At 37.1% G+C, this 144,179-nt stretch overlaps 5 protein-coding genes across 5 annotated transcripts; 3 read left to right on the plus strand and 2 right to left on the minus strand.

The window, feature by feature from the left end:
- The first annotated feature begins 4,342 nt into the window (after positions 1–4,342).
- On the plus strand, positions 4,343–69,971 carry itga11b (integrin, alpha 11b). Its single transcript, XM_007231189.4, has 30 exons — positions 4,343–4,570; positions 14,589–14,700; positions 23,599–23,708; positions 23,827–23,918; positions 24,034–24,148; positions 24,305–24,432; positions 26,350–26,498; positions 26,675–26,819; positions 29,882–30,044; positions 30,247–30,317; positions 36,919–37,063; positions 38,117–38,265; positions 39,809–39,952; positions 41,169–41,372; positions 41,511–41,641; positions 41,733–41,899; positions 50,849–50,988; positions 52,686–52,796; positions 53,261–53,346; positions 53,523–53,727; positions 54,847–54,945; positions 57,242–57,318; positions 57,396–57,479; positions 57,564–57,654; positions 57,843–57,956; positions 59,649–59,732; positions 61,668–61,778; positions 62,729–62,824; positions 64,398–64,511; positions 67,801–69,971. The coding sequence occupies exons 1-30, from the start codon at positions 4,522–4,524 to the stop codon at positions 67,873–67,875; spliced, it is 3,561 nt and encodes a 1,186-aa protein (XP_007231251.3). The 5' UTR covers positions 4,343–4,521; the 3' UTR covers positions 67,876–69,971.
- A 398-nt stretch (positions 69,972–70,369) lies between these two features.
- Positions 70,370–78,462, minus strand: fem1b (fem-1 homolog b). The gene is made up of 2 exons (XM_007231190.4): positions 77,479–78,462; positions 70,370–73,132 (listed from the first exon to the last, which is right to left on the minus strand). Exons 1-2 carry the CDS (start codon positions 77,724–77,726, stop codon positions 71,497–71,499), a joined length of 1,884 nt encoding a protein of 627 aa, XP_007231252.1. The 5' UTR covers positions 77,727–78,462; the 3' UTR covers positions 70,370–71,496.
- A 2,543-nt stretch (positions 78,463–81,005) lies between these two features.
- Positions 81,006–94,963, plus strand: cln6b (CLN6 transmembrane ER protein b). The gene is made up of 7 exons (XM_007231191.4): positions 81,006–81,398; positions 85,477–85,597; positions 86,901–86,999; positions 89,769–89,957; positions 90,156–90,211; positions 91,136–91,258; positions 94,360–94,963. Exons 1-7 carry the CDS (start codon positions 81,328–81,330, stop codon positions 94,634–94,636), a joined length of 936 nt encoding a protein of 311 aa, XP_007231253.1. The 5' UTR covers positions 81,006–81,327; the 3' UTR covers positions 94,637–94,963.
- Positions 94,964–97,535: 2,572 nt separating this feature from the next.
- calml4b (calmodulin-like 4b) lies at positions 97,536–112,188 on the plus strand. Its single transcript, XM_007231192.4, has 5 exons — positions 97,536–97,624; positions 97,707–97,737; positions 103,429–103,569; positions 106,145–106,333; positions 111,180–112,188. The coding sequence occupies exons 1-5, from the start codon at positions 97,622–97,624 to the stop codon at positions 111,275–111,277; spliced, it is 462 nt and encodes a 153-aa protein (XP_007231254.1). The 5' UTR covers positions 97,536–97,621; the 3' UTR covers positions 111,278–112,188.
- Positions 112,189–113,008: 820 nt separating this feature from the next.
- Positions 113,009–116,602, minus strand: rxfp3.3b (relaxin family peptide receptor 3.3b). The gene has a single exon (XM_007231200.4). It carries the CDS (start codon positions 116,326–116,328, stop codon positions 115,198–115,200), a length of 1,131 nt encoding a protein of 376 aa, XP_007231262.3. The 5' UTR covers positions 116,329–116,602; the 3' UTR covers positions 113,009–115,197.
- Positions 116,603–144,179: the final 27,577 nt, after the last annotated feature.

A 144,179-nucleotide genomic window follows, 5' to 3' on the forward strand; every position in this document is an offset into this window, starting at 1 on the left:
TCCAATACCTTTAACCTTGCCATGGCCGAAGCATGCTCACATTGCTTCTCTAGAGCTTCAACCTCTGCTTTCTGTTGTGCAGCACGTGCTGCTTCAGCTGCGGCTGCAGCTGCTGCATTTGCTTCCATTTCCACTTTCTTTTGTGCAAAGGCCGCCTGTATTTTGGTAACTTCTGCTTCTGCACGCACTTTTATAAGTTGCTCACTAAGTGTAGAAGATTTAGAGGATCGTGACTTAGATGTGCGTTTTGAACGTCTGGTAGACTCTGACATATGAGATGAAGTTTCCTGAAGTTGTGCAATTTTTGCCTCTGTCTTTGACTTAGTTTCATGTACTAAGCGCTCTCGTTCTGAATTTAGATGTTGGAAGCTTTGCAATTCCTCTGAAGAGTCCTCTGTGTTAAGTCTTTTCAAAGTATCTTCATACTGTTCACTTTTAGTTTGATAATGTCCATACAAAGCACAAAGCTGATCCAGAGCTCCCTCTAGTGGTGACACACTGTGTGCAAGCAGACCAATGGCAGACATATGACTCTGCAATTTTTGCCATGTTTTTAGGAGTTCAGAGGAAAGTTCATGCTTTAAACTTTCAAGATTCTCTCTAACCTTCCAAGTAGGCTTAGCAGAGCGTTTGTCCTTCTCACAGGGCTGCAGACTGGTATCCATGCTAGCTTGTGCTTCGGAGTACCCTTCAGCCATGATGCAACAACAGACAGGATAGGTGAATATGCTGAAGTGAGGTGGCTGGCTTGCTAGAAGCTTCTATGGTGAGAGAGTCTGAGCTGTAGCTTCTAATAAACACACAGTAGATTCCCTCAGACACTGCAGTTAATCTCTGAAGCTGCTGAACTGTCTTTACAGCTGTATCTTGCAGTCTTTATGCATCTTTTTTCACTATTCTGACTCAATAACTTGACTGTAAGTGTGAGGCTATGAAACTGTCCCTGAAGTTTGAATTCACGCCAGTACTCACATCAAGAAATCTGCCAGACAGTGTTCAACTCAACTGAAGAAGCGTAGGTAAGATTCTAGATGCTTTAATCCACAAAAATCTTGTAAATACTTCGTACAGCAGGTGAAAAAAGATGATGATTTGCAGAGAGCTGAACAGACTCAAAATGGAGAATCAATTAAACTGAAGAAGAAGGGAGGTGCTAATAAGAAGAGGGGAGGAGCTACTAAGAAGGGGTACAGGGAGATAGAAAGGACAAACTACCAAAGGCAACACAGTAACAAAGATGCATATCAGAAAATAAAACAGTGTAACATGACAATGCTAGTTTGTTTTTCAAAAAAATCCGCCCCTATCACTAGCATTGTAAGCCTGTTGGGAGCATTGTCTAAAAGTGCTATATTTCAGAATACTGCGGCAAACAGAGGTGAGCTAATCAACAAAATTATCATTACCATGCTTCACTACACCCCAAGTCCATTTAATACTACATTTCTCCTTTAAGCAGTTCTTAAAATTTGCTGTAAAACTATTTCAACTTTAATTGCATACAGCTTGCGGCTGATTACGCATATTTAGCATAAAAACTGTCTTCTAGTCTCTGCTTTCCTATTGTTTATCCAAAATCCAGACACTGTATTTAATTACTAAATTCAGTTATTAGTCAGGTTTCCATCCAGCTGTTTCACAAAAGTTATAGAATGCAACTTCTTCCTTGTACATGGACATTGTTAAGTTTGGGCCTTTAGGGCTTAAACTCCTAATGTTTGATGTCAACCCCAAAACTTCTCTCAGCCAGTTTTATTATAACAATGCACTTAACTGCCTGCATGTTACATTACTACAGTACATTACCTCTTACTATATCTTACATATGCATTATTTACAGTTTATATAACAATAAAATACAATTGATAGTATATTTCCACAGGGTGGGTCATACTATTATCTCAATGTACCTGTTCATAGAAATAAATTACACATGTTTCTTGGCACATTAAACCACACGACTGTCATAAGTGGATCTCAAGGTAAAATTAAAATGAATTACTACTGTAGGAAAAAGGGTCTTTAATTTCAGAATCTAACCCTCATTTTGAAGGGAAAAATAGTATAATAATGCTATACAATGATAAAATGTCCTAATATGGTAAAAATACCCCGCTGAGGCACAGCTTCTCTGGCACTCTTGATGTTCCTCTAAATGTTCAGTGGCATTTACCGGACATTTCTTTGATGCTGTGAAGTTTGTTATCTTAGCTCACCTGTGTCTGGAAACACTTTCAAACCCTGAGTCACACAGTTCACAGCTCACATCCCGGGAGAGTCATGGTGCTGTTGTGTAGTTACTGCTACTAACTGCCCAGCCACCTCCAGGATATTCATTTGTTTTCTGAAAGCTCTAATTTTCAGCAGACCTGCTCAACCTAATGGCTTTGTTTGTGATGAACCACTCTGCCCATATGAAAATAAAAGAGCTCAGTTGAACTGATCTCAGTTATGCAGTTAACCACTTCTTTCCTTTAATGCAAAGCATGAGGCCAAACCAAAAACAACAGAATATTGGGTACCAGCCTCAACTGCCAAAAATAGAGGGTAGAGAGTGATTGATATGATTTCTTGTCCTTAACCATTTAATGTCCTTACAAAAAAACAACATTGAAACATTTGGAAGGATATTTTTATTATTTTTAAAAAAATAATAAAAAAGAGTAGCACTTTTTAAAAGAAATGTAACATAAAAAAGGTAAAGGGCAAATATTAACCATGTAAACTGTTTATATTGCTTGCAATTTAGGTGAAGCAAGCATGTGTAAAGCATTTTAATGTAAAATTGCTTAATTTTGCTGAATTAAATACAAGTAACAAAGTAAACGAGTAACAAAAATATGAACACCATACAAGGGTTAAAGCAGGTATATGAGTCCTTGTTCCCATACATTTCACCATTTGTCTTGAAGAAGTCAATGTTGGCTAGCTGACATTATAAGTAGCTCTGTCAGCATGGTTTCATACCACAACTGATCAAGATGACAAAGTGATTCTCTTTTTTTAGACTGCTTACAGTTGATACTGTAAAAGAGGGTTTTGATTGTGATGCAGAGAATGAGGTTTTAGAATGTGAATGTGTAAATTCAGAGTCTCACACTGAGTTTGAAGAGGAGAATAGTGCATGTAATACACACACTGTGAAACTCTGCCCCTTATGTGTGGTATAGTCTAGTATAAAAATGGCCAATGTGTTCAGTGGGGCTAATGTGTTGTTTAGACAGATGTTATGTGTAAACTGACATGACCAGGTTAAATTTCTAAGGAAATTTAAATAAATAATACACTATAGTTTTGGAAAAACTCCTTTTGTACATTTGCTAATTATTTTGTGTCTAAATTAAACAAAAATGAATGGCATTTCTATTCATAAATGTGATTTAACAAAGGTTAAGGGAACAAATTGAATTGAATTAGAATTCTATTCAATATTGTTTATATAGCATTTTTATAGCTTTTTACAACAGACGTTGTCACAAATCAGCTTTACAGAGAAAAACAGGTCTTATGAGCAGCACCAAAGAAATGCCAATTATTGTGGTGACAACAGTGACAAGGAAAAACTCAGCATGTGTGCTGTTTACAATACTTGAAATAGGGATGACGTAAACATCTGTATTTTAACAAAAAAAGTCCCAAAAATACAATGGGTACAGCATTTGACCCTGCAGAACTCCCTGTGTAACAAGCAAACAAAAAAAACATAGACCCTATAAGAGTTAATAACATTTAGTGACTCAAATTTTCTATAAACAGAAGCTAAAGGGTTAATAAGCAATTGTTGGGTTTTTTCCTTGCATATTTCAGGGCAGTTTACATGTGTTGCAAAAAAAATAAACAAATTAGCTGCTTTTTGCACATTTCCTCAAACCGCTGGTTAAATACCTTTAGTGGACGTGTGGATGTGGTTTTTCCGGAATGGTGCCAGAGTGTTTACTGAAAGCAGTGAAGCCCAAGGCACTGGACTGGTTAAACGTTCCATGGCTCAACATCTGGAGTGTTTCCCCTCATTTCATTCAGTGCGAGAGAGAGAGAGAGAGAGAGAGAGAGAGAGCATGGTGAAGGTGTAACAACATTAAAGCAGTAAAAGAAGAAAGGTACTGGTACTCTCACTGCCTCATATAAATCTCACAGGGGCACATGCTTATATCTTCATCATTCATCTCCTGCCTGAGCTTTAAGAAACTTTAAATCACACTCTTTCTTTTCATCATACTGTGAGTATAAAGTTACATGGGATCATGCAGACTTCTCGTAGTTTGTGTGTGTGGTACACGGGGTGTACACATGTTTGTGTGTGTGTGTGTATGAGAGGCTTGTTGTCATTCAACAGTGTGCAGTTCCAGTGCACCTCCTTGCAGATGTGAGACACTCCTCCCCCTGATTTTGTGCTGCTGTGGCACTGCAGTTGTTTCAAGCAGATCAGACACTTTATAGCAAGCGGTGTTGCCCGACACACACACTTATACACACACACAGATATACACACCTACACTGACTGACCTACACATATACACTCCCATGGAGTATTATCCTATCCTACTGCTTTGGACCTGCTTCTTGTTCCCAGGTAAGAGACAGAACACATGATATTATATAAGCGTCATATTTATGAACTTGATGTGAAAGTTTGTAAATAGTATTTTGTGGGTCCATCAAGCTGATCAAGAATTTAATGTATTAATAGATCTGAATGTATAGTAAAGTAAATGTAACGGCAGACAGGCTGCTCATACTGTATAGAGGATGGAATTATAGAGTGTGAATTATATAGCAGCAGGTTGCTGCAGTTCTGAAACTTTTACTGAAAGTGATGCAGTACAGATGTTTACAGATGCAGACAGAGCACAGAGGTTTGTTGTTGAAGTTATAAAATTAATTTGATCATTTTGTTTACTGTACACATATATATTTTCTTTTGCTCTTTCTTTTTTCACCTGACTTAAGAAGAGTAAATAGGGGTAAAATGTCACCTCAACAGTAATGTCAAACAAAAATGTCAGTTTAACAGTAGGACCAGTTGAACTGCTCAGTTTGTGGAATGTTTGAGCATCTATCAGTTATCTCTATTATTATTCGAACTTTTCACACTTTTAATCATATGCAAATTAGAATTTAGGACAGTATGGTGTCCCAAGACTTTGGCCATGGTGTGATTCATGGTGGGACACTGGAGACAGATAGATACTCACTTTGTGGGGGTTTAAAGGTTGAGCAATTAATGTTGAAACCATGTTTGAAATGAAATAGTTGTGAAAAGGTTAACAAAGTATAATAATTATTAAAATATATCAGAATGTTATTATATTTTGATCGTAAGAAATAAACAGTAAGTCCGTCTAATATGTATAATAATATCATCATTTATAATAATATCTAGTTTGTGAAGAAACTACTTTTGCTTCAAAATTAAGAACCTTTTCAGCATTCAGTGGTTGATTGTTGATAGTTCTGTATAGAAACATTCTCTTTACTAAACCCCTAATGGAGCATGCTATTTAAGAGTGTACAATGTCGAATAAAAGGGGAACACAATCAATAGTATATGTCAATCTATGTCAGTATTGATTTATCATTCAACATCAAAATCAGCATTGATTCAACTTTATTGTGACCTTGATGCAACTGTGAATGAACATTAAAATGCTGGCTGGAAATATGAAGTCATCAAAAAAAAAAAAACTGAAATATGTTACTGCTAATTGCTTTTTGTGCTTAATTTCCAAGTAGGGTTACTTTAAACTTGTATTACATTACTGACTACCGGTTTCCTGTTAAAAAATGTAACATGATCTAATCATAATATTTTAAATAAAGTAATCTGATTAATTTTACTTACTTTTGGATTACATATATTTGGGCCACATATTTATATAAAAGGGAAAAGAAAAATGAAACATATAAAAATCACATGAAACCATCTCACATACCAAACATTCTTATGTCCACATCAAACATTTTTGTACATCAAAGACAATGTAAAAAGACTTTAGAAAGTGAGATATGAAAAAAAAAGCATTTTATATGATTTATACTGGAATATTCAACACATTTTTTTTCTGACTGCAACAAACGGCTTAAAGCAGCAAGAATTTCAGCTTCATCTAAAGTGATCTAAATGGGTGTTTATGATTATGAAAGAAACTGAAAAATGTAAAAAATTGATTATTTGATAAAGTTTCATTATAAAAGATATATATTAGAAGCATTTCGGATCAATTATATTAGTAATAAAATATTAGGCAGAAACACACCTGCACACACCTTTAACCAAGTGTAAGAAAGATTTAACATTAGTTAAGAATGTTTCTAATAGTCCGCTTATAATACACCAGTCCTAGCTTCTCCATAAGAATTAAATAGTGGTTTTCTTACCTTTACACTTCTTGACATGCAGTTCATTGAACATTTGTTTTGAAGGAAAAATAAGAAAAAGTCACAAAGATCATTAACATCATTTCACCAACCTGCTCGTTACTTGATTAAAAACAAACATGGTTAGAGTAGCGACCTTTTTTAAGGTTGTAATATAATTTTCAATGTAACTATCATGTTTATGAGTTATTTAATACTTTTTGATACTTTTGTATCAATGATAAATTGTTCTTGCTAAAGTTGACGAAGGATTTTAACATATGTCCACTTAAAAGCTTTTAGGTTTTTTTTTTTATTCTGAAAACAGAGAAAACATCCAGTGGCATTTGGATCAGACATGTGAAAATCACATCTGGCTGGTCAGTTCACACTATGAAACTGATAGCTTAATGATAATGGCCAGACTGGAAGGTAAACACATTCTAAGCCTCAGGCTCATTACCCTAATCCTGGGTAAGGTAACGTAGCTTAGCTGGTGTACATGTGGAGGTCACACTGACACATTAATGGCAGTACTTAATCCAATAATGTCAAAAATATGGAAACATTTAACTTTAGCCAACTTAAACGGTTTGCTGTTAAAAACCAATGTGGTGCAGGTCACTGAAAAGTGAGTTTTTGAAAACTGCACTGGCTGGAGAACTAGAACTGTGATGTGTCATTAAAACTGATGTTCTTGAAGAAGCAGTAGCTCAATGATGCTTGTTTCTGATTTCAACACGCTGAAGAATTTACCACATTTCTCAAATCTTACATACAGGATCTAGGTAATTAAGGCCTTTGGGTACATGTAAGGCCTTTGGGTACATGTGAACATTCTAGGCTCATTCTAGAAATGAAATCTCCAGGGTGGTAGCTCTCCAGGACCAGAAATCAGCACCTCTTCTGTTCTTGGTTCCTATGTGATTTACATCACAATGTACTTACCTTTGTTGAATAGCCCACCTCCACTCTCGCACAGCTTTCTGAGATCCAGAAATTGTGTACTTTTTTCCCAACATATTTTGCCCCAATAAATCGCTTTTTACACCGTTATCCAGGCTCAAAGTAGCTCTTTGCCCGTGATGACAGACATATACTTACATAGACTCCACATAGCCTGCCTCCGCATCCTGTTACCCTCTCCGGATTCTAGCAAGGATGTGTGGAGCTTCTTTGAGCCTCAAAGGTGTAAAAAGCAATTTATTGTGGCAAAATATGCCCCAATACGGCGGTTGTATAGAGTTCTGGGCAAAAAGCACAAAATTACTGGATCTCAGAAAGCTGTAGAAGAATGGCGTTGTGCTATTCAACAAAGGTAAGTACTTTTTATCATGTTTTTCTCAATCCAAAGTCAATTTTACACCGGAGTTCTCCTTTAAAGTGTGTCCCCTTCACAGTATGTATGAACCAATGTTTTTACAGACATTGATGTGAACTTACTATGAAATTGTAAAGTTATTATTATTCTTTTTCATATTTGTCGTAATAGCGATAATCATACCATCTATTCTCCATGTGACTGTATACACTGAATGCATGTACAATTACACCTTTTATATTTTATGTTATACTTTCAAGCTATATATTTTAGATTCTTTTAAGTAAGCACCCTCCTGGCAACATCCTGGCATATTCTTAGTCAGCTTTATGAGGTAGAGTCACCTGGAAAGGCTTCCAGTTAACAGCTGTGATGAATTTTTAATTACTTCAATTTCTTATCCACTTAAAGTGGCAGTCCATATTATTTTGTCTCTAAACTGAAAGCAGAAGCATTTCTGAGTGGAGAAGGGATAAAATATTGTGTTTAATGGTATCAGTGTGCTGGAACGATCATCCCTGCTAAGCCTAATATATTTATTCTAAAAATGGTTTCGCTTTTTTGCGGTAGTTCTTCTGCATGTCTTTACGTACTTACGCCACACGTAGAGCCTCTAAAAGAGGATCTGGTGGAGCAATGGAGACTTCAGAAGAGGAACCTCAGAGCTCAGTAGCTTATTCACTCATTGTAAAACTAAAGTGTGCTTGGTGCAATTACCCATTCTCACCAGAGAGGGCCCTAAATCCCCCAAATTCCAAAATTTGCGCACATCAGCTTTAATGTGTTGGAGAGCATCATTTGTGTTGTGAAGAGATACAGCTGATATACAGTGAATTGCACTATTTGAATAATTCATATTATGGCAAGAACTACTCAACTAAGAAAAAAAAGTCAATCTAAAGAAAGAATTTTGAAAGTATTCTCAAATGCAGTCGCAAAGACCATCAAACATGTCATGATGAAACTGGCTTTCATCAGGAATGCTCCAGGAAAGGAAGACTAACAGTTACCTCTGTTAGCTACACATAACACGTTCTCTTTCTTCCAGAAATGCTGATGGTTAACCCAAGGCCTTGGTAAGACAGGTTATGTGGGGGTGGGCAGGAGGTGCAGTAGAGGTGTGTGCTTGCTGCTAATACACCTGACTGCTAATGAGCTGAATAAGGTGAATTGGTCATACCAGCAGAAAAGCTCAGTCTCTCTCTCTTTAACAGTTAAAGATTTGTGGTTCAGATTACGTAAAGCCTGTCAGTAATAAAACAAAATGAGGGCACGTCAGCCTCTGGATCCATGTGCTGTTAAAGGTTTTTTTTTCTGTTTATGTTGCCATAGCAACCAAAACTCTTGGACAGATCTCGGGTTGGCCACTTAATAAGGGTTTCAGCTTGTTGAAATAGGCACTGGTGTGCTGGATGCCCCACTGATACTGAAAATAAGCACTCAGGTTAAATATCAGTGGGTGTTCTTACTGAATGCTGTGCAGTTTGTTTTTGAGTTAACCTACCCAAACAGAGAGTGTTGGTATTTTCTTTGATTCGTTGTTGGAGACAAAACCCACCCATAATAAAATATCAACAGGAACTACTGCAGCTACTGCACTCTTCATAAAAATACAACATTCTTTATGCACCCTATTCTACCACGACAGTTTACAAGAGTGTATTTTCTTCTGAATTTGTAGAAGTAAATGCTGTGGATACTGACCATAAAGCAGAGGTCCTACCCATCCAAATAGCAAAGGTTTCTCCTGCATTTTATTAGGGAGTCCTTGATGCACAAAAAATTTGGTATGGCTATGGTTTTCTCAAAAAATATCAGTATTGACAGCATTTACTTTAACACAAATTTGAAAGAAATTAAACTCTTGAAAGTGGAAATAGCAGAATGGATGTTTTGGGTGGATGTTTTAAATTTAATGCCTTTAACCATAGATGCAGCTCCTATTCTTTGGACGGTGGTGTATGTAATTTTTTACACCTGCCTTGTTTGGTCCTGACTTTTTTATATATTTTTTTTATTTTGGTCCAAACTGAAGTAACAGTTGTGTAAAGGAAAAAGGGGAAAGACTGTGAACTACGGTTCAGACCAAAGAACCAGAATTCCGTATGGCCAAAAAAGGTGGTATGGGTTCGTGGCTTCGTGGTTCGTTAACCATGGTCCGCTTCGTCTGAAGTGTAAAAACACGTTTCTAGTTGAAAAGCAGTGACATGATATGCAGGCGTGTCACTCGGCAGTATGGACACAAACACTTACATTGTGAATTCATTTATTTACTGTGACAGAAGATTAAGCGTTATTTATAAACAAAAATACAGGAATTTAAGGAGAATCAAAAAGTCGATTGGATGTCGGCCCTTGCTTATGAATATTGTCCATTTAAAGATGGACAACAGTTAGAAGCTTTTTAAAATAATAAATACATTTTTACACTAATAACAGTCTTTGCAATGTCATATGTTACTTTACAACACGTGTTGTACCCTGCTGCAGGGTACCCTGCTGTAAAACGCCAAATCCACTGGAGATCCTATGTAAACCTAGTTACTTACACATAGAGGTGGGCAGTCCAGGTCTTTAACTACCCACATCTCCTTAAACAAAATAGCTAGCTAGCTAAGTAACTAGTTTAAACAGAAAACTTTGCTGGTGGTGTTCCATAGACAAATTCTAACCATTTGTTCCTCAGCTCTGAATTACTCGGCAAAGCATATAACACTGATGTGATATTCGCACAAATAGAGAAACAAACTGTCATTCTGTTCCTAGCGCTGTTAGCTCCTGTCTGACAAGACGGTGTCGCTGCCTGACTTCAGCTCTACCTGTAGGCGGTCACAAACCAAGGTGGACGAGGTCATAAATACTAATTCACGGGTTGACGTAGATATGGTGCTTTTCCTGATCGACTTGTTTTTCTGAACATTTTCTTTTACTACCCACTGCAGACAACAGAGTTTGAAAAACAGATTAAAGTGCAGCATCCATATACAACTCAGAGAGACCTATAGTATTTCACAAAGAACAAGAAAAAGTATATATTACCAAATAGTCTCTCACTATAGCTGATTTAAAAACCAAGATTGAAGTGGTTTGGTGAATATTGGGCAGTAGACTGTTCCATAGTCTTGGAGCATAAACTGCAAAGGCACGGTCACCTTTAAGCTTAAGATAAACCAACAGAACAGACAATAAATTCTGTGATGATGATCTCAGAGGATGCTGCGCAGCTGAGGGTGTAATCAGACTGGCAATTTAAGAGTGCTTCAAAAACCAATAAAATACTTTGAACTAATAAAAAACAAATAAAATACTTTGAACTGAACTGTATAATATAATTATAATAATAATTATTATTATAATATTGTATATATTATATTACTACTGTTATATAACATAGAAACAAAAAAGCAAACCAATATGACCTGCTTTTTGGTGTGATTTTAAGCTTTAGCACGACTATAAAAACAGAAACTAATCTGCTTCGTATTAAATGTGATTGCTTTTCAGGCTGCGTTTTTGTCTTATTTAAGAATATTTAAAGAAGCACATCATGTCAAGGACAATAAGCACACAGCATAAATCTCAAGAGATGATCATCTGGAATCATAAATAATGACATTTTATACTATGAAATTTGACATTTTTACATTTAAATCATCCAAAAATACCTATCAACACATCAGTGCAGCAGATGTGTCAACAAAAGAAAGAAAGAAAGAAAGAAAGAAAGGGTTTGGGTCTTCTTATGTTGCTTTTCCTCACAAACCGGTAAGGGCAGACATTTGGATGTTTGGGTGGATGTTTTAAATTTAGTGCCTTCAACCACAGATGCAGCTCTTTTTCTTTGGATGGTGGTGCATGTAGGGATGCTTTCACACCTTGCTTGGTCCGAACCAAAGTAACAGGTGTGAAAGGGGTGGTCTGGGTCTGGATCTACTAAACCATGGTCTGGTTTGTCTGCAGTGTGAAAGCACTATTCTAGCTGGATCGGACTTTAGGAACGAGAACCAAACCACAGGAAAAAAGAATTGGTGTTGTGCCAAAATATAACTCCCCTTTGTGTGCAGACGCATCACACAGCAGTATGGACCCAAACACTGCATTGGGAATTCATTTATTTACTGTAAAAGTAGATTAATCCTTATTTATTAACAGAAATAAAAGAAATCTGAGTATAACATTCTACACTCATTCTGCATTTTTGTTTTATCTAAAAATATTTGAAGGAACACATCATGTCAAGGACAATAACCACAAAGCATAAATCTAGACAGATGATCTTTTGGCAGCATAAATCATTTTATACTGTGATTTTGACATTTTTACCCTTATATCATCCAAAAATATCTATGAACACATGGTCCAAATAGCAATCAGAGAAAGTGAGATAAGGACACTTAAACAGGCCAGTGCAACAGATGTGTCGACAAGAGGGAGGGAGCGAGAGAGAAAGAAATAAAGAAAGTGATGGACAGGGAACAAGAGAGTCTGGGGTGATACATTTTTTTTAATCAAAATACCTCCCACAGCTGCATTCTCCGTCATCTAGTCAAATTGAACTAGTTAAAAGCAGAAAGCTACTCAAAACTCAGTATAGATTACAACATTAATTAGCTGATACACATACAGACAGTACTAGTCTAGCACCTCGCCTTTAATATAAACACACAGACTGACCAACAGCACCACGTCTAGCCTCGCCTACACCATGATCTTCTGGCAGCATAAATCATTTTATACTGTGATTTTGACATTTTTACCTTTTTTATCATCCAAAAATATCTATCAGACAAAGTGAGATGAGGACACTTAAACAGGCCAGTGCAGCAGATGTGTCGACAAGAGGGAGGGAGTGAGAGAGAAAGAAATACAGAAAGAGATGGACAGACAGGAAGAGAAAGAGACAGATAAAAAAAAAGATTCCAGATGAAAGGTTAAGATGAAGAATCATCTTGACCCATTTGTGTCTTTTTTTATCAGAGGATGGACAGTTCATCTGTTCCATCCATTTATGCATTTCACAGTTTCCTGCTGGGGAAATTAAAGTTGAAAAGCAATATGACATCATTACTGCAATATGGCATTTTTTGCCTCACTTGGCAGTAGTAGAAAAGTCTTCCTGCTCTCATTGGACTGACCTTTGCAGATAAATATTTAAATTGAAACCAGACTTCATATGAACTCAGTGTCTCGGGATAAAACTTAAAAAACTTAGCTGTCCCTGTCTATAGAAACAGAATGATTAGGTCATTATAATCCAAAGCTGACCGTTCAGTTGACAGTACCTCTTAAAACTGCCACAGAGCCGCTCTTATTTGGGAGATAGGTCATTCTCAATATTCAGGTGGTGTGTTAGTGGTGTGTGTTGTGCTGTTTCTGTTTTCTGTTTCTGCACAGACTGTTTCTGCGTTCGTCTTCCTCTAGTTCAATCAGATATGTCTGGTTTGTGGACTGTTCTCAGGCCAGCAGTGACACTGAGGTGTTTATAAACTCCACCACCACCCAAATAATGGCTGCTCTGTGTTGGTCCTGTGGGGTTGTCTCTATTGAAGAACTTTAGGGAAGGGAGGTTGATGAAGTATTCTTGGAAATAGAAAGACTGCAGACTAAAATTATACTGTACAACTACAAAGTACCTCTTAATACTTAATAGTGGAACTAGTAGATGGACAATGATTGTATGAATAAGAATGCGTGTGAATCTAAAGTGTAGATAGATATTTAGGATCAAATCAATGGATTTAACAAAAAAATATTGGATTAAAGTAATTCCTACCAATTCCTACCATTTTGCACATAGTCCCTTTTTACAGGCTTAGAAGTAATTGGACAAACATGTATAATTATAAATAAGAGGATTTGTTTTTATACCTGGCTGCTGGTTTAATAAAGAAATTGCAGTCTGTTGACATTCTCTGCCAGGTCTTTACTGGAACTATTTTCACTTGGTGCTAGTTTATGGGTCTTAGGTGACAAAATCCACCATTTAAGAGCATTCCATTTTTTTCCCTTAATATGGTATTGACCATTGAGTTTTGAGTTTTGCTGCATTTTGCTAAATCTGAGTAGAAGTATAGCACTATACACTTTCAATAGCAGTAGCAGCATAAATAAACACCAATAAATGCAGTTTTATGTTTTTATGTGTTACCAGTGGGATAATATTGTGTATTTTGTTTTTGTGTGTGTGTGTTTTTGAGCTCACTGGTATTGTCTTTTTTTTAATATTGTGTAAAATTAATAACTTGGCCGCATGAAGTTGTTTTATTTTCCATTTAATTATAGCCTCCTTCATTTGCATTGGCTTCTCTTTAATCCTCATACTGAGTGTTCCCAGGAAGCGCTAATGCAAATTTACCACAAAAGGAACCGAAACCAGACCTTTCATTTTCTTAATTTTTCATGAAATGATAAAAGAACAGGCCCCACCTGGCCATAAAAACTGCTTATCAGCCAATTTATGCTTTTTGTGTTATGCTTTGATAACTGTCCAATTGGGATTAATCATGATTTTGATTATTAGATTACACTGATTTTCTGTTCATTTTTCAATGGCTGTTATTGATGTTCATTTCTTCTTCTTCTTTTTCTTTCGGCTTTTCCCTTTTCAGGGGTTGCCACAGCAAGTCATCTTCCTCCATCTCCCTATGTCTTCTATGTCCTCTGTCCTCACACCAGCTACCTCCATGTCCTCTCTAACTGCATCCATATATCTCCTCTTTGGTCTTCCTCTTTGTCTTTTCCCTCTCAGCTGCATGTCTAAAAAATTTCTACCAATATACCCACATAATTATCACATAACTTTGATTTGTTATGCATTCTGGTTATTAAGCTTTTTTATTAATTTCTAAACAACCTGATGCATGATTGTGTGATGCAAATACACTAAAAAAGTGTTTTATTTATCTATTTAAAGGGAACAGGGACTGCTTCAGTATTGACACGAAGAATGCCCAGATTATCCGAGGTCCAAAAGAGGCTCAGTTTGGATACACAGTACAGCAACATGAGGCTCTTGGTCAGAAATGGTATGTCATTCTTCTTCATTTGTCTAAGTAATGTGTCAAAGATGCTCAACAGTCATGCTGTTAGACAAATTCTGGCATCCAGCTTTCCATCTCTTTATTTTGTAAGTCAGATCAAGTTTATACATTCAATAGATATTTCTCTCAGCTCTCTAAGCATTATAAATTCCTAATTTACCCAAACTGGCAACATTGTCTTTCCTAGAGTTCTATCAACAAGCCATCTCAAGGGATAACTTGAGAATTCCCACATCTACATATGATGTGAGGTATTATCTTGTAAGTAAGGTTGTACACTGGCCAGTGTGCTCATGGCAAGGTGGCATGAATTATCAGAGCTTGTGCAAGGCCAGATGGATGGTGCGGATGAAATTGTGCAGATACAGTATTTAACAGTAATAGAAGGCATTACCTCCATCAGTGGACAGTGCACTGATGCAAGCGACTTTGTTAAACATCATATCAAATACCAATGCAGAAGCTCCTCACACACATTTCCTGTATTTCATAGCAAACTTTTTTCTTTACTTTCTTGGTACATTCCTATAACATTTGGCATTTCAGTGAAACATCTATTTAAATAATTATTTTAATTAGTGTGAAAGTTTTTTTGCAGCGCTACAGTAAGAGATGTCTACCCGCGAAACATTCTTTAAGGCTCAGAAAATAAAAACTACTGACACAAAGAATTGAATGAATTAATTAGATAAATACAGAAGCAGAATAAACTGCAATAAAAAAAAACATATTTTATATTAAATGAACTCAAACGTGTTAAGGATCTTGAACTGTGTTCAATGAGGGTTTGAACTGTGTAGAAATACATTGGATTGCTGTATTATTACACATCTTTTCTGACTGACAGCTGGAAAAATAAAAAGAGATGGAATGAAACAGGTCATATTAAGTTTATACTCCTAAATTTCTCTATGTGCTTTCTTTAATTCAAATCAGGAGCACCAGTGTTACGTGGCACAAAGCTTAGAGTAGGACCCTGTATAAAGTTGTGTAAAGTGTTGACCTAACAGCACCCAATGTATTCTTTGAGTTTTTCCTCATGAAGAGAATGGCTGTAAAGATGCAGTTCTGTGATATACTGTATATTGATCCTTCAGGAAAAAAATACCTAATCTAATCTCTAATTTATTGTCCAGTAAAGTTAAGAATGTAAAGAATATTGTTCATATGTTTGTCCTTATTCAGGACACAGTTCTCAAGTAGTGAAAGGACAAGCTCTGAAAGAAGAATCACTTCTCTATTTCACAGAGCTGTTTCTGTGATTTGTATTTAGTCCCAGAAGCTGTCTGCTGGCAGCCTTAGAGTCTGTGTTCTGCCTAGCGGGATTCTTCTGAGCAGTCAATCATATTTCAAATCTCTTCGTCTATTCATCATTTCTGAACACAAATCAATGTTGCACACCAAGTTTTGGAACTTTTTAAAGTCCTTCTTTTTCAGAAACTAAAAAAAGACAGGCACACCAGATCTCAATAGGATACCATACCAGTCATAGGACAGCAGTATATAAATTGATCATACATATATATATACCTGTATAAGTTATAAGGTACTATCTTGTGAGTGTACTTGATGTGAATAATCGGTGCTTGTGCGAGGCCTGGTAGTGGGTGCCAGATGGATGGGACATTCCATTCCAAACTGTGTGAGCATTTAACATTCCTCAATCCACAGTGTCAAGCGTTTACTGGGAATACATAATACAAGGCTAATGTTACCACCCACAGTGGACAGTTCAGTGAGTGGTAATGATCGTGCCTGGTGGTGTCTGCCTAGAGATGACTGTACAAATAGAAAAACAACTTAGTACAGTGTTATTTAGCTTCCAGGAGACATCATTGTAAAACCTACACAAAACTTACATTTTATCCCTATGCCTTTTTTAAAACATCGATGACTATACATCAGCTAGAATCAGGGCGATTCTAGGATAAGAATGTCAATGATTTTGAGGAGAGTTACCCAGGAGGGGTGAGTGGGTCATATCAGAAGAAATAGAATTATTTAGATTCAAAATAAGACACACAAACTATTATGTACTGGAGACAGGTGTGTTACTTTCATTTTAAACATCTTTTCAGCAAATAAGAATATCCTTATTTTTTTTCATTTTCTAGTCTAATTTAAATAGATAAAAGCAGAAAGCTACTCAAAACTCAGTATAGATAACAACATAAATTAGCTGATACACATACAGACAGTACTAGTCTAGCACCTCACCTTTACCTGTAATATAAACACACAGACCGACCAGCATCAACACAGCCAGCTTCTCTCACTCCAGTTTAACCAGTGTTAGCTTACTAAACAAAAAAAAAAAAACTGAATAAAGAATAATATTAAGAGCTGCTTAAATATGATTTGAACAATTTAGCTTATCAGTGACAAACTTTAGTTTAAAAAGTCAAACAAAGAAACCAAAAGATGCTTTCACTTTTAGGGGTGCTCATACTCCTTTTAGGGGTGTTTAAAATTTAAAAGGGCTATTAACACCCCTCACTAGAAGATAAACATTTTTCAATCCTTTATCCTTCGCTCCGTGTTGTCACCATCCAGCTGCTATCTGTGCAGACTGAGAAATCCAATAAAACTCTGGTTAAATGGATACATTCACTGCAAAAAAATAAAATAAAATAATAATAATAATAATAATAATAATAAATTCAAAGCTAAAATGTATTATATTAGTGTATATTTCTTACACTCAATCTAAACAAAAAATTGCATAATATTATTTGTATGACTATGTAAATTTCAACTGTAGAAATCTGATTATAATGAGATTATGAAGTGCATGAAAACACTCCCGTACTCCATGATAAATTGAATGGTTTTCTAAGAGTCACACTGTGATGACAGAATACCTTTTAAAATTGTGAGTCAGCTCCACCCAGCGCACACACAAATAGGTACGCACCACTTAATGTGTTCAATTACTACAATTAATGCAACTCCACACAACACAAGCTGGATACTACTTCCTGTTTTCGAGCCTGAGGTTTGTCATTCATGACGGTAACACACAGTCCTTCCACACTGTGAAATGCTTTTGGCCTTTGAAGTCTGCAGGTAAACAAGTGGAAAGTATTTGCCCTTGTCTAGCAACCTGTCTGATAGCCTCGCACAGCAGTAGCGGCTTCTGGAAAGCATGTGTTGTGGTTTGTTATTCCTTAGCCCCCCGCTGTGCATCTCATCATAGTACAACTTAACACAGTGGCGGAAAGCAAAGCTCCTGGTATGTGATGCTCCAGGAATGTGAATGACTCTGTAGTCGGCCAGCAGAGTCAGGAATCTTATTTTTCTTTTTGCAGTTTGAAAGAGCCTAGAAAATCTCATCAGTTCAGTAGTGCACGCTCCCGAAGCCATATGTGGTATTGTAATTTAACATATTTGGTGTCTGATGAATCAGGAATGAAACAGAATGATACAGTTCCCCTGAGGAAATGAGTTTCTGATATTTTATTTATTATTTACTAAAAATGAACCATTCATAATGACTGGCTTTTTTTCTCGTAAATGTGATTATTTGGCTTACGGCCAGTAACCTGAATGCCAAAAATTCACGGATAATCTGTTTTTTGTGTGGTTTCCTTTCTCCTTTCGACTAATTCATCATCCTTTGCTTCCAGTGAAGTTGCGTAGCTGCTCTTGTACTCATGAAATACTCATCACAGTGGAATGACTCGTGGGAACAATGTCTCAACCAGGTGATCCAAAATGTCAAAGTAATCAGATTCATGAATCAAATAGCAGTTCATCTGTCTCGCCAGGTTCACAGAGGCGAAGTCAAGTGTTCTCTGTCGGGAATCAGGGATAATATACACCATTATATAGTGTGAAAATGAAGATATAGAAAAAAACTGTACAGACAAGTTAAGTAAGATGTAGGAAATACATTATAGATTCGTATTGGTAGAGTTGATGCACCAATATAGATAAACAAGTTTATTAAACATGGGTGGTAAGTTTGACTAAGTTATTGTCATCCATATTTTGTTATCTGACAACAATCTAGACTACAAAGTACTTTTTTTATATATTGTAAGCACACTGGTAGAAACACCATATAAACAAAACTATTGTAATGTCTACTAAATCATTGTTTCTTCTGAAATAAAGAGCATTAAAATTGTTTATACTGCATTTGTTGGAGTAACTGTTGGTGTCTCTAATGTGCAAGAAAGTCTGTTTGGTAGTTTAATGAGGTCAGGATGTTAGAAAATTGCCAACCCCTTCTCATCCATAATTTCTCAATTCATCATAGACATTAAAATGCAGATAGCATCTACACTGTAAGCCTGGATAAGTTTGAATACCTTAAATATTTTAAGGAAACTGATTGCCTCGAACTTTATTATTTAAAATTACTCGACATATAAAACCTATAGATTTACCTAAGGTAGACTGGTGGAGAATGACTACACACCAACGATGTTGTACACCCAGTACCAAAAGCCAATTGAAGATCTCATTTGTGCTGATATGGCTCCGAGTGGTCCAGTGGACTAAGGTGCTGCCACTATGATCAGGAGATCGTGGGTTCGAATCCCGTTCATGTAGCTTGGCATGAGCTGCCGGAGCCCTTAGGGAGCACAATTGGCTTTGCTCTCTCTGGGTGGGTAGATGGCGCTCTTTTCCCACATCACTCCAAAGTGTGATGTCGATCAGCGCAAGGCATCTGTGAGCGGATGTATCAGAACCGAATCACTGCACACTGGCTACTTGGCATTAGCAGCAGATGGAAAAGAGGCGGTGACTGACTTCAAATTTGTTGAAGGAGGCATGTGCTAGTGTTCACCCTTCTGGTATGTTTACAGTATACTTTTAATAATTTTCTGTTTAGTGTGGACTGTGCTGATTTGAAATGGAAAGTTCTAAGGTCATAGGCTTTATCTGCCTTTTCTTTCTAACCTTCTTGTGCCAATAACCTGCTAAGAGATCTGTATTGCTCCACAATTATTTTGTAAGGTCAGTCCAGATAAGTAATGAGATAATTGGGAGAATTTTCATTGGGTTAATTTTATCTGTGACAAAGAAATGTTGTTTACATAGACACACAGTGCATATATCCAATTTTTAAAGCATTGAGTCTCTAGCAGTACAATATTTATTATGTCTTAGCAGAGCAAAAGCTTATGTATATTGTTGCCTGTTGGTTGTTATGTTGCATAATGGCATGAGGATTTGTCTGGGTCACAGTGTTCACAGCAATTCTGTCTAGTTTTTTTTCAGTCTTTTGTGTAAATCTTCATTCTAGCACCTGTTACTGACCTCTAGTCTATCACTCATATTATCTGAATCTGAATTGTGCACTAGTTTTTATTTAGGTAAGAAATATTTTAATAGGAATGAGTAACAGACCTTCACTTAGTGGAAATATCCTTCTGGATAGAGCAAATTTCCACTCTTTGAGCCAAGTAGCTGGAAAAGTACATTCTTATGAAGAAGAAAACGGGAAATACCTTGTGGAGATGTCACAGATGGAGAGTGTAGGATTACTTCTTATTTAAACTGCCTGAATTGACTTAGTTTCATTGTTACAATTAAATATCTGATGTGGAGGAGAAATATTCCAGGGCTTTGCTATGAAGCCTGAAATAAGAGTACCTTGTACCGTGGAGATGTTGATTTCCTACATATTCCTACACATAAAAAATGAATTCATAGTTATTTATATGTACTTATACTAGATATATTAACACAGTTACATACAATTGAATTCAAACCATACTAAAATATCTCTGTACCGCCTTATAATCTGGTGAACCTTATGTATGAAATCTACCAGTCAGGTATTAAAGAGCATTAAAGCCACGCCACTGAAGTGCAGTGTTTAAAGCATGAGCATTAGCCGCTTACCACAGTGCTTACCACTAGCTCTTTTTCCATTTAGATGTGAGTATATCGAACTGTAGTCTGTGTGTTTGCCATGTTAAATCAAGCAACACGGTCTAACCCAATATCTGATCACGCCCTGGGTTACCGAAACACTCAGGATTTCTCAGTCCAGTACTATCGGGTGGCATTTACGCCCTGCTAGGTCTGCGGGTGCTGCTGCACCCAGCCTTAGTGCTGGAGAAACTGAAAACTCACCCTTAGACAACATATTGGAAATCTGAGCTTACTGTAAAAAAACAGGAGCACTTTACAACCCCAAATATTTTTTTTTTTTGAGAAAATCTGTGCTCATTTGACTTTAAAAGAAAATCTTTTTTTTTTTTTTAAGAATTACAGTTTCGTTTACTAAGGCGCTTCCCCCAGCTTTCCCATTAGAAGGGAAACATGGTGATACCCTTGCTCACTTCAATGTAGGCATCCTTACTAGTGTTGCTTAATGCACCTCATAATCCGTTGTGCCATTATGTTTGAAAATAGATCCGAATATTTTGTTCATTTGTATTGCACTTCATAATTCAGTGCACCTTATAGTCTGACAAATGCGGTAAAAATACGTTTTTCTAACATATTATCCATCGACAAATATAATTTTCTGTTTATAAACAACAATGATGAATTATCAATTAAAATGTAAGAAGATGCGTATCAAGGAAAATACTCCTAATAGAGTGAATTAATGTACATTAAACCATCCCTTATATGTGGTAACACTGAGGCTACACAAAATGAATGCACAACTGCTTTTTTATTGTTTCTTCTGAAATTAAGAGTATTAAAAAATAGTTTATCCTGCATTAGTTTGATTAACTGTCTCTACTGTCCAGGAAATGCTTTCTACTGGATTTTGGAGCACTGCTGTGAGGATTTAGTGATCATCTTTCCACCTCATTTCCAACTATCAAAGTCATCCCCAACTCTCCATCTCACAGTTCTACTGCTTCAAAGCTCATTGCTGGGGGCTTTATACCCCTTTCGCCCATGCTTGCCATTAGACATCATGCCAATAGGGTCATATTTATCTATTCTTTTGAATATACTTCTCTACAGGTACATAAACAAGCTATGTAAGTGTGATATATATATATACATATATATATATATATATTTTTTTTTTGGATATATACAGTACTGTATATTTGTACATGCTGTATACTAGAAATATTGTGTATGTACTCACCAGCATATAACTGTAAGGAATGGATATTTGGTGTAATAGAAACCACTGCCAAACTTGCTAAAGGAAATGTTAAATATGTGAAATGTTTGGGACAAATTTCAAGTTTTAAATTGCTTGGTCATTGGCTTGGTCACATTTACATACCGAAAGCAAATTCTGTTCTTTGGGAACTGGGGTGCTAACAGCACGCTAGAAAAGCTGGCGAGTTCCTCCTCTATAAAAACCACATGGATGTGAACGAGAAGTGGCAGGGGAGCTTTCCAGAGGAATGTAAACAACCACATATATCCATCACACAGGCCAAAGGGCTAAAGCACAGGAATGTGGTTTGTTTTTGCTGGTATGAACATGAGCAGTAGTAATGCTTTCAACAGTGGCACTCTGCTCCTGATATTCTGTCTTCAGTCTGTGATGCTTTGCTAATGTTGTGCATTAAACAGCTTTTATTACTCCTTAAATGACTCTGCACATTTTTGCCTGATGCTGATGGTGTTCAACCTGGCTCAGTAAATTTCCACTGAAACTGGCAGGCAGACTCAGTCCTAGGTATTATTAATAATTATTAAGACGTATTTTACATTAACATCATTTAGCAGACACTCTTACTTGAAGCAACTCACAAAAAGGACTGGGGTAATTTTCTATTTTATGGGGGTCCTCTGTGATTTTATTATTTATGACCATGAATGTATTTTTCACAGACGTCCTCTGAGAAAATTACAGAATGAATTACCTACTGTTTTTTCCTGAAGTCTGTGGTCCTCTGGTATTTTTAGTCTCGTCCGGACTCACATCTCTGGCTTTTGTTACCTCATGTTTGATAAAATAGCTATTTGTCCACTGCCACGCACCGTAATTACACTTTGGGCACACATTTGCATGGAGATCCACATAAACAAAATAGCGAGTGGAAATGGAGGAGCTACTGAACTTGATGTCATGTGACCTAAAAAAAGCCAAAAAAACTCACTGCTCATCCTATTTTTTCAATTGCAGTTCGGATGCAAGAGTTTTATCACTGAGTAGAAGTGTAAAATATTTTTCACAGACGTTCTCCCAAGGAACTAATCCCATCCAGATAGTGCTTTAGTTGTCCACACTGTAAAATATTTTAAAGTAAGTGAGTCAATTTAACATTGTTTAATCAGAAGTAGGCCTGTCATGATAGTTATGTGATCAACTTATCTTTCCAATTGTTGGACATGAGCTTAATCATGTTTGATGACCATTATATTTCCAATTGTGTTTTTCCTACCAAGAAGAGTCTATTCACATAAATGAGCCACTGTCTCGACTGGTAATAATTGCGTTATTATACAACTGCATTATCATTATATGGTACTATGGAGGGCTAAAGTGTTGTTGTATAATTAAATTGTCCATTGTGGATGGAGACTGCCTTCTAACACATGTATTTCTGGTGTACATACGTGAAACTGTGGAGTATGGAATGTAAAATGCCTGTTTAATCTGGTACGCACTATCAGGCCTCGCTCAAATTCCTATTGCCTTGCCATGAGCACGTTTTCACGTGTTCAGCATCCCTCACAGGATAGCACCTCGCAACTTAAACAGGTGTGGGCATTCCCAAGCCACTTCCTGAGGTATTCATTGTATGTACTGGCATTCTATCACTTTTGGCATGTTGGTGTATAAGGTAGTAGTAGCATTTTTTTATGATCTAAGTTATGGTGTGTACTTGAAATCTAGCCTGTTTACTCAGCCATTTGAAACCCTGTCCACTGATAAAACTCTGTCATTGGTTTGGATGAACTGTCTCATAGTCATGTATTGTTTTTGTGTTGTTGTAGGCTTCTGGTTGGAGCTCCGTTTGAGAAGACTGGTGAAAATCAGACTGGTGACGTGTACAGGTGTCCACTGGAAAGCAGAACTAATGCAAAATGTTCACGACTGAATTTAGGTACCTCCTCAAATTTCTGATGAAAGATCAGTTTTTTTCTAATTTCTAATTTCTTTATTTCTGCTATTCTAAAATATTGTCTCTGTTTTTTTTTCTTTCTTTGGATATTTGTTTAAAGGGGAAATATCCCTGAAGAATGTAATAGAACGCAAGGACAAAATGAATCTGGGGATGTCCCTGGCCTCCAACCCGAAGGATAACAGTTTTGTGGTAAATGTGGTTCATATAATAGCCCTAGACATCTGGATTTACGTCTAACTAAGTCTTCAGTAAGATAAGACACAATGTTTTCTCTGTGTGTGTGTTATGTGCTGTTCTTTTCCAGGCTTGTGGTCCATTATGGTCGTATGAATGCGGCAGTTCCTTGTACAGTACAGGAATCTGTTCCAGAGTGGACAGCAGTTTTAACTTTACGCGCAGTATCGCTCCAGCCTTTCAGAGTAAAGTTCAGTTTTATTTTCTCATTTCATGTTCAATATACTGCTTCGCCTATTGATTACATGTGTTTTTTGTGTATTTATTGTAAATATATTACATTGAACTACATAATCTTTTGTTCAAAGTCAGATTTTAAATGTATATATTTTGCCTGACAGGATGTGAGACATATATGGATATAGTAATAGTGCTGGACGGATCAAATTCTATATATCCCTGGTTTGAGGTGCAAGATTTCCTAATCAACATCCTCAAGAAGTTTTCCATTGGGCCAGGACAGATCCAGGCAAGTATGAATGATGGAGCTGAATGTGCAATTCTGTATCTAACTCTGTGTAGGTATTTCTTTTATTTAATAACTTATTTAATAGGAACAGTATACATTAATTAACATTACTGTAAATGTACCAGAATTAGTCTAAAGGCTATTTTTCATCCGTTGTCCCTGGACAGATCTTGAAATTGTCTACCTAAAAAAAACAACATGAAGATTACAATGAACAATGCAATTATAAAAGAGCAATAAAAGCTATAACGCAGTGTATAAGTTTGCTAAAATACAGCTGTATCTGAAAAGATACTCTAACTAAAGGTACTTTTCCCAAGGGAGAAAAAAAAAAGAATGTATATATACTACTTCATGTATATATACTAAACAAATGATAAGAACGTTCTTTTAGTTTGAGATTTTGTGATATTGACCTCTTTGAAATCTGTTGAGTAATGTCTCTTTAGACACTTGGAGCTTAAGAAAGGAAGTCTGAACAGTTTGAAACCACATGTGTTGGCAGGATCAAACAGACAAAAGCATTTACTGAGCAAACACAGCTATCTTCACCCAAATAACATTGTAGGGCCTTAAAACATTATCTTCACTTGACTTCATCACAAACTTTCTATAACTGGGACTAGAATTGTCTTTGTAATCTAGTTTAAACCATTATACAGTCAAGTATGCAATTGTAATTAGATTAAGGTTGAGGCAGATCACTGATCGCCTTTTAGCGACTCGGCCAGGGAAACTTATAAAGGCATTATGGTGCAGTACTTCCCTAACATGTCATGCATTGTCTCTATTATTAACATAAAATGTTTTTTACTATCTGTGGAGCTCAGTGTCGTTAGTAGTATTTGCTGGCTCTGCTGTGTTTTGATACTCAATATACTAGAATAATCAATGCTCTCTTTGGAGGGGTATCCAGTTAGTGATGTTAACATTTTTTAAATTGCTTCCAACACAAGGCGCACTAGTTCTGTCCACAATCAACCTGCACTACTCTGCGTGAGGGTAACTCTTGCTGCATTTCCTGTTTAACCAATTTAAATAGAGTTGCTTGTATTTGTTTCTGTGGCATTCAACAATGCTGCAGCAACTCACAAAATATGGATGATAGAAATAGATAGTAATAGATAATAGTCCAAAGAACAACATGTATGTTTTTGTCTGTTTTTAGTTTTCTCACATTTCTCTGTACACTATGTAAATAATTAGTAAATGAACTGGAAGTCCCATCAAAATGCTTTAAACTTAATTGACATAAACTCTCATTTTACACTGACATCAAGTCAAAGTAAATTTTTGTTTAAAAAAACAATTTCTTTAATGTTTTTTATTGGACAGCGAAGATATGATTTGACTAGCTCTCAAGATTGGACGATATCAGTACATTACCAATCAACTAATGTTCTAAAGAGTCTTATCTTTGGACAGCCTTCTTCACCTAATATAGCAGTGCAATAAAACAAAGATAACACACTAACAAATAAGCACAGAAGAAACTAAATCTTATGACTGTGTGTTTACTCTGACAAGGATGGTAACTTATACCTGATGGATCTAAGAGCAGTAGCACGTAGCACCATCTGGTAAGCTCATATAAGCCAATATTTACTTGAAGGTCCAAGCAGAGAAGAAGGTTCTAAGCTAAGAAGCTTCACAGAATGCCCTGAGTGCATTTTGAATAGTATGTTTTGAAGCTGCACAACAAAATGGAAAAATGCTGTAATGGCCAACTGAGAACCAGTGCTCCCTCTTGACCCTGCTATTGAACCTGCTCTTGAACGTCCCACCCTGTGGTGCTCCACTGTGACCTCGCATTAATGTGAACTGCTTGAATTAAAACATGAATAGACAGACTCATGCTCAAACACACAGCTGAAGTGCTTCATGCATTCCTGCCCTGCGATTTTTCTCTTTCTTTAGGTTGGAGTGGTGCAGTATGGAGAAAGAGTGGTTCACGAGTTTCAACTGGATGACTACCACACTGTAGATGAAGTGGTGTCAGCAGCTCAGTACATTATCCAGCGTGGAGGAGAGGAGACGCGCACAGCACTTGGAATTAATGTTGCACGGTACATCATTAAAAAGTAGAAATGTATTCTGGGCCAAATAACTCCTCTTTACCATTAACACTACATAGTCCGTGTAATCACTCGTGAAACTTGATGTAAGAAAAGTATGTTGTTGTTAGCTCCAGGATATTTTCACTTACATTGTCTGTGGAATTATTTTCTGCTGGCAAACACAGGTCTCAGGCATTTAAGCGCGGAGGGCGTCCAGATGCTAGAAAAGTGATGATTGTGATCACTGATGGGGAATCACATGACAGCCCAGACCTACAGAAAGCTGTGGAGGAGAGTGAGAGGGACAACATCACCCTGTACGGAATTGCAGTGAGTTAGCTTAACATTTCAGTTAATTTCCAATTCCTACCTACGTTATTCTGTTAGCATGTTTGTTGGATTTAAATCAGAGGTGGGCACTTTTATGGCATTTTATCATATTATGATTAAATTTCTTATCATATTGACAATATACTTTTTTAAGCATGTTGAGGACTCATGTTTAATTTGATGAAAGACAAGACAAATTTAATTAAAAATCTCTGTACTACATTTTTTTTTATAATTTTTGAATAGCATTGTGACTGTGCTCATGTGTATTAATAAAAATATTGTATACTGCAAAAATGCAATGTTTTTACCATATAGTCCACCACTAATTTAAATATACTTGCATGTATGTGTTATTTAAGGCAGCTGCTAACAAATGCGAAAGGAATTTAACATTTTGTGCTTTACCCTAAACCACATTTATTTTAGTTGTGTGAAGTTAACAATAATGCAAACAAAGATACAGAGCACAATTTCTAAGTCACATTGCAGGATGTGCTGTGTCACATAAGGCCAGTTTAAATAAATGTTATGTATTAATATATAATTTATTTTACTAAAAATATTGGGTGCATTATCAATATCCTGTATTTTCTTTATCGCAATATAAAGTATAAAACAGAACAAAATATGACTATATATATATATATATATATATATATATATATATATATATATATATATATATATATATATATATATATATAGCCCTAATGCCCTGATGCAGCTCCTTTACAGTCAATGAGTTTTTGTTTCTTTTGTCAGACATTTACTGCAGCTGCCATCAGTTGTAGCTTGTTTGTGGATCATTTTGTCTAGAGTCTTCAGTAAGTGTAAAACTCTTGCATTTGCATTTGCTCTTGCAGTATAATCGATCTATACTAATAATCAGTTTTGAAGCCTTTAAATGAATCTGATTAAAAATATATAACTTTATGCACCTTTAAAGTAATTCTAATTTTTTTTGTTAGTAGTCACATCATCAACAAATACCATTAACCCAGTTTTCTTGGAAGCTGTTCATGACCATATCATAACACTTCCTCCACCATGCCTCCACAGATAATGTGGTATGCTTCAGATCATGAGTCCTTCCTTTTCTTGTCCATATTCTTCACATTCCATCACTCTGGTACTAGTTAATCTTGGTCATGCATCTGTTCAAAGAATCTTGTTTCAGGCATTTTACATCAATTCTAATCTGGCCATTCTGTTCCTGAGTGTTACAAATGATTTGCATCTTGAAGTAAACACTGATTAAGAAGTCTGTTGATTCAAAACTTAAAAAAATGATATGCCTGATGACTTAAATAAAATTTTTTCTTTGTTTCATCAAAGAAAGAATTTTCTGATCATCCATTTTAGTTGCTCTGTGGGGTTGTGGTGTTCCAGACCTCTTGGTGTTGTTTGCCAGTACATTCCTTCTTTTAAAGAATGTTCTGAAGACTACGTTCACACAGAAGGTAAAATAGGGCCAAATCTGATCTTTTTCATCATATGTGACACAGATTTGTTATCTGTGTTGCAGTATGAATAGAAAAAAGCAAACTGAATCTAACATTTTCCTATTTAATCAAATTCACTCAGATCAGATGTAGATATTTTGATGGTTCATACAGAAACATGTGAGTAAATTTATCACTGATACAGGATGCATGTACCCTTTTATGATAAAAGTCCTGTCCTTGACAAAAAGAGCCAATCAGCTCGCTGTTATGCCAGTGTTTTAGTCGTGTTTGTTGTGCATATTTTAGCTAAACACTACAAACTGTTCATTAGTTTTTTATCAGATTAGTCGATCATTAAAAATATGTTTTTCACTATCATAAAGATCACCGCCTGTTAATGTTTGACTGAAAAAAAACTGCCCGGCAGCGCTGCAAAGTTGGCCAATGAGTAAATAGACCTTACTATAAGAACTTCAATCACAAGCACAAAATACATGTGTACAGGCAAAAGATGAATGATTCCACATTCATAATTAATCACATGTGAAAGTGACTTATTTGAGAAACACTTTGACACGTCTACACAGTCCAAAATCACTTTGAAAGTCACTTAACCCTTGTGTGGTGTTCAGGTCTGTGGGACCCGTTTTAATTTTTCATCAAATGATACTAAAAAAATATTTTTTCTAACTCAAACTCATTGGCATTGGCTCATTTTTTGTGAAAAACATATATCAAAACACATTTTCGATAAACACACACTGTACACCCCCCCCCCCACACACACACACACACACATTTATATTACATACAGTATGTTTGGCCAAGGGCTAATAAACATTGCTTCATTTGTAAATTTGAAACTAAATTAATTTTCTACTCATATCTTGAGTTAAATTCATTTTCTTTTACATTTTATTAAAAAACTAATAAAAAAAAGTGTAGCACTTTTTGAAAGAAATGTAACATAAGAAAGGTAAAGGGCAACCATATTAACCATGTAAGCTGTTTATATTGCTTGCAATTTAGGTGAAGCAAGCATGTGTAAAGCATTTTAATGTAAAATTGCTTAATTTTGCTGAATTAAATACAAGTAACACAGTAAATGAGCAACAAAAATATGAACACCACACAAAGGTTAAGCCTGGTAATCATAGCTTAAGCTTCTGCTATATCGCTGATTGAGTTTCATTAATTACTACCAAATGAAAATAGGAATATTGACTCCAAACTCCAAATTTTTTGTCTCTTTAATTTGTAAAACAAGAATGAAACAACAGGTCATACTTGGCCATGAAAATGCAAGTTATCAATAGTGATATTAATTTTGACCTGACTATTAAAAAAAAAAGTATATTTGTATTAAACCCCTTGATTAAAGCTTAAAAATGTGATTATAATTGTATAATGGGGCAAAATGATTAGAACTGAATCACTGTTCAACTATTATTTAATGTCCTGACTCAGTTTCAGAGCACATGTTTATTTAATAGAAATTGCACTCTGTAGACGTGATTTAAGGACAGCAAATGAGATTTGATATACTGGATGTGGGCTATGATGGTATTTTCTGGAGGTATGGATATGGATCATGTTCTGTGATGGGCTCTTCAGGTGCTTGGCTACTACAACCGGCGTGGGATCAATCCTGAAGCCTTCTTAAGAGAGATCAAATTGATCGCCACCGACCCTGAGGAGCATTTTTTCAATGTGACGGATGAGTCTGCTCTGAAAGACATCGTGGATGCCCTGGGAGAGAGGATCTTCAGCTTAGAGGGTGCGATTATATTCTTCAATTAAATTCAAAATGGAAATATGTATGATTGTATGCTATTTTATGTTGTATTTATTCAGAATCAATGTAGAAATCTTAAACATAAATAGATTAATAAGTTTTCATTGTCTCTTTCTGTATAATTTCTTTAGCTGCTTAAATAAAAACTTGTTGACTATCATAATAATTTGTCCTGCCTTTATAGGTACAAACCAGAATGGAACTGCCTTTGGACTACAGATGTCTCAGGCAGGTTTCTCCTCACACATTGTAGAGGTAAGATCTGTTCTATAGACTCTTGATTGACAAGAAGTATATATAAAATACATGAGTTTTTTATTTACATAATATCTGAAGTAGCTACTAGCCTTAACTCCTTAGCCTTAACCTTAACTCTTTCAGGCATGCACAGAGATTTTGAATTGTAATGTCAGATTTACTGATAGGGACACATTAAAAATCTTAAAACAAAACCAGATTTGATTTTATGTCCAGGGTCAGTGGTCTTCCCTGAAGTGTTTTTTCTTTCTGAGTAACCAGAAGTGGTGTTGACTATATCACTTGTGTTTTGTATTTAACAGCAGCAGGTTAGAAAGCTCTATTTGCTTGGGTTTTAGGTATTTGCTGTGCAGCTTGATTTATAGGTAACACTTTACTTGGATGGTCCATTTTATGGCCTCGTTGATGCTGAACTGACATTCAACTGACATTGAACTGAATGTGTATTAACTGCAACTTAACCATATGTTGAAAGTAAATGATTCAAAATAGAACATAACCCTACAACTAACCCTAACCTTAACCCTTAATCAACCCTAAACTCTAACCCTAACCCTAACCATAACCTAAACTTTAAATCTAATCCTAAACCCAATGCTAAAATGTTAAGATTGGAGTTTGGGTAAGAGTTGGATGTAGAGTTACATTCAACAGAGGATCATTTACTTTCACCAGTCAGTTCAGTTGCATTTAATAGACCTACAATTGAATTGTAGTTGAATGTCAGTTGAGCATTATCAAATGGACCATCCAAGTGAAGTGTTACCGATTTATATGCTCAAAATATCATCAAATAAGCTATAAAATATCCACTGTGCTGATCAAAACACCAGTGTCAGCCACACTAGTCAACTGTCCACAGAAAAAATCCAAACCTTTTGAAAATTGAATGTCATGTCTATAAGACACCATGAACATAGTCATAACACATTATAATGCATTCATAAACATGCAAAACGTGTTATAACTATGCTTATTACCCGTTATGAATTGTTATCTTAATGCATCATAAGCTGTGTTTAGAATATATTATACATCAATACATTAAAAAATCCATCCCAACTTGCATAATGCATTATGTCTAACAAAAATGCCTACTTATAAACACATACTGAGCCAGGCTATAATGACTTTTATGCACATTATCTGAACATCAACTGAATTATCCTTATTTTGAATTTTATAGTAGCTTATGATCATCTATAATGTATTATAATTGCATTGTATTTGTTTGCTTTAAGTTAAGTGATAGACCGTTATCATAAAAACAGACTACTAAGGATAGATATTTGATATTTTATGTGATATAAGACTATAATAAAAGCTGTATTTGAGTGCTTAAAGTAAAGTGAGGCATGTTATGAATGCATTAGAATGTGTGACTGACTATGTTCCAAGTGTCTTATAGACATAACATTCATAGAAAGTGTTACCGGGATTTCTGCAAATAGATAAATTAGAAAAACAGAAGGTTTTCAAGGGGTTAATGTAGTCACAATGGAATTTTTTTAAAAATAAGAATATTACTGATTGTTAAACTGAGATATTTCACTTTACTAAAGGCTAGAAATACATTATAATTGAGGCTGGCTGTAATATAATATCTCAGGTTGCTCTGCGTGCTGAGATCTCAAACAATCCAGCATACACTGTCTGTTATTTCATCACTTTTTACATTGGTATGAAATTTAATGAGAATAATTAAGTGCAGGTGAGAGATCTCGGGAAAGGAATCCTTCTGTGGAAAGCAAAGCACAACTTTTCCTGGGAAAAATTAGACAGGTTCATACCTCACATTGTTGGATTCCTGGTGCTGCTGTGAACAGTGGCAATTTGAGAGGGAAGATCACGTTGTGGAAAGATTTTTTTTTTTCTCCTTGACTCCTTCTCCTTTAGAGGGAAAGCGGTCCAAAGAGCACATATGGTTTTGTTGAAGTCAGGCTCTGAGCGGGGACACTCGCACAAAAACACACTCGCACATGTGCCCTCATCCCTTCTGTGTGTGGTTATACATGTGACTGTGTTTGTGAAGAAATAGAAAAGATTTATTTGCTTGCGACAGAAATTTTTAAAAGAACTTAATTACTTTTATTAGGAAAGAGGGCAGTGTCCGTCAAACTTGGTACACATAAAACACAATCAGATGAAAATAAAAGTTCAGATTCTGTTTTATTAGCTTGGCGCAGCTATGTCAGTGACACAGACTTGGAATATTACAGCTCTGTGCTGTTTACCTTCTCCAAGTGCTGAACACACCAGACCTCGAGACTCTGAAAGAATACAACAGTAGAGTTAGTAGTATTTTTATTCTTAGTGGTATGGTTGTTTTTTCTTCTTATACTTCACTGATCGTTTTTTTTACATCCCATATTATGCGATGTTCACAATGGCGGTGCTACAATATGTGTTATATTTAGTTATTTTGTGAAATTATCCCATTTTTAACTTGTGAGATTGCTTTCAAAATTAGCCTAGATGCCACATAGTAGATTTTCCTGCTGCTGTAGTCAGTTTTTGAACTTTCTATGCTTAAAACTGAAGATGATATACTATTGATTTAATGGTCCAAGAATTATAGTTCTCCCTGCTGAATTGTCTATTGCATTCTAATCTCAAGGCCAGAAAGGCACCTGCATTTCAGAATTGACATGCATATATCCCTGAGAATAAGGGTGCCAAAAGGCATTATTTTGGACAATCACATAAAATGCAAATAATGGTTCTTTAAGGACTCTTTAAGGAGTGGGAAGAACATCTTAAGAACCTCCATAAACCATTCAAAAATCATTATATAAATGCCACATGCAGCATTATGTAGCAGTTTTACCATAACATAACAGATATAAAACCGTTTTGTTGTTTCACTGACTTGAAATGTGCAGAATATGAATTTTCACTACATAACTTTGGGGAAGCAATCAGGCAATTGCTTGAGGTGAGAAGTGTGATACGATGCTATGCCTCCTCAATCCACATGCTTCTTTTACAGTATTTCAGTGATGGCTCTCTCAGCTTGTCCAGAAATGCATGTGTAAAGCATGTCCTTAAGTGGTAGCTCAAAGTGCAATATACAATTCCCAAATGCAGAGGGAGACCAGAAGCAAGAAATGTCAGCAAGAAATTGCCACATAATGCTTGATTTAAATACATGATACACTTTACTTTAGGTAGACATAAAATAAAGGATTTATAAAACCATTGGGAGACTACATCATACTTTTTACTTTTCCTCTAGCTCTTGTGAAAATCAGATAGACACAAAGCCATACTTCTTATATTATTTTAAGTCACTGGTTCAGGAAACAGTACCCTGAGGTCGGCAGTTATTGAATTAATAATCCCCCCCTTAAATAATTTTATTGTTCTTGGAATCCAATTCGATAACTATACATTCCAGGCTGTTACCACTACCCTATTTTAACAGTTCAGATAAATGTTTTCTCGATTATTATCCAAACACAAATAAAGGGGCTTCTATGAATCACAATGGAATTCTAAAAGGCAATGAGAACACCCCCTATCACTGAAAGGATCTCATTGAGGGAGTCTATTGTGCAAATGTGCAGTGGCACCCAGTCAAATTGTCCACGTCGACACTGTATGAGAGAATAGTTGGCTGATGTGAGCTCTGGGAGCGTTTGCGCTGCTGTCTTTACTTAACGACGGCTGTAGCGCTGGCTCTTACAGTGTCAGTGCAGCAGGCCTTTAATTCTCCAGTGAATCTGGAGTCTAAAATCGAGCCATTTTCTTACTCTTGTGGAATGCACTGCGATGCTCCTCTCCAAGTCTCTGTAGATGTTATCTAAGAAAGGCAAAATTAGTCTGTATATACAGTAAAGATTGAGTTAAGTGCTGGGCTTCTGTGGGTAATGTGGAGCAGAGTATCTGGCATAAATATTCACAAAGGTAGGAGAGCGTGGGTTGGCACACGGTCTGCATCTCATATAATGAAACTCTGTGAGGGAGAATTCCCTATTTGGCAGTTTTTCATGGCCTACTAATGCCCCTTTAGCTTTCTCCACAGAGTTCTGAACCAAAGCCTAAAAACCTTGATTGTTTACAGGATGCAGACAAACGTACGTGTGTGTTGTGTGTGTGTGTTTGTGTTTATGACAGAAAGTGAGAAATCTGTGACTCCATAGAGTACATGCTGTATGCACATGGTTCTGTTTGTACCATTTGTAAATGTGTACACGTTTGTTTATTTTATTTTAAACCGTTACCAGTCTTGAGTCTGTTATTGTGCAATGCTGAGGGTATGTGGCTGTAAAAATCATTAGAGCAGCACAGACTTGTTATGGATGTTTTTAAACTATGTCTGTTTTCGAGAGCATTTCATTTGCTTTTATTGGTGGGATAATTTACTGAAATAGTAGAAGTAACAAAGAACAGACAGTACAGACAGTCTGATGCTGTGGAAGGGTCCAAGTAAAAACCATATATCAAGCATTTCTGCTGAAAAATCAGTTTTTCCTTCTTTTTTTTACTGAGAAAATGGATAACATTTTGCCATTAAAAATGTTTAATTAAAATGTGTTGCATTTACCCAGCAACAAATGCATGTAGATTTTAAAGCCTTATTACTGTATAATTAAATCATTCTTTCTGTAGAGCCCATATACAGCATGTCTCTGTAGATCTAAACATTGTGATCAAATTGTTTTTGGTAATAGTATGTTTTCAATTATGTCCAACTTAACTAGATAAGTTAGCTAGATAATATGTAGCCTTAGGTAACATATACAGAGAAAGTCAGCCAGTCTTTCAGTTTGACAGACGTATGTTAGTGGTCAGTTACCTCAGCTTGCTAATGTTAAGTAAGCCTGCATTCACACTGGCTCCCTGTTTTTCTCCTGTGGGCATGTTCGAGGCTGTTTGCGCTGTTGCGTGTGGTCCTGTGTTGACATGGCAGGTTAGCATGCTAGCAAGCTACCTGTTAAGCTATCCACTACCGTATTTTTCCGTATTAGGGCACACTGGGTTACAAGGTGCATTATGTGAATCTAGTAAGGCACAGGGGTGTCGCCATGTTTTCCTTCTAATTCAGCGCAAAAGTCCAATATACTTGCCTCTGAACGGTGAAAGAGTTAGTGCTTAGCGGTTACCGGCTAATGCTAATACTGCTCCAGTCTCGAGTCTTGGTGCTAGAGAACTACTGCTCCTTAGAACCTGCCTGGTTAAATTCATACATAAGGCGCACTGGAATATAATGTGCACTGACGATTTTTTGAAAAATTAAAAAGTTTCTCCACAAGTTATAAGCCTCTCTGTCACCTTCAGAACCACTCTGCTGATATATAAATGAAGTATCTCAAGAACAAAAAGTTCACAGAGCAGAAGGCGGAGACCTCTTACCCCCAAGTCCATGATTGTTCTGAATCATTTTTTGGGTCAACCGGTGTAGAATGTTGCTTTAGCGTGTCATAATTCATTTGCACAAATTTGAGAAACATGCTGGGGAGGCACACCTTAGTAATCATATAATTACTGGAGAAAACAGTCTGTACATAAAATTTGTAATTGAGTTTGTTATCTACCTGGAAAAGTTTAGTTCAGTTTGTTGTATGAGTAACATTATTGGATTAATGTTTGTGTAAGTAAGGGATATATATCTAGGTTAGCTAGCTAGCTAGTTTTTTAGCTTAGCTAGCTATGTGTGGAGGTGAATTAACTAGCTAGCGTTTAGCTAACGTTATCTCCATTGAGTGAAGCTCGTCAAGTTGTTTTTCTCTGGCCAGCTGCAGAACAATAATTTAAATTAGTGACAGTTTTTTTTTATTTTACATTTTGTAATTATTATAACTTCTAACTGACAACTAACTGTGAATATCACTGTAATAAAAATGACAGCATGACAGATTTACTGTGATTATATATACAGTGCATATGATTAATATTCACTACAGCAACTTAGCTAGTTATTTAGCTGGCTAGCAAATTGCTGCTTGCTGTAGCTATATGTCACTGTATTATTTTTACAGTGTAAACGTAAAAAGAAAAAAGAATAAGGTATGTTTGAAGAACAGCAGCTATTTGTTTTTTCCAAATGAACTCTTCATTTCTTCATTCACAAAAGTGCATAAAATAAAATAGCTTTCATTAGTGAAGAAAATACATGATTTCTTTCCAAATGTTTTTTATGTTGGAAGGGTGTAGGTTTTAGATATAAGCTTTGTATTAAACTTATAGTAGAGGACTAACAATATACGCATTTTAAAAATTATAGGTTTTTGTTTTGTTTTGCAGCACACTAAAATGTATTGTGTTTTTAATACAGTGGAAATCCAGTATTCAGCATTATTTAAATATATTTTTTTCATGGTCATTTGTAAGTAATTTCTTAAGAACTCTTATTCACTCTTATTCGTAAAGCCTTACTGAATATTATAAAATTTAATAATATGCATAATATTATTTCATACTATACAAAGAAGATGACTGACCTTTCTTTAACACTCGTCCTTGAAAACATTTCAAAAAAGGAAACTTATTGCTTAAACAGAGATCTACACATGCAGTAAAACGACTTCATTTGGAACCACATCAATCATAAAAAGCAGTGATGTTTCTGCAATAACCATGGTCTTTCTGTGCGTAGGATGGTGTTTTGGTCGGTGCTGTAGGAGCTTATGACTGGAACGGCGCTGTCCTCAAAGAAACACAGAATGGCAAAGTAATCCCGCCCAAGTCGGCATACCTCAAAGAGTTTCCTGATGAGCTGAAGAACCATGGAGCTTACCTGGGTGAGGGCAGAACTGAGAATTGGGACTGCTGAATTTGTGTTTACAGAGGCCACGTCATTGAAACATTGATTTCCCTAGTTTTTTTAATAGTTAGACACTGTTATCAATATATATTAATAATTATACAGTGTACACTGTTAAAGTATGTCACAAAGCTGTTAAACTTCAATGATGTGCCTCTTCTAAAAGTCTGTAAAGTGAGCAGAATAGATACACTACTCAAAAGTAGCCTCTGAGAGCCTTTTTATAGGGCAGCAAGGGATGCAATTTTACATGAGCAGCTGCATTCAAGCCTTCACCAAACACAATATAGGCAAGTTGATACTTCTGGCAATATAGTGTATCTGCTTGAGACCTAACTTCATGCCAGGTTTTGCTGCTATTTGGATTCTGTTATATTTGGTTAATGAGTGTCTTTACTGAGATAAGGTTGGTCAGAATATTAGTACATTGTTTAATAAATCACATTAATTGCCAAACTAATAGAATCTTCAATGTGATAAGGAGTGTTACTACTGCAGATCTGCACTTTGTTGTTATTATTATGAATCCTTAAGAGAATAATAAAACATTGTTTTTTGTAAGGGTGTCAGGAAGTATCTACTATAAAAAATAATATAATGAGGAATATAAAAAATAAACCTATACTACAGTTCTCAAGAATAAAACTATCTGTAAATACAGTAGTGATAGTAAAGAACCACAGCAGGAGAAAGCTTGTTTGGAATATTGGCAGGGTGCCATCAGCTAACCCCAGGAATGTGGTCTGCCCTGACCCATCTTTGTGTATTTTGTCTACGAGCCGTGGTGTTCTCTGTAGTTAACTCACCATGTCGACAGGGCCACGGGCACACCTCAAATGAGCTACTATAAATCTGCCCTGTGCTCTGAGCTGCCCCTCCATTTGTTTTATGTTTACCACAAAATGGATTAAGAAACCCAAGGAAATAAAATATTTTATGGCATTAGAGTCTCAACACTGTCAACTTGACAAGAGAAGATTTATAAGTGTAATGTGTCATTATGTCTCTGTATGTGTCTCTTTGAATCTAGGCTATATTGTATCATCCATCGTGTCAGCGTATTATGGACAGCTGTATCTGGCTGGAGCTCCTCGTTTTAACCACACAGGCAAAGTCATCATCTTCACCCTTACTAACTCGGGAAACCTCACCATACTACACTCTCTAATAGGGGAACAGGTAAATAAGATTTCAGTGTTTTTTTTCCTGCTTCATTCTCCCACTTGCAATTTAAGTATCTGTCAACTTTTTCAGTTTAGCTGTTGAAATAACGAACCATAAGGAGTTCAGAAAAGATACGGCCACTGGTCGCAGGACCTTTTTATCATAACTCTGAGCTGTCAAAATGCCTGTAATGAAGACCAGAACTATCAACACGCCACATCTATAAAATCTGTAGGAATATTCAAGTTGCCTGAAATGGATTATTACAAAACCCCATTAGGAACCTCTACAACTCCATGGCGAGACATTCCTAGTAACCTTTCCTGGTAATCTTTCTTTTATTGCAGTTCAACACTAGCTCAACTGTGTTTTTTTAGAAAGATGAGTGTTTGTAAACATATATTAATACATTTTCTCTACAGCTTAGTCTTTAAAAACACACAGGCACTCAACGCTTGACTGCCGCACTAGCTCACAATCCAGTACATTTGGCCCAGTCAACTAAGAGGTACAGTAACAGTAGTAGTGAGGAGTACTTAAGTGTCTGTAGGCAAAAATTGCCTTATGCCGCTATTTAAATAGAAAGTAGTGTCTTTTAGGGAGCACTTCTAAAAGTTTCTAAAAATAAGACATTGAACAAATGTTATATTTTAATTGGCTGGACATCTGTCAAGAAACAAAATCAGGTGTGGAATTTTGGTTACCATACCTTACGATTAAATTCTGGAATTTAATATCAACATAGGGTTGGTTTGAGAGGATTGGATAATGCAAGATGTTGGTGATTTTGCAAAAAACAAATTAAAACCGACACTATATTAATGTTATCAGTCTATCATCTGTAAGATCAAACAAATATCAGCATATTTTGGTGCTGGTGGCCAAATGGATAACAAATTTGTTTTTTTTTTATGATATTACCTTACATAATGAATTTTGCAAATTACATGTTTTGTACAAAAAATGCAATACAGGCTAAAGCTAGACACTTTCCAAGTACATTAATGCAATGAAAAGATCTGGGGCTTTAATGCTGTAATGCATGTTCTCACTTTAGTTCTTCATTATCCACAGATTTTACAATATCACGGTTTCCACTGCAGACAACTTTACCTTAAGCCAGTGGAGAGTCAGGGCATTAACAGTTTAACAGTAAGGCTGTTGATTGGTGGGGCCAGTCAGGTTATTAATGGAGAACATATGTATGGGGGAGGACACCGTGTGACAGTCTAGACTCCAGCACCCGGTCCAGATGGCAGTTGTCTCTACAGCACATGTGCATTTCATCTGTTTGTGTATCCCCGTGTGTAAAGGGCAGAAGTGTGGACATGCAGTAAACGGTCACTATACGAGACAATTTCTAGACATGCAACTGTAACACAGAAGGAAACATTCACAGAAAGAAAAGAACACTCACAGCATGTGTATCTTCCGTTTCTTTTTACTGCATAATTAAACACAACAGAAAATAATGTGAACTGAACAGACTTTATATTTGGTCAAATCAATCTGAGAGCTAATATAATAAACATAATCTGATAATGTATGCCTTTGATAGATTGGCTCCTATTACGGCAGCGAGTTAGCTCCACTAGACCAGGATGAAGATGGAGTGACTGATCTGCTTCTGGTGGCAGCGCCCATGTTCTTCAGTAAAGGCTGGGAGAGAGGGAAGGTTTACATCTACAGGCTGAGCCAACAGGTAGGAATCCACATGGTATTGCTGTTATTACTTAAACAACTGAGAAGGTCTGAGTCTTAGGGCCATATCTTACTGAGCAAAGCGTGTTGCGATGCTCGTTGCTATCTTGCACCCCCCAAACAGTCTATTTTTTATGACTTGTGCCTGCGTTCGGAGCTTACATACATATCTACACTAATGGGCATGGTAGTCTTGAAATTAGGTGTGTTCAGGTACATTTCTGGCCTATTGCTATCTTGGCAACAGAAAATGCAGCTGTGCCATTGACTGACAACTGATGTCAGATGTTCATTGCTATTTTGACAACATAGGTGCAACTTAACGCACATACACCCCTGCTTGTTTAACACAGACTGACGTAGCAGTGCACAAACCCAACTTTTACATCAAAAATAAACAGAATAAAGAATACGATAACATTGCTGTTCACGTAAATGATCTTAGACTCTTATACATGCCAAACATTAGTAGATGTTGGTTTTGCCAAGTTGGCTGTTCCTTCCATGTAACTTCCATGTTATAAACATAACAATGCAATTACATCCATTTAAATGTTTAAATTAAATGTAAAAATTATTCAAGTATCGTAAATAAAAAAATTGAGCCAATGTTGACATACCAGCTCATTCATGTTAATAGCCTAATTTCTCTAACTACACACATTGGGGAATATCAAGGAAAGTAAAGAACAATGAGTTCCTGTGTACATACCGTGTTAATAGTCAATAACGTATTTATTGTGATAGGCCTTACAATTTTCTACATTCAGTCCTTTGAACTTTGATGGAGATATATTTAATTTCCACATCCACCTGCAGCAGGTGTGAAGGTACAAATTTGCAGTCTCCTCAGAGTAAAGCACAAACTAAATGAATTTTGAAGGACATGCAGTGTTGAGTGTAATTTTCTCACAGTAAGTAAACAACAGTAACCTCAGTAACACCTGGCAAATTACATCTTAACTGGATAAAGTTAAAGTGGGAATTCGCATCTTTGGAGGACTGGCACTCGGAGATCCTTTTCCTTTTTTGTGATTGCATTAAAAGCTGATGCTGGCTGTTCTGTCTTTTATTTAGCAAATAAGTGTGAACAGTTTGTCTTTGGAGTTGTTCTGTGCATAAAAGCTGTGCTCTTCTAAGATAGATGAATTGCTGCCCTTCAGAGAAATCTGGCAACCCTTTATATGTTACCCCCTGTGTATCTTTTCCTTCTACAGGGCCACTTTGAACTGGAAGGGTTTCTGGAGCCATCAGCTGAAGCACTGAACTCACGTTTCGGTTCGGCCATGTCCTCCTTGCCTGACTTAAATGGTGATGGTTACAGAGAGTTGGTGGTGGGTGCACCTCTGGAGAATGACCACAGGGGGGCAATCTACCTCTTCTACAGCCAGCACAATGGTATTCACCCAAAGTATAAGCAGGTAGAATATATGGTTGTGCTGCACTGCACTGAATTTGCCATATATGCTATAAAGTGCCATATATTAAAACCTTAAAAAGTTATACGGAATGTTACTCTGTTCTCTCTCCCTATCTTTCCCAATCTCCTGATTTCTCAGAGAATATCAGCTGTGGACATTTCTCCAGGCCTTCAGTATTTTGGACGCAGTGTCCATGGTGTGATGGACATAAATGGAGACGGTTTGATAGACCTGTCTGTAGGTGCACTTGGTGCTGCTGTCTTGCTCTGGTGAGTCCTCTGCCCTTGGAAGACCACTTGGTCCACAGTTAGGGTTAACTGTATGGGTTCTTCACTATTTGCTTTTGGTTTTATTGGACAGGTCTCGCAGCGTGGTCCGTTTACACATAGCTGTTGACTTTGAGCCATCAAAGATAAACGTGTTTAACAAGGACTGTGTGCGAGGAGGCAAAGAGGTGACGTGCATGGCAGCCAAAGTATGTGTCACTGTCACAGCTCGAACTGCAGTGGCAGAGCCACAAGAAGTTGGTATGTAACAGTGATTTTTTTTAACTATGTACATTGTTTCTACCTGCACTGAACACAGTATAAACTTTCAAGAAACTGTAAATGAACACTTTGAAATGACCTGGATCTCTGCTTAGACTTAAAATTAGAATAAAAAATGGGCTCTGATTGTTATCCACAATTGTAGATAGACTAAATTACCGTTTTTTAGCTCTACCTTAAATCCTTAAATTTTCCCAAAAGTATGCCTTATAATTCGGTGCACCTTACACTCTAAAAAACAGAGGTACGACATGAGTACTTTTTTGTACTCGAAGGTACACTCTTTATAATTGTACCCTCAAAGGTACAATATTGGTCTTTACAGGGTCAGATTTGTTCCCTCTGAAGTACAAAGTCATTTCTAACAGCAATAAGTACAAATTTGTACCATTTAACCAGCCAAAGGCTACATTCAGTATTCTGCATCACTGTACTAATGAACAATATATATTTTAATTGCACATTTTTTTATTTGAAAGCCAGACAATTTTGTATCATCAAGTTTTTGAGCCATATTTAGTTGATGATAATGTTTATAATCTTTATGATCTTTACTGCCACAAAAACCATGGGTACAAAAAAGGACTTTCACTGAAAGGTACTTTTTTGTGCCTCAATATAAGGTACAGCCCCAGCGACAAGCTTTGTACTCTTTTAAGTACAAATCTGTACTTATATTTCTTAGAGTGTATGTATGAATTTTACCAGTCAGGTTGTAAGAAGCAGTAAAGCCACTCCGCTACAGTGTTACAGTGTTATACAGGAGTTTCAGTTTAGTTCTCCAGCACCGGGGCTGGAGTAGCATTACCATTAGCCGCTAACCACTACCGCTAACCCTGGCTAGCACTGCTGGAGCGATTAGCCGCTAATGCTTAGCCGCTAATGCTAATGCTCCAGCCCATAGACTGTGTATAGCTGGACAGAGCATTGTCTCTCAAAAGTGAAGCCACCACAGGTGGGGCGCCCCCTGCTGTTCGGCTGCAGAAAGTTGTGTATCTCCACCCATCCCCATAGGTTTCAATGGCAAAACAGACAACTTTCACTCACGTTTTTTTCCAATATACTGTAATTCTACCTCCATTATTTAAATGCAACAGCTAGTGTAACCTCTGCTTATACTGTCAAAGTTTTATATCCCCACAGAATTCATTTTTAAAAACGTTATTCAGTTCTATTCAAAAAAGGTGTGGTTATTGTAAAAGGGCTGGTTATGGGCGGGACCAGTAACAGACTGTCAGCTCCGCTCCTCTCTGCAGCCTGTGACCGCGACGCAGCACTCAGGGGCGGGGTTATTCAAATGAGTAGGCTGTCTCTCCACAGTCTTTCTCCCTCCTCTGGTCTCTACTGCACAGACTTGGGTATCAGGATCGCAAACATGGCAGAAGATTTTGGCTTCATTTTCATTAAATGAATGGGAACAGAGACACGACGTCCATCTTTTTTTACAGTCTCTGCTCTAACCTTAGTGCTGCAGAAATTTGTGAATCTAATGTTACTGTAAATAAATGGAAGTGCTTTACTCACCCAAATAAACAGTTTTCAAGAGAAAAATCTGTGTAGATTAAGGTTGACTTTAAAAGAAAGTCTTTTTTTATTACAGTTTTGTTTACTTAGCTTAGCTTTACTTAACTTAGTTAGCCACTCTTCCCCCACTACCCCGCCCCAGCAGCGAGACCTGCTGAATTAGAAGTTCCTCATAGTGTCACTTAAAATACTAAATACTAAAGAATTATAATCCACTGTGCCTCAAATATAAAAATAGACCAGAAAATAGACATTCGTTGATAGTGCGCCTTATAATATGGTGCACCTTATAATGTAAAAAATATGGTAATAACACATCAAATCAAATCAAATTTATTTGTATAGCGCTTTTTACAACAGGTGTTGGCACAAAGCAACTTTACAGAAACATGATTACAGGACAAAGAATCAGGCAAAACATTAAACATAGAAAATACAGAATACAGAACCCCCAGTGAAAAACTCCCTCAGAGCTGCAGGAGGAGGAAGAAACCTTGGGAGGACCAAGACTCACATTTAAGGGGGGACCATCCTACCACTGGTCAAACGGCTTTTAAATTAAAATTTTAAAAAGTCTTTCATACATCCACATAGGTTTTATATATTCAGGACTATAATAGCGCACCACTAATGGCTTGGATGTAAACTGTAGTGGAGAATAAGATGGACGATGAGCAGCTGATCTGTGGTGGTGGTGGAGAACAGCTGACTTCAGAAACTTCCATCAGTCTGGCCGGACAGGAGACGCGAGAGCCTGAGGGTCCAACATCGGTATCGGGTCAGACAGGTGGGCAGTCAGTAACTCGGAGGAAGGCAGAGAGATGGAATTAGTTTTGACTGGATTTATGTAAAACGGAGAATAATAAAACATTATCAGAGTGTGGCTAATGACTCCGGCAGAACTGAATAAAACAGCCAGAAGGTAACATAGACATGGAGGCTCCCTGAAACACTGGCATCCACCCACTCCACCGTCCACAAACCTGAGTGACCGTGTGCAGTGGGAGAACAGCAGCACCAGCATCTCAGTTTACCCACAATTCCCTCTGTCCATGAACCCCTGAAACTGCAGCCTTATCTAAAGGAAAAAAACATTAATTGCCAAAAGCTAAACTAAACAAGTAAGTTTTCAGTCTAGACTTAAAGATTGAGACTGTGTCTGAGTCCCGAACATATTCGGGGAGATTATTCCAGAGTTGAGGCGCTTTATAAGAGAAAGCTCTTCCTCCTGCAGAGCTCCTCTGAATTTTAGGAACTACTAATAAACCAGCACCCTGAGATCTAAGTAATCGCGGTGGTTCATAATAGGAGATGAGGTCTCGCAAATACTCAGGAGCGAGCCCGTGTAGGGCTTTATACGTTAACAGGAGAATTTTATAGCCTATGCGGAATTTGACTGGAAGCCAGTGCAGTGCTGATAGTACTGGACTAATATGGTCAAATTTTCTAGTTTTAGTAAGGACCCTGGCTGCAGCATTTTGAACTAGCTGAAGTTTATTTAAGTTACTGCCGGAACATCCAGACAGTAGCGCATTACAATAGTCTAGCCTTGAGGTAATGAAGGCATGGACTAGTTTTTCTGCGTCATGCAGTGATAGGGCATTTCTTAGCTTGGCGATGTTACGTAGGTGTAGAAAAGCTGTTCTAGTAACATTAGATATGTGTTTATCGAATGCTAGATCTGAATCTATAATAACTCCAAGGTTTTTAGCTGCTGAACCAGGTGTGACTGAGAAGTCGGCCAGATTTAGCATTAAGTCTGATAATTTATTTCTAGCAGCTTTGGGGCCTAATAGGAGAACTTCTGTTTTTCACTATTTAATAGGAGGAAGTTGTGCGACATCCACAATTTCACATCTTTTACACAATCCTCAATTTTCTTTAATCTCACTCTGTCGTCAGGTTTGGCTGAAGAGCTGCGTGTCATCCGCATAACAATGAAAATTTACGTCATGTTTTCTAATAACTTTGCCCAGTGGGAGCATATATAATGTAAATAATAATGGTCCTAATATAGAGCCTTGTGGAATTCCATATCTTACCTTGGTATAACTGGAAGACATATCATTTATCCTTACAAACTGATAGCGATCAGTTAAGTATGATTTAAACCATGATAATGCAGTTCCAGTTACACCAACCATGTTCTCTAGTCTTTCTAAAAGGATAGTATGATCTATTGTATCAAAGGCTGCGCTCAGATCGAGAAGCACGAGTAGGGAAGCACAGCCTTGGTCGGCGGCTATAAGTAGATCGTTTGTTATTCTAACTAAAGCTGTCTCAGTGCTATGATGAGGCCTAAATCCAGATTGAAATTTTTCATAGATTTAGTTTCTTTGCAGGTAAGAGCAAAGTTGTTGGGCTACAGCTTTTTCTAAAATCTTAGAAATAAACGGTAAGTTTGAAATAGGTCTATAGTTAGACAGTACAGATGGATCAAGATTTGGTTTCTTGATCAGAGGTTTAATTACAGCTGTTTTAAAGGCTTTGGGTACATGGCCTAGGGTGAGCGATGAGTTTACTATCATTAACAGAGGTTTAATTATATCTGGTAATACCTGCTTTAATAATTTTGTGGGAACTGCATCAAGTGTGCAGGTTGTGCTGTTTGAAGAGGAGATAATTTTCTCTAGTTCTAGCTGTGGAAGTGGGTTAAAGACTTCCAACCTAACTTCGGTGACAGGGTTTTGTTCTAAATCAGCCAGACCAGATGACAGAGAGGATGTAATATTTATCTGTTTAATTTTATCCCGAATGTTTTCAATTTTACTATTGAAGAAGTCCATAAAATCGTTGCTGGTGTGAATGGCTGGAATCTGAGGTTCAGTACCTGCCTGGCTTTTAGTTAATTTGGAAATAACACTAAAGAGAACTCTAGGATTATTTTTATTTATCTCGATCTGTGAGGCCAGATACGCTGAGTGGGCTTTATTAAGTTCTTTTCTATATTTTACAAGACTGTCTTTCCACGCAGAGTGAAACACTTCCAGTTTAGCTGATCGATATTTACGCTCTAAATTTCGTACTAACTGCTTTAAGGTACGAGTTTGATCATTGTACCAAGGTGCGAGCTTTTTCTGTCTCTCTATTTTGTGTTTAAGGGGTGCTACAACATCTAAGGTAGAGCGAAAGGTATTTTCTAAACTTTCGGTTAGTTTGTCTAGTTCTACTGGGTCTACAGGAGAATACATTAGAGTTGATAAATCGGGAAGCTTATCTGTAAATTGTTGGGCTGTAAAAGGCGTAATTGAACGTTTTACAGAGTAGCTAGGGGATGTACGTATATTATGACTAAGATGTAATTTAAATTAAATAAGGTAATGATCTGAAATTGCGGAGGTTTGAGAACGAATATTCGGGTTATCTATGCTCACACCCAGGGTCAAAACTAAATCCAGAGTATGATTACAGTAATGGGTAGGTCCTCTTATATTTTGAATAATACCAACTGAGTCTAAAATCGATGTGAATGCCTTTTTTAATGGATCATCCAATTTTTCGAAATGAATATTGAAGTCTCCAACTATAATCACTTTATCACTACTTACTGCTAAGTCTGTGACAAAATCACTAAATTCTTTTAAAAATTCTAAATAGGGCCCTAGTGGTCTGTAGATGTTAATTAAGGAAAATGCATTCTTTTTTGTAACTGGATTAATTATACTGGTGTAAAGAAGCTCAAAAGAAGTAAAATTATCATAGTGTTTCTGATTGCTAACTAAGGTACTTCGGAAAAATATGCAGACCCCACCTCCTCTACCGGACAATCTCGGATTGTGTATATAATTATAGCCTGCAGGGGTGGCTTCATTTAATGCTACATATTCATTTGGCCTAATCCAGGTTTCTGTCAGACACAGAATATCGAATTTCTGATCAGTTATGATTTCATTCACTAGAACTGCTTTTGAATTTAGAGATCTAATATTAAGTAAACCAATCTTTAGGCTTGAAGTGTTAGTACTACAGTCTGGATATGATTGTTTAATATAAGTTAAGTTATTTAGATTGACTGTTTTAGTTTTTTGATGTTTTTGTTTCACTCGGGGGACAGACACAGTCTGAATACATTGGTATCTAGGTAACGTCTCTTTGCAGCTCGCAGACGGTTGGTTAAGCCTCTCTGTCTGCGGCCTGGTCCCGGCTCTGGATTGTCAGCAGCTTCTAACACTACTCTGCCGACTAGCTAAAAGACTGTGCGCTATGCTGCATGAAAGTAAGGCAGCACCCTCCCGCGTGGGGTGGACACCATCCCTACCTAAAAGACCAGGCTTGCCCTCAAACTGTAGCCAGTTATCTATAAAGCCCACATGATTTTCTGCACACCACTTGGACATCCAGCGGTTCAGCGAAGAAAGCCTGCTGTAAGCTTCATCACCACGCCTCATTGGGATGGGGCCAGAGCAGATTACCTCCTCGGACAGCGTCTGGGCCTGTTTAATCACCTCTTTAATATTAGCCTTAGTTACTTCAGACTGCCGCAGACGAATATCATTGGCCCCTACATGAATTACTACCCTCGAATATCTCCTATTCCCTATCAACCTAAGGTTGCCACTAATGTCCGGTGCTCTGGCTCCCGGTAAACAAGTAACATAAACAGTTGTAGAGTTATACAGTCTTCTGTTGAGAACTGTGGAGACACAGTTAGGGCTATAAAAAATAAATGACTTAACTATTGACAAACACTTTATTGTAAAACTTGTAGATCCCTGTTTATATTACCTTTTACATGTATCACATTTAAAAGACACTCTTATCCATAAGTGCTTAGTCATTTACAGAGCACATCCAAAGCTAGTATTGATAGACCCTAAATTTGACATAATTTTAAGCTCTGATACTATCAGAATAGAGCCACACAATAACTTTATTGCAAGCAGTACACAATTCTAGAGAAACTAGAGAAAAACAAGACATAGTGACAATCACACCCAACAAAGTAAAAATAAGTTACTTGTTACATAAGCTAAAATGTTGCAAATAATATTTAAAATCATTCCTCCCACAAAAGGAAAATGTGTGTGTGATGCTTTGTGAGCGCCTCCCTCTTAAGGTCATGTATTTATTATAGGATATTGCTAGATGAAAACTGAAAAAAAATATTTGCCATCTACTTATTTGTCTTGTTACACCACCCATTGTCTCTTCATCTTGAGGCCATGAGATGCTGATCTTTTGTTCTATTATAACATTTATTCATTGTTCTCTTAACATACTTCTTTGTTATTGGAGTTAGAAATAAAGATTTTTGCGATTTGTATTCTTTTGTAGGTTATTTGTTGTAGCAGTACTGAACGTTCTCTATTTGGAGACATTTTGTCAATAATTCATATGTAATCAGTGCAGAAATTCAGATCATTCTAAATGATCCTATCCCTTTTTACTGAGTATACAGTACGTTTGTGTGTTTTCTACTGTGCTCAACCTGTTTTAATCTCCATCAGATGTGTTTGAAGGGTCAGCTCTTAATAATGGAAAGCTTTTTCCTAGCATGTAAAGCCCTCGGCCAGAGGGGGAACACTTTAATGTGACACAGAAAACAGCCATGGAAACCACTGTAAAACTGTGTCAGGCCCCATTCCCTCCCTCTCACTCCTCATCTGGATCTTATCAACTGGACTCAGCCTTTCTCAATCCGTCTTTTTCCTCCTCTTTCTATCACTTGCTCCATACTCTCTTATCACTGTTAACACTTGGCCAACATTTTCTTATTATGGATATGTGGAAAAAATATTTATCATAGTCCTTTCTTTATGAATTGTGTCAAAAGATGTCAGGAGATCGTACCTTTTCAGTTTGTCAAAGGGCAATGTTTTAGCAACTTGAATGGCAACAGGACATTCTCTATTATGGTCACACGTGGTTCTCTTTGGATGGGTATACATTAATAATAGTTTCAAAATAGACTAAGAACTGTACTGTAACAATGTAGTTTATGTACAACCCCAGTTTCAAAAAAGTTTGGACATTGTGTAAAATGTAAGTAATTATAAAACAAGAATAAAAAGGGTAAAAAGACAAAAATGGAAAACTGTTCTTTGAGCAGATCAATAAAAATTAAAATTTTAAATGAGCATTGGCCCAAAGAAGGTCATTTCTAGATGATACAGCAGTAACACTTTACAACACTTTACAACAAGTCCCAATGAACAGTAATTATGACAGTAATAAACATTGTTAAATGAATAAGTAGGATCTCAACTAATTATTTCATGACACTAGTCAACATTAATAAACATTACTAAATTTTAAAGCTTAAGCATGTTATAAATAATAATGAATATAAGCATAAGTAAAAAAAATGCATTGATTAATAATGTATTAACTAGTGTCAAGTAATAATTAGTACTGTTAATAATGTATACTTATTGCAATGTATTAACAATACAGATTTAACTGTTTAATTTGTGGATTGTACAACGAACTGTACAATGTATTACACAATGAACTGAAATCACAGTGATTTCTGGAAGTGTTCCTGAGCCTATAAAGTAGGGGTGGGCGATATGGCTCTAAAATAATATCACGATATTTCAGGGTATTTTTGCGATAACGATATACTTGGCGATATAGGAAAACTAAAATTCATTAATTAATTTCAGGAATACAGTATAATACTATAACAATAATCATAATGTGGCAAAATAAATAATATAGCATAAAATAATATAATGCAGCAAATAATATTGCAGAATATTTAGTGCATGCATATAAACTGCAAACTAAAACAATTATACAATAAGTACACCTAAAGCTTCACAGTAAATAATAGACTACTTTTAAGACAGAACAGCCCTATTATCACGATATGGATTTTTAATATCATGATATTTCTGTGTCACGATATATTGTATACTATATAATATTGCCCACCCCTGCTATAAAGTAATTTCCAGAATCATACTTATTTTTAATGCAGTGCCACCTGAGGGCCTGAAGATCACTAGCATCCAAAAATGACTGCTGATCTTGCTTCTTGCATACAGGGAATAATCCAAAATCTATTTTTTTTATTTATAGTATGTACTGTAGATGGTGGGATAGCCAAAGTCCTGCTTTTTTGGGACCACATTCCAGCGTTTTTTTGCCTTGCCCCAAATTTTGAAATGTATTGCTGCCATCAAGCTCCAAATGAAAACATGAAAAAGTGAAATGTCTCTTTTTTAACATGATATTTTTTGTACTATTGTGGACTATATTTAAGATTAGCAGCTTATATTTATTTACAGTCTATGCAGTATTCCAACAATTTTGGAACTGGGGTTGCAGAAATAAAATATGCTTTTTGTTTGTTGGTGAGAAATGTTTAACAAGTGAGAGTGCAATTATCGTAAGTGCTACTTATTAGGTTCATTACATAACAGCATCTCTCGCTCTCTCTATCTCTGTATCTTTTCTCAGCTCTTAGGCTTAACTGGGCTATTGATGAAAGGCGGTACAGCCCCAGAGCCGTGCTGGATGCTGCTGAAGGACAAACATTTTTAGACATCTCTGTGCTACCAGGAAGCCAGCACTGTGAGCATGTCTACTTCCATGTGCATGTGAGTCTGAGATGCTGTCTAAACATTTATTTTAACTTGAAACTCTTCTCAATTAATTCCATTCTGAAGGATAATAATAACCATGTCTAACAAACTGGGGAGAAAATGTACATAGAAATTGTGCTTGTAAAACTATGGGCAGTGTTTCAAAATCTTACATAAAAGCAGAATTATGGAATTATGGTAGTGATATCACCCTTCAGTCTAAAGCTTCAAGACCTGTGACAGAAACAACATTCATTGCTTTAAACCAATACATTAATTCTTAGGGCTCTGGCAGCTGATGGCAAGCTGCATGACTGGGATTCGAAGCAGCGATCTCCCGATCATAGTGGCAGCGCTTATTCCGCTGGACCACTCAGCGCCCCTTACTGAGTGCATTCTATATGTATTTTTAATACATCATATTACATAAAACAGTATTAAGAAACATTGTATTATTCAGCCATCCCTTCATTCTCTCTGTATTCTCTCCAATCCTGGATATATGTACCCGACTCAGCAAAGAGATTTCGAAGACCTGCACAGCTAATCATGTATTTTTAGCATTAGCCTTTATTGAAACAGCATATGTCATGTTTTTAATGCACTGGAACAAATGGCCTTGTCCACTAGATACACAAAGCACACAGGCGCCGTTGATTTGTGTCATACAGCTCTTTGATTAATGAACTTTTTTTTATACAGTTATGGTGAAAGCTTCCGTGTCTCAGAAAGCTTCTGTTTGCCATCCTAGTGTAATGTGGCAGCTTATCAATGGCAAATTAGAGACAGAGTCATTTTTTTACTTGAATAATAATATATACCAGTGCTTTAGTACAATTGCTCCAGTATTTTACTTCCCTGTTACTGAACATTTTCATCCTAAAAATGAATGAAATTACATTATTTAATTATTATCAACAGCAAATAAAAAAGAGTGTGAAAGAAGAGTGAAACTATGATAATACAAGCTTGTATTTTAAAATAGTAACATGTTAAACATTAACATTTATTCTTTCTACATTTATGGTGATCCTTTTGTTATGAAAGCTGATTTTTTTTTCAAGAGAAAAATACATTTATCACCATCAATAAAAAGTAGTTGAACACAGAAGGACGCACCAAATTTCTATGTCCAATAGATTCCCACCTTTTTTTAATTGGGAGTACTCGTGAAACGGCTGGCCATAACACAGCAGTAATATGCTGATGAACATTGACCTGCTGAAACATTGTCCTTTTAAAAAAAAGGTAGGACCACTGGTTGCTGGACCTTATTAAAATAATATTGGAATGTCCACAAAATGATTGGTTGGTTGCTTCACTAAGACAAAAGCAGAATGGCAGCGGGTCAGTGGTCAACCCCATCGCCTGGCTTGTCTTTGGTGCAATATCCACATTCCACCCCACCAAAAAATCAGCAGAAATAGTCAGGCTGAGTGGGATGGGTTGTCGCAGAACCCCATTAGAAATCTTTCCAACCTCTACAGGCATGTTGCGTAACACATGGGTTACACACGACGTCTACAGTATATGTGTGGCTCAATAAATATTTTCCATATCAGTTTAAATTTCAATATTGTTCCTTATAACCTTTATCCTCAATATATATAACAAAAGTAGAAACATAGAATTATGTTAGGAAATATATAAAATAGATAGCAAGCCATTATTATATATATTATATGTTGATATGGGTTGTGTTTTGTCTATAGGACACTGTGGACTACACTCGGCCTATAGTCTTCAGTGTGGAGGTGGGACTTCAAGACCCTGATCATGGTCCGGTGCTGGATGATGGCTGGCCCACTGTACTGCGTTCAGAGGTGACTATGGGCCCTATCCTACACACTGCACAATGAGCGTCACTGTGCTGATTGCTAATTTACCTCCCGTCAAGAGTCTATTTTTAACGCCTTGCACCTGCGCTGTTAAAATAGCAACAGAGTTTAGGAATATATCTACACTGATGGGTGGTGTGGAAGTGGGGTGTATAGAGGAAAATATCTGGTGTGTTGCTATCTTGGCGGCAGAACAAACCATGACAACAGTCAACAGTCAGCCATCCATTCCTATCTTACTTACGCACGACACGCCCTAAATCAAGCTGCGGCGTGCGCAGTTGACGGCTCACCCATAAATCACTAAATTGGGCCCTGTTTTTTAACCTAAAGATGAATTACCCACATAAACCCTCTGTTAATAACTTTCCTCTGTTCATCCTCTTCTATCTCTTACAGTTGCTCTTTCTTTCTTGCTTCATGTACCTTCCACCTCTGTTTCCCATCAGCTGCCCTTCTGGAACGGATGTGATGAAGATGATAGATGCGTTCCTGACCTTATACTTCAGAGTAACACAGATCTGCTGGACTGTAGGTGTGTATTTTTGAACCCATCTCTTAAAATCCTACAGTAGGGCTTAACACATTCAGCCTCTATCGATGTAACACTTCTTTTCTTGTCTTCTTGTGCAAACAACAACATCGATTGTGCATTCTGCTCTGAAGTGTTTTTTTTTTGTGCCTTGTTTTTCTCTCTATTCTTGGCCCCAGGCAGTTCTGTGCCTGGCCGGAGCGTTCCGCATGGCCATTGTGTGTCCAGCAGGAGGCGTGTGTGAATATTGAACGTGTGGTGGAGGCCAGCAGAAAACGAGTGTTGGTGGAAGTTCGACTGGAAAACAGAGGAGAAAATGCTTATAACACAAGGCTCTATATGTCTCACTCTGAGAACCTGCACTTCTCCAGCCTGATAGTGAAGGTTTGCATCAGAATCACACAAACACAAAAAAAACATTAAATTTTGGATGTTCATGACTCTTTGCACAGTAAATTGTCAAAATGGCCAATACGATTTCGTGTTGATTGGATTACACACATGGAGAAAATTGTTGGAAACCCACAATGGTCACAGAAATAACTTTCTGACAAAAGTAATAAATAAAAATGCTATAAAAATGAACAAATGAAAGTCAGATATTATTTTTTAAGCATCCTTCAACATAATTATTTTCAGAAATAAATTCATGAAACAGACATGGACAGAAATGATAGTATCTTTTTAATTAATATTTTGTTTTACAACCTTTTGAGGCAATCACTGCAATCAAATGATTAATTTAACTGTCAGTGAAACCTTTACACCTCTACTCTCTGGCCCAACTCCTCATGAGCAAACTGCTCCAGTTGTCTCAGGTTTGAAGGGTGCCTTTTCCAGGCGGCATGTTTTAGCTCCTTCCAAAGATGCTCAATAGGATTTAGATCAGGGCTCATAGAATTCCACTTCAGAATAGTCCAGTGTTTTCCTCTGAGCCATTCATGAGTGTTTTTAGCTGTGTGTACACACAATGTCACCAAACAGCACAGTGACTACATGTGGCCATATATTTAGGCCCAATCAGTCTATATTTAGACTGATTACAAGATTGCAGACACCTGTGATGCTAATTAGTTTACACACCTTGATTTAACATGTCCCTTTAAGTCACATTATTTTCAGGGATATCGTCATTTTTGTCCAGGCCTGTTTAATGAGTTTATTTTTAAATATATATATATATATATATATATATATATATATATATATATATATATATATATATATATATATATATATATATATATATACGTATATATATATATATATATATATATATATATATATATATATATATATATATATATATATATACGTATATATATATATATATATCTTAAGCCATTCTATGAGCCAAAATCACGGGCAGCACAATTATACTTCACTATGTGGCATAGGGTTTTCTTCCTTAATTTATATTGTGATTGTAATACAAATAACCAAATTAAGTGTGCCATTGGTGCTTAATAACAAGAGGACATTAATGCGTTTCATGTGTTCCAGGCTCCTTCTGACCTAGCAATCAGGTGTCAGGCATCAGACAGACTGAGCTTTCAGAGAAGCTGCAATATCAGTGCTCCGTTTATGAGGTCACAGACCCAGGTGAGACTACACACACCTGTCACATGTTGGCACACACAACTCCCATAACCTCCCCAGCGAACATCAAAATTTTATGCCTGAGAAACTCCCAACGGTCAGGGATAGTAGATTCGCTGCTGATTCCAACTGCAAAAGAAATCAATATGGACAAGAATTCATTTCATGGCACATTACCAACTTACTTTCCTGGGAACGAATCATTTAAAAACTCACTCTTAGTATGTCATTCATAAATTCTGCACAGGTGAATAATTCTCCTCAACATGCCAATTTTCCCTTCAGTTCCATCTGTCTATTTATTCTCTGAATAAACCATCTATTTTTCAAAACGCCCCATTTATTCAGAGAGTGTCCCATTCATCCATGTGTTCTTTTAGATTAAACATTCCACTCATCAGAATCTGGTAAATCAGTGATGTTTCCCTTAATCTTCTTTTATGTCTCTCTGGCAGGAGCTCTGCGCTTTTCTTTATTAGCTTTGTTTTCAAGCATCTCTTGAGCATACCTTTTCTCCCTCAAGAACCTTCATACGTTTTTGGTGGCGTCAGTTGTAATCCGCTTAAAACGCAGCCAATGCATTTATCCCAGAGCTGTCAGCGATTTAAGTGTGAAATGTTTCAGAGCGTAGAGAAGTTTGTGAGAGCGGGGAGAGAAAGTGTAAGGTGCAACAACTTACACTAAGCTCTTTGCCAGCTTTGTGTTCTGCTGGTGTGTAACAGAGCAAACTGACACACCTGCTGTTTATCTCACAGATTCAGCTCTGTGTTTATAGTGCAGTTCAAAGGTGAGGTTCACAGTGGAATGACTTGTTTGTTTGCTTGTGGCTAATTCATCTTAGTGTGAAATAGAACTTTTAAAACTCTTTTAGTTCTTTATTTCAGGTAAAATGGAGATTTAACCTTTTTTATTAAAGCTCCACTAGGTAGGATTGAGATTTTGTGCTCGTGGGCTCTCCCTACAGTTGTAGAGTGTAATAAATGTTTCAGGCGGATTAGTTTCTCTTTCTCGATTTCTGGCTTTCACAGACATATTCTGTCTCTTTCCAGCTTCTCCCAGAGTGTCTGTATGTTAGTTTGTAAAAAATGAACCAGTAGTCCTTGTAGAACTGTTAGAACTAAAAGTCGGAAAGCAGGTCGCAGTTCTCGCGAGCGTTGGTCGCGGCTGCCTTGGAAAACTTACAGAGTCTGGTTTGAGCCCAGCACAGACACAAGAGCACTGCTATTCCTCCTATTACACCTCAATGGAGCGCTGCAGTGAGTTTCAAGCTGTAATTTTACTTCAAAAATCAAGGAAATCCTACCTAGTGCTGCTTTAAGTCCTACACTTTATATTGAGTAATTTTGACACAGTTTGACACAGTGCTCATATACTATACTGTGTCTCCAAATGTTTGTGGACACACCCTCTAATGAATAATTCGGCTACTTTAAATACACACAAACAGGAAATTTTCTAGTCCCTGTACAGAAGTATTGCCAGTAGGTTAGGACTTTTTAGAGAAACTAAACATTAATGAAGATGGTATAAAATAGGGGTGTGCCATATCGTATCGTTCGCAATAATATCACCAACATTTTTCAATATAATGAATGATATTATACCCTGGAATTTCGTACTATATCACCCACCCCTAATTATTACATCAGAGTACTACTTTTTTGCTGTTTTTTGCAAAAGAAAATTCATACTGTTCTCATTTCCTATTATATATCTAGTAGAGACAGATTATATCTGTCCAGTATCATTTATTTGACTTTAATCCTGAATATATGGAGATATGTAGAGCGCATTATTAGTATCATTGACTTCTGTTACAAATCTAAATAAATTCTGGTATTTTTTTAATATCTCAGTTAGGGGTGTGCCAAATCATGTTGAATGCAATAATACAATTTAATTCTCATTTTGTTGCAGCAGTGTATTCTTAAAATACATAATTTTTTTAATTCTGTGTTTTGTCATATCGCCAAGAATATTGTTATACATGAAAATACACTGAAATATCGTAATATTATTTTAGGGCCATATCGCCCACCCCTAGTAAAAAGTCCCCCAGCTTTGAACTTCTCTTGTCTGCGCATCTCTGTTCACTGGAAATTATACTGATGGTGCTCTATGCAGTGTTTTAGTGTGAGTTGGGGATTCTTGTGTCACTGAATACAATCAAATCTTCACAGCATTGATCTTTCCTCAACAAAATAGACAGTTACTCCAACAAATGCAGTATAAACTCGATCATAATACCCTTGATTTCAGAAGAAACTGTAACTGATGCTTTTTTCTCTTTCATATTCAGGTAAATTTTCGGTTGGAGTTCGAGTTTAGCAGAACGACCTTCCTAGATTATATACAAGTTTCTCTTAAAGCCTCCAGGTAAGAGTTTTCCTCCTTCGGTAACACGCAATAAATAGCTTGTTTTAAGTAAACATTAAATCCTTTATTTATTATAGTGATGGTGAAGAAAGGACTGCAGACGACAACATCAATGTTATATATCACCCACTGAGAAACGAGGCTGATCTCCTCTTTACAAGGTGGTTCTCATATAACACGATAAAACTAGCTGTCGCAGTAAATGTTCTCTATTCATATTTGGTTTCATCTTTTTTTTCTTTCAGAGATTCTAATCCACCTCGATTTGAAATCAAATCTGATTCTCCCAATGGGTATCCAGGAGTTATTGGTCCCACCTTCAATCTGTCTTATCAGGTTAGGATCTCGTATTTTTGTGGTGCACCAAGTGCTGTGAGGTTCCCTACAGCTTTAATCATTTGGTTTCACTGCGTGATGTAACCTCAGGCCAAATTAATGAAGCCTCCACAGAATGAAACAATCCTTCATTGTTAGGATGTTTGCATTGTCAGTCATTTGATTGCTTTTGGCATGTCACACTGCAGCTCCAGAACCTTGGTCTGTTCCCCGTGACCGACCTCCTCTTCACTCTAGAGATCTTCGCAGTGACCAGAAACATCAATCAGCTTCTGTACATTTCAGGCATTAATGTTGATCAGGTAAGGATCCAAAAAAAGAGCTGATTAACTTTTAAACAGTGTCATGGAGAAGTAAAGACAACCTGGACAGAGACTAAAAATCTGTAATGTGCCATATTTGATTTTGAGTTAATTGAATTTTTGTTAGAATTTTTAGGCCAGTTTTTTTTGTTACATTTTCTGCCGGATATTAGGCACCTAAATCTTGAGGATTTCTTTTCAACCACTATATAAAAATATTTCACGTTTGATAAGAAAAACGTTACTGAAAATCCTAATTGTAATTATAGCAGGAAATATTTAAACAAATTTAAGCAAATCTGCAACTGTCAAAATATAATGAATAACAATAATAAAATTGGTGCTTTTCTAAACTCAATATATTAGTGAGTACAAACAAAACATTTAATGTCTTCCAACCATTTTGTTTCATTTGTTAGTTTGCTAGTTCAAAACATGCCATCAGTTCGTGACTGATGCGGGAAGAGAAAGACGAGATAGGAAAAAACTTTGGGGAGAGAACTTTGGGCTGGAGTTTGAACAGCTTCAGCTTGTCGTAGAAAGCGTGTCCCACCCTCTCCTATAAGTAGAGTCAGGAAGAAGAGATAGGGTAAAAAGGGAGGAAATCTAGGTAGTAGAAGACCAGGGCATTTATAGGATGTTAGATTGGAAAAGGGGAGGAGCTTCAGGCATGTTCCTTCTCCCAAAACCTCCTAAAAGTAGTAGTAAAAGTCTAGTTTTTATGTCTATTTTCAAACATGCATCATTTGGCTTGATGTTTGTTGCTGATCTAAAATTATTAAGTGGAGTAGGGCATGAAGCCCTTAAAGTTTTCAGAATGTAAATAACTTATTTTAAACTCAACTAAATTCAATCAGAAATTGGAATTTACATTTTTATCTTGTTACTCCATGTCCCTGGTCACATTTAGCACAATCTATACTATCAAATAATTTAAAATACAACTAAAATCCTTTGCAATTGCAGTGTCAAAATGGCACACAAAACAACTTAATAATGAAAAATAGTGTGAACCAGTAATTTGTGTTTCTGGAATCCTGTAAATCTGCTAATTCATCAAGTACAGATCAATCTTCCTTAAAACCCTTAAAACAATGTCAAACCACATTAATATAAAGGGCCTCTGTTTTAAGCCTCTTACATAATACTAAGTTAAGGTACCACACTTAAAATAACACATTCCTATAATGTCTTTCCTTTCATTTAAACACAATGCTAAAATTAACATAAATTAATCATCTCTTCTGATCGTCTCAGTATAACATTTCTGCCATTGAATGCAGTAATTGATATGCTGTAAACAAACCCAGCTGCACTCATGGGGCTGAAGTTGGCTTTTTATTTGCCACAGTCTTCTAAATCATGCACAGAATGTAACAACAGCATCAGTTCAGAGTTGTGCTTTTCAGTTTTAGAAAACACAGCATGTATCACCACTGTATTAAAACAAATAAAAAAAGGTAAATAAACAAAATATCACCAGATCTATGATCTGATCTTATATGGTGTTTAAAGATTCTACTGCAGTTTTTTTTACTGATTCATTTGGGCTTGAATGTTGTTGATAGCTCTGTTAGCTCTGTCAAATTGCACTAAATTACATTTTTAACAAATTTACAAATAAATTTGCATGGACTTTTCTAACAATGACGATTGGAGTGGATATTTGTGTGTGTGTTTTTTTTGTCACAGTCAGCTGGCTCAGAGTGCATTGCTCCACGTGTCATTGCAGCAGGTCTGCCCTCTGAAGAAGACCTCACGCTCACACCACAGCTGGTAAATGTCTTTCCTTGTCTTTTTGGCTCTATTCAGACGAATCATTGCAAAATCGTTTAGGAGTTCAAGTGGCTCTGGCTTCTATCAAGCAGCTGCATTTTGTTTTGTTTTTTTTTTTTGGGGGGGGGGGGGGGGGATAAAAAAAATAAATAAATTTAACAAAAACAAAGAGATAAATCTATCTATCTATCTATCTATCTATCTATCTATCTATCTATCTATCTATCTATCTATCTATCTATCTATCTATCTATCTATCTATATATCTATCTATCTATCTATCTATCTATCTATCTATCTATCTATCTATCTTTAACTGTTTTGCACGATGGGGCAAAATAGGAGAAAGCTTTTCTGCCCAGTTCTAAACTAATCTTGGGGATCTTGTAGATCAGCCTTTTGGAAGAAACGACAATCTGTTATCTGACGAACTGTTACGATGTGAGAACAGATTACACAAATAGGATGGGACTTTACCCAACAGAGCTTTATAAATGAAAATGTACCAGTGTTGCTGTCTCCCCTCCTCTCCAATGTGTTGGATATAAAATGCAAAGAATTGTGATACAATTGATCTAACCTGCATAATCTAACACTAAAACATCTAAACATGTAGCTTGTTCAAGTGTTTTCCTTGATGCGAAATTCAATCAGGTTCTATAAAGAGTTTAAAATACTTTATAAATTATAAGCTATAACATCTCATGATTACAAAAAAGTAGCTTGCTATTATGAAATACTATGTAATAAAATAACATGCCTTAATTGGGACATACAGCATACACTGGCATGCCAATAGTCATGAGACAGCAGTATGTAAACTGACCATGACATCTTGAGAATGGCCACACTTATATAAGTTGTGAGGTGTAATCTTGTGAGTGAGGCTGAACACTGGCCAGTGTGCTCATGACAAGGCAACGTCAGTTATCAGAGTTTGACATGTAATGATCCACTGACCGGTGGCATCTTTCTCTACCTTCTATAAGACATGGAAAAAGTCATGGGACACAATACTTCTCATTTTGAGATTGCGTTGCTTGACAGCTATATACACCAATAAAAATATCTATTGTTGCAACTCTGAACATTTAAGCATTCAGAGGTTTACTTAAGTTATATTAGATAAATTAATTATTGTGAAACAAAAGTCTTTATTTATTTTTTTATTATATGTTCCTTGAAGCAGAGTATTGACTGCTGTCAGAATGTAGGGGTTATATTTTGGTATTGTATATAGTTTGGTGTGGATTCTTCTTGAATGGGACATATTAGGCAAAACTCACTTTTTGCATGATTTTTTTCATGATTTCCACTTGGGTCTTGACTGCCCATATAAACACTCCAAGTGTGCCATTTCAATCATTTTGGTTGAGACCCTCAGACAGTACCCAGCAGAATTAGCCAGCAGACTTTGTCCGAGGGAGGGATCTGTACCTACTGTCTGGGGTAGGTCAGCAGATGTTTTTTTTTAGTGCAAGATACCACCAACATGGGGTAAACATTCAGCGTAAACATGGTTTGGATAAAAGAGCCCTTAAACAGTTCATTCTGACATTAACTGAAGGCAGTTAGTTATGTTGTCCCTTACAAATGACACTGACTAAAAGCTTTAGTTCGAAAGGGTTTTAAAGTAATGTAATTAAATCATACGTTAAAGTTCAAAGTTTATAATCTCATATTGAAGAAACAATTTCAAGGTGCTCTGTTGACCACACCCTGACAGTTGAGGACTCATTGGGCAGCCAAGATATCTTTTTGAAATTACAGGAATATTTAAGATTACAGATAGCAACAATGGTTAAGAGGTCCCAGATATTTGAACAAAATAAATAGCCAGGCCTCAGGAGGATATAGGTAACCAAAGAGCCATTGAAGAAAAGCTTCGTTAAGTTTTACTGCAGTTCTGACTCGGTTTGCGCTTGTGTTGAACAGAACTCATCAACTGGTCGAGCGCTGTCTGCTGAGTGCAGGGTCTCTCTGCTGCCCCAACAGGACATCAGTGTGACTGTGACGGGATGGCTAAACCTCCACACATTGCTGACAGTATGTGCCCAATCTTTCATTAATAAATAATGCCTAAAAATAGAAAGTTTCCTTTATTTAGTATATTAAATAAAATTAGAGTTTATTTATTTCATCAGATTGCAGCACAGATTATATGTATATGTATACATTTCAACTTCATGTTCTTGTTTTTTTTTTTCTTTAATAAAATCCTTTTTATTTTTTAGTTTCATTGATTTTTGGTATAGAGTTTAAAATGTATATCAACATAAAAAACAGGAAAAACCCTTTCCCACTGAAAATTTAATTTAGGACAGTACACAAAGGAGATTATAGTAGTGCAAATTTTCATTAAAAAAAACCTTCCTCCTTCCTAGCACCAGTTGTATTTGATTTGGCACCATGCATAAAGGCAAACCAATAGTTTCAATTAAATTGTGTCAAGTGGTTATAAAATTAACTGATTGCACCTATTTCAGATTAAAGATGTAAGAATATGTAGTTTGTGACTGTTTTTAGAGCTAAGGAAACATAACCTTTCAAAGCATCCAGACATGTGTAAGAAATAGCTAAAACCCCAGCGCCCCAGGGGTTTTCACTCTGAACTTAACATCTTGTTCCACACACTTCATGCTAGACTGCTTTTTAAGCGTGATGTGCCTCATTTCACTTCGGAAGGGGTCAGCCAATCAAAAGGAAAGTTATTTACATAGTCTTAAAGACACAGTAACCCAAACATCATGTTTAATTCTAATAGAAAAGTAGAGGTGGGAAAATACCAGTAATTATGTTTCATAAACAGTCATAAAAATGAGTTAAGGCTGTTTTGGTTCATAACTCATGACACAGAAATGTTCAAAGTGGACTTCAGAAGGGAAAAATAAAATACAGGAAAAGAATGTGTTTAAATCTGTCAAATGAAAAGCCATGACAGCAGACACTCTGGCTTCTAATGAGAATAAATACTTTTTTCTTGTTTTTTCATCCAGATAAACTTCAAAGCTCTGGAGTTGGTGATGACAGCAGCCATTGAGTTAAACCCAAACAGTCAACTGTTCCTGCATGAGGACAGACCTACAAGACATGTAAGCATTACATGTAAATCTGTTAAATATAAATGTGTTAAATTAGCAAAAGGCCAAATAGAAATAGAATAAGGCATTATTAAGCACAGCAGCAATCAAAAGTTTGGACACACCTTTTTAATATTTTTCTTTTTTTCCTTAAATGTAAATGAAACTGAAGTCATTCAGACTAGGGGTGGGCGATATGGCCCTAAAATAAAATCACAATATTTCATGGCATTTTCGCGATAATGATATTATTTCAAAAATACACTATACATTGCAAGAAAATATATATATATATATATATATATATATATCATACAATATAATATTGCACACGCCTAAGTGAGAAATTTAAAAATACAAGAATTTTATCAGATTTGTAACAAAAGTCAACGATCCAGAATGTCATGATAGTAATAATAATGCACTTCAAATATCTCCATATATCCTGGATTAAAGTAAAATAAATGATACTGGACAGATATAATATGTCTCTAGTAGATATATTATGGGAAATGGGATGGGTGATATGGCACAATATTTTAGGGTATTATATCGTTCATGATATTTAAAAATTTGGACGATATGATATGGCACACCCCTAATTCAGACTATGGGGGAAGACATGAGGAATCATATAGTAACTTAAAAGTGTTAAACAAACCAAAATATTTAGGTGTAGTATATTGGTGGACTCTTATCTGGGATACTGTTAACTTGTGGTTTCTGAGGCTGGTAACTCTCAGAAACTTATCCTGTGCAACAGAGGCCCTTGGTCTTTCTTTTCTGTGATGGCCCTGATGAGAGCCAGTTTCATCTTACTTCATGGTGCACTTGAGGACACTATCAAAGATCTTGAAATGCTTTGGATTGATTGACCTTCATTTCTTTACTTGAGTAGTTCTTGCCATAATATTGATTAGAACATTACTCAAATGGAGCTATTCACTGTATACCTGTAACTCTACCTCTTCACAACTTTACAACTGATGCTCTCAAACATATTAAGAGGCAAGAAATTCAAGTATTTAACTCTTGACAAGTTCAGCAGGGCTGTTAACTGAAAGCCATTCCATCTGACTCTACCTCAAAAAGCTGGCTAAGAAAATGCTGCCAAGATGTGCACATAAATACAATCTAAAACATATTCTGGTTTGTTAAACACTTTCTTGTTTACTAAATAATTTAGTATATGTCATAGTTTTTCATATTCATAGTTTGGATGAGTTTAGTATTAATCTACAATGCAGAATTATTTTAAATAATTAAAAACTACCGAATTGGTACGTCCAAGCTTTTGACTGGTACTGTAAATCTAAACTACTCTAAACTAATCTTGGTGAAGTTTTGTTCTAGAATTTATAAATCAGCTAAAGAACAAAGACTACAGGGGCAGGGAATGTTCCTAATATCTACAAGTTTCTCAGACGAAATATTCATATGGTCTGTTACGGAATCTTCTTCATTAGGCGAGATAAAATAATGAAAATAATAATAATAATAATAATAATAATAATAATAATAATTCTGTGTCGCTATTCTCAGCAGAATGTTTGACCTTTGCATTTTTGTTTTGTTTTGCCTGTAGATAATCCTGGAGATTAGGAAGGATGAAGATTACAGAATTCCCATCTGGATTATAATCGGAAGCACTTTGGGAGGCCTGCAGCTTTTGGCTCTGCTAGTTCTGGCACTCTGGAAGGCAAGTTGTTCTGATTCATTATTGCCCCATTGTGGAGAACAGTAGTACACTGACATGCTACAACTCATAGGACAGGAACTAGTATCATGTCCCATGACTTTTGCCATGTGCCATGAAAGCTAAGGAACGCTACACTGACCTGTGGTGACCTGTGGCATTAAGTGCATTAAATGGGGGTTATTTATGCCAGAGCCACTTGTCTGTTTGCATGGACAGTTCTAGCCAGATGCCGCTGGTCATGATTATTACCATGCACTGCACTGTCCACTGTGGGCAGTACTGCCTTTCATTACATATTCCCGGTAGACATGTGAAACTAAGGATAAAGGAATGATAAATGCCCAGACAACTTAGTAACTTAGTAAATGAATGTCTGATCTATCTGCCCTTCCGTGCCATGCCATGAGCTGGCCAATGTACAACCTCTCTTACAAGATAAATAAATCTGCTGTACCTTAAGTGGTGCAACAGATCATGCTCCCTCTGACTGGATGTTCTAATTCCTTGTCTCAAACCACACAGTGTACCCTACCTATGTACCTACTTAAGTGTCTGTGTTTTAGGCACTTCGAATTCAATTTAAGTATTTAATTATGAAACTGTTTTGTTATGGCTGCCGTTTTTATCTTATAAGTACTAGCGCCGTTGCAAGTTGAAGTGTGTACCAGGCAGAATAATACATAAAGAGCTTCAGTCATAGTGCCATTATTATGCTATCTTGGAACTCCAAGATACACATTGAACTAATTTATTTTCAGTACATAAGGAACGTCTTCGGACCCTTTGCAGTTAGATATCAGACTAATCTTAAATCGATACATAAGATTTTTACCTCAACAATTTCCCAACAATTTTTTAACAATACTTCACAATGCAAAAGCAAAGCAAAAGCAAGGCTTAGAGTGTGTTGTTAATTTATTTAATAGAAACAACTCAAGTGTACCATTCACATAAGTGCTCAGAGCCTTTTGTTGTGACACCCGCACTTGAGCTCTGATGCCCCTCTGGTACTTCTATTGATGGTCCTTCTACAACTGGAGGATTGAAGGACATCTGTGTCTACTTGAATTTTCTGGACATAATTAGAAGAGACACGCATTTGTCTGTGTAAGAACATCCAGTTGATGGTTTGTTTCAGAGTGAATAGCAAGCCATTAGGAGGAGAGAATTGTCTATAGTCTTTTGGGACTTTGTCAGTCAGAGATTTTGTTAAAGCACAGATCCCAGTAGCTTCCATTATTTCAACCCTTTCATACCCTGCATCCATTACAGGGGACATTATAAGACCTGTTGTCCATCAAAATATACCATGAATCAGCCAATGAAAAGTTTACAAGCCAATAAAACTGCAAAACTGCACTAGAGCCAAAGTAAGGCCCAAGTGGGGGCTATTTTTATGAATGTTATGTTATTTAGAACACTTTTAATCATGTTTATTTTAATGTTAAAGGGATAGTTTGTGAAATAAAAGGTTAAAAAAGAAAAAAAAGTTGCACTGAATGCACTGAACAGGAATGAAATATTTTTCTAAATATTTAATTATATTACATTTTCTTTATATATTTGAATATTAGAGTCTTTCCGTATGTGCATTACAGACAAAAAATAGCACTTTAATATTTTTCGATCACTGAAATATAATTCAGGTCTGAAAGGGTTAAATTGTAAAAGGAAGAAGATCCCTCTCAGCCATATTGAGCAATCAGGGATGAAGGGCCTTCGCCATATGGGTACTCAAGATTTCAAAGGTCACTATGAATGAGATCCAGAGTTCCTATGAGAAGATGGTAAATGGTAAATCATACAAACGTGCAACCATCATTGCAGCGCCCCACTAATCAGGCCCTTATAGTAGAGTGGCTACGGCCTCTGGGAGTTTGCCTAAAGGCACCTGAATGTCTCTCAGACCCTGAGAAGTAAAATCTTCTTGATCATCTGAACTGATAGAACATAACTGAACTATTTAACCCCAGTTCCCAGTGCTATTTGTGGAGGAAACCAGGCGCTGCATTGCTCCCTAACAGCATCTCTGCAGTGAAACCTGTGGAGGCAGCATCATTCACAGGAGGTTTTCCTGTGGCACTAACTGAGGGAGTTAAAGGCAGAAAAGAGAGAGAAAGGTGAATGCAGAAAAACTATACTTAAATGAAATTGAATGCACACAAGGCAGAGAAGTCTTTTTTTTACCTGTTACTTGCCAGATAGAGAAGAAGCAATTGCCTTTTACCAATTGTCCATTTGTTTTACTATTTTATTAAGATTTTGACTAAATTTGTCAAGAATATTCCAAGTAAAAATGGCTTATTTTATTGAGCTTCTAACAGATAAGACAAAAACACACATTATATTGACATTTGGGTCAAATAAATCCAAATAATGCACTATTAAGATTTCAACATTTTCTTTTTCCTTTTGATGCTTACCAAATATATACATAACAATAATGCCTTATTTCCTTCAGATTCTGACTGAATAATGGCTTATTTTATTAAGCTTCTGGCCTATAAGACATTTAGCTGAGTTTCTGAATAAACAATTTAAATAACATTTTGACTCTTATTTAATAAGTCAATACAATGGCTTTGCTATTATTATTCTGATAAATAAGTCTCAGTGATGGCTGTATTTTATTGTGATTTGGTATACTTTATTCTGATTTTGACAATAAAACCTGACATTTGTTGCTTAAATTAGTAGTTAAATTGCATTAATTCTTTTCAATTCATGTAATTTCGGAACTAATAGAAAATACTTGTCCACACTTTGGTAACTGGCTGTAACATACAAAAAATGTATAATATAATCAGTTAATTAAGCATGTAGCTTATGTAATTAGTAACTGTCTAGTTTAAAGCAGTAAGCATTATCTTCTATTCTATCAGCATGCTGTAGGACACATACTGTATGTGGACAAAAGTGTTGGGACCCTACTCTACTGACTCAATAAATGCCGAGTTACAAAGGGAACAACCCCATATTAGTGCCTATGGATTTAAAATGGGATGTCATAAAAGCTCCTGCATGTTTCCCAATATTTTGTCCATATAGTATTAACTAAATTAATTATAACTTTTATTTATATCCTTAATGTACATAAAATCATGCCACATTCCTCATTTTATATCGCACTTCATCATTGTAACAAAAACAATAAGTTCAATGCTTTTTTTTGTTTTGTTCTAAAGCTGCCCCACATTTATAGAAGTAAAATGATATAGTCATCATGCTGTATAGCACATTTTACCAATTAGGAGTAAAAACTCACTATCAGCTGTTTTTTTGTGTTCAGCTGGGGTTTTTTCGAAGGCAGAGGCGACACAAGGAAGAGCAGGATGCCAACGAGAAAAGCAGGGAGGAGCGGTAAAGCCTTGGTGTGCTCACTCCTTCAAGGACTTTCACTCAGGGACTCTCCAGGAAGGAGGACATGTCTTTGCAGCACTACAGCCTATCAGATCCTGTCATGCACTGCTGAGCCCGCCCACTTTCTGACAGGAGAAGTCAGCTGTCGGTTTGCAGTGCTGCAATATGAACATGAATCTCTTAGAAGTTGTAACTTATGACCGAAGACTTAAAGGTGCCATAGAATGCATTTATTCTGTGTTTAAAGTTGTTAATTGCTGTATATACAGTATATTAAGTGTGAGAGTATGGTTTGGGAGTAAAATGCACAGATATGTTTTTTTATGGTCATTTGCAACCCTGTTATTTTGCCTCAGATTGAAAACACCCTTTTCTTTTTTGGACTTCTCACTGCAATGGCTCACAGAAACCATATAGCATAGCATAGCCGTTTAATACCACTGTAAGACGAATACAGTATTGTGATTATTTTTTGTTTTGTTTTGTTTTCCTAAGTGTTACCGGATAGAGTTCGCAGTGTGAATCAGGACTGTTAGGTAACAGTTATTGGGTCTCATCTCTGCCAAGATAAATACAGCTTTCCATTTAAAGACAATTTTTAAGGACCACTGTCAGATTTCATTTAAATATAAGAGTGCTGTGGGGAAATACGCATACACTTTACATAAAACGTACAGTATGTTATAGACTAAAGAGCAGCAGAAAGAGGCTTAAATGAAGTCTGTTTAATACTCCACAACTTGAGCATTATTGCAATGACAAATCAAGACTTGATACTTTTAAGAACATTATTTTTTATCAACAAGTCCATGTTGATGCACTTACACATATACACTTGAACTTTGTGAACAAACAAACATTGCCTTCTGAAATACAGCAAGGTGATCTAAAATAAAATACTCTAAATATATAATATAACCATGGAGACGTCACTGTGCACACAAATACAATGCTGCTTTGCACATTACATGGACTTACGCTCCTCAATAGGCTTCTAAACTTTTATTCTAAGAAGTTCATACAGTTTATTTAATCTCTGGCCAGCAATTTACCCTTATTTGTGCTCAACAACACAGCAAACAGCAAATGTTCAAATCATAGCAAGCCATGGCATGACAAGACAAAGGATTAGATACAACAAAGACTAATTAGTAAACCACAGCATGCCAGTTGGAGCATGCAGCTTGTTAACATTAGTGTATATTGAACCGAACAAAATGAAGTAAATCTCTATGGCTACGTTCACATTACAAGCCACATTGCTCAAATCTGATTTTTTTGCTCAGATGATCTTGATGATGTAATCTTGATGATTCACATTCACAAATGTAAGTCATCTGTATCTGTGTGTAATGTGAACCAATCTGTCTCTGAAACATCTCACATGCACACATTGATAAGTGTATAAACGTCAAAAAAACGTCGTATTTGAGAGACGACTCGTAGCTTTATAAAGGTGAAATGGATGAGTTAGCAGCTCATATGTGGAGCATCTTTTGCTGGTGTGGAGTTTAAACAGCTGGCCTGAATTTCATGTTCATGTCGAGGAGGTGAAAAAAAGATCAGGTGGTTTGCTTTTGCTGTTTTTGCAGCTATAGCTGCACAGCTGCACCAAGAGACGTGAGGATATGAGAGAGAAGCTCGTAGCACATGCATAAAAGAAAATTCAGATTTGACTGTTCACATTCATGTCGCAGGTCCATGGATCGGATACATATCCAAATTAGGACCACATATGAAAGTGACTCAAATCTGATTTAAAAAAAAAATCAGATTTAGCACGTTCACACAGCCATGAAAAAAAAATCTGATCTGAGCCACATTGAGCAAAACGTCTAATTTGAGTCACTTCAGCCTGGTAATGTGAACATAGCCTATATGTACACGAGAGCACCATTTTATTATTTAGTCTACTGGAGCTAATTTGAATGTGATTCTCATATGTTGAAGAAAACATAATAAAGAAATGTTAATTTAATAAAAGTTTTTAGAAGTACAAGAAGCAGGTGTAGATGGAGAAATGTAGGGAATATCTTATGATTAAAATTGATTAATGTATTTGTACAAGTAAAGACAAAGTAAATAAACTTGGTTCAAACTATTGCATTGGAGTCTTTTTTTTTTTTTTTTGCATTCTGTGATTTCTAAAAACACATTCAAAATTGCAAATAAGTTATAGACCAACAAAGTTATTGGCTTTGTACGAATTGAATAAACTGAATTTAATAATAATGTACTTTGTGTATAAAAAGGTTGGAGTATCAAACAATATTGGGCAGATAATCTTCCTCTGGTAGAAATGTCATGGAACAATGACGTGAATTTTCCTTTTATTTTAAGGCCCAAAGACAAAGTTTTGCAGTACTTAAGTAGGCTTGTGGCTAATGTGTGCAAATGTACTGGTACACATACTTAATGAACTGGCTGAGCCCCATATGTTATACAACAATAGCTGTACCACAGAAAACTACATGCAGCAAAGAAAAGGACGAAGCACCTTATGTTTGTGTTTAATGTTGGTTTATTTAATTTGTAAATAATAATTTCACTGACACATTACAATCACGGTTTCTCAAGGACATGAAGCAAAGTCATCATTTAAATCCTCTTTCCAGTCAGGCTTGCAGACTCAAATCTTCATTATCACACTCACACAGACAAGCGTATGCAAACTGAAGAGGGAAGACATGCTCTTTCTCTCTCAGACTCAAGTAAAAACATCCGAGCACCATCCTGATTAAGGCCCATGAGACAATACAGCCCACAGAAACTGAGCTTCTGCCCCCAAAACTCTAAAACAAGTCATCACCAACGATTCTCTAAAATAATTTAAATTGGCATAGTGGTTAAAGGAAAAATCTGGTGGAAAAATTAAATAAAACAAGGGATTTAAACAACCTGTCCCAGGCACATTTTAGTGTACTTAAACAAAAACAAAAAAACATTTTAGAATGATTCATTTTAGTACATCAAACCCTCTGCAAATGATTCTATAGAAAATAGATTTTTTCACTTCGTTTTGTTTTTTTAAATAATATTTCATTTTATAAAATATGTTAATAAAACAAAATAACTCAAAAGAGCAAAGTGCAGCCAGTAAAAAAACAAGCGTTCTGTCAAGTCTCTGTCGTTCACGTAAAAAGACTCATATAGAGTTCACTGTCTGTTCAGTTCCTTAGCAATGGCCCCAAAATGCACCAGTGCATTATTTTACAGCATGTTATAAAAGACACCCCAGCAATGCACATGTGGAACATGAACACCATTGTTAGAGTAAACAAAGACCATAGCTGTTGTAGATGAAGACCTTTTGATATGAAAAATTATTTAAAAATAAGAATCAGGAAACTGACTGTCGGTCCATGGCTTTGCAAGTACCCAATGGCCAGGTTTCCACATGTCATTAGAATAATCTGCAGGAGTATGTGACAGACACTTTGTATCAATCTGGATAAACTGGTATGTCAAATTTCAGGTATGGGTGTAAAATCCTTTTGTAAGTACTTAAAAAAAAAAAAAAAAAAAAAAAGGACCAAAAAATATAAACTTGATTAAGAATACCCATCACCGTTGGATTCTTTAAAAAGAAAAACAAATATATCAAATTAAAATATGCATATAAAGATCAGTGAAACTCCACAAACTCTTCAAGACTTTTAGGAATCTGGTCTCGGTAGGTGATGTGATGCTGTCGAACGGCACGAGCAGCCAGGCACTTTAAACTCATTTTCATCTGTGTCTTTAAAAGGATCTCGGACACGCCGGTCGTGCTTTTCTCCAGTGGAGTCTTTTTCTGCTTGTTGGTCATGTCTGTGTGAGCTCCAGCCTCCACTAGACTAATTATGATGGCATGCAAGGTTAGGAAGTCACTGATAGGCCGGTTGTACTGCACGATGAGGTGCAGAGGACTGTTGCCTTCATTGTCCACACAGTTTACCAGAGCACCGCAGTCTAGCAGCAGCTTGGTCACCTGCGAGTTGGGGAAGCTGCACACGTCGTTGGTGTGGAAGTCGTCCACGGGGGTGCTGGAGCTGGCGGCCAGGTGCAGCAGGGAGGAGCCCTCTCTAGTGCGCGGGTCCAGGCGAATCAGGTCGTAGATCTGCTTGTTGAGCCGCGCTCGGTCCTCCTCGCTGCACTGAGTCTTTGTTGAGATGCATACCAGGTAGAGAAACGTGAAGATGTTGGACTCGTAGTTGTCGGTGAACGCCGGAAGCTCGGCCTCGGTGGCAGACTCCATACGTGCCATGCTGCGGCGGATCTCCAGTACACTACAGAGCAACACCTGCTCCACATCAACAGCCAGCACCGGCTCCTTCAGATGAACCATCTGTGAGAACACCTGGGCAAACCGCAGGAGATCCTTGTGTGTGTTGCGGTTGCTTCGCTGACGCAGACGCAACGCATGCAGCCACAGCTTGATGCACTGCTCGAACTCCATGTTGTCAGCGTAGACTGCGCCGCGGTATATTATAGGATGCGAAACGTCTATATTGTCCGCTCCCAATATGCGCTCTCGAACCATCAGCCCTTCCATGTGCAATGCGTCTCGGTCTTGCCTGATGGCCTCTAGGTCCCGAGGGGTCCTACACTCCTCACGGCCCCCGTACGCCTCCACAGGTGGCGGGAGATCTTTGGCAATAATCCTCTCAGGGTCACGGTAGCGCACCAGCATGGCCAGGTACAGGTAATGGTAAGTTTTAAGAATGTCGTAATTCTCCCGGTCATTAGCAAAGGAAGCACCCAACAGCTCTAAAGCCTCGATGCGACTGTGAGTCTCGCAGTCAGCGTGGGTGAGGAGCAACTCCACCACGTCCGCCTTGCAGCTTTCTGCCGCCACCTTAAGAGGAGTCATGCCATGTCCGTTCACAACCATGGCTGCCTGACATCTCACCAGCTCCCGCACAATGTCCAGATGTCCAGCCTCGGCAGCAAAGTGCAGAGCAGTGGCACCACAGTGAGCCTTCGAATTAGGGTCAGCCCCTTGCTCGAGCAAAAAGCGCACCACGTCTGTGTGCCCCTTATAAGCAGCGATCATTAAACAGGTGTTGTCATACTTGTTGGCAATGCTGATGTCAGCGCCGTTCTCCACCAAGTAGCGTACGATGTCCAGCCGGCCGTCAAAGCAGGCAGCCCTGAGAGGAGTGGAGTTGGTAAGGGTGGTATGATTCACATTGGCATGGTGCGACACAAGAAGTCGTACCACCTCGAAGTGCCCCGCACCTGCTGCACACCAAAGAGCCGTGGCTCCATCGATGACGTATCTGGAGGAGAAACATAAAACAGATTTCAGATTTTTTATTTATTTATTTTTTTACTGGTAGCATGTAGAGTCTTTGTATGGTTCACCCCAATTGGAGACATATAGATTTGTCTACAGGTTCCATGATGGCACCACATATGGAAGTCAGGGACGTGCCCCTGGGTCAGGGTCAGTGATAGGACTAAGGCTACTAAGGTTCAGACTGCAAGCCACTTTTTTTTTAACAATAGATAGGGTCTGATCTGTGTTCCTGGACATCACAAACATATCTGTTTGGGTTGGTTTGCTAACAAGGTTGAGGTCAATAATTAACCTTGGACACTCATACCATCATCACTTAGGAATTGATGAAGTCATTATTTGTCTTGTTTGTGTTGCGAGTGATGCAAAAGACTTAAAAATTACACAAAATATGAAGAAATTAGACTGTATTATCATGAAAAATAGCTAAAGAAAACATACTTTAAAAATAAAAACGCTAACAAATTTTACATGGCTCCCTTTACAAAATGAAATATTTTAATAAATAGTTCCACAAACACTATAAACAAACTTAAAATACTCAAGTATTTAAAGAGATATTTCTCAAAAGCTCTATTGCACAGTAAAATACACGTTTAATATAAATTTACTAGATGTTATTCCTGAAGCCATTAGAGGCATTACAGTGTTTAAAATCAGCCACTATTCCCTTCTTTCTCTAGTTAACAAAAACATTTAAATCCTCCAAGCTTCAGTATTAATATATTTAAAGGGCTATAGTTACAGCTCTATTTTACTGGTATAAAAACACTCATACAGTAGAAACAGCAGCAGGAGGTGTTCTGATTTCTCTTTAGGATGGAGCAAGGCCAGCGTTTGACTCTCTTCTTTCTTTTGGTTCTGATCCGCACGGCACTCCGCAGCGCCCTCTAGCAGTGTGAGAGAAACGCAAACCGGTTCAAGTTCACCCTGCGGTATAATGAATGAACGGGTATAGCGCCCAGCACTAACTGAGTCGCATCTGTACAAATCCGAGTGTCAGCGAATTTCAAAATCACAGTTTTTTTTTGCCTGTCCAGGCATTCAGAAATCAATCAGGATGCAATGTAAATATGCCAAAAATCGTATTTGATCTGGCAGTCTGGATATAACCTAGGAGAGGTTAAACTTAAGCCTCATCTGGGTTACACACTGAGATTAAGTGTCTGCAATTATAAGACCCATTTGGGACATCAGACTGGGTCCCACTAACAACACAGGCACTAATCAATTCAGTTCCATGTCTGCCTGTAAGCCCAGCAGTGCCCAAAATCCAGCCTTTGGTCAAAACAGCCTGCAGATAGATATTAATTGGCCCGCAGCATCACTTTTAAGAATACATTATTAGTGGCCCACGATTGCATTTCAGTGACAGTATTATATCGCATTGCTGCATTATCAAAGTTAGCTTGATTCTCAGACTGGACTGTAAAGCACAGCAGCCAACAGAGATGGAAGTACTATTAATATAAAATACTATTAAACAGAGACATCTATCACAAACTAAGTAAAATACGACACCCTTCACTATTTAGCGTGATGAACACAACCGACATCATGGACCCTTATGTACTAGGACTTGTGTGGAATTCCTACTTGTTGCGTACAAAGTTCTGTATGCACAAAAAAAAAAATCCAAATATAACGAAACATACATACGCATAATCCCACATACACTCCCTTAGTACATCGCATCTGCCTTGTCCCCTGCCTTGGAATACTCTTTTTAGAAAAACGGTGAAGAAAAGAAGATTTACGGAATGCAAATTAGAGATTTTCTTATCAGAGGCAACCAAATAAAAAATTATTTGGTTCTCTGTCCTCTGGGATAAACAATAAACGCAAAAGGGCAGAATGACAGTCATTTTACACAAGCTAATATCATTTAGGCTAAGTGGATACTTGTTGAACGATTATTTCAATAAAATTGTCTGAGTAATAACAGATTTATCCAATAATGGCTTACTACAATGGGTTTGCGAAATATCCTATTATTTGCAATTTGCCTCTGTCACTAACTGACAAAAACACATTAGAAATGCACGTACGCCTGAAATGAAACTGGCATTAGTGAACACACATTCCCCGCTCAAATCACATTTAGTAAATCAGACCCTGAGCGTGAAATATGACCTACACAATGTTTTTGTACATACACAACTTCAGTACATGAGGACTCTTGTCTCTCTATAACTTTTTTTAAGACCTGGACCATTAAGGAAAGATTTTGACAGATGTGAACACACGACAAGAGAATGCTTAGTTTTCTGTGGGTCCACACTCACAATTGTGAACAGATTCTCTTTGTTGTGAACTTATACAAAAATCACTTAAGGTCCAGACTGATTGCCACTTTCTTATGTGATATCTGAAGTGGCACAACTACAGCGTTTAAATCTGATCTTATGCATACAATGCAGACGCAGATTTACTTTTAGTTTTGCTTTTGTTTTATGACTTGCCTTATCATTATCTTTCAAAGGTCTGGTGATGCTTAGTAGATGGGAAAATAAATCTACACATGAAACACTGACAGAACTGTGCAAATTTCTAAAAACATAAACACAAAGTGGGAGGAGTAAGGGCTGTTCCCTCACTCAGTTCACACAAATGTATTCGATTAACCTGTTAAGCCTAAGTTTTATATTTGAGTATCATCAGTTATTACTTTTTTTGTTATAAGACCATTATATTTATATATATATATAGCCACGACAAGTACAGTATTATGCATTAATAATTTAAAGAAAATGTCCAGTCTAAAATAATCAACAGAGCATATCCCTTTGCAGTTAGAGCAAGATAATAAAACTCAGTGTACATTAACAATTAACAAAACAAAAAAAAAAAACAAAAAAAAAACACTCATTTATGAAAAATATGGTCAAATGCAGAATTGAAAAAAGGAAAAAATTCAGGGAGCAGTACTTAATTTTTTTATTTATTTATTTATTTATTTATTTTTGACAGCACATGAAGTTTAAGGTTAAAATCCTGATGTAACAAATGCCACAACAATTTCATAGCTTGTGTTTTACCTTGGATTCTAGAAAACAGGTCAGATGTACAATATTTAAATGTTTTATTGATAAAATGGTTGGAACAAACCTGTAAAAGCAAACAGTTTTAAAGGGGGCTAGTATTATAAAAATCAGTCTTATTTCACCAAAAAAATTATGAATTTGAAAACTTTATGAATATGAACTTGTTTTCTTTGCATTATTTGAGGTCTGGGAGCTCGGCATGTTTGTTATTTCAGCCATTTCTCTTTTTTTGCAAATGAATGCTCTAAATGACTATTTTTATTTGAGAGAAATGTTATCCATAGTTTAAAGAATAAAACAACAATAAATAGCAAAATCAGAGAAACTGATTCAGAAACTGAAGTGTCTCTTAATTCTTTCAAGAGCTGTATGTCAATGGGCTCTTTTGTGTTAATAAACGTTATTTGTTCATAAAAAATATTTAGAAAAAGAGACAACAGGCCTTAGTAGGGCTGGGTGATATTGATCATAAAATTAACCTTGATATTCTTTAAATATGTATGATTCTTGACTATGAATAAGGTTTCTGGTTCTTACATTACTAAGCAAGCCATTGCTTCCTTTACATTTTGTTACTTTAGATGCCAATCTACTGAGATTCCCATTGGCAGCTTTCAAAAGGTTTCGATTAACCCCTTAACAGGCCTTGGTCTATATATGGGCTACAAGTGTAGGTGATATAAAACCATGTTTCCCTGCAGCAAAATAAGCTCTTTTCATTAAAAAAAAAAAACTTTTGAGGGCTTTGGAGACTCTTCTACAGGACACTTGAAGAAGCGGCCTGTTCATTCTCTACTGCACCTAATAATTTGTTTTAAAAAATGTTTTGAAAAATAAACATAAAAACTACACAGCCATAACAAAATAAAAGTTTTGGAGGATATTACATGTTTGATTTGTATTCACAAAAATACTGATTTTAAAACGAAATTAGGTAAGTGCCATTTTTGTGATTGTTTTTCACTATATTTTTATTATCTACAGTTGCAAAATTAATTCAATATTTTTAAATATTTTCTAAAAAGAGATAACAATACAGATTTTCCGTAATGTTTCCTATAAAATATGAAACCTTTTTTATGTAATGCTTTTAATAGATATTCTCAAGATTTAGGCGTGCAATTGCAGGCAGAAAATTGACATCCCTAGCCTTTAGGTATTCTGATATGGTCCAGTCTGGCCCTTTTTGGAAAAAGTTTGGCACATGTTCTCTCCTGGTGAGCACCACATGAGCATGCTGGCTGAGGAACAGCAGTGTATTAAGGTGCATTAAAGCACTTACCCATCAAACCTCACTGTCCCGGTCTGCTCAGTGTCCACGCGGTAGTGGTCCAGGAGCAGGCGGACCACTTTATCATGCCCGTTCCTCGCAGCGATGATGAGGGGAGTGGAGCGCTGTCCGCCTAACTGTGTTACATAATCCAGCAGGTACCGAGTCTCAGTCACAGAGTGGTTCAGCAGCAGGGCGGCTAGTGTCAGGACTCTGCCTTCACTAGCCGCTTTGTAAACGTACCCTGCCAGGGACTCCATTCGGGCCACCGGTGCCTCCGCCGTCTTCGCAAATATCGCCCACAAGTTTCACTGCAACACGGCCCGCCTCCCATTAAAATGACGGTTCGAGCTCACAAGCTCATGGGAAGTGAATAGCCGGGGCCGACTTTACAGAAACTCATCTCTGCCTGGGAGCTGATTATGGAGGAACGAGTTTAATATGAGGTCCTACACACTGTACAGTTACTACCTAACGATACCCGAGTGAAACTCAGGTGGGGAGTTCTGCTGGGAAAGCTAGGTTAGGTTAGCTAACGAGTCAGTAACACACTCACTCGCTCGCTACGATGACAAACGGCACGTTACGCTACTACTTAAATCTATGATAACAGTTATCTACAATTAAAGACAATAAACATTCCCACGCGTTTCTACTGATAAGGACAGAGGTCAGACCCCAGACAGCGGTTATGTATTTAGCTTAGCTAACCCAGAGAACCGGAGCTAGCTGCTTTAGCCGCTACAGCTGAGTCAACCTCGCTCAATCTCGGCTCAGTCCTGCTGGAGTAGTCAAGTAGTCAGCGCTGCTGCTCAAGTCTAACCTAACGAGCGCTGCCACAAAACAAACAAGCCGAAAACTGACACTGACACTTTCACTGACAACCCAGGTTTAACCGCTGCTCCCTAATGCTATGAAACAGAGAACAGTCCGAGTGCAGTTAGCGAAGTTAGCCCGAGTCCCAGAAATAACAGGATATAGTAGCCATAGTGTTCCTGATCTTATTTATATAATAAAAGTCCTCCACCGATTTCTCCACAACCCGCCGAATATTTAGAAGATCGTTAGATACATTCAATTCAGAAAAAAGCTCAATAAATACATCAATTATCATCAATACATACATACTGATGACTGTATTATTTTTTTAACAAAGAGAACACATAAATCGGTTTAAATCGTCCACTTAAAAAAAAAACATTACTGTCACAAATAATCTTCTGAAATTTAGTTAAAGCAAATGTTTGGATCTCGAAAGTCCCAAATATGCTTGTGTTGAATAATAACTATAAACAATAACAAAAAAAAATAGTTACATATGAGTTGAAATATTAAATGAACACGCATTAATTTAGATTATATAGTTGTGTATAGCAGCATATGTTATGCTACGTAGTTCAAAAGCTACCTTAGCGTTGCAGGCCTACAGCCAAATAAGTATTTGTAGCCTGAACACTTAATATTAAATAATAATAATAATAAATAATAATAATAAATACGTAGACTAAGGTTAGAATGTATAGAAATTATGTATAGAAATTTGTATAGAGATTTTGGTAATAGGGAGCCCTTTAAATGATTTAATCAAATCCTTTCACACTACTTCCTTTTCATGTGTATGTTTGTGGCTACCATAATGTATGGGCATTCAGTTTGTGAAGTAAAACATAAATATATAAATAAATTATATATACAGTACCAGTCAAAATTTTGGACACACCTTTAATTCAGTGCTTCTTATGTGCATATTAATAAATTTAATCATGTAAGATACATAGATTTAGGTTAGAAAGTATATTTTCCTGTAAAAAAAAATGATCTTAGCCACTCCTGTAGCAATTTGATTGTGTGTGTGTGTGTGTATTTCAATATTTTAAAATTTCCTGCATTGTAGATTTACACTAAAGTCAACTAAACTATGAAGAAAAAACACATGGAATCTGTAGTGTTAAAAACTGTAGATTTTAATTTGAGTGTTAAACAAACCAAAATATGTTTTACACTTTAGAAAGTAGGCTGCTCCTGCTTACATGACAGCGTTGCACATGGTGACTGGATTTTCTCAGCTTTATGAGGCACTCACATGAAATGTCTTTCACTTAACAGCTGTGCCTCGTCAAGAGTTAATTACTTGAATTGCTTGCCCTCTTAATGTATTGGAGAGCACCAGTTGTGTTGTAGTAATTCATATTATGGCAAGAACCACTCAACAAATAAAAAAAAACTTAAAGAAACGATGGTGTTTCAATCTGAAAAAATGGCAAGAACTACGAAAGCACCCTCAAGTGCAGTCGAAAAGACCGCCAAAAAAACGGATTTTACCACCACGCAGACCACGCAATTATTTATTTTTTGTTTGACACCAAAGAGACACCGTACATCCAAGTTAAGCTAGACAAGGGTCTTATTCCAGCGGTGCCCAAAAAAGAAAGAAAATTAAGGGAAGAAAGTCCAGCACAGAAAGCTTGACAAAGCTCACAATTTTTTCGCAGCAGCAAGAAATGAAACATCTGAAATGAGCCGATCCCCGGGGCTGTTTGCCCGGCGTCAGCGTTGTGAAACGAGCCGATCTCCGGGGCTGTTTGCCCGGTGTCAGCGCTGTGGAACAATTCTGGTTGTGTTCATATAAACATAATACCATCTCTTGCAGTGTGACAAAAAGCAAATCAATTTTAAGTATATGTTTGTATAAATGCTCTTATCTCACCCCCAAATTTGAGATACTACAGTAACTGCTCAATCAAATGAATGTAAACATGCAGTAAAGAACATTGGTATTTAAATTGTTTGAAACTGACACCAATAAATCCATAATTCCTGCTATTTACTTACTTAGAAGTATTTTTTCTCAGTAGCATAGTCGCTATGAAGTCTGGAGAATAGTTTTGTGATATATTGATTATCGCTGAATCGCAATTTTGAGATATCACCATTATCATTAATTTACCAAAGCTAAAAGGTGCTGGAAAAACTTTAAAATGGGCCTTGAAAGTGCATGAATTTTACCTTGTAGAAGGTGTATGAAACCTTAATATTGCGTTTTGCTATAAAAAAGAATCCATTTGATCAGGTGATCAGGGCCCCCAGAAAAAACATTGCTTAGGGCCCCAGAACTTCCAAATCCGCCTTTGGCTCTCATCAGGACTGCCTCAGAAAAGGAAGCGACAAGTTCATCAGAGTTACCAGCCTCAGAAAACAAGTTAACAGTGTCCTAGATAAGAGCACCTTAATGCTTCACAGAGTATTTTGGTTTGTTTAACACATTTAAGTTTCTTAAATATTCCTTTATATTTTAGATGACTTAAAAAAAACAATACTATATATACTATACATATAAATATTATATTAAGTTGAAAAATCTAAAATACTAAGATACTAGCACAAATAATGTGTGCACATTAACATAATGATGCAATACGAGGCAGATGTAAGGGCGTGTATTTGTAGAGCAGGGGGATTAAATCCTGAAACACTGAGGGGAGGGGCGGGATTTTACTGTATTTTTTTAGATAATAAAATAGTCTTCAGCAGCTGAAATGGGCCGGTAAACACTGCGGTGGGGAAACAGCGCGGCGCAGAGGCTGAGCTGAGGGGAATGGTGTCAGACCCGCAGCTCATGTTACTCACAGTAACACTGAGACAGTACCGGACAGCTATGGCCACGCTGCTGGTTTGTGAGCACGGGACCGCGGGGAAAGCTTCCGTGGCTGGGCTGAGGGCTGACCCCGACCAAGCTGACATTACTGCTCACCTTCTGACTGCTGAAGCCGCCTGACAGCAGGAACTGCGGAGAACAGGAAGAGGACCTGAACCTGTGGAGCTGAGCTCATCATCTTTATTTATGGTGCTGCTGGAAGAGCAATGCAACAACCCACTACAGTGCGAAAGAGGCAGAAGGCCGCCCTGCAGCTGCAGCTGGCTTTTCTGGCCAGGTTTGACTGCTTTTAACAAGGAATTGATCTAGAGTTTTTTTTTTAGCAGCCTGAAGCCCAAAAGAGAAGCTCAGAACTTAAGTGAGACAGTTTATTAGACTTTAGCCTTTTTCAGTATTTCTCAGCCCTGGTCCTGGTGTATTCACTGCTCTGCACTTTTTAAGAGTTTTCCCTGTTTCCAACTTACCTGAGCCAAATAATATATTTACACTCCTTTATTGAGTAAAGCTGTGTTTTAAAGCAGAAAACCACCCAAAAAATAGCATTGGAAACACAGGAGGGTTGCGAAGCTATAGCTAATAGCTCCCAGTGGTTGCTATGGTATTCCATGATCTTGCTAAGTGGTTGCAAGGTGGTTGTTAAGGTGTTGCTAATAGGTCGTAAGATGGCTGTTAAGGTGTTGCTATGGTATTTGTGGTGGTTGCCATAGTGTTGGTTTGTGGTTGCTACAGTGTTCGTGGTGGTTGCTATTGTGTTGCTGTGGTGACTGTTGTAATGTTGCAAAATTGTTTGCTAAGGTATTGCTAGGTGGTTGCTAAGATGTTGCTAGGTGGCTGCTAAGGTGTTGTTATTGTATATGTGGTGATTGTTATGATGTTGCTAAGTAGTTGCTAGGTGGTTGCTATGATGTTAGTAACTGGTTGCAATTTTTTTTGTACGCTTCCTGTACGAATTCTGCATACAAACACACATCACTTCATCAGACCACACAATCTGGAGTTGGAATGGTGTTAATATCTAGGAAACTGCATGATATGACGGTGGGCCTCAAGACGGTGGGCCTCAAGGACCAAAGTTGATAAACATTGTTCTGGAAAAAAATCTTAAAGCTAAAAACTGTCTCAGTTCACTTTTGAGCTTCTTTTAGGGCTTCATGCTACTAAAAAAAAGCTTAGTTTGAATGTCTGAGTGTTTCCTATTTGAAACCATAACAAGAGTGTTACTGAGTCTGTGTGGCTTACTGACTCCCTGCAAGGAAACGTTGTAGACTTTTAGCACAAAAATGCTTTATAAAGACTTCCATTTTATAACAAGCAGATTAGGTAATAGTGTAGGAAAGGCATATCTTAGGCACACTATTGACAATGGCATAGTCAAGCAGAGTACTGCATCCACCTCATATTCAGCATGCAGAGTGCAGGAGGCAGCCTGCGTGATGGCTTAGAGACCAACCCGCAGTGAGAGGATTTTTGGTGGGGATTTGAAAGGATCAAATCGGATGAGATTAGTGTGTCTCTGCAGGCTATGTAAAACAGGAGATGCATTGCATCTCCACCCTCTGTGCATTCCTACTGACTCTGAAATCAGGGAAGAAATTAAAGGAAGAAACCTCTGCTGCCCCTTCAGGTATAATGCACACTTAGTTTAGACAGAGGCCTGATAAGTTTTTAGATCAGTGGTTTGCAAACATTTTAGACCACTTACCAAACATTATCCAGCTAAAACATCCAAACACCACCTACGGAGGCTCACAAAAACCAGTTCACAAGGCATTCATTCATAGTAGAGACAACTAGACATTTAAAAAATGAATGAAAAAACGATGGAATGAGACCTTTGACGATTGATTTTCATTTCTTAATGGAGAATATCTACTTAGGAAACTAACAAAGGGAAATAACAGAGTGAGTTAGACTTGCAAAAACAAATGGAAAAAAATTATATTGCGATATTTTGTTGTTCTGCAATGTAAAATATAGGAAATAACATAATTTAGCAACTATCAAAACAGAATTTAGCAGCTGTAATAATTCAATCTATGTATAAATGAATGATTGGAGTAACATAAATGGCATCATCTGTAATCTGGTAGCTACTGTCATGTAAAACATAAACAGTGTGAATTTTTCTTTGTATCAAGCAGCAAAAAAGCTTTTAAAATGTTTTTTTTTACTGTGGTGCAGGTGCCACAGTATTATACCCACTGTTTTATACAGGTATACTATACACAGGTCCTGTCCTACAGTGCTGTATTAAGCAAATGGTAACCTTATACAGACCTAGCTTGTTGCAGAGAGTGGTAGAGCATGTGAGTATCATGTCTCATGTTTTAAACTTCTAATGGGAATCTAAAGTAAAAAGAAAATAAATGATCTCTACTCAACTATAATCTGTGCTTTATGTTGTTTATTATGCAGTTATTAATCTAAATGCAAACATTTTAGTGATTTTTTAGTGGCATTTTTTGTTTGGTTTAGCTTGTGGTATCCTACAGGGTTCTATTTTAGGACCTGTGAGAGTGATGTTAATTATCTCAGGAATGTAATTACGAGAATGATGATGTTAGGGCTTACATACAGTGTCTCAGGGGTTAATTGTTGTCACCTGCTGATCACTGTTTATCACAAGGTTATTTATCATGTTCTGTGAGCATTCACACTCTTTTATGTCAAATATTGCAAAGGCATGATTGATGTTTGAATGCAGCATTTAAATTAATTTATGTAAATCTATTATAATACATGAAATACAATAAAATTATTTAGTTACAATCTTGCAGACAAGTGTACACTGATGTTTTAATGTTTAAAAAAATCTGTATTTCTACATACATTTAAACAGATTTACCCAAATTCCTAAAAATAGAACCAAAACAAACAAATGAGACACAAATATTAGAATTGGTCATTTCTTTAAGGAAATTGATCCAGTATTACATATGTGAGTGGCAAAAGTATGTGATCTTTCGCTGTTAGTATTTGGTGTGAGCCCTTTGTGCAGCAATAACTGCAAGTTAACATTTTTAGAATGACATCTGTGCTTAGGGTGGCTGTTTTGCTCCCTGACCTACATTGAGATTTAGCTCTGGAAAAAAATCTGAATCAGTTTCTCTGATTTTGATATTTATAGGTATATGTTTGAGTAAAATAAACATTGTTGTTTTATTCATTTAACTATGGACAACATTTCTTCTAAATTCCAAAAAAAAAATATTGTCATTTAGAGCATTTATTTGCAGAAAATGAGAAATGGCTGATATAACAAAAAAATCTCAAATAATGCAAAGAAAACAAGTTCATATTCATAAAGTTTTAGGAATTTTAACCCTGGTTTTCAATCACAGTTTTTATGCATCTTGGCATGTTCTCCTCCACCAGTCTTACACACTGCTTTTGGATAACTTTGTGCCACTTCTGGTCCAAAAATTCAAGCAGTTCAGCTTGGTTTCATGACTTGTGATTATCAGTCTTCCTCTTGATTCTATTTCAGAGGTTTTCAACTTGGTAAAATTAAAGAAACTAATAATTTTTATGTGTTTTTTTTTCCAGAGCTGTATATTTTGATATTTCCCTATTGAAATTATTGATATCATTCAAAATTCATTCTTCCAGGTCCAAATCTACCAACTACCAACACCATGTTTCACATATTAAATAAAGTTCTTATGCTGAACTGCAGTGACTTCCTTTTTTCATGCATAACGCCTCTCGTTTAACAAAAATATCTATTTTGATCTCATCTTTCCACAGACCATTGTCCCAAAAACATTCAGGCTTGTTAGCAAGCTGCATATGGCCAGCAGTCCTCTTGGCATGATCTTTGTTGATTGACCCTCCTATAATAATATTGTATATATTAATAACAACAGAAATTGAATTTCCTCTATTTTTACACTCTGTGTCTGACTGTAGACTAGTGGAGTCCAAATGTTTTAGTGTAGATTTTAAAACCTTTTTTAATTGTGTCATTTTCTTTATTGATGACATGAAACACCTCCACAAACTGTGCTGTGAATATCAGAGTTTGACAGACCCCTGTCCTTTAAATAAAACAGGGCACCCCAAGTTTCACTTGTGTGAAAGTGTGATGGAATTGTATATATATTTTTAAATATAGAACATTCTAGAGGGTTCACAAACTTCCAAACACCACTGTATCTTTATCCATGTCTCATCAAGGTCTGCCCATATTTAGATCGCAGGGCATATTGCAATATGTATCGAAAATCACGTAATATTTTACCCACATTGTTCAGCACTGCTTCATTGTAACACTAGAGACAAATCTGAATTTGTAGGGAACTTAACATCTATAATAAATATTAGCTATAGATTGTTAACTTTGTTCTCTTTTACAGCGACAGACATGCATCCAAGGACACAGACACCCCTGTGAAGAAGCCTCAGTTCCACTTAGACCTCTGGTGCTTCTTCACCATCCAGAACTGGGTACTGGACTTTGGTAGATCCATCATTATGGTTAGTAAATGATTGTGGGGGGAAAAGAATTTAGAGTAGAAATATAAATAGGTTTGTTTGGACTGAACACAACATGTTGCTATAAACACAACAGTTTTTACTCAGAGCAGACAAGAGACCTTTGATTTGTTTTTACCTAACAGATTTTAGAATAGCAATTTATCATCTAGCATCTGACTTGATCTTTAAACATCTAAACCATTCAAAATAAGCCAGTTTTTAGTGCCCAGTAAAACGATAGCCCTATTCAGACAGGATTCATTTTTCAGGGGAACATCTGTGAAAAATATTTTACATTTCTACTCAGTGATAAAACTCTTATATGCTAATAAAAAGTGTTTCTCACCTTTAGTTCAACTTCATTTCGTTTAATAATATGCATCCATTCCTGAAAAGCAGACCTGCAATGCATTTTAAAATGTTAAAATATTTGGTGGATATTTATGGCTAGTAATATAACAAATACAAATATATTAAACTGAAATGAGTTCCTCAAAAACTAAATGTTTGGAAGAGATTTGCACATTTCTTCCTCTACAGTGCATAATATTATTAAAGGAATTAAGGAATCAGGAATAATTTCAGTGCTAAGGAATTAATGAAATTAACCTAGACAACAGTCAATCATCAGAGTCCATTCCTATAGGTGTGCCATACGTGCTTCGGGTTAAACACACACACAGAAGCACTGCAGAGCGCAAACCTCTCTTAATCCCAACTCAACAATAAACAGATTAAAGAATAAAATAACATTGCTTATTCCCTTAAAAGAGCTGCTGGTGTAACTTCTCAGCGTGAACCCGTAGGTCAGTATCCCCTGCTGAGACGTACAAAGCGGCGCGCTGTTAAGATACAAATGCGCCAAAGTCAGAGCTCACCTGGCTTTTAAAGGGAATGGCAAGTGACACACTGATTGATTTATTTCACACTGTGACCAAAACACATCAGTGATTAATTAAGAAAATTTAATCATGCCTTTTGCACGTTTTGAGTATATTTTGTGCCCTCTTGATTCTAAAGACACACCGCAACTTCCACAATTAAGCTGTGCGATGTGCAATTGACTATGCACACTATAGATCGCTAAAATAGGGCCCTAAGTGTTTTTGAGACTGAAAGGCAACATTACAAAGTGGTAAATGCTTTACCATTTTAGAATTTTTGGAGCATGTTTCATGGCTAAAATGCAGAAATGGATGCATTAGCAAATGACATGAAATTATATTTATTTTACTTCAAAAAATAGTATTTTGGCTGAAGTATGGTTTAGATAATGTTGTGTTGTGTCCTTTTTTTATCTTAGATCCTGTTTCCTCTTCAGTGGTTCCCTCTGAATAAGCTTATTGTTGGAGACTATTTCCACATCGCTTACAATGTCATCACACCCTTTCTTCTGTTGAAGGTAAATTAATGTTGATGGTAGTAAGTATGTGATGTTGACGCTACTGTGGATAAATACAGCATAAAGTATAAAGATAAGGGGTCACAAAGCAAGCATGTGAGACGTCCCTAAAAGCCGCAGTGAGGGGGTTGTGTGTACTTGTGTGTTGACCAAATATTTAATCTCATCTAGTCTGGTTAATGTCTCTTTTTTTACTGGGCCAAACTTGCAGTCGGACTGTGTCTACAGTGGCAGTTATTACTGACTTGTTATATATGCAAGGGGCTTTGTTTTATTAACCACCTCCCTAAATCTACCATCATTTTGCATTTGTTCTGTTTTTGCACTGATTGCTGCTGATTACTGACCATTATGGACAAAACTGGAACAGCAAGCTATTTGACACTGAAATGAATGGAAATGTGGAACTGGAGTGTTCTTTATCACTTCTATATGTTCAAATATATGTCTTTGGCCTATAATTCGTAAATATAAGTTAGATTTATTGCCACAGCATTATTCACAATAATATATAGCTACAGTAAAACAATTGGGAACATTTTTCAACCACAAATGCAACAGTGGATTGTGAAAGTGTACAGCCATGCTTAAGTGATGTCTCTCTGACAATGTATTGTTTATTTATCCAAATATATGGGAAAAAATCTCCAGAATTCGCTAGAATAATGCCCTCACTTTATCGAAGATTGAAGTAAAATAAATTATATTGGGCTGTTATAATCTGGTAGACTGGTAGAGAACAGGGATTTTTTTTTCTATCAAGTAAGTTGTTTCATGACATGTATGGTTTATTTGCTTTGCATGATACTATACAGGACATGTATCCAGAATCATCAGTGTAATGTGTGCATCCACAACAGTCACATTGCAGTGGCTTTGTAAGGATATATTGTGCAGCCTTAATCCAAATAGACACTAGAGGCTACTTTGTTCTAAGACCCCGATTTACCAGGGCAAATGGTCTTTTTTTGGTATGGCTGGCCATTTAAGGACAAGTCAAGCTTTTTGTCAGTGTCGTCTTTTCAACTCCATTTTTCGAAACTGAAGCCTTCTCTGACATTTTACCAGATCACAAAAGGCACAGAGAAAATTAGAGGTGTGTGTATGAAAAGAGAGGTACTGAGCAGAGGTCAGCACTACCAGACTGAAGATGATGTATGACCCAAACACCCGAAATAATCCCCACTGGCCTTCACTTCTCCCGTAATATCTGACAGCCCTTTCAAAGCTCTGCTTGGGCTGTTGCATAGCCGAGCCCTTTAGCCCACTTCACTTTCTAAAATATGAAATTCTTTGAGTGCACCAAAGTCTCTTTTTAGGGATGAATGTTGCCCATTTTCTCTGATATTAGACTAAAAGCACCTTCATGCAAATCCATAACTTCATAATCATAATTATTTGCTAAGACTCATACCTGTTTTACAGTCAGTAGTAAGACAGTAGTCTTCTTTAATCTTGAAATATTCAGAACTTTTGAAAGTACCCTGAATAGAATGAACCTTTTAAATTTAGCCAAACAGGTCTATTGGTAGTTTTCATTAACAAAAAAACACCAATCATTGAATTTACAAGCTCAATTTCAAAAATGTTGATTTTCAGTGTAAAATGTAAATAAATGTAACTAAACACAGATGATTGCAAGGATTCGCCAGTCTGATAGACCCATATTTTATTCACACAGAACACTTATCAGATGTTGACCATTTTCTTAACCATGAATCAATTTTTTAATGGAGAAAGGTCTGGACTTTCTTAGGCACCCATACTGTTCTTCTGCAAAGCCATGCTGTTGTGATGGATGCAGTATGTGGTTTACTATTGTCTTTCTGTAATATGCAAGTTCTTCCCTGAAAGAGATGCTGTCTGGATGGGAGCATATATTGTTCTAAAACCACAATATATGCTGTTAAGCATTGATAGCGCAGCCTTTGAACTGTGCACTCATAACAAGCTAGATGGTCCATTTCCTCTTGTGTCTATAAGACACATTGTGTGTGATATCCAAAAAGAATGTAAAGTTTTGATTAATCTATGCACAGAACAGTTTTACATTATTCCTCAGTCCGTATGAATAATGAGCTCTGGTATATAGAAGACTGATGTGTTTGTGGATTGTGTTGACATGTGGCTTCTTGGCATGAAACAGTTTTAACTTGTATTTTTGGATTGCACGGTGAACTATGCTCAAAGACATTTTTTCTGGTGGTGTTTGTGAGCCCATTCAGTGATTTCCAGCACAGAAGTATGCCAGAGTTAATGCTGCCTGAGGACCCAAATATCACCAGCATCCAATATTAAGTGTCAGCATTGTCCTTTGTGTCCAGGGACTTTTATGAGTTTCTTTGGGTCTTTTGATGATATCATGTTCTTTTTATGGTGGTATACCTGATTTCTACTTTTGATATGTTCTGTTGTCAATAAAATATGGGTCTATGAGATTTGCAAATCATTGCATTCTTTTATTTACATTTATTAAAAGCCTTTATCAGCATCCCAACTTGAAGTTGTACTTGTATAAAATGTATTCATACATAATTTATAGAATAAAAGCAAATACATCCACACAGGGTTTTTAAAAGTGAACTTATTTTTTTGCAGTAGCTGTGTCAGTGTATATATATATATATATATATATATATATATATATATATATATATATATATATATATATATATTTATGTGCTTTAGTGTACAGAATGTAGTATATTGTGTTTGTGTGTTTAAACATTACTTTGTCTTTGTAAAGACTTTGACTCATTTCCTTTGCAGCTCATAGATCGCAGTCCTAAGACGCTGCCTGTGTCTGCTGTTTACCTCTGCATCATCGCTTTTGTGATGGGGGCCAGCATAAATCTGGTCGGAGACTCCATGAATCATCGGCTCCTGCTCAGTGGCTACCAGCTGCACCTGTCAGTGAGGGAGAACCCCATCATGAAGAATCTGAACCCACCTTCTTTGGTACAGAAATTTTCTAATGTTTTGTGCGCCGTGTGCTGAATCCACAAAGACTTCTGACACCAAAGTTCTAACTTAATGTTCGATGATTTTTTTATGTTTTTGATTCTACTAATATTTTACCAGTAGGAAGCGTAGAAATTGTGTAAATGACAGTAGAAGATCTAATATTCTGTTTTTTTTTTGTTTTTTTTTTTACAGGTTGATTCATTTGAGCTACTTTATTACTATGATGAACATGTTGGACGGTGTTTATGGTAAGTATTAAATATCTACAACAGGCTAACAATGCTAGTGATTTGGGCATAGCGTTGCCCATGCGAAAAAATCATTTTTAACACCATTAACAAGCTCAAAGTAGTTACACACTTCATTGGGGAAATTCTATGGGCTCTGACATTTAAAAGAACTTTTAAAAAGTGCACAAGTAGTTTATTAAAAATTACTGTTTATAATTACAGTACATCTTCATGTAGTTCTCCGGGCACACCTTCTTGAAATTAAGTCACAATAAGTTGACTGAAGCGCATGAATTTAAACAGATTGCAAAATGAACTCAGTGGAAATGCATGAATTCCAGCTGTTGCTGAAAATGTCTCTATAACATTCCTGCACTTTAATGCAATATGTTCCCCTATCCTACCTATTTGTTCATGCTGTTGGGAGCATCAGCTAAAGTGCTGGGAACTGTTTGACAAAAGTTCGTACTTGTTATCATGTTTCACTTCACCCCAAGTCAATTTTACACTATATTTATCATTTAACTCTGGGAAATCCTAGTAAAACTGTAATGAACTAAATTGTAATGAAAATACACTAGGAAGCAAATATTACCATAAATATAATCTACCACCTAGAGATGTGGAGGTTGTACAGATAAGACCCACTGTAGTAATGTGCATAGTTTTTCTGACCTTGTAATTTTGTTCTTGTGTTTGGAAATCACTTTTACAAGTGCTTGACTCATTGTTTCCCTGAGGACACGATGCATTTGCATATGGAGTATGTGCTTAGGCTGCCCTACTCACCTCTGCATTTGAGTACATTAACTTAGTAACATCCATAAAACATAAGGGGTGCATTTCTAAAGGACAGAGTTTGCTCACATCCTTAGAGCTGTGCATTTTCAAGTATTAGTACTTTTTAAAATTGTACATTTCTGTGAACATTTTATTCAATAGGTACATCCCTTTCTTCCTCATCCTCTTCCTGTACTTCTCTGGATGTTTCACCGTCCTCAAAGTGGAGAAGAGAATGCCCCAGTCAGCTTGGCTGCTCCTGGCTCCGAGTTCCCTGTACTACTGGTCAGTATCCTTCCTTTTAACGATTTGATTCCAGTCCAACTTTCCCTCTTTTAATATAAACCTTCAAGATTAGAAGAGAAATTCCAGCACTGGAGAAGAGTACAATAGCTTCTGAGTTGAACCAGGGGTTGTAGTTTATTTTAATACCAGCCGTTTTCGAGAAGCTGGTAATCAATGTAGATACATCCGTGCAAATTGCAGTCTTCCCCCTTTAATTATTTATTACTGTAAAGCCCAAACCCCCAACCCAGCACTGTTATTTAGAATTATTTATAAAAGGGGAAGAGTTTGGCGGTATCAGTTGTAGGACTACAGCACAGCCGTTGCTTGAGGCAGGGCCAAGCGTCGTCTCATCTGACAGGAGATAAAAACAAGGGGACACCAACAAGCTCCGATGTCACTGTTAAACACTGTTTCCAGGGTGTGCTAGCACTAATGTCTCTGAGCCAAACCAGGACACAGTTCAGCACAATTCAAGCTTTTATTGCCATGTAGAGGAGAGAAGTAGCACAGAATAACACTACATATTGTGTAACACAGCTTTTCTTTACGTAAGTCACGTTTACATAAAGTCTTGTTTTTTTAAGTGTTGTCAAGGTTAACAAGTAAAGCATGTAATTAATCATTCAACTTTAATGCGTTTAATGCGTTATTCCTTTGAGCTACTTTATTACTATGATAAATATGTTGGACAGTGTTTATGGTAAGTAATAAATATCTGCAACAGATTTACAATCCTAGTGATAGGGGCATAGCTTGCCCATGCAAAGAAATCACTATTTTTAAACCATTAGCAAGCTCAAAGTCGCTCCACACTTCATTGGTATAGAATTCTGGGGGCTTTGACATTTAAAAGGAGCCACTGAGAACTTTGAGTGCACACATAGTTTATTAAAAATGAAAAATGTAGTCCTCTGGGCACCACCTTGAAATTAAGTCACAATAATTTGACGGATGAGCACGGACAAATAGGTGGGATAGGGGAGCAGATTGCAAAATTTACTTTAATGCATAAATTCCAGCTGTAATCTTTAAACTTTAATGTGTTTTTTTTTTTTACTTAAATAAATCTATTTGCAAAGTTTGGCCCAACGTCCCCCCATCATTCACTCTTGTCAGTGATTTTATTTTGCAACATAAACATTGCATCACTACCGCTGAGTTTAGAAGATTAACATTTTATTTTTTCAGATAGAAATATGGATGAAATCCCACAACTAATTCTCACCCTCTTACCCCTCCCTTCTATTTTTATTCTTCTACTTTTCTCTTTCTCTCTCTTACACACACTCTCTCTCTCTTACTTTCACAAAGACACTTTTTAACAGCTTCCAAAGGCAGTGACAGTCCATATATTCCCTATAATTACTGACAATATCAATGAATGCAAATTGATTATAAAGTGTACCTATATATGTTATGAGGTGTTCGCTTGTAGGTGAGACTGAACACTTAATTACGTTAATTAGAGGAGTTTTAATCCAGGCCTAATATTGGGATGGAGGGAAGATAGAAGTTGTGAATGCATTTAACATTCCTCGATCCACAGTGTCACATGAATAACAGAAATATGTACCGTATTTTTTGCACTATTTGCCTTATAATCCATTGCTTCTTATGTATGAATTTTACCAGTCAGGTTGTAAGGTGCAGTAAAGCCACTCTGCTGAAGTACAGCGTTAAACAGGAGTTTTAGTTCTCCAGCACCGAGGCTGGAGTAACATTAGCATTAGCCGCTAACTGCTATTTCCCTGTTCAGAGGTGAGTATTATCAGCCTGTAGCCTGCTCCTAACCCCGGCTAACACTGATGGAGCAGTTAGCCGCTAATGCTAATGCTCCAGCCTAGTGCTGGAGAAATTCGGAATGTAAGCTTACTGTAAATAAAGAAGCGCTTTACTCACCCAAATAAACTGTTTTCAGGAGAGAAATCTGTGTAGATTAACATCCAGCGCTTGTTTCACTTTAAAAGAAAGTCCTTTTTTAGTACAGTTTTGTTTACTTAGTTTAGCTTTACTTAACTTAGTTAGCTCTTAGTTAGCTACTTCCCACCACCACCACCCAGCGGCGAGACCTGCTGAATAAGAAGTTCCTTTTAGTGTCTCTTAAAATGCTCCTTATAATCCAGTGCACCTTATTTATGAAAACAGACCAGAAAATAGACTTAATTTCATTGATAGTGCACCTTGTAATACAGTGCGCTTTATAGTGTGAAAAATACGGTAGTAGAAGTCTTCACCACCCACTGTGGACAGTGCAGTGGGTGGTAATTGTCCGTGCAAACAGACAAGCGACTCGGGCAGAAGTTACACCCACATTCAGTGCAGAAAACACACACTCATATCCCACAGGTCAGTGCAGCATTCTTTAGCTGCCATAGGACATAAAAAAAATTTAAGGGAGAGTAGCTAATTTGTAGTATTGTGTCCCTTTATTTTTGCCATGTCCCATTAAAGATAAAGCACACTGCAATGACTTTGGCATGTTGGTATAGATTTAAAATAATTGTTTGTTAGTTTGTTTTAACACTTTTAACACTGTTCAAAGTTTTAATAGTGATTAATGTTATGTTTTATGTGTCATGTAAAAGAAAAAAGCATATTTTAGTATTTTGACAATGTTTCATTTTTACCACGTTTCCTAACGCTCCTCAACATGGGAGTCAAGAATTATAAACCAAAGATAATGCATTTTCACCTCAACCAGGAATGCACAGAATAGTGGGAACTGAAAATATTTATCTGAACATAGCAGAAAAAAGTCTTCAGCCAAATGCGTGAATAACTGATTTGCTTCATAACAAACAATATTGAGCTTTGTTGGAATGTCTGCTGGGACGTGAAGAATGTTCACTGTTCATTTAATACTTTTTTGTACTAGCTTTTTCTATGAGAAGCAACACAAAATACATTGAGTCTATTTATTTTATTTAATGGTTAAAAAATGTGGCAAAATGAATAAATACCTTTTAAACAAAAAGGGATTTGTTATTTGGTTTTCTGCCAAATATTCCATTTTGTTTTCAGTTCTGGCCCAAAAAATTGCATTTTGCATTACACCAAACATTAACAGATACAGAAACATGTTGTTTATCTTTCTCTAGGTACTTAGTGACTGAAAGACAGATCTTCATCCTCTTCATCTTCACCTTTTTTGCCATGACAGCCACTGTGATGCACCAGAAACGGAAAGGATTGGTGCCTGACTGTAACGGACTATTTCTGCTGTACAGCTTCTCAATAGTTTTGATTTTACTCACAGTCTGGGTCAGCTGTCTGTGGAATGACAAGATCCTCCGTAAAAAATATCCAGGAGTCATCTATATACCAGAGCCCTGGGCCGTCTACACACTGCATATTAGAGATAAACCCAGACTGTGATGTCTGTGTGACAATTATGACTGTGTCAGGCCTCTGCAATGCCTGTGAATGAAGGATGTCTGAAGAATGAAGAATGTCTGTTCCCTTTTTCCTTTTTTAAGTTTAATCTACAATCCATTGTACATTGTATACTTCCTACTTTTAATTAATTGAGGTCTGAAGCTCTACCCTAGTCTTTTTCAGTTGTTTGGAAATTGGTGCTACATTCAAGATATAAGTTTTTTTTACTGTTTAAGGAACCTTATATGAATCATGTTATATTTACACAATAATTATATGTTTACTGACTTTTTGAACATGCAATAAAACCCTCACCTTCTCTTTTAACATGGTAATGGTTAATATAAATTACACTTAACTATGTTGCTTTCTTTCAAACTATGACAATCAGTTGTAATCCTGGGATTAGTGCAGGCTAAAAATATGTAAAATTAAAATAAGTGCGTGCTATGAATATTTAATCTTGGAATTAGTTTATCCTACAAGTATTTAACCAAGAAACTGATACATGCTATTAATAATTAATATTGGTATCAGTGCATGTTGCAAATGCTTATTCATGTAAATAATGCATGCTAGAAATATTTACTCATAAAATTAGTACATGCTAAAATCTTTAATCTTTGACTTAATGCTTGGTCCAATGGTAATCTTGAAATAAATATGTGGTACAAGATATATATATATATATATATATATATATATATATATATATATATATATATATACACTGCTCAAAAAAATAAAGGGAACACTCAAATAACACATCCTAGATCTGAATGAATGAAATATTCTCATTGAATACTTTGTTCTGTACAAAGTTGAATGTGCTGACAACAAAATCACACAAAAATCATCAATGGAAATGAAATTTATTAACCAATGGAGGCCTGGATTTGGAGCCACACACAAAATTAAAGTGAAAAAACACACTACAGGCTGATCCAACTTTAATGTAATGTCCTTAAAACAAGTCAAAATGAGGCTCAGTATTGTGTGTGGCCTCCACGTGCCTGTATGACCTCCCTACAACGCCTGGGCATGCTCCTGATGAGGTGGCGGATGGTCTCCTGAGGGATCTCCTCCCAGACCTGGACTAAAGCATCCGCCAACTTCTGGACAGTCTGTGGTGCAACGTGACGTTGGTGGATGGAGCGAGACATGATGTCCCAGATGTGCTCAATCGGATTCAGGTCTGGGGAACGGGCGGGCCAGTCCATAGCTTCAATGCCTTCATCTTGCAGGAACTGCTGACACACTCCAGCCACATGAGGTCTAGCATTGTCCTGCATTAGGAGGAACCCAGGGCCAACCGCACCAGCATATGGTCTCACAAGGGGTCTGAGGATCTCATCTCGGTACCTAATGGCAGTCAGGCTACCTCTGGTGAGCACATGGAGGGCTGTGCGGCCCTCCAAAGAAATGCCACCCCACACCATTACTGACCCACTGCCAAACCGGTCATGCTGAAGGATGTTGCAGGCAGCAGACCGCTCTCCACGGCGTCTCCAGACTCTGTCACGTCTGTCATGTGCTCAGTATGAACCTGCTTTCATCTGTGAAGAGCACAAGGCGCCAGTGGCGAATTTGCCAATCCTGGTGTTCTCTGGCAAATGCCAAGCGTCCTGCACGGTGTTGGGCTGTGAGCACAACCCCCATCTGTGGACGTCGGGCCCTCATACCATCCTCATGGAGTCGGTTTCTAACCGTTTGTGCAGACACATGCACATTTGTGGCCTGCTGGAGGTCATTTTGCAGGGCTCTGGCAGTGCTCCTCCTGTTCCTTCTTGCACAAAGGCGGAGGTAGCGGTCCTGCTGCTGGGTTGTTGCCCTCCTACGGCCTCCTCCACGTCTCCTGGTGTACTGGCCTGTCCCCGGTAGCGCCTCCAGCCTCTGGACACTACGCTGACAGACACAGCAAACCTTCTTGCCACAGCTTGCATTGATGTGCCATCCTGGATGAGCTGCACTACCTGAGCCACTTGTGTGGGTTGTAGAGTCCGTCTCATGCAACCACGAGTGTGAAAGCACCACCAACATTCAAAATTGACCAAAACATCAGCCAGACAGCATAGGTTCTGAGAAGTGGTCTGTGGTCCCCACCTGCAGAACCACTCCTTTATTGAGTGTGTCTTGCTAATTGCCAATAATTTCCACCTGTTGTCTATTCCATTTGCACAACAGCAGGTGAAATTGATTGTCAATCAGTGTTGCTTCCTAAGTGGACAGTTTAATTTCACAGAAGTTTGATTTACTTGGAGTTATATTGTGTTATTTGAGTGTTCCCTTTATTTTTTTGAGCAGTGTATATATATGCAGATACAAATACTTTTGGGATTAATGCATGCTACAAATACAAACTCATAGTATTAATGCATGCTACTGATATTTAAGATTTGAGTGAATGCATGTTATAAATATATCATCCTTAAAACAATGCAAGCAAGAAATACACAATCCTGGGATTAATGCATGGAACAAATACACAAACATGGGATTAATGCACGCTACAAATATATTATTATGGGATAAATACATGCCATAGGTATTAACTATTTGAACTAATGAATGGAACAGATACACAATCATGGGATTAATGCATGTTACAAATACAAATAAATAAAAAAAAAACTTTGATTTAATGCAATGTTATTTAATGCATGCAACAAATATATAATCTTGGTATTGATGAATGCTACAAGTGCTTAAGCTTTGAATGAATCTATGTTAAAAAATACTCATTAAAAAATTATAAGTTTAAATAATATATTTAGTCTCGGAATCAGTTCCCAAAAATAGTAGGTTGTAAAATATTTGCGTTATTTAATTTTTTGGATCTCAGTTTAATAACATTTCAGAAGCGTTCACCTGAGGCACCGGAAGAGGCCACGTGAGTACTGTGATCGTGCGCGCGCGCACGTGTGTGAGTGAGCGGGCGAGTGCGCGCGCTGACAGGATAACAGAAGCGGTCACTGTAGCTGTAAAATGGTAAGAGTTGTTTATCTGTGTAGCGCTGTCGCTTTAAAGCGGGTTCTGCTGTGTTTCTGATGCGGATCGTTTGTTGTTTCAGGCAAAGTTTCTGTCGCACGATCAGATCACTGGTAAGAGCAGATAGACCAGCTTTAACCCTGTAGATTAACATAGAGCGGATAGACTAGTTGAGTACGTGTGTGCGCGCGCGTGTGTGTGTGTCTCGCGCTAGATACATCATAGCACTGTTCAGTGTATGTTTGTGTCTGATTCAGCAATTCAGAACAACAGCCCAATCAGAAACCTTCACCCTGAACTCCACAGAAACTTCCTGTGGTGGACTTCATAAACAATGTCCAGCTCTAAATCACTCAGATTCTGCTGGTTACTGATTTCAGGTGGTTTAAATTGGTATTTGCTGGCAAAACCAAACACTATACTGGTAACCAAGCTAGTTAAACAACCATTGACCAACATCGTGTGAAGTACCAGTCAAACGTTTGGACACACTACTTCTTATTTAATGTTTTTTTTTCCTTTATTTGTGTTATTTTGTACATTGTAGATTAATATTGAAGACCTCAAATGTTAATTGCTGACTCATCATTAATTATTAACACTATACAAAGTATTGGGGATAGAAAGATATTGAGCTTTAATCACACAATTTACACTCAACTCGACCTGCATCTCCAAAAGTGCCCAAATACAACAATATTACATATTTCCTCATTAAATAGCAGCACTGTCCACATTTAAAGGGGAATCTTATAGACATTTAAACAGCTTTTAAATCCCACGTTCAGCTGTTTCTGTTGTTTGAAAGCAATAGAGAAAGCTAGAAATAGGGGTCGCATCCACAGCCAGCAGAGATGGAGGGCATGTCAGAAATAATCGTTGACTAATTGATTAATCTGAAAAAGAATCATCATATTTTTCGACCACCAAAATATAGGGCTGGACCCGAATATTCGGGTATTCGGATATTCGTTCGTTGAGTAGGTATTCGGTTTTTAATTTTGGTATTCGGATATTCGTTTTTTTTTCTCCTTTCCAGAGTTCCACCTCACTCTAACCACTTCTGTTCTCGCGGGTCCCGTCAGAATATCTTGCGCGCGGGACAGAACTGAACTGTTATTGGCTGGAGCGGGAGTTTAATCCAGACGATGCGGGAGCAAATTAATAAATAGTTAAGAAAACTGTAATAATTGTAAAAAAAAAAAAAAAAAACCTAAAGAAAACTCTCAACGCGCAGGATGGACCGACACACACACGCACACACCGATGGTGTTTGGACTGGGGTAAGGAACGGGACAGCACTATTCAGAGCTGCTGTTTTAATAAATATATAAGTAAATTTGAAGCATTAAATGTAGTTTATTTAATTTACATTAGGAACGTGGGGCGGGAGCGGCAGAAATGTGTATGTGGCGGGCGGGCGCGGGATTAAAAGAAGCAATTTTTTTGCGGAGCGGTAACGAGACAGAAACGCGGGAGCGTGGAAGAGTGGGTTTAAAAATCAGTCTCGCGCAGACCTCTATTATACATGATAAAAAAAATGCAGGCTCTTCGAAACTGATTTATATAATAAAACGTAAGGGGTAATGTGGCAACAGTAGAGGCTAAATCGGTTACAAAAGCCTGGCCTACAAAAATGATGTCTGAACGAATTTCCTCTTATCTAATATAATTTAAAATGGTTTAAAAATATAAAATAATTTCTAAGCAAACGAAATATTTAATATTGAGCTTATAGCCCAAGTGCAAAAATACAAAATCAGTAATACGGCTATGCCCTGCACAATCCTTAAACCGAAATAGACCAAGTACAATAACGTCATTAACAATGACTTTCCTCTACTCTAATATAATTTAACATGGTTTAAAAATATAAAATAATTTCTAAACAAACGAAATATTTAATATTGAGCTTATAGCCCAAGTGCAAAAATACAAAATCAGTAATATGCCCTGCACAAGCCTTTAACCGAAATAGACCAAGTACAGTTTACAATGACTGTCCTCTAATATAATTAACAATGTTTAAGAATATAAAATACTTCCTGAACAAACGTTTTTTTGTTTGTTTTTTTAAGCAAATAGCCTAAGTGTGAAAACACAAACAGCAATTTACTGGGCTGGCTTGCACAAGCGTGTTTCTGACTAAAATAAAAGCTTTTCAGGAGAGATATAAGTTATGTGTAAATATTTATAAGACAATACCTGACAAAATCTGTTTTAATGACGTTAATAAACATCACTGTGACAGCGCTAGTCACAGTTTCACCACATCACTTATCTAACCAGCCTGTACTGATTTCTGCCCCCCAATAATGCTTTCAATAACCTCTAATAGCCTTTAATAGTCTTCAGTAGCCTTTAAAAAACTTACCTGGCGGCCGTGGTGTGTCCACTAAACTCCGTAGTTATAAACATCCTGAGGTTAGCAGCGCGCTAACTGACCTGTTTATAATGTAATCCGAGCAGACTCCGTGTCGGCTGTTCTAACCTGCTGCTGTTAGCTGCTTGGGCTGAAAGATGAACTGTAGTGAGCTGTATTATCCGGTTAGTGGGGTTAAAACCTTTATTTGTTTACAGAAACAGTAAAAACAGACTGGCTGAGCCCTGTAGCCCGTGGCTGGGCTGTACTGAAGTAGTGACTGAGTGAAGAGAGCGGGGCTTGTGCTGCTGCTGCAGCTCCGACTAGTGGTTGGATGAAGAACTGCAGCTTCATGTAAGTGAGCAGTTTCACCAGCCATCCACACACAGCTCTGATAAACTGCTTGTTTTAATAGTGCACACTGTTGCTACCAAAAAAAGTCACTAGATGGCATTACCATATATATCTTAATAAATAATAATAATAATATTTATAATATTTATAATAATAATAAATATATTATTTAAATTTTATGAGGCATAAAATAATAACAAGAAAAAAAAAACAAGAAAATCGAGAATCGAATCGAATCGTGACCCTCAAATCGAAAATGAAATCGAATCGAGGATTTAGAGAATCGTGACACCCCTAGTTTTTACTGAATGTCAGGTGTTTATAAAGGGCAGAAACTTTAATAATAAACTACACTGTAGTAGATATTGCAATTAAAGAAGAAATATTAATGAGAATGTGTCCAAGCTTTTGACTGGTACTGTATGTTATATGAGATTTTGGTCATACATGGCAGTATAATCATGCAGATCAAGCTGAGCAACATTTATGGTTTTGCTCATCATGCTAATCCTCCAGCTTGTTCTTGCTGTTAGAGGTATACGAATGTTGATATTGTTTCTCATGACAGTATTTTGTTTTGCAATGATGTGTCAATTTTCACAGTGAAATTAAACAGTGATTCATTTAGTGTTGTGTTTAAACCCTGACTAATAGAAAGTAGGGCTGCAACAATTATTCAATTTAATCGACAATGTTGATTATGAAAATTAGTTTACTTCAAATTTCAGTGTCGCCTATTCACTAATTTGTACAGGGTTCACTCACACAGTTTAAACTAAGCTACACTTAGCGTCTCCAAAAGTGCCCAAACATAACAAATTACACATATATACTTACTAAACATGTAAACATCAGATTGACATTTAAAGGGCATTTAAATCCCATGTCCAGCTGTTTTCTTCATTTTAAACTAATTAACGGCATGATAGAAATAGTTGTTGACTAATCAAATAATCGAAATAATAATCGTCAGACTAACAACTAACAAAATAGTATTTAGTTGCAGCACTAATAGATAGCAGTGCTCTAGTTGTTAGATTCTGCTGTTCTGATTGGATAAAAAGCCTTTTCTTGATGGTGTGTTTATAATATACTGTAACATTTTTCAGAAAAAAAGTAAAACAATTGAAATATATTGCCTTGCTTACTGTATATTGATATATATTGCAACATTCTGAATCGTAACACCTTTGTTGTGATATGCATTGAATCGCTAAGTTCTTGCCAATACACAATTCTTATGGTTGGATGTGTTGGTCACCCATGGTCATAATGGTTGTCTAGCTTGGTCAGTTTGATCATGCCTTTAGCTAAACCAGCTAAACCATCAAACTCAAACATAAACGTACCTATACTGGTTTAGAATTTAAGCTCATCAACCAGCTTAAACAGCTTGAGCAGGCCATGTTTATTTATTTTTTTCAGCGGATTGGATGGGGTTGTGGTGGTCTTGATAATGAATAGTGGTGGTCTGTATATGTCACTCTCGATAATAAGAATGCAGCCCAGCTGAAATCTAAGACCTGTATTAACGCTGCTCTCCTGGCTGCTGTGCAGTGTCTCAGGCTCTAGCTGAATGCTGCTCTGTAGCTTATCTTAAACTGTCCCAAGGAAGGATAAAGCGGTGGGGTTGGGTCCCAGCCAGCAGTCCTGAGGAGCTCTTAAATCCTTCGCTGGAGATTAATGGGAGTTCACGCTTCACAGCTCTCCTTTCACCGACCCCCATAAAAGCATTGTACTTTTGGCAGCCTTATTAATGGTAATAATGATGCGTAATACAATGATAATTGTACTGTAATTGCAGATTAAAAAAGTCAGACACAAAGCACTTGAATCTCTGTGCTTCCTAAAATGTTTATTCCATAATATACAGAACTCGTTTGTTTATTTTTTGTACATTATGAATGAATACTAAATTCATCCAGACTATAAAAGAACACTTAAGGAATCAGGAAGTAAACTTAAACATGTTACACAAACTAAAACACTCTGTAAAGTATTTAAATGGTCTTTTATCTTGGTCTTTCTTGGTCTTTCTTTCCTTTCCTGATGAGAGCCAGTTTAATCATAACGTTTGATGGTCTTTGCCTCTGCACTTGAGGATAGACTGACCTTCATTTCTTAAAATATTTTTTTTCTTACTTAATTTAGCAGTTCTTGCCATAATATGGATTAGAAGAAGTAGATACACAGCGATATCTCTGTGTCTGTGTAAGTGACAGGCTCCTGCTGCCTGCGCGAGAAGCGCAAGGGAGGGTGGTTGGTGGCAGGGGTAAACACGAGGTAACCGCATGCCCTCCATACACATGGTTGAAAGCTGTGCATCTCAGTCCAGCACAGTTTTGCACAGATATGTCCAGTTACAGCTGAATTCAAGCTTTTAATCCCCCAAAAACACTCTTATTTAACTTTTAAAAGGCCATTTAAATGTCTGATTAAGTCTGATTATTGATTTCCTCATGTTTTTAGTGCTCAGCGCTGACTCAGCTCTTGATCGGTCCGGACGCGAGACAGCGCACGGGTGGGGGCGGGGCTGGTGACATCATGGGCCCTGCATTGTTTAATATCTTAATATGTATCGACTTAAAAATAACATTTCACAAAGTCACTAAAAAATACTTAAAAATATTTTTTTCTTTACTTAGTTCTTGCCATAATATGGATTAGAAGTTTCTCAACTAGGGCTATTCACTGTATACCAATTCTACCTCTTCACAACACAACTGATGCTCTCAAACACATTAAGAGGCAAAAAATTCAAGTAATGAATTTTTGACAAGTTCAGCACAGCTGTTAACTGAGAGTCATCCCTGGTGACTCTGCCTCATAAAGCTGATAATGCCAAGAAGTGCAAAGCTGTCATTTAAACTACTTTGAAGAATCTTTGCTACTTTGAAGAAACTAAAATATAAAACATACTCTGGTTTGGTTATCATTTTTTGGTTTACGAAGTTTGGATGGCTTAAATTCAGAAAAAAATGTATATCATCACAAACCACTGAATTTAAGGTACTGTATATTATTATTATTATTTGTATGATTATTATTTTGTTGTTGTTATTCACTTTTGTCATTTTTATTCATCCAGAATTTAAAGAGTGCTTTTCACTCTATGACAAAAAGCACAAGGGTAAAATCAAAGCCCAGGACCTGATCACAGTGATGAGATGCCTTGGCTGCAGTCCAACCCTGATGGAAGTGGATAGACATCTGAAGAGACATAATATAGGTGAGCTGTAACTCCATGTTTTCTTCTGTCGTCTGCATTTTCAAACATACCATCTAATAACTGTATCAGTAGTTTGCAGTAGTTTTCTCTTCAGTCATAAAGATTATTATTTGTTGGCCTGTCACAATAATTTATGATATACTGGCAGAAATAACTGTAATAAATTGTTTACTGTATGCCAGTGATGTAATGATAATATAATAGCAAAACAGGGCATTTACTCATTATGTTTAAAGTAATGGTTTAATTATTACAACATCCAGACTTCAGAATTGGAAGATAAACAGGGTTTAATATTCTAAATTACTTAAAATCACACTGGTTTTAGTAGTCAGTGATTATTGTGACAGGCTTACTTATTTGCTGTTAAAATAAACATGCTGTTGTCATTTTGCAAGTTTAGATATGAATAATCGGCCAGTTGTTCTCTACATTGTGTCAAAATGTAATGATGAATGGACTAATAGAAATGTTTTTTGTTTACCTTCATCCCTAGAGTTGATATGACAACCACAATGTTCATTAGTTGTACAGCAACAACTTAATCAAGTTTATTAACCTCTTAAAGTGTAGCATACCTCACTCTGCATAACATAGACATTAGCTTAGTAGTAAATACACTGACATGCCAAATTTTATGGGACAGGAACTATTTAACTATCTTAAATGCACTTCAGATCTTAAAATTAAATCTCCCTTCCATCAGGCACCCACTATCGCTCAAAACTCGCCCAAACTCAACTGATCAACTGATAATTGATGTAAATCAAATCAAATCAAATTTATTTGTATAGCGCTTTTTACAACAGGTGTTGGCACAAAGCAGCTTTACAGAAACATGATTACAGGACAAAGAATCAGGCAAAACATTAAATATAGAAAATACAGAATACAGAACCCCCAGTGAGCGCGGAGGCAAGGAAAAACTCCCTCAGAGCTGCAGGAGGAGGAAGAAACCTTGGGAGGACCAAGACTCACATTAAAGGTGGGACCATCCTACCACTGGTCAAACGGCTTTTAAATTAAAATTTAAAAAGTCTTTTATACATCCATATAGGTTTTATGTACTCAGGAGTGTAATAGCGCCACTAATGGCTTGGATGTAATCTGTAGTGGAGAGTAAGATGGTCGATGAGCAGCTGATCTGTGGTGGTGGTGGAGAAGAGCTGACTTCAGAAACTTCCATCAGTCTGGCCGGACAGGAGACGCGAGAGCCTGAGGGTCCAACATCGGTATCGGGTCAGACAGGTGGGCAGTCAGTAACTCGGAGGAAAGCAGAGAGATGGAATTAGTTTTGACTGGATTTATGCAAAACTGAGAATATTAAAACATTATCAGAGTGTGGCAAATGACTCCGGCAGATCTGAATAAAACAGCCTAACTAAAGGGAGAGAGCCAGAAGGTAACATAGACATGGAGGCTCCCTGAAACACTGGCATCCACCCACTCCACCGTCCACAAACCTGAGTGACCGTGTGCAGTGGGAGAACAACAGCACCAGCATCTCAGTTTACCACAATTTCCTCTGTCCATGAACCCCTGAATCTGCAGCCTTATCTAAAGGTAAAAACATTAATTACCAAAAGCTAAACTAAACAAGTAAGTTTTCAGTCTAGACTTAAAGATTGAGACTGTGTCTGAGTCCCGAACATATTCGGGGAGATTATTCCAGAGTTGAGGCGCTTTATAAGAGAAAGCTCTTCCTCCTGCAGAGCTCCTCTGAATTTTAGGAACTACTAATAAACCAGCACCCTGAGATCTGAGTAATCGCGGTGGTTCATAACAGGAGATGAGGTCTTGTAAATACTTTATACGTTAACAGGAGAATTTTATAGTCTATGCGGAATTTGACTGGAAGCCAGTGCAGTGCTGATAGTACTGGACTAATATGGTCAAATTTTCTAGTTTTAGTAAGGACCCTGGCTGCAGCATTTTGAACTAGCTGAAGTTTATTTAAGTTACTGCCGGAACATCCAGACAGTAGCGCATTACAATAATCTAGCCTTGAGGTAATGAAGGCATGTACTAATTTTTCTGCGTCATGCAGTGATAGGGCATTTCTTAGCTTGGCAATATTACGGAGGTGTAGAAAAGCTGTTCTAGTAACATTAGATATGTGTTTATTGAATGCTAGATCTGAATCTATAATAACTCCAAGGTTTTTAGCTGCTGAACCAGGGGTGGCTGAGAAGTCAGCCAGATTTAGCATTAAGTCTGTAACATGAGTATGAGCACTTTGGCCATTGTTGAACCTCACTCACAAGATAACACCTCACAGCTCATACAGGTGTGTGCAATCACAAGCTAAAAGCTGAGGTAAAACTTGATCAAATGATCAATTTACATACTGCTGTCCTATGACTTTTGGCATGTCATTGTAGCACTAAATAGCACACTTTTTAGATGAATAAATTAATGAAGTCTGGTAAATGTACCGGTAATGCTGCAGTAAAAGTTATGTTGTGTTATGTTGTTGTGAAGGTCAGGAATTAGAAATGTCAGGAAAATTGCTAAACGCTAAACATTTTTTAATGATTTATAAATTTGTCTTTTTTTATGTGTCTGTTTTGTTCAGATAAGTGTGAGGAGCTGGACTTCTCCACTTTTCTCACCATAATGTATGAACAGCTTCAGCAGGAGAACCCTGAAGCTGAGATTCTGCAGGCCCTGAGCAGAATGGACAAGCAGAAGAACGGTTATGTTCTGGCCTCTGAGCTCAGAGCAACACTGAGAGTAATGGGAGAGAAGCTCACAGATCAAGAAGGTAAGCTGGACTAGTACAGAAACTGTATACATGTTACAGAGACAGGGACAAAATCATTCTCACTGAAACAAAGGAAACAGAGCGGAGGTTTAGGTTGAAGTGTTTAGATGGGTAACCAATCAAAGGGAGTTTTGACTTACTTGCCTTACCAGCATTCAAGAGACTGTTGGACATTTGGAGCCCATTTTTGATGAGTGTTATTTCAAGGTTTGAAGAGTCAGGTAATTTATAAACCTTGGAGGCTTGATTCAGCTCCCATTTTTAAACCTTTAAAAAATCTGAACCATTGTAATGCTTAGAATGTCCCACATTTTGCATAAATGATTTTTGTTTTTGTTATGGAAGCTCACAGATCAAAAAGGTAGGTTGGTCTGGCACTGGACAGAAATTCAAAACCCTGAGACAGAGACAAAAACAATCAAACTGAAACAAGGGAAACAGAGCAGAGGTTTGGATGTTCTGGTACATGTACTGATGATAGAATGTTGCTTTTGTTCATCTTAAAAGTTTTTTTAATCCTTTTTTTTTAAATAATATTATTTTACTTAAATAAAACCACTTAAACTACTGACACAAAAGTGTTTCCACCTTAAGTATCTTTTTTTACCAGTACTAAGGTTAAGGTTGCATTTTCTTTGTTCTCTGTTTCAGTAAGTTCTAGCTCTTATGTTCTGTTTTGTTTCATTGTTTTGTTTAATAAATACCTCTAAAAAAGGTATCACTGTAAAAATATATATATATATAATAGTTTTGTGGTAATAATGAATTAAATGAGATGTGTTTAGCTCAACATTGGTTCATTACTGAGTTTGTTTCTTTGTTATCACCAAGATCATTTCTTTAGATAAAACATTTATTGTTGCACAAAAAAGGATCAGATATACACAAAAGTTTTAAATACATAACATACTGCGTAGCTTACAACAACTATATTTTACATCTTAACATCTTGTTTGTGTTCCCATTTATTTTTTCATGTTTTTTTTTTTTGTACATTTTGCATTTGTTCATTTTTGCATATCTCATAGATTACAGCATTGATGACTTTCCCAAGGGCACAGGGGCAGTTAAACAGACAGAAGTTTTGGCCAAAAGACATTTTAGTCTGTTTTGTTTTTGTACATATAAAAGACACTATTATGTTTTCTGCAGGGATGTGCCATATTGTATCTTATGCAGTAATATTGTCAACATTGTGTAGACAAAGAAACTCTGTATCATTATAATAGTGATATTTTTTGTCTTCTAAGATTAGATTTTTGTTGCACTTTTTTTTTATTTGGCTACACTTTTTCTATTTTATTCAAAAAATGAGTCTTGGTAAGTTACTGTTTATGAAATAGACAAACATTTTTTTGTTTCAATTGAATGTATTAACCTATTATATTTATACTAAATAAAACTTGAAATTAAACTTATAAAATATCACCAAGAAGATCACTTTTGCTATAATACCCTGAAATATCACAATATTAATTTAATGCCATATCGCCCACCCCAGTATGGGGTTTAATCCCCCCACTCTTCTTTGCAGCACAGCTTTATAAGACCAATTCTCACTATTTTATGCTGTAAGGTTCAAGAGTCTGTGAGGTCTAAGATGTCTTTGAAGTATGTTTTGGATCATTATCCTGTTTTAGAAGCTTTCCTCTTCCCAGCTTCAGCCTTTTAACAGCTGGCTTGACATTTGTATGAAATGTGGTTTCTTTTTCTTATACTTTGTTATTTGTGGAGAAGAGTTCTATTTTCACTTCATCCGTCCAGAGCGCTTGTTTTACTTGTCTTTTCCGGCTTCTCTAGACGTTCTGTAGCGTATTTCAAATGCTGAGTTCATGACGAGGTCACAGGTTACCTTCTTGTAAATCTTTCATGAAGATTATGTTTGTATAAGCAGCTCTACAAAGTGCACCACCCACTTATGGGAGTCAAACGGAAGTTTTGATGGTATTTCCACCATACGAGCGATTCTCTTAGATATTGTTGAAAAGTGATATAAAGGAGCTTGTGATCAACAAGTGTTAGTTCAAGGTTTATGAGTCAGAGAACGGACACTGATCAAGCATACCATTATGACCACCTCTTTGTTTCTAATCCCTTTATCCATTATTTTTTTCCAGCTCCTCTGAGCATATCATAGCTGTTGAATGAAAACCAATATCTTCAAAACAAAACTTTACAGGAGAGAGAAGTAATCGTCTAAACTTTTAAGAGAATCAATGTAAAAAAAAATTATTTCAGGTAATTTGGAAGTATTTATATTGGTCCGTTCATCAAGAAATTTTGGTACAGTTTAAGGGACAGTTTGTCTGTTCAAATTGTGTGGTAAGCTAAAAATCAACAAAAATGAACATACTTGTTTTTTTGTTTTTTTTTTGGACCGTGTCGATATACATTTGGGCCCAAAAATACCACAGTTTCCAGGCTATAAGCCACTACTTTTTTCACATGCTTTGAACACTGCGGCTTATATAACGTGCGGCTTATATGTTTTTTTTTTTGTTTGTTTTTTTGTTACTCACTATCAAGCTTAATGCCACCAAAATACGCCAGTTTAATCAAAACATTGGAAATCTAAGCTTACTGTAAATAAACAAAAGTTCTTTACTCACTCAAACTGTTTTCAATAAAACAAGCATACAAATTAATACAGGGCTCGTTAGGACTGCAAAGTATTTTCAGCTACTCATCATCAGCATGAATCGTGCATTTAAAGTGGCCCTCTGAGCTGAGGGGAGGGTTGGATGAAAAGCGGCGAGAAATAATTTACCAAAACCGGCCGCAACTCGGCCAGTGGATCCTGACAGCATAAAGCATTGTCAAAAAAAAAAAAACGGTAGCAGGTTTTGAAAGCCTGGACTGCTGCATGATGAAGAGGATAGGACAACTTCCGCAAAGCACCGCACGCTCTTCCGACACGGAGGCGTCTAGCGGCGTGGGAGCCAGACCCAAAGAGCAATATAGGCTAGGCTACTGGTAGCGACTTTACTTATGACTTTACCTGGTAAACTATATTTTTTTAAACCAGCCATGTTGCAGCACTGTTTGTGGTACCTATCGTTATTTGTGCATGTAGCCTATTTAATTAAAAGGTTGTGTAACATCTTTCTGTGTAAATATATCATGTAATAGTGTGGACAACTGCGGCTTCTAGTCGGGTGTGGCCTGTATATGTACAAAAGTGGGTGCGGCTTCCAATCAGGTGCACTTAATAGCCTGGAATTTATGGTATTTGAAAAGTGACACAATCTTTAAAAAATGGTTTCAAATCCTAAAAGCTTCATTGTATATTTTTGTTCAACCACTTAAATTAAACCTGAAAGTCTATACTTTATTTGCATCTTTTTTTTTTCATTTCATATCCAGTGTGATGGCATGCAGAGCCTAAATTATTGTCACTGTCCAAATATTTTTGGGTCTAAATGTAGGAGCACTTTGTAGTTCTTTAATTTTAGACTGTTGTCCTGTATCTGGTTCTCTGTATTATACTTATATTATTTTCCTTTCATCCTGTTCTTCAATGGTAAGAATCCTGCAGGACCATCACAGAGCAGCTATAATTTGAGTGGTGGGTCATTCCCAGAACTGTAGTGATACTGGCATGATGGTTTTGTATTAATGTGTTGTGTCAGTATGAGTGGGTCAGACACAGCAGTGCTGCTGGAGATTTTAAACACCTCAGTGTCACTGCTGGACTGATAATAGTTCACCCATAGCTTCCTGTGGTTCTGTGGAAAGCATCACGTGAGCACTATTGAAGAACTAGAGGATGACCAACACAAACTGTGCAACAACAATGAACTTCTGTCTCTGACTTCACATCTACAAGGTAGAGCAGCTAGGTATGAGTGTCTAATAGAGTGCACACAGTGTTTAAAAACTCCAGCAGCACTGCTGTGTCTGATCCACTCGTACTAACATCACCACCACCACGTCAGTGTCACTGCAGTTTAAAGCAATTGCACTTGAAATGCATTTTTGCAGAATTTAAAGTTTCAGTTTGCAGTTTCAGTGCTGCTTTATTGTGTTTTTCTGCCCACGATTTATGCCTCATATTATGAAATGCAGGGGAAAATGATAGATAACAGTAAGTACAGACAAATAAAGATTATTAGAGAGCTCTGAAGGCCACTGATAGGCTTCGAGCCACATTGTCCACTTGTGAAAGTTGTTAGCATACTTGTGCTTTTTTCCCACTGTTTCTGGAATCAGGTGTCCTTGCAGAGTAAGTACAAAAATAGAAAGAGTTTGGTGAAACATTGATCTTTTTCTTTTAACCCAGAAGTGCCCATGGTGACATGTGTCTCAGACACTTTAAAAAAAAAAAAGAACCCTGTCCGTCACTTTCACTAATGAAGATCCTGAGTGACAACTACTAAACAGCCTGGGTGCATCACCGGACAGTGAATGCATAATTATCTGAATTTGTTTACAGAGTTTAGGTGTGCTGGATTGGTGCTGGAGATAAAACTAGCTCCTTTTAAAGGGGTATTTTTTGGCTTCTACAGTTCTGTCCAAATGCTTTAATTATTATTTTTTTTATTGTGATTCTGACACAATTTATAGAACAAAATGGTAAAATAGAAGAGGCTATTGATGAACTATTGTTTAAAAACTCCAGCAGCACTTCTGGGTCTAGAAACAAGGAGGGGTTCATTATATTATGCTTGATCTGTGTATGTTCCATCAGGTTCATAACCTTAAATATTTAACCTTGTGCTCTTTATCACAATAAGGTAAAACCAGAGACTGTAAAAAATGATGGACGTCGTGTCGCCGTTCCCATTCATTCAATGAAAATATTATATATGGTTATAAATATGGTTAATATGGTTCTACTCTGTTGCAGTGGATGAGCTCTTCAGAGAGGCTGGCGTGGGCGATGACGAAAACATTCACTATGAAGAGTTTGCGAAGATGGTGACACTGCAATCAACACGATGCTGAAGAGCCTTTACAAAGAGACAGACAATGTGTTAATAGTTTAACAACACACTGGAGGGGAAATTTATTACTGTTTACACTGAGCAATCCTGAGCAGAGGAACCATCACATAATAGTGTTGGTTTAGTAGAGTTCAGATTACTAATAAAGCACTAAATCTTTTTAAGAGGCTTCATTAGACTGATTTACATGCTTAGAGTAAAATTGTATAGAAGATTTATAGCCTCATACACACTCTCACTAACATTATTATCAAAGATAAGTACTTGACTGGGTGCCAGTTGGTCAAATCATTTACTAAGCGTGGGACGTTTTGAGAAATGACCACTTGTTGATGCTGTGTGTGTGTGTTTTGAACAGTACTATGAAAGAAGGGTGTGTGAGGAATTGTGAGCTTTGTGTTTTCTTAAACTGGAGACTTTTAGATTTAACCTTTTTTATTTTTTCATAAATGTTTTTTTTTTTTAAACTACAGTAGATTTGCACAGATCTGTATTTCACAGATACATTCACATTGATCTGAAGCAGCAGATCAATGTCTCATCTTAAAGTAATATGGGAGATTCTGTTGTAAGAACTATTATAAATAAAGTTAAGGTTTGTTCTTTTCTATAGCAATAATACCCAGTCCGCTCAATTCTGTAGAGGATATTGCTACACGTTTTAAGTATCATTGACTGCACTCCTATATCTTCAATCTAACAATCTTCTTGAATTTGTTTTTATGAAACATCCTGACAAAAGTTTACATCAGCTTCATGAAAAATGTTTTTAACTCACAGCTCGGCTCTTATAACGATGAATCCTATTGTAAAATCCCAAATAAAAAGACATTCATGAATAAATACAATGTATATTGAAATTAATGTACCAATAACTTCGGTGAACTCCATCATGCAGGAGATTTGTTTGTTGTTTGTTTTTGAGAAAAGTCTGCATCGGATTCCTAAAAAAAAGTTTTTGAAACAACTTTGTTCTTATAATGATGGATCTAAATGTTCTTGTAATGTAAGTTAAATCTTAATTAAGAAAACATTGGTGGTAATGGTATTTTCGTAATAATGATATTCTTGGTGATATGACAAAACAAGAATACACTACTGCAACAAAATGAAAATAAAATTAAACGATATGATATGGCACACCCCTAACTGAGATATTAAAAATACAAGAAATATATCAGATTTGTAACAGAAATCAATATATATATATATATATATATATATATATATATATATATATATATATAATGGAAAATAAGAACAGTGTGACTTTTTCTTTTTTCTAAAAACAGCAAAATTTGTATCCTGATGTGGTAATTAGGGGAATGAGGCCCACTGTTTTTTTGAATGTTTGAATAAATCATTCTGATGTATGATCGTGTTATCTAACGATGCTGATCATCATGAAATCTAGTCCATTAACCAGCCTCGTTGGTCTGTTAGTCTGTAAACATCATTAACTCAGCTCTCCACCCTATGATTTAATGGTCTCATGCAGAAGAGTCTCTATACTCTATAGTCTATAAACTGTCTGTGTGCTGTCATGTTTTTGCAAGCTTGTTCAGTGTGTTTCTATTCAAACAATAAAACTCACTTCTTCACTATATATATGTGCACAATGGAGTTCACAGCCCATTAAAAAGCACAACAGTGTGGGTCAGCCTTAATTAGATGGAATAACAATTTAAGCAAGACGCTTTTTAATCGTGCTAATAGAAAGAACAAACATCGCCTCGATAAGATAAGCCTTTATTACTCGCTTTACAATCGACAGCGGAGTCGCGGCCTGTACATTCATTTCCTTTGGGGGCAAAACCATCAAATTACTGAGAACATTTACACACTTTTATTACACTTACAGTAACAGATGTTAATCGTCTGGAATTTTCCAAGGGGGGCAGCCGTTCGAAAAAGGAAAAACAACACACTCACACACATATCCTTCAGAGTTTACATCAGAAAGAGCAAGAGATCAGTAGAGACAGATCCATCCATCCCGTCGTAAACATAACACTGAAGAAGATCCGGCTCCCACAGATATGTCCTGTGACATCTCCACACAAAAACAGCATGGCTGCATTGCATAAAATGTTCTCCTCCAATATGTCCAAAGAGAAAGAGAATAAAGCAATAGAAACTAGCATGCTCCAGGTTTCTTAGAGTTCAGGGTACTGCAAAAACTGCTGCAGTCTGTGCGCAAGTGGCATCCCCTCTCTTTCTTTCTTTCTTTCTTTCTTTCTTTCTTTCTTTCTTTCTTTCTTTCTTTCTTTCTTTCTTTCTTTCTCATACGTTATAAATAGCAGATACGTACGCAAAACTCGTATTTACAGGTAACATTAGATTATGTCGACAGAGGCAGATAGATCATCAGAGCAGTCATGCACCGGCTCCACTCTGGCGTGGGCTACAGTTTATGCAATATGACAATGCATGGCTTTTGAGGCTTCGTGCGTAATTTGTTGGGCACATGTAGACTATTCACAGATGGTTCACACTGTTTTACGGGTTTAGTCCACTGCAAAAAAAATCTTAGCAAGTGAAATAATCAAATTTAAAGACAATAAATCTTTTTTTTTCTTTGATTCAACTGTATGTCTTACTAAGCACTGCTAGTGCAAGATTATGCTGCTTATTTAAGATATAATTACTTGAATAAAAAAATATTTGAACTTAAAATAAGCACAAAAAAGTTACAGGTCCAAGTATTTTAGACCCAACAAATCCGTAATTTTAGTCTAGAAATATGTATCTTAGTAAATGGGGAAAATTGGAACAGATATCAATTAATGGTCTAGAGTTGTATAGATCTTAGTGACTAGTCTCAGGAAGCTCAGAGATTAGTCTAGAGGTCTATGGATCGCAGGGATCAGTCTAGAAATATACAGCTCAGGAAAAAATTAAGAGACCACTTCAGTTTCTAAATCAGTTTCTCTCATTTTGCTATTTATAGGTATATGTTCGAATAAAATAAACATTGTTGTTTTATTCTATAAATTACTGACAACATTTTTCCACAATTTCAAATAAAAATATTGTCATTTAGAGCATTTTTTTTGCAGAAAATGAGAAATTGCTAAAATAACAAAAAAAGATGTAGAGCTTTCAGACCTCAACTAATGCAAAGAAAACAAGTTCTTATTCATGAAGTTTTAAGAGTTCAGAAATCACTATTTGGTGGAATAACCCTGTTTTTTAATCACAGTTTTTATGCATCTTGGCATGTTCTCCTCCACCAGTCTTGCACACTGCTTTTGGATAACTTTATGCCACTCCTGGTGTAAACATTCAAGCAGTTCAGCTTGGTTTGATGGCATGTGGTCATCCATCTTCCTCTTGATTATAATCCAGAGGTTTTCAATTTGGCAAAATCAAAGAAATGAACTTTAAACGATTTTAAGTGGTCTCTTATTTTTTTTCCAGAGCTGTATGTATCTCAGTGACTTGTCAAAAAGTTGTATATATATCAGTGAATGGTCTAGAGTTCAGTGAAAGGTTTTTTTAATGGAATTTAGGGATTGGTTTAGATTTATATGGATCTCTGTGATTAATCTAGAATTAGTTCTGTGAATCTGTAGTTCTATAGATCTAAAATTAAAAATATACTTGTTTCAAATACTTATTTTAAGAACTCTTAGTAGGAAAAATGTGCTTACCCTATTGGCAGATTTTTTTTTTTTTGCTTAATATAAGCAAATACACCTCAATTTACATATATGTTTTGACCAGTGTTTTTGCCAAATGATTTTCTTTAGTGTGTAGCTTTGAGGAAAAACATGTGTAGCCATGCCGCACCGCTCCGGTAGCCAGTCTACTGTTCAGCAGATACAGACCGCACACAAGACGAAACACTGGGTTAGAAAATCCAGTTTCCAGCCCGAGCAACGGGTTTTACGCACCGTTTTCCGCGCCGCTTGCGCGCGTTCACCTCGGCGTCCCACACTGTCCGTTGAGCCCGGAGAGCCTGCAGTGCTCCGTGTCGATCACATTAAGCGGAATAGCCGCTTGGCTGTCGTACGGCTCGCCTTTGGTGCTCCCCGAGTACGGGCGCACGCGGCAGCTGTTGACCGCCGCCGGAGAGGAGAACCTCCAGAACAGGTCCTTGAGCATCTTGCGGAACTCCCTCCGCGTCAGGCAGTACAGGACCGGGTTGAGGCAGCTGTTGGCGTACGCCAGGCAGTACGCCACGGGGTAGACGTACGTGTGGCAGATGTAGTAGGCTTGCCCGAAGTTGGCCACGTCCAGCTTGACCAGCACGCCCCAGAAGGTGATGGCGTGGTTGGGCATCCAGCAGAAGAAGAAGGACAGCACCACAATGGTGACGGAGCGCGTGACCTTGGAGCGCCGCTTGGGCAAGTTGTTGTTCATGCTGCGGAGGCTTACGAGCTGCAGCAGCAGCAGGTAGCACACGCACACGATGAGCAGCGGGAACAAGAAGCCCACGAAGATCTTCTGCAAGTGGTACAGCGCGAGCCACTTGCGGTCGGGCAGGCTGATGAGGCACAGGTACTCGCCGTACACCTGCTTCTGCGCCGAGAACACCATGGTGGGCACCGTGGCCACCGAGGCCAGCAGCCACAGCAGCGCGCTCACGCGCTTCACCGAGCAGCGCGTGCGCCGGGTGCGGTCCCGGAGCGCCGACGCCACGGCCCAGTAGCGCGTGACGCTCATGGCGGTGAGGAAGAAGACGCTCGCGTAGCAGCTCAGCACCGTCACCGACAGCACCACCTTGCACATGACGTGTCCGAACGGCCAGCTGAAGTCGCGCGCGATGTCCACGGCCCAGAAGGGCAGCGCCACCACGAACTGGAAGTCAGTGACGGCCAGGTTGAGGATGAAGAAGTTGACGGAGGACGGCTTCTTGCTCTGCCTCGACTTCATCAGGAAGAACACCAGGATGTTGCCCACCAAGCCCACGGCGCACACGAACGAGTACACGATGGACACGAGGAACCGGAGCCCCGGCGAGCCGTCCGCGAACACTTCGATGTCCTCCAGGTAGCTGAAGTGAGTGGTGGAGTTCACCGCGCTCTGGTTGCTCCCCGCGTCCGCCATCCTGCGCCCCAGCCCGGGTCCAGCAGCAGCAGCAGCAGTCCGGTCACAGCCTGGTTACATGCCAGCTCACAGACTGGCACAAAACCCGGAGAAAAAACACTCGGAGAAAGAAGTTACAATCGAACAAAAACACGGGGATCTCCCACCAGCTCCGTCTCTGGCCACGGGTACTCGACACTGATAGAGGCATGTTTCTGTTTACCAGAAAAAAGAGGAGGGAAAAGCGCTCCGTGCTCCCTGCAGCCGCTTTAGTGCGTGTGGCGCGCGACGCGCACGCTCCTCAAAGCCTGGGATTGGTCAGGAGATCTTTAAGGTTCTGATTCCAGTCTTAGGGACAGGTTTATTGCTCTTTTTGCTTTCAGTGATTGGTCGAGAGTTTTATGGAGTGTAGGGATTGGTTTAGAGTTCTGTGGAGCTCAAAGATTGGTCTGGAGTTTATGGAGTTTATTAGTGATTAGTCTTTCGATTAGAGTTCTTTGGATTTCAAAAAAAAAGAATCCTCTTGGATGATAACGCTCATCTTTTGCTTTCAGTGATTGGTTGGGAGCTTATGGCATGCAGGGATTGGTCTAGAGTTCCGTGGAGCTCAAATATTGGTCTGGAGTTTATGGATATTCGTGATTAGTCTTTAAATCAGAGTTCTTTGAAAACAAAAATGGCCTCTTAGATTATTTTTTCCAAGCTCAGCAAACAGCAGCAGCACCTAAAGTGGAAATAAGGTGATTGAAAACAGTTTACCCTATACTGCACATTTTATTGAACCTTTATGAGCCAGACAAAGGTTTGTGCACGAAGCCCCGCCTTATAACACTGGCACAGTGTACTTTGACCCTGAATGATTCAGGCTGTAGGGAAAAAAAAGTTTAATCATTGATTTCCGAGCTTCCTCAGAAGTTTTATTCTGTTTCTGTAAAAAGGCTTCTTGTTTACTGTACATTGTTCAGTACTTGTTAGCTAAAGTTAGCATAATGTAAATCTTGAATTTAGTTGCAATTTGCAAATGTTATGTAAAGTGGTTTCAGGTAGCTATGAAATAGATTTAAACAGATAAGGTATAATATTTCATCAACTTTGATCAATTGTACTGCATTTTTATATACATTTAATACATTACTGCTACTGCATGCCATACTCTGGCCATGTCTAGATAAATATATTCAGATAAATGCAGAAGAAGAAACAAAGGTTTAATTTAGATACCCATCACCATAATTTAGTTTACCTACATTTAACGGGAGAACAAACAGTACCTTGCATCACAGCCATCAATAAAGCGTTTAGGTGGTTAATAGACTAAATATACGATACAAAACCACAGCTGACTGACATCAATGAGAAGAAAATGATTAAAACCAACAACATAGTGTTTTTGTTTGTTTCTTTTTTTTCAGGAGGGCACTGCAAATCTATCGGTTGGTTTAGTTGTTATTGTTGTGTAAGTCATCAGTCCAGTAATAGGTCTGTGTTCATACTTGAGCACTGTAATAGTTCCATTCACAGGAAACCTTGTTTTTCTCCTGGAAAAGACTGATGCACAAAGTGTTTGCTGGTACTGCTGTTCTTTTACCATTTCCTTTAGAGACTCTGCCAGCAGAGGATGGATGCTGTGAAAGTTTCACAGAAGCACTCCAACACAAACCTTTTATTTCATCCTTCATGCTATGGAGAGGTTTGTGCTCCTGCACATACTAGCCCTGTTTTTTGCTGTGATGAGGTCAGTAGAACTGATCATCACCAGCAGTGTATGTATTGTAATACTTACCTGTTATACCTGCCTGTAATACTTACCTTGATCATCTGTTTGTATGTAGGGATGTAATAGATGGCTCACTCTGTAGGGTAGGCTGTATATCCTGCTTATTCTGGTTGTGGGGCGAAGGAAATCCTGTAAAGCAGGGGTCAGAAATAGGCATCCTGTGGGCCAGATGTGGCCCACAAGCATGAAACATCTGGCCCATGAGGTTGTTTGAATTATATTATACATATCATTATAATAAATGATAATGAAAAAAAAGCGACACGGGTTTGATCCCATGTGAGGAGTATGTTTATTTATTTTTTTCTTTCTTCTTGGGTTTACCTGTTCTTGATTTGAACTGTTCTGCAATTGGGTTCAACAACACTCTGGGCTGGAAAGCTACTAGTCTGTAGCACTTCATCCCATTACACTTTATTTTCCAAAACCAATTTTTTGTGTGTGGCCCGCTACGTAATGGCTTGGAAAATATCTGGCCCACGGCCAAACCCCTGCTGTAAAGAGACACATGTTAATTGTGTGCACTGTCTAATGTTATCCAGTATTGCTGAAAGGCCTCGAACTCAGCTGATTTTAAATGTTAATACTTTTACCCAAGTTAATAATTAGCCATCTGGGGATGAAATAGACAGCTCTGGTAAAAAAATAAGAGACCCCTTAAAAATTATGAGTTTCTTTGATTTTACCAAATTGAAAACCTCTGGAATATAATCAAGAGGAAGATGGATGATCACAAGCCAAACCAAGCTGAACTGCTTGATTTTTTGGACCAGGAGTGGCATAAAGTTATCCAAACGTAGTGTGTAAGACTGGTGGAGGAGAACATGCCAAGATGCATGAAAACCAGGGTTATTCCACCAAATATTGATTTCTGAACTCTTAAAACTTTATGAATATGAACTTGTTTTCTGTGCATTATTTGAGGTCTGAGAGCTCTGCATCTTTTTCTGTTGTTTCAGCCATTTCTCATTTTCTGCAAATAAATGCTCTAAATGACAATAATTATTTTTGGAATTTGGAAGCAATGTTGTTCAAAGTTTATAGAATAAAACAACAATGTTCATTTTACTCAAACATATACCTATAAATAACAAAATCAGAGAATGGACTTCATGCATCAGCGTGGTATTTCTTGTTTCCCAGTACAGATGTTTGGCAAGCATTATCACATTTACCTTATTTACAGGTAATGGCATCATAAAACACTGATAATTGTATATTACCAGCACAACACACACACACACAACACCACCATGTCAGTGTCATTTCAGTGCTAAAAATGACCCACCACCCACATTATACCTGGCCTGATCGTTGAAGAACAGAGCGAAAGGAGGATACTAAAGTATGCAGAGAAGCAGAAGGACTACAGTGCTCCTGTATGCTCAGTGGACAATGAGTGCAGAAACATTGAGGTATTATGAGTCATAATATTCTGTCTGGGCTGTGTACATCTAGTAATTTACACAGTTCTTGATGCCCCTCAGAAACTTGCAAATGGCACAATAATTCCCAGCTCCACATGAAACCAAAATATGATGAAACCAAATATCAAAACATATTTCTTCACACCACAGATTTCCACATTTGAGGATATTTGCATATTGCATCCCACACAGCAATTGGTTTCCAGTCTGACTAACCAGAAACACGTCTTATGATTCTGGTTTACCAAGCGTAAATTTATGTGGTTAGAATCTTATCAAGATTCATCCCAGATACTTTTCACATAAAGGGACCATGTTTTAATGTGGTCTAAAACTTTGCTATATTTGGAGTAATGAATAAAAAAATGTTAAAAGGAGAAAGATGGATTTATAAAGCTTATTTTCTTGCTTAATCAATGTTTTAATTCCACCATATATTAAAGTGTACTCCTTAGCACTGCTGGCTAAACAACAAAATGATGCTTAATGTAGCATGAGAGGAGCTGAGACATAATCAGACTTCTCTAAAGCTGATTGGGCACCTTATCAGTTCAGGGCAACAATTGGCAACCTTGGGTGAATTATAAGTACATTCTGTGTTCATGCATTAAGAAAACTTCACACAAAAAGTCATGGGAGAGTATGTAAATTGATCAAGTGTTACCTAAATGGGACGGCTTGGGAATGCCCACACCTGTGTTAAGTTGTAAGTGATGCTGAAAATTGGCCAGTGTGCTCATGGTAAGGTGACATAAATAAACGTAAAATTGGAACAAGGCCTGATAATGAGTGGCAGATGGATGGGACATGTTCTAATTATGTGTAACATGTTATACAAGATTAACCATTTACAGCCTGAGCAATCAAACTAATTCCAAAAAATGCTGCTAAAATAATGCTATTAATTGAGAGTTTATTTGAACATACAGCTCTGGGGGAAAAATAAGAGAGCACTTAAAAATGAGGAGTTTCTTTGATTTTACCAAATTAAAAAAACCTCTGGAATAAAAACAAGAGGAAGATGGATGACCACAAGCCATCAAACCAAGCTGAACTGCTTGAATTTTTACACCAGGAGTGGCATAAAGTTATCCAAAAGCAGTGTGTAGTGGTGAAGGAGCATACATATTTATAAAAAATAATATAATATAAATATAATATAATATTAAATAATATTAAATAAAATGTAGGGTTACTCCCCCAAATATTGATTTCTGAACTATTAAAACTTTATATCTTTTTTTATTATTTCAGCCATTTCTCAATGCTCTAAATGACAATGTTTTTATTTGAAATTTGGGAGAAATGTTGTCCGTAGTTTATAGAACAAACAAAATGTTAATTTTACTCAAAGATATATCTATAAATAGCAAAATTAGAGAAACTGATTCAGAAACTGAAGTGGTCTCTTATTTTGTTTTCCTAGAGCTGTATAGACACTTATTTAAAGGCAGACCTTTAAAAAAAGCATTTTTCATGAAACAAACAAAACAAATTGTATTTTTTCAGTGGTATTTTATTATGTATTGTCTTTTTATTCACGTACTTAGAAAATGTGCAAAAAAAAAAAAAAAAAAAGATTATACTTTTATATTCTTAAAGGTGTGATGCACAGGTAATAAACCAGGAAATAGAAAACGGGTGCCTGTTTTTATTTTTCATATTTATGAACTTAATTCTTATATGCTCAGTATTTTTAAATGAGGGTTTTGATTTAGATATTGGTTAAGATACTTAATTATTTAATTATCACTCTATGATGACTACATTTGCAGGGATTTAAAAAAATATTGAAATTGAAGTTGGTTTTAAAGGGTTAACATGTCACAGTTCACTGATGAAGGAGGATAATGGAAGGAATGGTAATAAAGATAAATATGTAGAGACACGTGCTGGTCATTTTCTGTATTGACAGCATTTATGAGGCGTGTTATCCTGGGCCTTGTGAGGACAACATGCCCCATTATAAACTCTAGTGTCTGTTTTATATGATTCGTGTCTGGAACAGTTGCTTGGCTGCTTTGGAATGTGAGGTATTTAGTGTGACCAAGCTTGGCAACAGTACGTATTTCACCAAAACAGTCAACAAAAAAAAAAAAAACAGACTGGATACTTTTCTTTTCTCATTTTAATGAATTGTAGGATTGCTGTGTGTGATTTGCATTTTAAAGGCGCTTCCATTGTAAACAGAGCATGAAAACAAAAACAAACAAACAAAATAAAAACAGATGACATGTTGCAAATGAATAAGCAGGAATCGAAAGACGAGTCTAAAGAGTTTTCTGGTGTGTGTGTGTGTGTCCACATTAAGGAAAAGGTGATTGAAGGGTGCAGTACACAGTCAGGTCCAGAGGTTTTTGGATAGTGACATTTTTTTCTGTATACTACCATAGATATGAAATGAACGTGGGCAGTTTCTTTATTAGAGTGATCGGGTGACACTTCACCAACGGGAAAGATAAAGGAAAAGGTTTGTAGCACATTCGAACAGTGTTAAACTAGCTGTGCCTGCCTGTCCAATCAGCATCTGTGTTCCCTACAGTACCGTCCCTATTTAGCCAATTACAGGCACTTAGAAAACTGCACATATAAAAAAACCCATATAACTTAAAGATAAATATAGTTATATTGTCATTTAGTGATTACTGGAGGTAGTGCTACATGAGGTGACAGTGTGATAAAGTTAGCCAGCTGATTCATTTGCACAGTGCAAATTTATTAATGTCTGGTTCATTTACCTACTGAACAGGGCACCATAACACTATAAAGTCATATCATCATATCATCTTAGAGGTTTGGCAGGAGCTGTGACTGGAAATAAAACCATCAAGATGAAATTGTCTTGTATTCATTGTCTCCTCCCTTTACTGTATGTAGTCGTAAAATATAGCACTGGCCTAGTCTCTAAGTCTGCTTTAAATGTTTTACAAGAAAATGAAGTTAAAGGAAGTACAGCACTTAAAGCTGAATAAATACTTCTATAAATAAATGTATAACCCTTACTATCGGTTTTACCAGTTGCTGTCAAACTGTATATGTTTTTTCTTTATTTGTATAAAGGACAGCTTACATTTTGAGCATTAAGATAATTATATATGGACAATATGTTTTTCCGACCTTCTTCTATAGCGTGCACTAATACAGAACAGATTCAAAGATCATGGATTAGTAGGTGGTGAAAGAATTTTTTATCGTTTTTAGTTTTAGGTTTATTTTTATTTATTTATTAAATATTTTTCGGTGTCTTTGTGTAACTCTTTCAAAAGAATTTCATTTGGGATGAATTAAGTTAGATCTTATCTTACTTATCTTGTCCCAGCTACATAGAAAAATCTAAACAAACACACACACACACACATGTTACACCTTAGCCCATGTTTCAGCCAATGTTTCCTCTTTTCCTGCTCTTTCCCGTGCCTTCCCCAGCCTGTTTTTCTCCCCATGCTCTTTAAGCACATGGCTCAGTTTTGTTGCTGTCTTGTCTCCACACTTGTCTCTGCCCTTGTCATTAGTGTTCACACCTGTGTCTAGTTCGTTATCAAGCCCCCTCGTTATCTTCCTCAGGTGTTCCTTGTTGACATTTACCTTCAATCCTAAGCACCTTTCACTGGACGATCGTAATGACGCTACCGAAACTCAACTCTAGCAAGACTAATTTAATGCCGACAATGCGACAATGAAATCGATTAAAAATCGGTGTAAGGTCAGCATTAATCTGACGTCTGTGTACCTGATTTAGTATTGATTGCTATTCTTTAGTCTGATTGATTTACTTTTTACTCTTGTTAATATTCTTGTAATGTTTTCTAGTCTTAGTATAGTTGGCCATTCTTTGTTCTGTCTTCATTTTTTTGGTGTTATGATATCCTTTGCCTAGCTAAAATTTTTAGTGATGGCAAAAGTGGGGCTTCTGGGAGATTAAATCAAATAAACCAATTGGTTCGGATAAAGATAAGGTTTGATCTTGTGAGATGTTCAAATCATGACCCACCAAAGTAACATCTGGTGCGCAGTTAGCCAACTGTTTGTCTTTACGTTCAAAATGATTCCAAACAGCAGACTTAGCTCTTTTATGAGATCCGTTCATTTTTACAAATGCTATGGGTTTTAAAAATTATGAGCAATAAGTAACAAAGCAGTGTAACATGTTTGTGATTTTACTCCACACAAAAACAGTTACAGGGTTTTGCATCTCTTTCACAGTGTGGTAGTGTTGACAACAAACACAACTTTGACAAGATTTTTGAAATTTCATTTAGAAGCATTCAGGTATTAAACATTCTGATCTGAGATCATCTTCTTGCACTTTCTTAGGCATTTTGAAATGTTTTAAAACTGTATGAAATAATGAACCCTATTTGAAACAGTAACATGTTTTTTTTTCTTTTTTTGTTTAGATATGTTAGACAAAGCAGTGTGTTACAAATCAAAATGATATATATATTTTTTTACAAATGAATCAGTTCAGTTTCGAGCTTGATCTCACTAGTCTTTTGTTGTTTGGTTTCCAGTCTTAGCTTTGTTTTATATATTTTGCTAGTTTTGTATATGGCATCTATTAAAACCTGCTTGCGTGCCTTCAGGTTTTGGTCGTTACACAAAAATGTTATTCACATTAACAGGAGTGAAGCAAAACACCAACTAACTGAACTAATATATGTCGATTTATTTTTCCCAGATCTGTAGATCTCAAGTGTTTAGCTGTCAAAGTGTGAAACTTTGGAACACTATCCGAAGCCTGCAAGAAGTGTAATTCATATTTTAATGTAGTGTTAATCATTTAAAACAAGCAATAAATAATACATATATATACATATTCCAATATATATTGGAAAGTTTTTTTCTAGATCTTTTTCTTTTTTTTCACTTTTAGATGCAGTGTGAATCTGGTAGTTCTGTATATTCTGTCAAAATTCCACGATGAATGGAAATAGATTAGAAATGCTTTAAAACTGTGTTTGCTTAAATGTTCCATGCACAGATGGGTTTCCACAAAAAGCAAAAATGCTTTCTGGTGATGATGAAATGGACATTCCACCCAAACTCCTTTCCTCCTTACTTTCTAAACAGTTTCCAGGCTGCCTGTCTGCACGTGATTCCTACAGCCTGCTTGCTTCAGAGACACTCAGAGTGCTAATGGTTGCAGGTGCAGATATAAGATTTACAAAAGTGCTTTTTTTTTTGAGAATATCCAAAGCGAGTTTGTAGAAACCAAAATAAAAAAATAAACATGAACAATGCTTGATGTAGACACCTGAAAGAAAAATGTTAGTTTAGAAACTGCTGTTCTGACACCCAGTAGAAGTTCATTCCACCACCTTGGTCCTAGCAGAGAGAAGAATTGGGATGTCTGTCTTTCATGGAACTTGAGGAATGTTGGATTTAGCTGAACTGAACAGGAAGCCTAAAGAGCTCTTGGTGCCGATTAGAGCTTAGATCGGGCCCAAAAAATCCAACCCAACCCAGCCCAAGCTCGTGCACGTTCTGCCTGAGCCCGATCCAACCCAAACCATAAACTATTATTATTAGCCCGAGCCCGACCCGACCCAAAAACTGACTGTTTTTTGTGCTGTTTGAATGAGCGAAATCTGTTCAAAATGATGTTAATTAACACTGCAACACTGAAGAAGCACAGACCTATCATTTAATAAAAATGTGTAAAAACAGCTACACACAGCGCTGCAAGTCAAACGCGGACAAGTGGAGAAGCTTGTGTGTGTGCCCAGAGCTGCCTCAGGTCGGGTCAGGTTCTGGCAGAGAATCTAACCTCAGGTGCCGATCTGGCTTTGACCTTTGCCATTGAGTAGGAAGGAACTAGTCCATTTTTGGCCTCGTATGCCAGCGTTAGGGATTTGAATATGATACAATCCACAACAGGTAGCCAGTGGAGGAGAGAATGCAGCAAAAGAGTCACATGACTGAACTTCGGAAGACTGCAGATGAGTGCAGCTGCGCTCTGAATCAGTTGCAGGTGTCTAATGGCTCGCAACGGAAGACAAGCCAGAAGGGAGTTGCAGTAGTCAAGTCTTGAAATGACAAGAGACTGCACAAGAGCTTGAGCGGCTTCCTTAGAGCTTCCGGCTGCTGATGGCAAGCTGCATTATCAAGATTCACACTAGTGACCTCCTAGTGGCAGCGCTTATTCTGTTATTCTGAACACTAGGACATGTCTTAACAGAGTAGTGCACTTCACAAGTAGGTATCTCCAGAACATTTTACGTTTAACCTTATTTAATCTACTTCCTCTTTTCTCACAGATTTTCCCGGAGCAGCAGTCCTGCCCCTCCCCACCAGTGAACCCATGGCCCTTTGATTACTGAAGAGAGAGAGCTGGCAGATCTCCAGTGTCTTAAGGAACAGGTTCAGGTCAGATAATTTACATCTTAATAGCTCAACTGTACACAGAGTCCATTACAGTGTCCCAGAGTACAACGGTGATGGGTCAGGCCTCCTGACATCATATAGTGTTATGTGCAAATGCAGGTAGGGCATGTTTTTGTGTGTATGCTTCTGTGTGTGTGTGTTTGCAGGTGCAGCCTGGGGTGTGGTCCTGTTGCTGAGGTTCCTCAGTGGGTGGAGCTCCTTTTATTTAAGCCTGCTACTAGAGGGAAAATGGAGGACAAAAAAAAATACCACAAAATACCAAATTAATTAAGTCCAGGTTAACAAATACATTGGCGATTGAAATGAAGTTGGAATGAGTTAGAATAAAGTATTATTATTTTTACTTATATATAAACTAAATATTATAAATAATATATAAATAATGTTTATAATATTTATAAGTATTTATAATATCTATAAACTACATAATACTACATATATACTACATATACTACATAGCACAGCCGACTCCTCTGCTGACACCGCCCTTTTTTTGATGAAATAAGCCGGCACGCAATGAATCTTGGGATACTGTAGGCTGTGAAGGATACACCCGATGGATCCTTCGTTTCCGAGGAAAGGAAGGCTGCATTCTGCTTTCGAAGGAACCGTCTAGTCGGATGCAGCCCCTGAATTGGGACACGCTGATAGACACCACAGAGGAAGAGCAGTGGTTTGATGGGGAAAAGACCCAAACATACGGCCATGCTGCAATATAGAATCATGTTTTTATCATGTGGTTAAAAGCCTGTAGTATTTTTTTTTTTGGCTTCAGTAAATGGGTAAAATAGCAATTTCTCTTGTCTGTGGTTTTCTCCCTCACAGTTTTACCACACCCCCATACACTCATTTAACCCATCCACAATGTTAAATGACCCTCTTATCCCTAGACAAACCAAAGGGGCTGTAACAATAGTATATTTTTTTACAATTATACTGTATATTGAGGGCGACAACACTCTGTTTCTACCAAGAAGGGAGGGTCAGGAGCCCCCATTCCACTGTAAGTTCTCCCCAAGTGTAAGTGTAGAAATAGGCTTAATTTGTAAATGACGAGGTCTTAAAACAAAAACAGAACATTAAAAAGTAGAATTAGACTCAAACATACAGATAGTGTGTTCAATGTGAGGTTTCTCCAGAACGCTTAGTCTGTTCGTATGCACTGAACGTTCGCTCATAAATCAGTCTCCCAAAACAACTTCAGTTGCTGAGTAGTTGATAAATGGACGTCGGAAGCCCGTGGTTTGGCAGAGTGTTAGTGAGCTCTTTGATGGATAAACAGACACAGCAGTATTGGTGTATTTGCTAGTGAAAAGCAGCAGCAGTGATGTTATTACCATTTCTGTCAGGAGTTGAAAGTGCATGCTTGCCATGGTTCACAGCAGGGGAGTTTCTAGACTGCTGATTTTTCTGCAGTAATTAACGTTAGTCTAAGCCCTGCCTATTTGTTCCCATTTTTAGAGAGTGCTTTTCTTAGCAACCTTTGGTTGCCGAGTCATTTTAGGAGCCTTAAAAAAAACTAAAACAATTCCCTCTGATACCTGTTCTGATTGTACGTCCACTACTTTTGCTTGTCTTGTTCCTTTTCTGATTGGCTGAGCAGTATGTTAATAATATATACATAGATATGCCCATGCAAGCTAACATTTCTAAAGAACCTCACTAATTCAGAACTAGACTAAAGATTCGCTACAGACAATAAAATATACTGTATAATATACTAAAAAATACTATATATGGTGAATATAAAAGACTGGATAATTTTACCTATGAGTTATTCACTTATTTAGATGCATGTAATCTCTTTCTGAATCCCATATATGGTGTTTATCAATTGTTTCCACACTCAACATAAAAAAACAACAACTTCAGTTAAGGGCTGCATGAAATGAATGAAGCTTAACATTAAAGGACTTATAAAGCATGTTGCTCTTACAATACAATTTATACTTCATTTTATTATTCGTATTCATTTGTATAAAACATCAAATACAATAAAATAATGTTACATACTTAAAGCTACTTTCTGCCATTTGTTGTATGTAGAAAACCCCATAAGGTCACCTAGGTGCAATATTGCTACTGGGTCAAAATGAAAACTTTTTCAGGTGAAGAAAAAAAAAAACATTCTTAGCTCATAATATACTGTAAGGAGATTTTATTAGAAGTTATTTTGGTCTTTTCTACTGGTCTACTGAAAGGTTTTAACATAGTCAAAGGCAGTCAGTGATCTAAATAATACATATTGGAACCTAGTGTGTGATATTCATAGAGTGTAGTTTGCATGGTAATATTAATCTATTATTATTTATTATACCAATATTATTATACCAAATATTAAATCAATTTTATTGAACAAACCTCCAAATGAAAACTGTTTTTTTTACAAATAAAAAACTCAAAATAAAATGGAAAAATAAATTCACATAAAATACGTTACTGTGAGGAGATTTTATTAGAACTTATTTTGGCCCTTCTCTATTAGTCCTTTTGTCATGAAAGCTTCACACAACATAAAGGTCACCTGGTGTCTCAAATGATAAAATACAAAATAAATAAATGGAGCTGCAGAATTTGAGTCAGTCAGTGTTATTGAGTGATAAAATGGCAGCATTTAAAATTCCATTTTTATATTCCTAAGACAAGAGGATGAGAACGTGTTTTGCATGGGTTATGTATGTATATATGTATGTATGATAAACACAGTGCAGAGTACAGTAAGCAGAGCAGCAGAGACTGTCGGCAGCATCTTCACAGAGAGGCTGCGGAGACGAAGACCGTGTATCATTTTATGTGATAAGCTGTGATTTTAAGCCCTGAGGAGACAGGTTGTCTTTTCTGGCCACACTGGCAGCATTTCACACAGTCGCTGTCCACACCTTAATAGATCTGTCACTTTCTGCCTTGGTGGTGCTTCACATACACGCACACACCAACAGGGTTGGGAGGGTTATGTCAAAAAAGTGTTCCCCTACAGATTACTGATCCATTCCATACCTTATTTAAAGTAATATGTTATAATTAATTCTGTTTACGTTTGGATTATTTGTCTTCTTTTTAAAGTCATACATTTAAATTCAAAGCAAAAATAAGCTTTTTTATGTACAATAAAATATGAAAAGAAAGCCTAATGCATATACAGTACCATTTAGGACATACCTAAATTTTATTGGTTTATCAATCTTTAAAAATGTTCTGTTTGTTCATTGTAGATTAATACTAAAGTCAATCAAACTTTGAAGAGAACATATAGAATTATTCAGTAAACAAAAAAGTGTTAAACACACCAGATTATGTTTTATATTTTAGATTCTTCTAAGTAGGCTTCTCTTACATAGATGATAGCTTTACACATCTTAGCCGGATTTTCTCAGTCAGTTTTATGACCTGGAATGGTTTTCAGTTAACAGCTGTGCTGAACTCATCAAGAGTTAATTATTTGATTTTCTTGTCCTCTTAATGTGTTTAAGATCATCAGTTGTAAAGTTGTGAAGAGGTAGAGCTGGTATACAGTGAATAGCTCTATTTGATTAATTAAAAAAAAATAAGTAACTTCTAATTCATATTATGACAAAAAATACTCAACTTAATAGAGGGGGATTTTTTTTTAAAAAGTGCAGTCGAAAAGATGAAGCTGGCTCTCATCAGGATGGCCCCAAGAAAGGAAGACCAAGAGTTCCCTCTGTTTCACAGGATAAGTTCATCAGAGTTACCAGCCTCAGAAACCACAAGTTAACAGCATCCAAGATAGAAGCACATAAATGATTACCACAGAATATGGTGATTTGTTTAACCTTTTTTAGTTTGAACATGATTCATTTTGTGTTCCTTTACGGTCTGGATGAATTTAGTATTTATTTACAATGTAGGAAAAATGGAAAAAAGAAAAACATTGCATTGTTGTGTATATCCATTGTTCTTCACGTTAATTTAAAGGTGTATTTCTGTGCATTTTTGTCGTTAAAATCTTCATCATTTTTGGATTTACTTTCTTATTTTATCAAAATAAGAAGGTTCATGAAAAGGTCAATGCCTGGATAATCCCAATGCTTTAGTTTGTGTATAGTGAGCATGCATGCTTTCATAGCTCTCAGCAAAGATCTCAACAAGCTACAGTATGTTGATTTGAGTGTTATTGGTTTTATAGTGAAAATATAATGATATAATACTTCTACTTCTGTTCTGTAATGCTCTTATTAGCTTTTATGCATCTAATATAATAAACAGCATTTGTTTTGCTTTGCTGAAAGCTCGTTATAATTTCACACAGTTCATTGTGGGATGTATTAGTATTTGTTTAATAGTATCAACTAAGGGTCGGATATAATATTGATATTGCAATAAATTGTATTGTTTTCGTTTGCAGTACATCATTGAAATATAGCAGCTCTAAACTGTCTCCCCCACTTTTACTCACTTCTTCAAAGTCAAAGTCATTTCAGCTATATACAGAGTACACAGTGAAACGAAACAACGTTCCTCCAGGGACCATGGTGCACATAAACACAGTGTAGACAGAACAATAGTGCAACAGAACAAAAGTGCAGACAGACAATACAACACAATACAGACAAAGAATAATAAATATCAAGACAGTGTGCAAATTATGCAGTGTGCAAAAAAGACCAGTGAGGTAGTAATTACCTCTATTACGCAGTGTGCAATAGAGTCCAGTGAGGTAGTAGGGTTTTTTTAGTGCTTTCCATTTTCTGGGGTAAGTGGGGTAAGAGTGACAGTGTGTGCATGTACAGAAAAACCATCAGTTCAGTCTCTGCAGTTGAGGAGTCTGATGGCTTGGGGGTAGAAGCTGTTGCAGAATCTGGTCGTGCTGGACCGGATGCTGCGGTACCTTCTTCCCGAAGGCAGGAGGGAGAACAGTTCGTGTGAGGGATGAGTGGGGTCATTCACAATGCTGGTTGCTTTGCGGATGCTGCGGGTGGTGTAAATGTCCGTGATGGAGGGGAGAGAGACGCTGATGATCCTCTCAGCTCTCTCTTGTTACTCATACATGTGAATTATGGTTGTGAAATTCTGTGGAACTGATACCAATAAATCCATCATTCCCGGTGTTTAATTATTTAAGGTGGAGTGTCCTGTTTGGGTTGGGAATGAGTTGTTGATCCAAGTTGAGGAGTTCAGGTATCTCAGGATCTTGTTGATGAGTGAAGGAAGGATGGAGAGCGAAGTCCAAAGGCGGATCGGCGGAGCATCTGCTGTGTTGTGGACTCTGAGCTGGTTCGTTGTAGGGAAGAGAGAGCTGAGCTGGAGGACAAAGCTCTCTATTTACTGTTCGATCTATGTTCCATCCCTCACCTAAGACCACAAGCTTTGGGTAGTGACCGAAAAATGAGATCGTGAATTCAAGTGGCGGAAATAAATTTCCATCACAGGGTGTCTGGACTCCCCCTTAGAGATAGACTGAGGAGTTTGCTTATCTGGGAGGGGCTTGGAGTACAGCTGCTGCTCCTCCATGTCAAGAGGAACCAGCTGAGGTGGTTCGGGTATCTGGTCAGGATGACTCCTCAACGCCTCCCTGGCGAGGTGCTTCGGGCAGGTCCAACTGGAAGGAGACCCCAGAGAAGACTCAGGACATGCTGGAGAAATTATATCTCTGGGCTGGCCTGGGAACACCCATGTTGTGAAAAATCATATCATAGAGAACTGTCTTTTATATGTTTAATATATATAGTGTATATAATTTGACGTAATGTTTTTTTTCGTATATGTTTCCTCATTATTTTTCTTCACTAATGTATGTAAACATTCTTCTAGAAAGACTCCTCTTATGGATGTCTCTGTCTCTAGAGCATGATTATGTGTTTCCAGATGTATACCGTAAAACCCTATAGAAGCAGTTCCTTCACTCCTGTGAGGGGAGAGAGCAGGAACATGGAATTGGGCAGTATCTCTCTCCAGGGCAGGCCTAGGACCGCCTTGAAGATATTGTCTTAGTCTTTGTAATAAATAATTGTATTACACCTAAGGCAGTGTCTGCAGCATCTTCTTCCTCATCTTTGAGCATCTTCACAGCAAAGAGACAGCTCTAGTGTCCTAGTATTAACACACCGGCTTTCTGTCTACTAACATTTCAGCTGAAATAATTTTCGCTCCAGTTACAGCGAATTACAGCCCCTTCTGCAAAAGTGTTTTATTAGCCTGAAGCAGGGATTTAATTCTGTTCCATCACAAGAACATTGCTGAGGTCAGACACAGATTTTGAGCAATTAGTTCTGCAGATTAATCCAAATGATGTCTGAGATGCTGTTTCATCACTCCAGAGAAAGAAGTCCAGGGGAAGGGAGTTCATCAATCTATCCACTCTGGCTGTTGCACACGTCCATCTACAGCTTGTGTCCAGCTGCACCAGTGATTCTCTCATTGTTCATTACCAGTGCTTTTCTGTGGTGATCAGACAGCCATGGAGCTTAATGTAGTTTAACAGCTGTGGCAGGACCTGGTGAAGACTAATATAACCCTCAGACTACACTCTAAAAATATAAAAGGTGTTTCAAGAGGTTTTTTGTAGAAACAATTGTGTTTTGTCTTTGTATTTTTTATGATTTTATCATTGTGTCAAAAAGAATATGTTGATTAAATGTATTACTATTCAAACTTTCAATTATTATGATTTTTCTATTATATTATTTAGAGTTTTATTCCATTTTCTCCCCATTTTGGAAGGCCAATTACCCAAGCCACTCATTAGTATTCCCTCTATTACTAGTATTGCCTCCTCAACACTAGCACATGCCTCCTCCAATACATGTGATGTCAGCAACCACCTCTTTTCCAACTGCCATTGATGCAGCATTACTGGGTAGCCAGTATAACAGTAGAAAGTGCAGCTTATCAGCTGCATCAGACAAACATCACACTAGGAGCCCCATCTACGCACCCAAGGCCAATTTCGTTCTCTCAGACTCCGGCTGCTGATGGCAGCATGTAGCATGACCCAAACATGCTGATCAATCATAGTGGCAGCGCCTTAGTCTGCTGGACCACTTAGAGCTTCATTCAGCTATTTTAATTATGATTAATCATGGAAAAAATATTGTGATTAATACAATTATTTTTTTATATAAATGATATGAATATAATTCAATTTTGCAATAATTTGTTTAGATCACACACATTCTTTTATTTACATTTGAATATTCATTATTAAACATTTTAAGGAAAAAAAACAAGTGCATTTATTTGTTATTAATCACAATTTTTAATCACCTTTAGGTTAGAATAAATTATAATTGTGAATGACATAATTAATAATATTAAATTCGATTCTGAGGCAAACAATTACAATGATTTTAATTTGAAAATGATTCTGAATATCATACGTCCTATTTATTAACCTTATATATAACCAATATAATTGCCTGTTTAATCAATCCAGAATTGAGTAAAATGCATTAAGTGTACATTTTATAACAACCTACTTCGTACACTCTAAACATAAATAATGATCAATAAAAACAAATATAATTTATATGACCAATTCATCAATTAACCAGACAATAAAATCTTTGTTACTTGATTTTAGCATCATTAGATATAAGAGAAATCTCTCAGCTCTCATTCATCCTCAGTGAAGTCAGGTTTAGAACTAACACCTTTGCTAAATGTTTACCTCCATCACACACACACACACACACGCACACACACCTCTGCTAATCCTTCTCTCAGATATGAGGCGTCAGTGCTTGTTCCTGTCTCATCACCGCGTCTCATTAACTCACACATTTCCCATGGAAAACTGATTAATGCGCTAATATGACAACAATCAGGATTATTAGCCCTCATCCAACCTCCTGTTTACATGTACAGAGTCCAGACGAATGCTCAGCTAATCTAATTCAGCGGTGATCTCGCATATCTCAGAGAACGATTTGAAACACTGGAGTGTTGAAAATAAATGTGAGTTCTCAGTTATATTCTCTCTAATGAATGATAAACTCAGTGGCCTTTTTCCATTGTGTGATGTCCTCCTGATGCATGCAGTCTCAGGAAATTCATTTATGCAGTACATCCTACATCATACAATGCAAACACAAACCCACCAAGATGGTGTGAATGGCAGTATGTAAATTAATCATTATCTCAGGGAACACCCTCACCTGTATAAGGTTTGAGGTCTAATTGAGCTAACCATCACCTGGGAGGAGGGTGTGACAACAGCCCATGAAAGGAAACAGGAAACAGCAGAGTGCCAAGATGTTGGCTGGAAAGCCACAGTTCACCCATGGAGGTCGGCTGCCGGGATTTCGTAATTAAAGGAGCAGTTCAGCTGCTACATAACGAGAGAAAATAAGATTGTCCTCCTTTTAATAGTCAGTCTCAGAAAAATGATCTCTAAATGTCCCTGTTTTTGTAGGTAAGTTCATTGTCTTTACTGTGTCTGACTATTGGCTATTTGGATTTTAGACTCTTGCATATTTGTATGCTGACCTACACCACTGTTTCTCATTGGTACTGCAGGATCATGTGACTTGACAACCCCATCAGCCCTGGCGGCTCTTACAGGCAGAAGAATCGGGCTGTAAATCAATCACTGTGGCCCTTCTATAGCGTAATTTAAGGAACAATACAACTATTGATATGGGTGGTGACTACCCCTGAACATACAGCTGCAAGTAAATTTATGTGAACCTTTGGATTTAATAACTGGTTGACCCTCCTTTGGCAGCAAAAACCTCAACCAAATGCAGATCAGACCTGCACAACAGTCAGGAGGAATTTTAGACCATTCCTCTTCACAAAACTGTTTCAATTCAGCAATATTCTTGGGATATCTGGTGTAAATCGCTCTCTTGAGGTCATGATGCCACGGCATCTCAATTGGGTTGAGGTCAGGACTCTGACTGGGCCTGATTCTGTTATGTTCAACTTATGGACATGTATGTTGGTGTGGGGAAAAAATGGTTCATTAGTTTTTATGATGACAGTGTCCAGGGGTGAAACATCCCCAGTATGTCCCCAGTACGGCACCTGCACCCCCTGCCAGGAAATGTACAGGTCTAGGGGGTAAAACATCCATGATGTTTAATGGAAACATCCATGAAAAATTCATCCCTCCAACTGACGACCTTGCGGCTGACCTAATGACACCATCAGAAGGTCAAAACAGGAAATATCACTTCACCTGAGGTTAAACACTGGGCAGCATATCCTGGCTGTAAATACATCTTTGTTCTGGTTTCGTTTATTGTAAGTGGATTTGTATGCTGTCTTCCATCATGCTTTTATCTCTACAATAAACTGAAAAACTGGAGCCTTTTAGGTCTTTTGGGTCAGTGGTATGACTGGAGCAGGAATAATGAATCATACAGTGGAAAGAACTTTAGGATCAGTAATCCCCATCAGGTCTAAGTGGTGCCAGTTGGTAACATATCTTCAATGGACCATGGCAAATAGTTAGGCAGTGGGACAGTTAGTGGTCCCTGTGTCTTTATTCATTTATTTGAAAAACTGAATTGACAAAAACAGAATTATAAAAAGGAAGGCTTGGTTTACAAACTTTTATGCTGGTTAGTAATGTACACATAGCTCTAATATATATATAAAGAGTGAGTCAAAAGTCACAGGATATCCTTTTATTTCAGAAATATTCTGGGCATAGCCTAAAAGATAGACCCTTTTATTACATTACATTTATTATGTTTCTGGAATAAAATGGTATCTTTCACCCTGTACATAACAGCTCTGTGTTTTTTTTTTTTTTTTTTGAGAAAAAGTAGCTTGGGCTAAATCGCATTTTATTCTTGACAATTGGGATATTTGCACAAGCGACTCCATCCAATTCTCATATTATACTTTGCAAACGGGGCGTTAGCACAATCATATCGAACCAATTGGCTCCCTATTCGCTTAAAAAGTCCTTTTTACTTTCCACTTAGCTAAAAGAGGAGAAACTGGAGTGCAGAGCCATTTTTAGAGATAATCAGAAAATCAGATAATCAGCTACAAGTTAGCTAAAGCAGCTTTTCTCAACCTTAATATTGGATATGTTATATACAGCTCTGGAAAAAACAAGAGACCACTTTAGTTTCTGAATCAGTTTCTCTGATTTAATTATTTACAGGTATATTTTTGAGTAAATGAACATTGTTGTTTTATTCAATAAACTAAAGACAACATTTCTCCAAATTCCAAATAAAAATGTCGTCATTTATAGAATTTTTTTGCAGAAAATGAGAAAATTAGTGCTTTCAAACCTCAAATAATGCAAAGAAAACAAGTTCATATTCATAAAGTTTTAAGAGTTCAGAAATCAATATTTGGTGGAATAACCCTGGTTTTTAATCACAGTTTTCATGCATCTTTGCATGTTCTCTTCCACCAGTCTTACACTCTGCTTTTGGATAACTTTATGCCACTCCTGGTGCGAAAATTCAAGCAGTTCAGCTTGGGTTGATGGCTTATGATCATCCATCTTCCTCTTGAGGTTTTCAATTTTGTAAAATCAAAGAAACTCATAATTTTTAAGGGGTCTCTTTTTTTTCCAGAGCTGTTTTTTTTTACGGCATAATTATCGTTAGAACACAAGGTTTTTCTGCTTTTTCCCCACACTAAGGTCGAAACCCATTTTATTCCTTGGCCATAATGCCTAGCCCTATCCATCTGTTTTGCGCATGCACGTCTAGAAGCAGGGTGTCCAGATTCTTGTTTGACCTGTGAGGTAGGGTAAAGAATTAGGGGTATTTGGCCCTTCAAACAGAGGGCTATGACCGCAACTGGCAAGACTGTTATCGCATTAGCCTGTTAGGCTCACCTGATGATTTTTTAGGGTAAGATTTTACTAGAAAAAAGGGGTAGGGGTTCAAATGAGAAATGTGATGGAGCCTAAAAAGGACAAGCAAAAAATATATAGCTAATCTTGCTTATGTATTTCATATTCAGTTCAGTTAATCAGGTCATTTTCAGGTCATTTTCTATTCCCATTTTCTATTGCGCAAACTCTTCAGGTGGCCACTATATATAGACACTGGTATTGAGAAAGTGGAAGAGTTGATTAAAAGGCAAAAATAGAACTCAAGTTTGAGCTCACCTCTAGTTTGACGGTACAGATCTTTTTTAAAGTAGGAACTCATTCCCAAGCTAAAAAAAATGTATATGTATAGGTTTATTGATTTTAATCAACTGCTTCATTTGAAATACAATGTTTTTAAGGCCCGTCTTCTAATAATTGCAATAGCAATAAGCAATACTCATCTCAAAGCCCAGCACCAGTAACAGTTTGAAAGCAGTATGAGGGGTCAACATGATTTCCCTGAGGGTGGTCACTGGCAGTGTATCTATTTACCCTGTTCCTATCAGAATGAAGCTGTCTCAGTCTGAATTTGCTTTTCTTGTCTTTTCGTCTATGATACATGTAGCTTGCTTGTGTCTGTGAATGTTTGCTAAGCTCTCTTTCTCTCCTCTCTATTTTCCTTTCTAATGGGTCTGGGTGGAGTAGTTCTCTAATCTCTGTTTCTGTCTCAGTGGGTTTGAAAGACCATTTGCTGCTGTCTTTAGCTAAGCCTTTAAAGCTCCCTGTGAAAGCTCCCACTGTGCTGTCACTTAGCACCCATTGATGAAATATGAAATGCTCTGCAGATAAGCATTCAAACTCTGCAGACTACAGCCACGAACAGAACACAGTTCAGCGCTCAGCGCTCTGCATTTGAAAGAAACGTAAGTGGATGAGTGAGCAAGTGTTTGCTTATGAACACAGCCTAATTAAACTATCAATGTTTCAAGTTTCGTCATTTGACCCACATACTGTAGCTAACTGTTGGTTTGAAGTCCCTGTTAATTATTCTCTGCTAATTTTGGGACATGACCCAGAAATGTTTGGATAGAAATCTTGCAGCTAATTGATTCTCAGTGAAGAAAAAGTGCAATATGATTTTTTTTTCTGTTGAAAAGGCATATCTGAATATAATATTCATCTATGCAGCAGTTTGAACAACCCTGTTAAAATTAACACTTAATATTGGGACACTATCTACAAAATCCCAAGAGTAATTACTGGGTGATCCTGCTTTGCTTTGTTGGAGTAAATGCATCTCTCCAACTCAACTGTCTCTCTCAGAAAGCCGCTCAGGTGCGTGCGCAGTCTCTCTTATCATTTCAAGACTTGACTACTGCAACTCCCTGCTGGCTGGTCTTCCACTGTGAGACACCAGAATCCTACAACTAGTTCAGAATGCAGCAGCACGACTCTTCTTCAATCTTCCGAAGTTCAATCATGTGACCCTTTGATGCATTACCTCCACTGGCTTCCTGCTGCTGCCCGCATCAAATTTAAAACCCTGACGCTGCGTGAAATATTTTATTTTATTATAGGACAAGTTCTTTTAAAGTGACCTATTACACCCTTTTATAAGAAGCCTATGACACTTTTTTAAGAATTCAAATATGTTGAAAGTGGAAGATTTTATGTAATTATAGGACAGTTTCTTGTAAAATTAATAATTATTCTGTTTTATAAGGAGTATACGTTTTTTTCCAACAGTGTGGCCTACAAAGCCAAAAAACACCAGACCAAAACGCCAGATCTGAACCAAGAGCTCTTAGAGCTTCCAGAACGGCTCGGCTCGGACCACCATCCCTCAAAACCCACAAAAAACAAACATCCAGACTCGTCTCTGTACTCGAACCAAGGTGGTGAAATGAACTTCCACTGGGTGTTCTGAACAGCAGAGTCAGAATCTTCAAACACAGACTGAAGACTCATCTTTTTAAAGAGTTCTTAAACTAATCGTAAAAAAAACTCCTAGGGTTCTAAACATTACCAAGCTTTGTGTATCTCTCAATCCTAGTCTCTACAATAAAGCACTGTTTTAAATTGCTCTGGATAAGGGCTTCTGCTAAATGCCTCAAATGTAAAATGTAATTGTAAATCTCTACTGTGGATGGAGGGCTTTATTATCTATTTTGAATTTGATGCCATTCAGTGGTTACATTCATCATTGAGGTCATGAGATTGGACGATCTCTACCCCAGCTCATCCCCAACAAGAACACAGTTTCACTGCCCCACAGCTCAATGCTTGAGGAATTTACTCCCCTTTAGCTCATGCCTGGCATTAGGCCTGGTGCCAGTAGATGTACAGTATGTTCATAGAATAGAGAGCCTAATTCTATTGTCAGTACTTCTCTACTACAGGGACTAGACAAGCCGTGTGTGCATCTGCAAATCTACATCAGCAATGGCTTCAACTTAAAGTTGCAAGGCCCCAAGACTGTCAGTGTTGATTAAAGAAGACTAGACTGCTTATAGCTCGCTTATAGAATGCTAAAATAGAGCCCTATATGCACTGTTAAACTATTCAAGAACTAGTTCTATACAAGAGGCATGTGCTGCTGTATACTAGAAAATGCAGACATGGTATGTTGTAAAGACAGTTTTTATGTTTCTTCACTCTTTTACAGTTGCTTAAAGTTGTCTGAAATCGACTACAAGTCAAATTTGGAAAAAAAATCAAGAGAATATAAGTAAATAGATTGAAATTAAGCTACAATTTATTGATCTATTGTTTAGTGGAAATTGGTCATTTTGCTGCCTAATAATGTCCAGCCTGGCAGCAGCTCAATGTCATCAGTGGAACCCTGGCAGCTGAGGGAGTGTGAGTAAGTGCTTTACCCAGGAGTACAACCCAGCGTACACAGACATTTCTAGAATTTGTACCACAGCCATCTGGTTGCTGGCTCAACTCTCTTTTCACTTGGCGTCTGGCAATTTTGTTCATTAAATTAAATATAAAACAATGCGCCGCAAACATTACACATATTAAAATAGAAATAGCAAAGATTAAAGAGACAATAAAGCTTTTAGATTTCCATTACCTCTATAAAACTACATCAATGAAATGACTAAAGACACTAAGAAAAATGGTCAAATGCACATAAACATCTGATGCTCTGATGTTTAGTAATGTTTAGATAGGTTTGATGGTGATCCATCTTTTTGGTAGATTACAACAAATAAATGACTTCATCTGTCCTCAAGATAAAATGCAGGGTGCCACATCAAGTGATTGATTGTAAATAAATTGTTTTGAGAGCTTGTGTGAGAAATGTGTGAAGACGAAAAATCTGTGTAGTAAGGAGTTCACTGATGATGAAGTGTGAGTGATGAAGTAATCAAGATCAGAGAAGATGGTGGTGATGCACTGAAGGTAATAGGAACCAGGGGTAACTATGTCTGCAACTCACATATAACCACCTATTTTATATACAATCCCACACAAAACAAACACCACACATACCAACATGTATATGTAAGTTATTTATTTATTACTGGTGATGAAATAAAATTATACCTCTGAAAAATAAAACAAGCCCTTAGCCACCAGGCAATGTATTCTAACCAAATGCACACCATAACTCTGAAACGTGCAGATGCAAGTTCAAGCGCTTATTAAAACAAAGCCACAGGGCAAGGGATAGTCAAAACAGGCCAGGTCACCACCAGTAAACAATAGCCAGACACAAAACACATAACAGATACGAGAAACAATCCAGGGGTCACACTATAGGGCAGCAATGAAGGGGAGGAAAAAATCAGAGTAGAGAAAAACAAAAACTAGGTCACAACAGGTAGGCAAAAACGGAACAATAGAATAATGTTTTTTTGAGAGGAGAACCAGCAATACTCAGCAAGGGTGTGAGTAAAGTGAGGGGTTTGAATAGGACAGGTGTTCAGTATTCGGATGATTGGATGTCAGTGAGTGGTAAGTTTGGGGTAGCGTAGTCCGCAGGTTGTAGATCGCAGGTAGAGCTGAGTGTAAGAAAAACAGAAGTGCATTTGGCATCAAGCGTGACACATATAAAACTCTGGAACAAAATAAGATATCACTTAAAAATGATGAGTTTCTTTGATTTTACCAAATTGAAAACCTCTGAAATATAATCGAGAGGAAGATGGATGATCGCAAGACATCAAACCAAGCTGAACTGCTTGAAAGTTATCCAAAAGCAGTGTGTAAGACTGGTGCCAAGACTGGTGCCAAGATGCATGAAAACTGGGATTAAAACCAGGGTTATTCCACCAAATACTGATTTCTTTATAAATATGAACTTGTTTGCTTTGCATTATTTAAGGTCTAAAAGCTCAGCATTTTTTTTGGCTCAGCATTTTATTTATTTCAGCCATTTCTCATTCTGAAACACACATTCTGAAAATGAATGCTCTAAAGGACAATATTGTTATTTCAAACACTGTAATAAAATGACAGAATGGCAGTCTGTTTGAATATTGTAGAATTTGTAATTTTTCTACAGCTTAAACTTCTACATTTGTGATATTGTTTGATGAATGTTTTAGGACAACTTTTTTTTATTTTAATAGGCTCTTGTCTCTCACTTTGACTGTGAAACAGATGGTCATCTTCATCATGTGGAAGTCTAAGCATGTGTGTGCTCATGTGAAAAACAGCTAATGACACACATATGCTTTCTCAAAAATCATTTTCCCACCATCTGTGACAAAATATGAAACACTGCTCTACACAAACACCTGCTATCAGAATGCTGCTGAGATATTTAAAGGCTATTTAACTAAACACATTTTTAAATTAGCGTTTTGTTATTGTCTGGATCCTTACTTAAAAATGATGTAGCATGTTCTATAGATAATCTATCGTTTAATAAATAATGTATATCATAGTAGCATAATTCTGGTACCAAGAGTAAAACAGGATCAGCATCAGGGGCATTTCAAGGCATTTGGTGGCCCCAAGCAAAAACACTTACCACTGTCGTCTTTTCACTTTTTTTTATTTTCTCTTCTTTTCTCTCATTTTTTTCTGTCTTCCTGATGGATAAACTTGCTTCACGATTGTTGAAGTTTGATATTTTGCCGACTGTAGAAGACCAGACTGGCTGGCTGGCTACTGTCAGCAACTGATGGGATGGACCCCCTTTGATGGGGATTCCAATAACAGTGTCACTGTATTTACCAGCACAGACCTCAGAATTTAAAGGGGTGCCCCCCGACAATGTTTGGCCTGGGGCCTCTTGACAACAACTGGTTATGAATTGAATGCAATGACAAACTGTGTGAGCACCCTTTTATATTCTGGGAAGGCAATTGATTGGTGTGCTCGCCGTGTTGCAACACTAGAGTGGAAAGAACACTACTGAAAGTTTGCTTTAGGGACTTTATTCAATATTAAACTATTCAGTCTGATGGGGGAACCTAATTGACCCATGCAGTTTGGGAGAACAGTGCTTGTACTTGCTGGGAAAAGTTAAGCCACTGTAAAAGCAGCAGGATTTGTCTGTGATGTCCATTTAAAATGAGCTCAGAAGAAGCTCGAGCCCAACAGACTGACAGTCAGCGCTGCTTCTCCAAGCATGATGTGCAGTAATACAGTATAAGCTTCTTGTGAAGCACCACACAGACTGAACTGAGTTCACTAGACAGGAAAATTGGACGAAAGTCAAAGGATTACAGGGACATTTTGAACAATGTGGAGGTTTACTCACATGAAAAAAAAGATTGTATGTGTTCATGCTCTTCGGCAGAACCCAAGACCTTTCTCACCCAGTGTTTACTTGCCCCCTAAAGCCAAGGCAATTTATTCTTGTTACGTAGGCTCCAAATTGACATGGTAACGTTGACACGGGAGAGCCCTCATTTGCTTGGTGCACTGGGTGATCCTGACACTGAAGGGAATATAAACGGAATTAAATGAGTTACAGGCCAGAATTCCACATTTTCTTCTGCCTAGTTCGTGTCAAATGTAGTTTTAATGGAATCAAACTCAAATAGGCAAAAGTTACAAACTACCCCAAGTGCAGTGGAGTCAATCAGCCAAGAAATATCATGCTCTTGCTCTCTCTTGGCCTCCATACAGTTCAACCAGGCTAGTCCTCTCTGGCCACTCTCTCTCTCTCGTTCTCTCTCGCTTCACCAGAAAGTGGCTGCTTGTTAATGCAGGGTCTAAATGTCACAGCCAGAAACTGGAGACCCATATCTGACCCCTATAGACTGTTCCTTTGATAAAAGCAGAAATTGATTTGTGCTTCTCTATCACCACCATTTCTGTTGTGGCTGATGGTGGCAGACATTTGTGATAACATTCTATTTGTCAAAACAACCCAGCCAGTGCCATCAAATGGCAATGCAAATGTTTTTTTTTTCTTGCGTATTGTTACACGCGGCTTTATTAAGATACGGCAGAAGCAATCATATTCTGTGTGTCTGTACAGCCAAGACAACAGCGACACGGTCTGATAAAGCTTTGCGCCGTTTTTAATTTCAATTGCAAACATTTTCAGTGTAGATAAGTGTTTAAATCAATTTCCCCCAATCCAGCTTCCTGTTTACAGCTAGGTTGTTCGAAATATGGACAATGCACAGCTTTTTAATCCAATACTGCAGCCATCCAGTCACTTTCACTTCAACCTCACTATGAGTTCCACTGCTAAAGTGAATTAGGCCTGTCGTTCTCAGTCTGAAGAACCTTGTTAACGTTATTATCAAGCCCAGGGAAACAGGCATCGACTCCACTGTGGTCCTGTGAGGGACATTTGTAACTGTGTGTGTGTGTGTGTGTGTGTGTGTGTGTATGAAGCTTCCTCTTCGTCTCTTCTCATGTCAGGCACAACCTCTGGCAGCATTCATCCATCAGAATTAAAATAGTTATCTAACATCTGGTGAAGTTCTCTCTCTCTCTCTCTCTCTCGCTCTCTCTCTCTCTTTCTCTCACACACACACACACACACACACACACACACACACACACACACACACACACACACACACACACACACATTTTCCGGCCAACAGACTCAAGTTAATCATAATTTAGTTGTCTAGTCATGTTTCCAAATGATCATCATCTGTAAACTGTAGTTATCAGATATTTTCAGAGCTTCACAAACATCATTAAAATTACCTCTCATTTTGTTTGTATAATGTGATAACTAGGTTAACACTTATATCACGGCCAATACTTACTCCCAATTACACATTAATATGAAACCTTTATATTACAATAGATTTTGCATATACACTTATTTATTTTAAACTACAACATAATGTATTATTGCTGATACACATACTTGATGTTTTTAATTCACTACAAAATATATGGTACATTTATGTACAACAAAATTACTGTCCAAGATTTCCCAGCTATTTATACAAAGGCAGATGCAAAGATATAAGGTAATATTTAACATTGACATATAAATGCATATGATTACTGTGTAAGTAAAAGGTGATGTAACGTTTAAAAGAATTAAAAAAATCTTTTACAAATTTTACAACTACTACAAAGCATAGCACTACTACAA

This window comes from Astyanax mexicanus, chromosome 2 (genome assembly GCF_023375975.1).
Source record: "Astyanax mexicanus isolate ESR-SI-001 chromosome 2, AstMex3_surface, whole genome shotgun sequence".
NCBI classification, from domain to species: domain Eukaryota; kingdom Metazoa; phylum Chordata; class Actinopteri; order Characiformes; family Acestrorhamphidae; genus Astyanax; species Astyanax mexicanus.

Coding starts and splice junctions, on each gene's coding strand:
- itga11b (XM_007231189.4), top strand. CDS start 4,522: ATGGAGTATTATCCTATCCTACTGCTTTGGACCTGCTTCTTGTTCCCA. Junction 26,820..29,881: donor TCACCCTGTACGGAATTGCA/GTGAGTTAGCTT, acceptor TGGGCTCTTCAG/GTGCTTGGCTACTACAACCG. Junction 41,900..50,848: donor GGCAGAGCCACAAGAAGTTG/GTATGTAACAGT, acceptor ATCTTTTCTCAG/CTCTTAGGCTTAACTGGGCT.
- fem1b (XM_007231190.4), bottom strand. CDS start 77,726: ATGGAGTCCCTGGCAGGGTACGTTTACAAAGCGGCTAGTGAAGGCAGA. Junction 73,133..77,478: donor GGGACAGTGAGGTTTGATGG/GTAAGTGCTTTA, acceptor TTTCTCCTCCAG/ATACGTCATCGATGGAGCCA.
- cln6b (XM_007231191.4), top strand. CDS start 81,328: ATGCAACAACCCACTACAGTGCGAAAGAGGCAGAAGGCCGCCCTGCAG. Junction 81,399..85,476: donor CAGCTGGCTTTTCTGGCCAG/GTTTGACTGCTT, acceptor TCTCTTTTACAG/CGACAGACATGCATCCAAGG. Junction 89,958..90,155: donor ATCTGAACCCACCTTCTTTG/GTACAGAAATTT, acceptor TTTTTTTTACAG/GTTGATTCATTTGAGCTACT.
- calml4b (XM_007231192.4), top strand. Junction 103,570..106,144: donor TCTGAAGAGACATAATATAG/GTGAGCTGTAAC, acceptor TGTTTTGTTCAG/ATAAGTGTGAGGAGCTGGAC. Junction 106,334..111,179: donor GAAGCTCACAGATCAAGAAG/GTAAGCTGGACT, acceptor ACTCTGTTGCAG/TGGATGAGCTCTTCAGAGAG.
- rxfp3.3b (XM_007231200.4), bottom strand. CDS start 116,328: ATGGCGGACGCGGGGAGCAACCAGAGCGCGGTGAACTCCACCACTCAC.